Source organism: Neophocaena asiaeorientalis, unplaced genomic scaffold (assembly GCF_003031525.2).
Source record: "Neophocaena asiaeorientalis asiaeorientalis breed wild unplaced genomic scaffold, Neophocaena_asiaeorientalis_V1.1 scaffold684, whole genome shotgun sequence".
Taxonomy (NCBI): Eukaryota; Metazoa; Chordata; class Mammalia; order Artiodactyla; family Phocoenidae; genus Neophocaena; species Neophocaena asiaeorientalis.
Window position 1 is genome coordinate 7345779 of NW_020174048.1, and position 123101 is coordinate 7468879.

At 40.9% G+C, this 123101-nt stretch overlaps 4 protein-coding genes across 12 annotated transcripts; 1 reads left to right on the forward strand and 3 right to left on the reverse strand.

The window, feature by feature from the left end:
• Window positions 1-23456: 23456 nt before the first annotated feature.
• Window positions 23457-39834, reverse strand: LOC112405573 (protein-lysine methyltransferase METTL21E). Its single transcript, XM_024754031.1, has 5 exons — window positions 39788-39834; window positions 38753-38832; window positions 27974-28140; window positions 26746-26863; window positions 23457-24067 (listed from the first exon to the last, which is right to left on the reverse strand). Exons 1-5 carry the CDS (start codon window positions 39832-39834, stop codon window positions 23664-23666), a joined length of 816 nt encoding a protein of 271 aa, XP_024609799.1. The 3' UTR covers window positions 23457-23663.
• A 3789-nt stretch (window positions 39835-43623) lies between these two features.
• Window positions 43624-73616, reverse strand: ERCC5 (ERCC excision repair 5, endonuclease). 2 transcript variants are annotated; one of them, XM_024753982.1, is made up of 15 exons: window positions 71638-73616; window positions 64780-64955; window positions 63748-63863; window positions 63242-63328; window positions 62128-62188; window positions 59886-60029; window positions 57744-57951; window positions 56284-57405; window positions 54240-54481; window positions 53766-53885; window positions 53382-53595; window positions 51286-51430; window positions 47242-47442; window positions 46002-46086; window positions 43624-44314 (listed from the first exon to the last, which is right to left on the reverse strand). In XM_024753982.1, the coding sequence occupies exons 1-15, from the start codon at window positions 71723-71725 to the stop codon at window positions 43724-43726; spliced, it is 3600 nt and encodes a 1199-aa protein (XP_024609750.1). In that variant the 5' UTR covers window positions 71726-73616; the 3' UTR covers window positions 43624-43723. The 2 variants fall into 2 exon arrangements, with proteins under 2 accessions (XP_024609750.1, XP_024609751.1); XM_024753983.1 differs by lacking the exons at window positions 53382-53595; window positions 53766-53885; window positions 54240-54481.
• A 1475-nt stretch (window positions 73617-75091) lies between these two features.
• BIVM (basic, immunoglobulin-like variable motif containing) lies at window positions 75092-102306 on the reverse strand. Of its 6 annotated transcripts, none has more exons than XM_024753992.1 (11): window positions 101927-102304; window positions 98462-99062; window positions 92307-92436; window positions 88581-88676; window positions 88182-88286; window positions 87869-87963; window positions 80674-80806; window positions 78686-78772; window positions 77639-77735; window positions 76702-76790; window positions 75092-75423 (listed from the first exon to the last, which is right to left on the reverse strand). In XM_024753992.1, the coding sequence occupies exons 2-11, from the start codon at window positions 98937-98939 to the stop codon at window positions 75375-75377; spliced, it is 1359 nt and encodes a 452-aa protein (XP_024609760.1). In that variant the 5' UTR covers window positions 98940-99062; window positions 101927-102304; the 3' UTR covers window positions 75092-75374. The 6 variants fall into 6 exon arrangements, with proteins under 6 accessions (XP_024609760.1, XP_024609759.1, XP_024609756.1 ...); XM_024753991.1 differs by having other exon boundaries at window positions 76652-76790; XM_024753988.1 differs by having other exon boundaries at window positions 75092-76790; window positions 78686-78769; window positions 101927-102306.
• Window positions 102307-102483: 177 nt separating this feature from the next.
• POGLUT2 (protein O-glucosyltransferase 2) lies at window positions 102484-113584 on the forward strand. Of its 3 annotated transcripts, XM_024753985.1 has the most exons (10): window positions 102489-102951; window positions 104181-104386; window positions 106005-106210; window positions 106386-106463; window positions 107518-107690; window positions 107810-108047; window positions 109423-109632; window positions 110331-110420; window positions 111592-111699; window positions 113344-113584. In XM_024753985.1, exons 1-10 carry the CDS (start codon window positions 102770-102772, stop codon window positions 113359-113361), a joined length of 1509 nt encoding a protein of 502 aa, XP_024609753.1. In that variant the 5' UTR covers window positions 102489-102769; the 3' UTR covers window positions 113362-113584. The 3 variants fall into 3 exon arrangements, 2 of the variants coding, with proteins under 2 accessions (XP_024609752.1, XP_024609753.1); XR_003004357.1 differs by lacking the exon at window positions 113344-113584 and having other exon boundaries at window positions 102484-102951; window positions 109423-109637; window positions 111592-111684; XM_024753984.1 differs by lacking the exon at window positions 113344-113584 and having other exon boundaries at window positions 102485-102951; window positions 111592-111914.
• Window positions 113585-123101: the final 9517 nt, after the last annotated feature.

Genomic DNA, 123101 nt, shown 5'->3' on the forward strand with positions numbered 1-123101 from the left:
GTTAATTTAGAAATAACTCTTGACGTCTTTTTCCTTTTCCACAAGCATTCTTTCATTCTGGGCTTAATCCTCTTAGCCACTATTCTTTGTTGGTTATGGCTATTGAATAAATATTTGTAAATTTAAAAAAATTTTTAATAAATAAATTAAATAAAATAGATAATCAACAAGGATATATTGTACAGCACAGGGAATTATAGCTGTTATCTTGTAATAGCTTTTAATGGAGTATAATCTGCAAAAATACTAAATCACGATGCTGTGCTACTGAAACTAACATAATATTATAAATCAACTATACTTTAATTAAAAAAATAGTAGGCATATTAGGGGCATTATCCCTTTGGTAGACCACAGAAAAACTTAGTACCCAGGTATTTGCTCCTGAACAAAAAGAATAAAACAGTGGAAACTTCTCCTTCTTCTGCTCTTTCACCAAGTCATAAAGCGCTCCTTAACTGACCTAAGGGTCTCTACAGAGAAGAATGGAGAACCACACAGGAAGAGTAGAAATGCAAAAGAGAAATCTAATAATTTCTTGAAACATTTTATCTACTACTCTCCCCTCCCCTCTGTTCAGTGGCTCTTAATGTTGCTAGGTTCTGGATTCGTCCAAGAACCGATGAAAGCTGTGGACCCCCTCCCCAGAAAATTGCACAAGTTGGTCAAAGTTCAACCCAAAGAACAGAATCCACCTGGGAATTGTATTTTGTATTTTTCACCCACGACAGAACAGAAAGGCTCCCTGGATGGCAGAAAGTAAGTTAAAAAGCATAGAAAAAGAGTTAACAGAAAACAAGCACAAAAATATCTGCACACATGTAGCCTATCCAAGGGCTCCCAGCTCAAAACTTCGCCATAGAAATAGAGACCTTAAAACAACAAGCCCAGGATGAGATAAGACAGGGAACAAAGCACTCTGCATTAAGCACCGAAGAAAAACAGAACATGGTTATTCTTTCATGTCAACCTGTCCACCCTGCAAAAGCTGAATTGTACAAGCCACCCTGCAAAAGCCGAATTGTAAAACCAACAGGAGAATACAATCATGTGACTTGATCTTCAATTTCCTCATCTGCAAAGTGGGTACAATAATAAAATCGTACCCTATCTACCTGCTGGCATGGCTGTGAAGGTCACCATAGAGAACATATGTGCAAGAGTTCAGAAGCTCTCAAGTGGCTATTATTATTATGTCTGAATCAAGATATAGATCACCTTTAGGGAATCGATAGATACTTCTATAATCCACTTGAAAGGAAAGGCTATTACTACTGAAGTGCTCTAATCAATTAATAGTAAATACTGCATTCTAAAATTAGCTGCCTCAACGTAAGTCCACTAAATAATATCTGACTGATCGAGTAGCATTTCCACGAACAAATATCTATTAAACACGGGTGAATCTGAAGCAATGTTATTATTGAACCAGTATATATGGAATGCCAGATGCACCCAAATATTACTCACAGGAAACAAGCACAGGGAGCTGAAGTTCAGCCTCCTACTGGAAATGCACTTTAAACTCAAGAGATCCCATTGGAATTCACCACCCTCCCCTCAGCCCAAACTCCCTCCTCTCTCCTTTTCATTCTCACCATCCATAGCATCCCTGTCCACCTGGGCTTTCATCACTTTCCATTCCACTTCCCGCTCCTTCAACCCCCATATTCAGTTAAGCAGCAAATCCTGTCATTCAACCACCAGTTGAATGACACGTGGCTAAAGGCAGTGGTGTCCCAGACTGGAAGAAACCCGGATTGCTGAGCTATCACTCCAAGGACAATCACCCTGAAATTTCAGGGTTTACCTTAGCATAATCAAATGTGTAATTAAGGTCCAAAGATAATCAGTATATCTAACCTTAGATGATCTTAGAATAATTTAAGTTCAGACACCCCCTTCCCATCTTACACAACTATGCATCCTGATTTTACCACCCTTCAAATTCATGGCTATTTTTCTTGTCCTCCTCCTACTTACCCACATGATTGCCGTTCTTTCTTACATCTCATGCCTTTCTTCTGGGTTCAATCTTCTTTTTCCCAAAGTAAATTTATACTGATGTTTTTAATCAGGAGTTTTGTTGGTGGAAAACTACTCAGGCTTTCTTTATCTCTAAATCTCTTTATTTTGCCCTGCCTCTTGAGATATAGTTTAACTGAGTATAGAATTTTTACTAACTATTGCTTTCCCTTGGCACCTTGAAAATATTATTCCATTACATTCTAGCATCTATTTTTGCTGACGATAAGTTTTATGTTAGTTTAACAGTTATTCTTTTGTAGCTGAGCTATATCTTTTTCTCTGGTTGCTTTTAAGATCTGTTTGCCTTCGGTGTTTTGAAGTTTCATCAGGATGTGTTTACGTGTGGGCTTATTTATTCAACTCAGGATACACTGAATTTCCTAATCTGAAGGCATATGCCTATAATCAATTTTTTCAAAGTTTCAGTCACTAAGTCTTCCAGTATTTCCCTTTCCCCTCCTTCTCTTCTTTCACTCTGGAACTTCTACTAGAAATATGTTGGACCTTCTAATTCTATTGTCCACATCTCTAAACTTCTCTTTGTTATATTTCTATCTCAATCTTTCTGTACTGTATTCTTGACAATTTTTTTAGATCTTCCAGTTCACTAATTCTCTCTTCATCTGTTCACTAAAACTGTAGCTCTATCTGGACTTTATCTTACCCTCTGAGAATTTTATTTCAAAATCTTTTTTTTTTTAATTTCTAGAAATTCTATTTTGTTCTCTGTCAGATACATCTGGGCTACTCTGATAGTCTTGTTCTCATTTTGATAACTTATGCATTTAATCGTGCTGTAGTTACTGTCTGATACTTCTATCACCTAGCCTGCTTGGAGCCGAAGCCTGTTGTTTGTCTTCCCTGCTGACTCCTTCAGGAAGAACTGTTTTCTACCAGCTTTGAGTCCCAGTTCCACAACTGAATAGGCATGTTATCTTGGGTAAATTACCTAACTAAATTCAGTTTCCTAGTCTGTAAAATGGAATTAGGGACTAATTCCTGTTTCGGAGTATTGCTGCAAGTGTTAAATGAGGTCATATGTCCATAGCCCTTAGCATAGAGACTCAGCTCTAAAAACATCACTTCTGTTACCAGTGCTCAGCTCTGGATTCTCTCTAGTACCTACCACAATGCCTGCTACTTGTTGGTACTCAGTAAACGTCTGATAAAAAAACAAAAAAGTAGATGAAAAAATTGAAAGTTAAATCAGTTATGGCAAACCTTGCTATAAAGAATTATCCAAATACTAGTACTCCTCCGGCTATAAATGCCTAACTTATAAATACCTCAAATATTCATTCATTCATTCTCTATACAAGAACGACCACTGTTCTAGTGATGCGATAAATGACAATGAATGATACAAAGCGCCTGCTCCCATGGGGTTTGCATTCCAGTGGGGAGGATCTGACACTAGATAGAGCATTTATTAGATAATTGATTGACAGATAGATACATAGGAAGCAAAAGGGGAGGAAGGAAGGAAATAGATAATGATTAAGGCTTAGTCAGAGAATTAAACTAAAGTGATGCACTGGGAAGTAGTTGGGTTAATACTTTAGATCTGAATGGACTTACGCTAGAGTAACACTGAGCTGAGATCTGAAGGATAAGAGAGGACCAGCCATTTGAAAAGACGAATCAAAGCATCCAGGCAAATGTGACAATGAATGCAAAGGCTTTTAGGGAGCAGGCTTTGCTCTTTCAAAAATCACAACGGCTAGTGTGTCTAGAATGCAGCCACATTAGGGAACGATGGTCTAAGACAAGGTCAGGGAAGTAGACATGGGCCATATTATGCAGGGCTCTGTACACCAGGGTAAGGAATCCGGAGTTTATGTCATCAGTGCTGGGAAGCCATTGGAGAGTTTTGAACAAGAAAATATCATCTGAGTTCCATTTCCAAAATACCACACTGGCCGATCGATGCTTGAGATGGAGAACTGTTTGAGCAGATGCCAAAAAACAAAACAAAACAAAACAAAACAAACAACAACAAAAAATGAAAGCTGGGCAGTTGCATCCTTTTTTCCTGACCCCCAATCTACCCTGAAACTGCTGTCACTGCCACCACTACTCTACCATCACCACCAGTGTCCACACACAAAGCTCTGGTCTCATAAGGCCATCTGGTGACCAGATTCAGAACTGTTTGATCCTGTAGCCTCTGAAAACACCCACATCTTCCCAGAAAAATCCCCCAAAGTCTTCTAACTTCTCAAATCAAACTCTTTCCAGTCCTACATTTAAAAACATCTGTTATTCAATTTAGTTATTTTCTTTCTTTTTTTTTTTTTTTTACAAATAGAGAGCAATAGGATCTTTTATTATTTTTCACTGTAAGTAAAACAAAGTCTGGACTAGGCTCTAATGTCATAATCTTACAAGGCTATAATTTTATTAGTGAAATTTAGTATTAATCATAGTAGGTTTCATGGGGGGGACAAAATGAGCCTGAAGTTATTCCTCCCCTTACAAACCACTTACAAACACTTCTAGAACATAACTAAGGGGTAACCAAGATAATTTATGATGTTGCTTTACTAAAAAGGTTCGAAGTCAATCTCCTGTATGTATTTTTAGTTCAGCACGTGGTCCACATGTGTAATCATAACATCTGGAACAGCTGGTATGTGCCGAAAGAAGTTCATGATATTTTTTTTTCTTTGCTTAAGATAGTAGCAGTTTGAAAGATGAAGCTTTGTTTCAAAGAGGAAAGCTATTTATAACTGGCAGTTGGCAACTGTTAAAGCTAGTTCTGGCTAAAATATATATATGAAACGAACTGCCCTTTTCAGCGGTGTAACGGTCAAATCAGAAAACTCTCAACTTTCTCCTGGCTAATACAAAGCAGCTCTTTTTACATTCATTTAAAAATATTACACCAGGGCCCTTTTGAGAGTATTTTTCCACTTGCAATAATGTGGCTAATTGCAATGATATAAGGAGACCTACTTTGCTACACTGATATTTTCTTGTCCATCAAATTGAAAGATTTTAAAAGCGATGCTTACTCACTCAACTTTATTCAGGAAACTTTGACACATTATAGCAAGTCTGTTAAAAATTTATTTCCCTGGGCATAAAGAGCTCCTGCTGCTTTGCTAGGCGGAGCTGAAGCAATGAATTTTTACCCCAGACATGACTAGTTGACTCTTACTTTGGGGATGCTTTTGGGTCTTCCCACATCAAAGCGAGATCTGGGAAAGAAGTAGTAAAATTCCTCTTTGTGGGAAAATTAATTAACATGTGATTTTCAGTATCTGTTAGTGGATGAAAATAAGACAGGTCTATTGAAAAGCACTGCACTCTTGGTAAAGACTTTTTTCTCCCAGCTCAGCCTTCTTGCTATCTTATCCCAAAGTACCTCCTCTCATGGGAATACTCTACATGAAATGAGTTAGGGGTCTTAGCCCTCTTCTTAGCAGACACTTGTCACAGAATCTTTCACCACCATCGGCAGCAATTAGCACTAACTGGTACCCTAGACAGCAGTGGAACAGGAAGGTCAGTGATGGAGTGAGCGGGCCGAACGAATTACCCTGTCGCCCCTGGAAGTGAACTTATCAGTTCTGTGCGGAGGTGCTCTGTTCCTGCTACCACTGCCGGGCCTGCGAGTTGGATGAAGGAGGAATTTATTCTCTGAGGCTGTCCAACAAGAGTACTGGGGAAGGTCAGGTCACGGAGTGGGTCAAACAAAGCTGTTGAATTATGACCACTAAGCAGCCATCACCCCAAATTACCTCACCCCTTCCCGTCTCTCCCTGTCGCTTGAAGTTTCCTCCTATAATGTTATAAATCCAGTCAAAAAGCAAGTGCTCTGTCAGCATTTTTCTCTCCCGTCCCAGAGCCCACACTGTTTATACTCATTGCTGTACAACAAGATCACTCGGAGGCTGGGAAGAGACGTCATCATTTGTCTTAGCTTTGCTTCCCTATATATTCATCCTCCCTCCTTTCAGGAGACACAAGGAGGGATGGTGTAAAAATAAGGAAAGGAAGACCTGTGCAAAACTTTCCCTTTGTAGAATAGTCATTCCACTAAGTGCCCTTGTGTTTTGTCGTTCTAATACCTTCACCATAGCTACTTTAAGCCAATGGTTTGAGAAATCCTTGAGCGAATTGTCAGGGAGTAATTAATAACTCTTTCCTAGGCTACAAGTAGCCACCAGATGACTTGGCACCACTCATAAAACAGCAGAAGGCAAAGGAATGTTGGCATCCTGCCACCTCATGAAAATCACTCCTCCATTCCACTTAACTCAGATGCCAGCACTTTCCTGAAGGCTGAGAAGAGAGGAACAGAAAAGGGAGTGGGCATTTGATTAACAACATAACAAATAAACCAGAGCACCAGCGTATAAGTCAGTGCCCTCCCGCCCTCCTAAAAAGAACAATACATTTGAAACTCAACCCAAACTATTCACTTTCCACCTTTGCGTTACCTAGAAAACACTTCTTATCTGAGTTTTTAAGCATTCACTTGGAGAAAAGAACCAAGAAGAAATGGCTGACCTAGAAATCATTCAGCCTTGCAGGGATGCCGGAGCCCAGACATTAACCAAAGCCAAGAGGGACCTTTCAGGACCATTTATAACCAGATCAATATGTCAACTAGTCTTGCCCTCAACTCACTCAAGCTTTTGTTGGAATTGAAAGATTAGCCCAGAAAAGAACCTGCCAGAAGAAATGTATAGGAGACAAATTTGTTCTGCTTATCTTCATTTGCCTTCCTCAGAGGAATCCAGGATGAAGTTAATGAGGTATCTGGCCTGGACATCTTTTATTCTCATCCACTGACAAAACACCTGACAATAGAAAATGTTTCGCAGCATTTGTGAAATGAAAGAATGGGTAAATACCTGGATGGTCATTTACAGGCTAGTAAAGGAATAAACTTTATAGCAATTAACCGAGCTCATTCCATTCAGCCAAACTGATGCTCTTGGCTAAAGCCCAGAATTAAAGTGCCTGGAGCAAAATGAAAAACGTGTAACACTAGCTAGAGGGTGACGTTCTTTCATTTATTCAATCAACAAACATTTATCAACAGTTAGGGTGTGTCAGCCCCTGCACTAGGCACTTGGGCACAAAGATAAAAAGCATCGACTCTGTGTCAGTCAGAGTTCAGTTTAGTTGAGAGGGTAGAGATGAGAACAAAGAATGACAAAGCAGTGGGGAATTGCTCTCCTCGGTTACATCAGGAGGGTCCCGGGGAAGGGGGCTACCAGCCCTGGGAAGGTGATTGAGGAGGGACATTTGAGCTGGGCCTTTGGAGAGTGAGCAGGAAACCAAGATGGAAAAGGAGGATAGTGTTCCAGGCTGAGGGGGCAGGCGGAAGAGAAGGAAGGGGCTCCTTGGGAAGAGAGAGTAGTTGAGTGTCCAGTTCATAAGGAAAATGAACAGGGTAGAGAGAAAAGGAGGCAGAAAAGGTGGAAAGAGGGGAAGAAAAGTTGTGGGGACTAAGAAAGCATGTGGGGTGGAGTGTGGGTGACCAGGGCCTGTGTGCTAGCGAGAAAGAAGTTTGGACTTGAGTCTACAGGCCACAGGGTACCACAAAGGAGTAAAGTAGGGGAGTTAGAAGCTCAGATCAGCTGGAGGACAATTTACCTAATTCGGTTGGCTGGGTCAGTGTCCCTTTGTTCCTGTTCACTTCCTGGGTGTCCTTCTGGAAGTTTGAATGAGTGAATGTTCGCAGAGAGATTCTGTTTTTTTAAAAAACAACACAGTGTGGAAAATAGGTTGGAGTAGAAGAAAAAGTCAAAAAGACCGCTTATGGCTATTTCAAGGGCAATACTTAGGAGATAAAACGGATAAGCCTCGATGACTAAACGATCTACGAATTAAGAGAGAAAATAGACTTGAAGATGACTCAGAGGTTCTAGCGCAGTACTGAAATGGTTGAAGAAATGCTTATCAGAAGAAGACTAGAACCTCTATTTTTCACTCCAAATAAGAGGCACTGGGCTCTCAACATAGATTCAAGATTTTCATCACTGTGTTGAACTATTACATGCTTAAAGGCATAGGCCAATGGCAGGTTTCCCACCTGTGCCAGAAAACAGCAAGAAATACTTTGATCCTGACAAGCCTTACAGAGATCAAGGAAAGTATTTTCTTAAAATATTGCAGTTTAGCAAAGGTATAGTTTTTGTTTTCTGTGCCTATGGTGCATGAGAAAGCAAAGGCGACGTTTGGAATTAAGGATGAAAATGCATTTCAGTGATAAAGCCCCATGTTCATTCATTGCTAAATTCCTGATTTTAAATGCAATCTCAATTTTACTCTCCCCTGAGAAAAGCACGCATTTGTTTCTGTATTAAAGTTAGAGCTCAAAAACCTGTGCGAGGTCCAGAAACAACAGACAATGATAGAAAAGTGAACCATGTTTCGTATGAATATGAGACAGACAGTGGCAGTGGCTTGTCTGGGCCAGGGTGGCCCCTCCCTCGGTCCTCCTCTGGCCCAGGCCTTGGGGACCCAGACCTGGGCATTTTTCATTTTGCCTTTGGCACCCAGAGCACAGGCTTTCAAATATGCAGACAAATGGATGGACATAGCTATGCAAATAGTCTCTTCCCTGTTTCGAAATGTACCTGAAAATCACATTTTCCCAAGCTTGCCCTCAGGCACTTTAAATACTCAAAACCAGGTAAATGTTTCAATTTACGCTGAAGTTTGCAAGTACTCCACTATGTAGGACTTTTACTCAACTCCAAAAGGAGAAGGGTTTTGGTTTCTTCTAATTATAAGCCAATTAAGTATAGTTTTGCACAATAAGGTATTTCATTTGGTTTTTGTTCTGTATCAAAGTGACACAGGAAAATTATTACTACTTCCTAGCTGGTTCTAGCCATTGGTTTTATTTTTTGTTCTTCCTCTTTCTTTTCTCTTACAAACCCCGGGAATCAAGGGTAAAACACGTTTTAATAATATTTATGTTACAAATGTAAACACAGGGAAGTCAGAAAATATTTTAATAAGGTTTTCAAAGTCATTATAATTCATCCAAGCTGTTCTCATGCAAAATCCTATATTCTTGTCCTGTTTTCTAACTACATAGTTTACTGAGGAAAGGATAAGTGTGGGTAACCCCTGTTTGCAAAGAGAATCTTCATTTTTAACTTCTGTTGACTCACATTTGTAACCCAGATAAAACGAATGACTGAATTGTTTTACTTATACTCACAGGGAAGGCTTCATTTTTCTTACTCTATTACTTGGTAACACCTATCAAGAGCTAATTGAATTGACTATTCATAATCTACTCTACCTCCTCAAAGCCATGTTCTACTTCCCCTTTGGTTTACGATCTGAAACATACCAAAGATGACCTGAAGCGTGAGTGAATTTAAATCCCATATGAATTGTGCCAGCTTTTGTATTTTGCCTTTACATTCAAGAAGAGCTTTTTTCTTTTTTTTCAACTCCCAGGCCACCAAACCCTTTTATTAATAAGCTGCAATAGAGTGAGATTAGTAACAATGATAATCATAAACATCTCTGTTTATTGAATACAACTTGGTGAGCAATGGTGTCAGCACTTTTTATCCACTTACCTCGATTAACCTTCACAGGAAATGAAAGGTTCACTGCTCTTTCTCCATTTTTAGCCTGGTGGACCTGGGTCTGGGCTTTGGATAGAAACCTGCCCACTTCCATCCAGTGAATAACTGGTAGATTCCCTCAGGTGAGGGGTTCAGAAGGCCCCCTGAGTGTCACGAAGGACTGACTGACAGACTTCACATTATGTCAGTGGAAAGGGGGAAACTGCAGACTCCAAGCTGGGGATGTTTCCCAGTTTCTGTGAAATCGAAGGGGGTAGGAGGGGTCAAAGTGTTGGAATGTTCTAGAAATTGTAAAAGCCCAGCCCCCCCCCCCTTCCCCCTGAGTAGAGGGGACCTCCTCTGTCCAACTCCACACACAGCCTGTTTGCTCAGGGGACATACTGGGAGACAAGGAGGAGGGAGCTCATGTGCACAGAGGTGCCAGCCTTCCCACCCAATTTGGGGCCTGCAGGACTCCTGGGGTCTGGTGAGAAGCCTGGATTTGGCATTTCTGCCCTGTTCTGATTGCCTGTTTCATGACCTTGTTTGCTGCCCAGGTCAGAGCAGCTCCCTGAGCCCATCAGGGGGTTGTCCTTCCTGCTTCTCCAGTCACAGGATCCCAAGTGACATTCCAAAATATTGCTCCAGGGTCTTTGCTTGGGTTGGGGGGGAGGGTCAGCATATTTCTGTGCATCCAGTTCCCTCTCCTAGCATGAAATGACAGCAGCCCTCTCTTTCTGCAGCCCACCAACATCACCTCTCCGGGAAACTGGAGCCTGGTTACAATGCTGGGACACACTTCCAATGGGATCAGCAAAAATCAAGTAATCCTTCTCTAATTCCTCTGTGCTATTTTGGACAAATTGACTAACCCCAATGCATAGAGTTCCCTTGTTGCATCTCTGGATCCATCGAAGCACCCAGGAATGCTGGGGGGGCGACACATTCTGGGTTACAGAGGAGGACCCTGACTCCTCTGGTCTTCCCAGACATGACAGCTGATGGGAGGCCTTAGGGACCAGTCCCCTGCAGAGGCGTTAAGAAGAGCTTTTTTCTGACTTCTCATATAGAGACGGAAGAAAACAAAAAAATGGGCCAAACTAAGCCGCCTGCAGAGTGCCCTCTAGTGAAAGACCGAGGATGCCGCCTTCCAACCCGGGTCCTGCCCTGACAGGATTTGTTAGGGGAAAACCACCTCGTCTTCCTGAACCCTGCACAAAACATTTTAAGGATCTAACTCCCAATGCAACAGATATCTTGACATCTAATCACAGCTGCCTGGTTGTATTACTGTTACACTATTAAAATTCCAAATCAGCTTATTAGTGTATACATTTCTTCCGTGAATAAAAACAGGAATTCTAACAGAACTCTCCTTAAGTCGGTAACAAAGCCGGAAACCATCAAGATGATAAGGCACTAAAACCTGGGGAATTCATCTTTAAATTGCTATCAAAGGAAAGAAAAACCAAAAGTGTGGCAGTCATTCAATGTAGCAACAGCCTCTCCTAATAAAAACCAAAATGCCACGGGTGCAGATATTGACCAAGACAAAGGGGCAAAGCTATGTCTATTAAAGATTATTCATCTAAGTGGCCATTTGACAAACCTTAGCATTGTGAGAACGTTAGGTAAATTTAAGGTTTCACTTTGTATGGCCTGTTTCCACAAAAGATTTGAAATAGTTCAAAACAAGATAGTATGGTAAGATGATCTATTGAGAGAAATAATTTCTCTAGAAGGAATTGAAGTTAGAAAATAAAAGCTTTTCCCCAATGACATTGGGAGGCACTACGTGCTACTTTAAAGCTGCATTGTCAATGGAAATATGGCTGTGAGTGGTGTCTACAAAGAACTAGACACAGAGCGCAGACCCCTGGGAACACTGGCAAGGGCTTCCATGACCCCCTAGGAGAGGCAGTCACTTCCACAATCCAGCAGGAGAAGCAAAGCCCCACAGATGGTGAAAAAGCACTGTTTACTTAAGTAGTAACAGTATCAGCTGCCCTGGACCAAAAACTCTTCCCACTTTTTCCAGACCAAGCAAGCCTCTGGAGTTCTTGAACAATACAAAGAGTAGAGCCATCCTAAGATTAATACAATGCTCTTCACTAACCCTAAAGACTGAGAATACCTGTGTGTTCTTAATCTATTTTTAAAGTGAGAAGTATAATTTTTTTCACACCGATATTGTGGTTCATGTCTGTTTTCATAGTAAAATATAAACAGACCTAGGAAATTCAACTCAAATAAGAAGTGGACTAAATATGCCAACTCTAGCGGTCAAATTGGCTGTCTTTGCCTCGATGCTATTTTGAAATGATCAGGTTGCACTGAATGGTAAGTAGGATTTCTTTTAAAAGGGAAAGTTCCAAAGCAGGTTTATTACTGTGACTTACCTTGAGCTTTCTGAAGAAAACATAAATGGTTGTAAGAAAATATTGAATGTGGCTTTCAAATTCCCTAAATGAATCTACATATATAGGAAAAATGTCTAACGTCAGATAGGAAGATCACATTCCTTCTTGACCCTTCAGCTAGGAGCCAAGTTCAGGTAGGTACTTATAATTTCTCATCTCCTTCAGGTGGATGACCGCTCCCTACCTATTACTCAACCCTAGCATGGGCTTGAGTAATTTCATCGGTTAGCAAAAGGGAAACATTGGACTCTGACCTTGCAAAGCAAATAATTCTTTGAGTTTATGGCATATAGGAATTTCCGCAGGAAATCCCATACTCTCCCTGGGTGGGCCCAGACGTGTACAGCAATGCATTTCACGACTGCATTTCCTGTAGACCTGAAGTCTAAAGTCAGATTCCTAGAAGCAAGATTTCTTGATTCCTTCCATATCTATGAAGTACAGCCACTGCCTGCATTCCATTGTTAAAGTATTATGTTCAGAAAAAGTGCTTTCCATCTAGGTCAGACCACCTCCGAGCACTGCCTCAAGTCTGGAAGACCACAATTTAAGAGGAGATATTGAGTAATTGGAGTATGTCCAAGGAATATAATCAAGATTCTCAAAGTGATGTCAAATGGCACATGATTGAAAAAGCACTGGAAATGTCTGGCTTGAAAAGGACAGACTGTCTCATGCTTCTCTCATTGCAGCTTTATAGAAAAGCCTTGTTTTGTGTGGAGAGGCTTATTTTTTGTTAGATCTAAGAGGCAAGCAAATTTCAGTTCCATATAAGAAAGTACTTTCTCATAATTAGAATATACTGCATTTTCAGAAGATGATTTCACACTAAATAAGAGGTTGGACTCCTAACCTCGAAATTCCAGGTTCCTAATCGTCTATATAGCTGGTTAGTTCTTTTTAAAATATGTATATATATTTTTTTGGCATGAGGATTCTGAATCATTTCTGGAGTCAATAGTTTCTTCTAAAGCAGCTCAGTCAGACAAAAACACTTGATTTGATGCCAGTAGGTACGATTCCCATCACCTTACAGATGGGGTAGTAGGTAAAACCAAGAAGGCATGGACTTCAACGTTTGTCTTAAGTTCAAGTCCTACTCCACCATTTGTAGCCTGTTGTGACCTAGGTTACCTAGCTTAACCTCACTAAGCTTTCATTTCCTCATCTGTAAGATGGGATAATACTATTTAGGTACACGACCCTCGTAAGAATTAAATGAGATAATGAATATAGGGAGCTTAGCGAAGTCCCTGTGGCTCAAAGAAACCCTTCAATAGAGGGCAGCTGTGATATCAGACAACTCACAGCCCTTCATTGCCCCTGCACCCCAAGCACTGCACTGTTTGAAGATTTTCCACATGCATCCTAGACATCCACATACAGAGGAAGGTGGGTGGGGAAAGGGAAGGACAAAAAGTTTTGTAGGCCTCATCCATACACAAATAAATACCTCTGAACGCACACACATTTCTTCTTAAAAACTTCTTTTTGGTGTAACTGTGGATTCACGTGCAGTAATAGGAAATAATACAGAGACATCTGATGTAGTCTTTATACATTATACGCCTTTTAATGTCATGTTATTTTCTTATGATGTTAGGCATTGTTGTCTGGTATTTTCCCTCCATCCAACGTATTGACGCAAAAAGTGGAAATAATAAATGTTGCTGAAAGCACTGAGAACCTGGGTGAGTCTGTGAGTCACTGTTTGGGGCCTGTGAGTCACTGTTTTTCCCTTCTCTCGACACATCTAGCCCCCGGTTGAGTCTTCCTGTCTAGGTAACACCTGCCCACTGCTTTGTGGACAGCACAGTCCCTGTTCTAGGAGACTGAACTTCCTGGATTCTTGGAAAATGGTGGGGTTTTTTTGGCTTGTTGAGCAAAGGGTGTGGTTTGTGTTGAACATGGTAAGATTCCAATTTCTCTTGATTAATCAATTAATATTCCAGTGCTGAGGTGAGGTAGTATGTTTTCTTTCTTCCCACAACAATTAATTAATCTGTATTGGCTGAGCCCCAGAGAAAATGTATCCTAGGATATATCTGAGGTTGGTTTCAATACAGTTGGGGGCTTTCAGGTGGAAAATTCTCCATTTAGCAATTACATGCAATGAGAAAACTCGGAATTCATAAGTGATTCAGTAACTCACAAGCCACGAGAGTGCAATAAAAGCCACAGAGGGACAACCTGAGCTGGATTCGTCACCTACACCAAACCAATACTTCTCCCAAAATGGCTAATGAACAGGATCTTGTAGGGAGATTTTAAAAAATACAGATTCCTATACCAAAATGCACCCCTACCAACCCCTGAAGGTTCTAATCCAGTGGGTAAAGGCAGGGCCAGGGAAACAGTATTTTCTCTAAAGTTTCACAGGGGTTCTGAGTGCCAGCCAGGGTTGAGAACCACCACTCTGAGCCGGCAGATCAACACAATGCCTGTGCACTCGTATTAGGAAAGAGAAAAGGAATGCTTCCCTCCAACCCCACTTTCAGAATATTCCAGCTGCTTTTATTTTTAATTATTTTTTACAGTGATGATGACGAAATCCAGTTTTTCAAGTTACTTCACAGAGATCATCTAGTTGGAGGTATGATTAGGCCAGTTTCATGGAAGAATGTGGCTCTAATTCATCACAAATTTGAAAAGAGAAAAAAATGCTACGCCCCATTGCCAGAATATTTCACTAGTGGCAATAAAAAAAAAAAAAATCTCACCAATGCCAACATCTTCTAGCCTATTGGGCAGGTGGGGAAGGTAGGTGACAAATGGGGTGCTTGCCCAGACACCTACCTACTGCGGTGAAACCAACAACTCCCGCACCCCAGGCCTGACAAACTCCTTTGCACCACAACAAATCCTACCCCAAATGCTGTCACTCTTGTGTATATCAGAACTTTCCCTCTAAAAAGACAATACAAGAGTTGGGAGTCAAATCTCTGGTGCTAGGAGCATCTACACATATTTTAATTAAGAGCCCATTTGAATGTGGAGCTATTACACACTGTAGCAATAAAATTAAACATTGTCACTGCCTGTTCTTTAATAGCTTACAAGCATTTTATATTCAGAGTCCCCAAGCTAGAGTTTCAAGAAATATCCCTTTAGTCTTTGACTGTGAAACAATCTCCATATAATTTTTCATACTTCCTTTTCACTTCACAGACTATTTATAACCGCACTTAATGAGCTAGACTCAAAATGAACATAAATGGTACATCAACATAAAAGAACATTAAGGGCAAGCAAAAAGGTTAGTCTGTATCATACCATGCTGATAAAGTTGTCTTCCCAACAACTTAGAAAGGATAGAGCCTACGGGAATATATGTAGGGGGTTCATGGAAGGTCCCACGGGGTAAAGTGTTCATTCGAGGAAGAGGGTGCATTTTAAGATATGAATGATCGGACACAGAATACGGGAAAGGGCGGATCTCCCTGATATGCCAAAATGCCCTCGTTTCAAATGATTAACACTCAAGGTTGAAGTGTCATGTATGACAACATTGGTTCTCAAAGTGTGGTCCCCAGGCCAGAGAACCTGTTCGCGATGCACATTCTCGGGCCCCACTCCAGATCTGCTGAATCAGAAACTCTGGGGTTGGGACCCATCTAGTTGTGTTTACCAAGCTCTCCAGGTGATTCTGAGCCACGCTCAGGTTTGAGAACCACTGTATTACAAGAAATGAAAATATGGCCAGATATTTATACTCTTGCCTCTCCTCCCCTCCCCCTCACACACGTACACAAACGCACACACATGCAGCCAGGAGCACGTGTATAGTGTTCGAATAACTGGAAACCAGCCCTTGTTTTCCCTCTTCTTGGAGACTTTATTTCGTTTCGTGTGCACAGCGCTGAGGCAGGGGTGGAATTTAAACAATCCCTAATGAAGGCAGACGGCACCACGTATTTATCACATTTTACGGTGCTGTATTTACCCCTTACCGCTTTGGGTACATTTGCATATAATCTTTCATAATTCAATTCACTTGTTTAAATCATTTCTTTTATTTTCACTTATTTATTCAGATAGGGAAGTTCATTTTACAGATCACTGGGGCCTCCCAGTGGCAATGTTTGGTAATTTCAGACTCGGATTTAATTCCCCGAGTTTTGAGGGAATGGTATCCAAATCCCTAGCCTTTCACCTAGTTGGTAGAAGCAAAAGATAGAATCAATGCGCGCTTTTTATCTGAAGTGGATTTTATGGGCATTCGAGCTGACATGTCCTCAGATGCTGGCTTCCACTTCTTGCACCTATCAGACTCCACGTTCAGGCACTTGCTGAGTAGAGAGGTCGGTCAGCGGGCTTCGGTGTCTGCTGGTCAGTGTACACAGGAATATACGTAATAAATAAAGAGAGAAACTTGTCCTGCGATTCCTTTTCCTCAGTAATCTTGAGGTTTTCTCTCTAGAGTTTCCTGCCTACCATCCCGCCTTGGAAGTTGTCACTGCTCCGGGTAGCCAAGTCCCGCCGGAAGTTTACATACATCCTTCTCTGTTTTCTGGAACATTCTGTGCTCTGGCTCACGTCGCCATCCAGCGGCGATGGCCAGGGTCCTCTGAGCGGGGCCCTCAGGGACAGCCCCTGACAGCTGCCCTGTGCTGACGTCACGGCAGCAGGCCCCGCCCGCATCGCCTAACATCCCGTCAGTGGTCCAAGCCTCCCGCCAGGGTGTGATGCTTACTCAGCAGTATCTGTATCGCCCTCCCAGAACCTCGGGGCCTGTCAACGGATAAACCTCAGGCTGATGGACGCCCTTGGCCGTTTCCACTTAGCCAAGTACTCTGGTGTCCTTCCAGTCTCCCTGGCACAGCCCCGGTGCCCTCTGCTGGGGCTGCAGAAGGCCACGCTGCCTGAGTCAGTTCTGCACTCGCCTGGGAAGATTGCTGGAAAGGTGGTTTCCTGGACTGGGATGCTCCCCTCCCCCCCGCGGCTTAGCTCCGTGCTGATGCAGAGTGAGCCTTCCCACCTAGGAACAGCCCTGTAAACAGCCGCGTCACTGACAGATCGGATGATGTTCTAAAGTTCAGCCCCGCCCCCTTGGCCTTTCCCGCTGAGGAGTCACCTGAGGGCATCCTCTGCCTTCACCTCATTCGGCCTGAGCTGTTTTAAGATCACTACATATCTTTAAATTAATCTTTGTCCGATTTCTTTTTTTTGCAAAGAAAATTTTATTTAAATCTTTGCTTATACACTCATTCTCCTAGTGATTTACTGTTCACAATGCAGATACATAGCAATAGTATCCCACTTACGCTAATTTGTACAAATAAAGACAGCATTCACTAAATTCAGAGCAATTAGTGAATTGCTCCGAATTAGCTAGAATAAAATTCAAATTCAGGATTTTCTTGCACGGTTCAGAGTGGAAAATGGACACAGGGCAGTTCTCGAAAAGAGCAGAAGCTTTGGTGCCTTAGAGACCGAGGTTCCCATCCCAACCGGACACACATCAGAGAAGCTGCTCACCCCCACTGAGCCTCAGTTTCTTCATGTGTAAAATGGGCTAATACCTCCAGGGTATTAGAGATATTCAGTGAGCTCTATGTAAAATATCTAAAACAGAGACCAAAGCTGTGAGTATTCCGTAAATGGAGTTGTTTCAGCAAGGATTATTAGAAGCTACAGTTTTTCCAGAGAGTGGTTCAAGGGGGTTACTCTCGGCTTCCCAGAAAGCGCCCCTGTCTCCATCTCCTTTCCCAGCCACAGGTTATTTCTCCAGGAAGTCCTCACTGACACCCTGGTTGTGGATTAGTTCCCCTCCTATCACCACACCTGACACTGCACTGAAAACATGTCTGTCTCCCCCTCCATGCATTGACTTTGCTGCATCTGCCCATTTGCACTGAACCTGAAGCCTCCAGGAGGACTGCCCCATCCACCTTGTTCACTGTGTGTCTACAGCCCCTGCTTGGGGTTTCAGTAAATACTGAATGAATGAATGAATGAATGAATGACAGCCATTAGATGGCTACCTAGAGAAGAAAAATAAAATATCAGGAAAGTAAAAGGTATTTACATTAGTTATTTTGCATTCTTATAATTGCCTTTAAGTCTCCTTGAATTACCTTCAAAAACATATGAAATCTGTTCCCAGCCGCTCTAGCACTTTGCTCCCCCCACCCCAAGAATGCTGCACATTCTTATTATATATTATATTTATTAGAATAATTGTATAATTATTCCAACTAATTATAATCATATTAGAATTATTCCTCAATTCCTCTTTTGAATACATGATTATAAAATATGCTTATCATGTTTGACACCCTTCTCATTCCTAAACTGACGACATATTAATCACAGAGATCCTAAGGAAGAAGGAAATCCTTGGTAGAAAAGTGTTAATAATTTACTAGTTGCAAACTGTACTTTTACCTCTGAACACCAGGTGGGTAAAAAACATTACTCATGTTTTTTTAATCTAAGGATTTCTTACATTTTTATGGCCTGTTCTTTGGGCTTATTTATGATGGTTTGGGACAAAGAGAAAACCTTTACCATTATCATTTATACTCTTCCAACAAAGGAAACACAGAAAGAGATAAGAAACCCAAATTAAACCATGGCATCAGATAAGAAAACCCAAATTAAATCATCACACACACACACACACACACACACACACACACACACAAAATCCACTGAAGGTAAGGGGTAACTGATAATTTAAAATCAAAACAAAGAAGAGTATAGACATACAGACTGTGGACAATGAAAATATGGAAATTTTCAAAAGCCTAAGCTACAAAATCTAGCATTACCAAATAAAAAATTTTCAGATGCCTTGTGTCCTGTATTTGTGGCATTATGAAATAATGCCTAGCCATTAAAGTATTTTTATATGCCTTATTTTAGTTTTAGTCAGTTTGTGCTTTTGTTTAGAAAATCTAACAATACATTTTGGTATGCTTAAGTGTTAGTAATTAGCAGCAGATAGCCAATATTTTCCTTTTTTTTTCTGTTAATGCCATTTATCGAAAAATTGACCTGGACATCTGTTTTCATTTTTAGTGATGCTTTTAAATTCCTTGATGGTTGAGTGCCAATTCTAAAACTTGATTGGATTTCAAGGAAAGACAATTGCCTCAGAAACAAAGAAACTGAGAGAAGTGAGAGGAAAAACTCCTGCCTTCAAGCTTTCCCAGTATAAGCATTGTTGATGATAGAGGCCAAAGGTTAGTTCAATAGCACAGGCAGTCAATGGTGTGTGCCCAGCAATCTAACTACAACATAGCTATACGCAATCCGAGTAAATACTCATGTCCAGGCCAGAAACTCTTAGTAAAAGGAGTTAGTATGACCACAGTACTAATTGATGCTACCTAAGGCCACCTAAGACACAACTGTCCCATTAATACAACCATACAATTGTACAGAACACTGTCTTTGATTATGTGTGAAACTTGGAAGCAGAGCCCATACTGAAATTGGGCTTGCAGGTAAATATTCTAGACTTAATTTCACATCACAAACTCAAAAATGTCAAAACCTGGATGTGGAAATCATTTGTGAACTATTTCCAGACTCCATAAAGCAGACATGAAGAATTAGGTCCACACACAAACACACCACCAAATATCTATGATTTTTCAATTTTGCTTTGCCCGTATCCCCTACGTTTTGTGAAAGGATTTACCTGCTGCATTCCCAATCTTATTTAGTACTGCTTAATAATTTGGTGGAAAAAATGCACATATTTGACAATTTTTTTACTTCCTTCACATGTAGATTTCCATGAAAATTAAGTTAAAGTGGAATTGAGAAAAGCGGCACAGTATAATTAACTTTCTTCTAAACTTATCACTAAGCTTACTTATCTGATCTACTTAATTTGACTTTAATTCTTTTATTTCTAGAGCCCAAGGTCCCAAGATCGTTTTCAAAATTAGTACATGTAAATATTTTCTTGTATCAAAATCCTACCCAGTGGATATGTTTTACTACCAAAGGATATTCAGAAATTACTTATCTGCTCTCATGCCAACAGCAATGCTTAAAGCAAGTTGGACGTGATCTCTCTGTACCAGGCATTCACAGAGAACACCAAGCTGCTGGAATCTGAGGATTTAAAGGAAAAAAAAAAGGAACATTCCATTCCGTTATGTTTCCTCATCTTCTTTCTTTATTCTATGGCTCCAAATCTCTTAGGAAGTCACCCAATGTCACAATTCTTTATCCAAAAAGGGAACCAAATATTAATATGGCATGAAAACCAATGTTTTAACATTCTGGTAGACAAAAATTGGTACAAATGAAATAGGATAAATCAGTAAATTCTAAGACAGAAGATTTGAGTACAGTATTTAGTTTCCTAAAGTCAGCTGATATGGCCTGGGGCACAAAAACTCTCGTGTTTACATGCATATAACAGAAATTTTAAGCTGCAGCGTATTGCCAGCAAGTTGGTATGTCTGCTGTGAAGCAATAATGATTCTGTGATAACCTCTATTAAAACCCTGACAGTCAGTACTGTTACTCTATTAGAAACCCAGAAAGTTACTGCAAGAAATAGACTAAGGTTTTCAGTAGCGTAGTTTAACCTGTCAAAATGAAAGAGAGAAAGAGAGAAAGAAAGAGAGAGAGGGAGGGAGGGAGGGAGGGAAGGAGGGAGGAAGGAAGGGGAGCAAAGACAAAATTCACAGTAAATTCTCTTGGGTTAAAGTTAACACATCAATTCCTAGCCATTAAAAAAAAACTGTAAGATAGAAAAAAGCTACTCAAATTACATCTTTTGGAATTCAATTACTGTAAAATTGAATCTAGAAAAGTGTGGAGAAAAGATAGCACAAAGATAAAAGTAGACAAACACGCAGAATGGAGTGAAGCAGGAGAGACACAGGGTATGTGGGTGGGTGCTCCAATTTGCAAGGGAATGCTATAAAACAGAATAAAACAATGGGTGTTGAGCATTGTGTTTGACAGATTGACACTTGGAGAAAGAGGAACTGTTAAGAACCACACGGCTGGCTTGGTTCTAACACAGTCTTTGAAAGAAGGACACTTTAGTCTAACTAAAAATAGCTTAGTAGTGATATACAACCTTTTTTTAGCAGAGGAGCCATTTTTTTCATTTGTTACCCCAAGATTCATGCTGTTTCACCTAAAACCCTCCTAGAAGCCTCTGAGACAGCTTCTCGGAACCTTGAGACTCTGCTGGCCAGCTCAAAAACCACAGTGGCAGTAAATTCTTTCAGAGTCAACAGACCCGAATATAATGTGGGGGAAGGAGGGCAGAGCCTCGAAAACATACCTCGGGTCTAGCTGTGTCTGACCTCAGCGCGGCCACCTGGGGGCTCAGTCCTCGTTCCAGCCCCTGTTCACTCTTTTGCTCCCCGCGTGAGCTGTGCAAACGACCTCTCAGCCGATGACTCTGATGTTCTTTGTTCTGTGATGTCCAGCAGCTCGGACCAAATACTCCGGAGTCAGCCTCACACTCATACTCAACATGGAGAGAATGTCGGTGGGCATTAGCTTCCAGACTCTTCTAGAAACGACCCCTTCTCGCCACTTCCGGGCACAGTCCCCGCCGGGGCCCGGGCTGCCATCCTCACCACAGCCTCCCCGCTGGTCCCTCCACCCTGCGTAGTATATCCTAGGAACATCAGCCGGAGTGGTCCTTACACGGACGGGTAACTGCTTCACTTCTCTACTCCAAACCATCCCGCGATCCTCCGCTTCACCGGAGGAAGAGCCAAGGTCCTCGCAATGGCCTTGAGGTTGCGGCTGCCCTGATGTGCTGTGCAGACCCCTCAGGAGGACTCATCGCCTCCACGCGGGCAGCGCTGCTGGCCAGCGGCCCTGGGCTGTCAACGTCCGCGGGCATCGCCTCACCCCACCCCCGGCGTAAGTCACCTCGCCCAAGGTCACAGCCTTCCCGGGCCACCCGCGTCCGGTGACTGAGCGACACGGGTTATCAAGGCTCAGCAGCCTCAGCGCCCCCCGTCCCCGCACCCAGGTCCAGAGCCCCATGGGGGTGGGTCGGCTGAGGCCGTGCACGGCAGCTCCACTTTTGCCCCGCTTCCTTCTGCCCCTTCCACAGGTCTTGATCCCCACGACACTTCCTAAAAATGGCCTGCACATCAAATGCCTCCTCCTGGCCTGCTTCCGGAGAACCCAGCCTGCCACGAAGGCCCCGTCACGCCGCCGATACTAAAGCTTCCTAGCCTCCCCGCTCACCCTGCTCCGAGCTCACTGGCCTCCGATGTTTCCTCCTGAGGACCCGTGGGCTCCGGCTTTAAGGTCCTGGCAGAGATGTTCCTTCTGCCTGGGACACACCTCCCCAGATACCTGCACTGCTGCTTCCCTCACCTCCTTCCAGCTTCGCTTAAATGTCACCTTCTAAACAAGCCTCCCTGACACCAGAGAAAAAGATTCTCATCTTCTCCTGATGCATTTGCTTACCTTTCCAGGTACTGATTTCACTTGAAAGAAATGACTTCACTCACTTACAAAAGAGTTGGAAAATTACTGTTTTAAATACATAAAGGCAGAGCAATGGTTAAAACAAAACACGGGCTCTGGACTCAGACCTGGGCCTGAGTGCCTAGCGCTGCCACTCTGCAGCTGTGTGGCTCCACCCCGGGTGGCCTCGGCTCCTTTACCTGTGCAGTGGGTATACTGATATTACATAGACTCTTAGAATGGTTGTGAGGATTAGTTGACTTTATGTACACAGCAGATTGTGAAAACTATAAAGGGGCGTATAAATACTGGTAATTATTGAGAGATGACCCCAGGAACCGTGCATACCAAAAAACCCACTGAGAGTACATTTGCATCCTGGCTTAAGGTCAGAGTCCTAGGAAATAAACTTTTCAGCTCTGTTCAACCCTGAGTAGACTGAGAACTTCCAGCAAAGCAGAAAGGGCTGGGCAAGTACCACCCCGAGGGCACAGAGCCTGCCTAGCCAACATCACCAAGAACCCGGAAGAGTTACCAACCGCTAGACTTCTTGCGTGGTACAAAATCCTAATAACTGTACTTGGCCTAAAAGTAAAACAATGGCTCCTCCAAAATCTCAACTGATTTTATGTTTTCTTCCATTCATTTTTCATTTACTGGAGTGAAATGTCCTTGCCTGTAACCTCGAATCCACCAGCTTGACTGATTTCAGAGGGTGTGCTGGAGACCCACCCTGCCAAGCAGAGAAGACAGACCACCAATAAGCTGGCACTAATGAAGCCACAATAATCTAACATTGAGCATTACCTTCTCTGTCTGCCTAGTCAGATTTATTTGTAGAGCCCACTATAGTCCGTTTCATTATTTCTAAAGAGAGAATCACATAAGCTTATGTTTAAAACATTTTAGACATACTATTATTAAAAACCATCATTCTACAGTTATACATTTACAATAATTGCACCATTTATTAAGATGATAATAATTATAAATGGTACTATAGAGAGATAAGGAAAGCAGACATTGTCCTAACCAATTACCACACAGAATGGCTTTGCCATCCTATACACCTGTGTGCTATATCTGGGAAAATCCCTGTCTGGGGCAAGGTGCGTGTGCACGTGTGTGTGTGTGTGTGTGTGTGTGTGTGTGTCCCCTTGGGAAAGTCAGCTATATCAGATCATCCAGGTTCTTTGTTAAAGCAATAATAATCACTAGAAATTGCTTTCCCTTTCCAAGTCCTCCTCTGAGGATATCATGCACTCCTCCAATTTTTCTTCATAGCTTTATACAACTTAATATTCAGGCTAGGGAAACTAGAAATCTCCTCCAGGTTAAACAACTCCTTAAATCTATCTACAAATTTATTTTCCTTCTCCAACCTGAATTTCATGACCCAGAGGATGACGGTGGTTTCTTTGCACAGATGGTCAAAGGTAATGAGGAGTTCTTCCAGAAATGGATGAGCATAGACAACATCCGCCGCCAGGATGTAGTCAAAGTTGCTGGAAGCCTTGGGAAAGTTCTTGTCTAAAGCTACACCCCAGGAGAGCTCTTTAACCTGAGGCAAATGCTTACATTTCATTTTGGTGTTTTGGGAAATATTATATTGCAGGTTTCCAAGTAACTCAGGTAAATCTGTGGCAGTCACGTGTGCACCTGGGAAACAAAGGACAGTAGGAAAAGTAACCTTCATGGGATAAGGTAAAGCAATTAGGTTTCAAGCCACCATGCACTTTGCAATTCTGCACAAATGCTAACCTCATGTCAAGGACTGGTCAGTACACACAGGAGGGAAATCCCTTCAAAATGGATGCTAAGGCACCTTTATGCCTCTCCTTAAAAACAATTAGATTCCCCCAGGCACTTCTGCACTCTGCTGCATTTTTCTGTTCTCCTTGTTTTTTGTCTGTCTTGTTTTGTTATTGTTGCTGTTATTTTCTATTTATCTACTTAAAAAATCAAGAGAAAGGGAAATTCAAAGTATTTGGTACCCTCATTGGAACAATCAGATGTCACAATTGAAAGATGAAAGGGTTCTTCACTAAAAGAAGTCTGAGCCCCAGTCACGTGAGACCAAACGGGTGTATATAACACTGGGCATCGTATCGTTGACCAGGAAGTGCTCAAGTGTGAGAAATGGAGGGAGGAGAGAAGACTTTTCAATGTCATTACATGGAAAGTATCAGGACACCCATGTTCATGCCCACATATAGTGCTCATACAACCAAAGATCATAGACACAGGACAGAATGCTCAGATGAAGAAGAGATAAACAATCCCCAAGGTAAAAGTGAATACTGGTGGTCATTGTCAGGAAGAAATCAGAAAGCAAAAACCAATAAAATTTGGCCCTTAAAGTGAACTTTGAGCAGTAGCGGAGCCTGAAAACAATGTGTAAATAAGCCTAGGATTGGCTGATTCTACATCATCAGACATGAAAGAAGAAATGGAAGGGAAGTCTAGTTCAGCCCAGACCGGTTTAGAGCCCATTCTTCACCCAAGATGGCAAGTTTCTCTGGCCACTGACTGTATTTTCTGGAACATATTAAAATGGGAGGAAAGTAAGCATTTCATTGGTAGAATCACAGAGATATGAATCTCTACATTCTAGTGGGGTGGGTGGGTCTATCATTTTTCACAAATCTTTTTAAAATCCCAAGATAAGGAAGGACCCCCTCTGTCCCCTGACCCTGCCCACAGGAATAGAAACTATCTGACTATTAAGATCTTTGTGTCTAGAGAGGTAAATATCATCACTGACTAAACAAAGTTTCCAACTTTTGATATTTGTTTCAAGTTATAGGAGCAGACCAAAAGGATCAAACCATAATTCAAAAAGACACATGCACCCCAATGTTCATCGCAGCACCATTTACAATAGCCAGGTCATGATAGCAACCTAGGTGTCCACTGACAGATGAATGGATAAAGAAGATGTGGTACATATGTACAATGTAATATTACTCAGCCATAAAAAGGAATGAAACCGGGTCATTTGTAGAGATGTGAATGGACCTAGAGTCTGTCATACAGAGTGAAGTAAGCAAGAAAGGGAAAAACTAATATCGTATATTAACACATGTATGTGGAATCTAGAAAAACGGTACAGGTGAACCTAGTTCCAGGGCAGGAATAGAGACACAGACGTAGAGAACAGACATGTGGACACAGTGGGGAAGGGCAGGGTGGGATGAATTTGGGGATTAGGTTTGACATAAATACACTACCATGTGTAAAATAAATAGTGGGAACCTGCACTATCGCACAGGGAGCTCAGCTCAGTGCTCTGTGATGACCTAGATGGGTGGGATGGGGGGCAGGGAGGTCCAAGAGGGAGAAGATATATGTATACATACAGCTGATTCACTTTGTTGTACAGCAGAAACTAACACACTGTAAAGCAATTATACTCCAATAAAAAAATATTTTTTAATTATGAATGAACGACTTCCCAAAACACAAATTCTGCTCTAAAATGAGGAAGCCTTCAGGAATAAATCCAATGTGCCTCTGACACTGTCCATACTAAACGGAATGGTGACTTTAGAAAGCAATATCAAGACAGAGCAATCTGAAAATTATATTTGGAGGGGACTTCAAGGGTCTTATATTTCCCCAGTGTTTAGAAAGTTGTAAACTGCTAAATCTTGAATTCCTCTCAAGAGTTTAGAGTGGCAGGTGTGCACTTCTGAAGATGAAGGAAATCAGGACAGATGTGGGCAGCACACGTCAGAGAAGGCAGCTAAATTAAGGCCATGAAATAGATAACAGCAACAAAAAAGACTGAACTGAAGCAGGCTCAGGCATACATATAGACAATCACACATTTAGTTGGAAAAGAAGATGCTGGTGAAAGAACAAGGGATTGCAAAAGAAAAATGGAAATAACCGAGAAAATTGATGGACAAACGCCTAAACTTAGAAGCAGACGTGATTTCTCATACTCTTTCTCTATTCTAACAGATGCTTTTTCATAAAAGCATAGGACTTCAAAACCCAAAAGGAATATACAACTACATGGCAATGCTGAAATGGGGCTAAAATTTAAATAAAGATCGTCTGAGTCCGCATAGTCAGCTCTGCTTATGCCTAGTATTTCACACGTCCTCCAGCAGTCAGGATGCTGGGGTGCACATCCCAGTCAGCCAGGATAAAAATCCAGCTTCCCAGAAAACCAAATGGGTGACTTTAACATCAGTTTCCTGATAAAGCCCATTCAACAAATTAAGGGGTTAAAAATAGGCCCAGGTCATAGTAAACTGGATAGTAAAAGCAACTAATGATACAGGATAATGGAATTCGCTGATCCCACTCAATCAAAAACACCTGCTTACCAAGTAAACTCGCCACGATGGAGACTAACCCTGTTCCAGCTCCAATTTCAATCACATTTTTGTCAACCAGGTTATACTGCTTTACATTTGTTTCCAGAAAATAGCATAGAACAAGGGCCTATGAAAATTCAAAAAAAGAAAAAAGTAGTGCTTGGCAAGTAATCACAGAAAGTAAAATTAAACTCTATTAGATAAATACCCCACGAACGCTATGATACGTATGTGAGCCCATGTGAGTGCATGTGTGCAACCATACACATCACTACAGAAAATTATCCACAGAAGTACATCCTTCAATAGGTTCAACACTTAGGATAGGAAAAGTCCTTGGGGATTGTTGGGGAGAAAAGAGAACTAAGAATATAGAGTTCAGTTACTTAGGCTTGATTATCCTTAAAAGAAGCAACTTCTAATAATAACAGTCATTTTAAAGAAGTGTGTGGGGTTTCCCTGGTGGTGCAGTGGTTAAGAATCCGCCTGCCAATGCAGGGGACACAGGTTCAAGCCCTGGTCCGGGAAGATCCCACATGCCGCGGAACAACTAAGCCCATGCGCCACAACTACTGAGCCTGCGCTCTAGAGCCCGTGAGCCACAACCACTGAGCCCACGTGCCGCAACTACTGAAGCCCGCATGCCTAGAGCCCATGCTCTGCAACAAGAGAAGCCACCACAATGAGAAGCCCATGCACGGCAACAAAGAGTAGCCCCCGCTCACCACAACTAGAGAAAGCCTGCGCACAGCAACAAAGACCCAACGCAGCCAAAGATAAATAAATTTATAAAAGAAAAAAAAAAGAAGTGTGTGTTTGGGATTGAGGCAGACAGTGTGGGGAGGGGGTCTGCACCCTTCACAGGACAATTGATAAATAAGTGGTGGTCTTTTAGAATATTCTGCGTGTTGAGACTGAAATGGATTTCATTATAATTGTTTAACTCAAATGGAACCAGTTAAATGGGAAATTAAAATGTTTACTATTCTAAACTTCTGTGACTTATAGTCACAAAAAACTGAAGGTGTAAACAACACTCTTTATTAACGCTACAAATCAGAAATAGAATTCATTGGTAAAAGCATCTTCCCTATTTCGTGATTTCTAAATTTTAGTGTTGTTTGAGGTCACAAAAGAGAACCATGGAGCCTCCTTTCTCCTTCCAAACAGTATATAATAACGAACAACATTGGATGAGAACTCATTGAAATGCAGCAAACTTTGTATGAATTCATACCGATGGCCAAACAATAGCACCGTAACAATCCATGGCTTCAGTAATCCGAATCTCATGACCAACGAAATGAAATCCCTCCCAGGAGATGGCTGTTACTAAAGTTGGAACAAAACACCTCCGCATGATCTCTGCAACCACTTTCCTGTCATCATCGGCTTCTCTGTTCTCTGAAAGGAGGGGAAAAAAAACACAAGGCAGTGGCTGTGGTACTAAACCACAGCGAAGGAGAACCTGATGGAGGTGCGGCATCTCTACTTATGCTCAGCTGCTCTTGAATAGGCACTGATTTTAGGTGCAACATAATAATAGTAAGGTAAGCTATTTGACAATAACAACAGAAGCTAATATTTCATACAGCAGGATAGCAACATCCCTCTGAATTTCACTGAGGTTGAGATCACCATTAGACATTTCTGCAATGCTATGTGAAATAAACAATAACTGATATACTTTTTTAAAAAGCAATGTATCTTAAAGGCTACCAATCTATTCACAGAGCGAAAGAAAGATTGGTGATGGAATCTAAGATCTCAACTATTCGTATTGGCTACACAGTGCGATGCCAGTTATTTGAATAATGGAATAGTAGCAGATCTTTTATGACCTGCCTTTACCCAGACAAAAGACATTTGATACCACCCAACAATATACCCTTGTATTATTTTATTATTACTTATTTTATATTATTATTTGGTGACAACTCATGGCATCTTAACATCCACAATATCACGTATGTTTCATAAGCAACATCAACCACCAATTACTGAGCACATACTTCACAGGCCAGACCACGGTAAATATGTATATAATATTTCTCGTAATTTTTGCAACAACTTGTGAGGTAGGCATTATTATTTGCACTTTTACAGATAATGAAACTAAGACTCAGAGGGCTTTGTCAGCTTGACCAAGCTCATGCAAATTGTAAATGAAGGAGCCAAAATTTGAGCTCCTTTTTGGTTGCTCTAAAGCCACTCTCTGCACTATTAAAAAGCTATGATATAATTTTTAAAAATCCAGTTGTCTCTAAGAATTCAGAAACTAGTTATGGGGCTTCCCTGGTGGCGCAGTGGTTGAGAGTCCGCCTGCCAATGCAGGGGACACGGGTTCGTGCCCTGGTCTGGGAAGATCCCACATGCCGCGGAGCGGCTAGGCCCGTGAGCCATGGCCGCTGAGCCAGCACGTCCGGAGCCTGTGCTCCGCAAAGGGAGAGGCCCGCGTACCGCAAAAAAAAAAAACTAGTTATGGAGCAAGATACACATCTCTCTCTAAGCCTCCATTTCCCTGTTTGTAAAATGTGAAAGATAAAAGAACCTACATCAAATAGTGTTGGAAGATTTAAATGAGATGGTGTATATAATGTGCTTAGCACTTTATTACATAGAGTTCAATAAATTATTATAATTATTGTAATTGTAACTTATTATATTTTGGTCATGAAACTAAATGATAAAACAAGATCACCACATAAACAAAAATATTGGATTGTGTGGTACTTGATTGAAAATTCTATAGTTACTTGTAGAAGCAGTGAGTAGAATGGTGGTTACCAGGGGCAGGGGGTGGGGGAAACGTGGCGATGTAGGTCAAAGGGTACAAAGTTTGTAAGATGAATAAGTGCTGGAGATCTAATGTACAGCACCATGACTACAGTTAATAATAATGTGCTGTATACTTGAAATTTGCTAAAAGAGATCTACTCTTAAATGTTCTCTCACACACACAAAAAAGTTTAAGAAAATGGTAACAATGTGATGTGGAGTCTATGTATCTATACATGGAGGATAAATTATAGATTAGAGGTATTTACCACAGAATGGTGACATCACTGTGAACTGAGAAAGTAAGACTGTTACTCCAAAGAAGGGACTGGGAGCTTAAAGATGAAGAGGCATCTTTGAACAGCCCTAGTTGGGCAATAATCCAGGAAACAGATGAGATTATATGTTAGAACACTCTGGCACATTTCCCCATGTCTTCCTCCTTTTCTAGTCCCTTACTAGCTTCTCCTTGCAAGACAGGAGAAGCCATTCATCTGATTAGCAGCTTAAAATGTGGATTGGACCACGGTTTTTCCTAGTGTGAGGGGTAGCTGTGCCTTAGAATGCCAGCCCTCATGTGCTGATACCCCCTTCCCACCTCCCTTCATGAGGTAGGCTGAGCTGGGCAAAGCCCTGCCTCAGAGAGAACTTAACCAATAAGAGTATCTAGGGCTGCAGTCCTTTATTTTCAAGTAGAATAGAATCATTGCTTACATCTAGATGATATGTTAAATGTCTGCCATTCTAAACACGTCTTTCAAAATTCTTGTACACACCTCAAGGCTGAAATTACATTCAGCAGTCCCAAATTCATACTTGCTGTTTTGAAATATTTTTTAGTACAAGATATAGAAGATGATATGAATAAATGGAGAGAGGCTCTATACACAAATGGGGTGACTTATACTATAAAAATGTCATATATATTCAATACAATATCAATCATAATTCCAGTTAGCTTTTTTAAGAAACTTGATATACTCACTCCAAAACTTAAATGGAAGAATAAACATCCATAAAGAGTTAACTTTGTAAAAGAAGAATAAGAGGTAGGAGAATATCTGCTTTATTAGATATTTAGGTATACCACAAAGCCATAGTAACAAAAACAGTATGGTATTGGTGCAAGAGATAAATGGACCAGTGGGCAAAATAGGGATCTCAGAGACAAACCCATGTAGATAGAGGGGGTGGGTTAGCTGCCACATTATATGGAGAAAAATAAAACTGGATCTCTACGTAAAATCTTTTATAAAGGCAGATTCCAGAGGGATTAAAGACCAAATGCAAGAGGAAAAAAAAATTTAATAGTATAAGATGATATCTTTGTGAAAGTAGGGAGGAGAGAACCTTCTTAAAATCCACAATACCCAAAAGTGATGAATATTCTTATATCAAAAGTGAAGATTTCTATTCTGTGAATGAAGATTAAAAGTGTGGATGAGATTAAAAGATGACAGATGAGAAAAGATCTTCTACAATGTCTAAGACTGAAAAGAGATAATATCTCGAATATACAAGAAATCTGTATAACCTCCAAATTGACAAGGAGAAAGATAGTAACCACAATGAAAAATAAGCAAAGGAGATAAACTGGCAGATTACAGAAGACGAAAGCAAAAAAGCCACAAAGCAACATGGAAATGTTCCAACTCAGATATAGACAAATTAAAACAAGGTATCTCTTATACTCATTAAACTTAACAAAAATTAGAAGCTGGACAGTGCTGAGTGATAGGGGGCTTGTGGGGATGGCAGAACCTCAGGTACCACTGGTGAGAATACAGAATGTTGCAGTCATTCTGGAGAGCAATCTAAGGTATTTTGTTAATCTAAGGTATTTTGTAGGACATTTTGTATAATGTCCTACAATCCAGCAATCCTGCCCCCACCCCCAAATTTTTACACAAGTCCTTAAATGGATATGCGTGAAAATATTTATCAAAGATACATATCAAACACACTAGAATGGTTGCCAGGAGGGAGGTGGAAAAGGAAAGGAAGTAGGAAATGCGTAAAAGAAGAATAGATGAATGGATGAATGAGACAAAATACAGAGAGATATACATACAACAGTGGGGTCTTTCTGAGATGATGAACATGCGCCATGTAAGTAAGTGAAGGCCTCAAGAGACTTTCCAATCTCTCCACGGCACCGAGGCAAGAATGGGAGTGAGGGGTCTTGAGTCTCTGAGTCCTAAGGGAAGATGTAGTTGTCAAACTGTCCTATGAGCTCCAATAACATCATTTCCTAGCATTCGAGGAATATAGTGGAAAGATGGAGGTAAATTAAGTTTGCCCTTGTTGGAAAATTCCTTCAGTGGCCGTAATCCAGCAGGGACATTCAGCCAAGATGATTTCCGGTCCTAAATTCTGTGATCCCTTCACAGAGCCCTGTCTAGGATCCAGACAGAACCAAGCATTCTCCAAAGGACTCTAATCTCACTGTGTGCCACAGAGGGGCCCCCCTCTACCACCCACTCTATCACCACCACAAACACTGAACTTTGGCAGAGATGCAGAGAAAACAAAGAGATGAAAAACGGATAGTCTTCAGCATGAGTCACCTCTTCTAATATATTTCACTATATTTCTCCTTAAACCACGGCCTGTATTCACATTCACAGGAAGAGCTCTAAGAACCAAATCATATTGGTAATATGTTGTATTTGAACTTTAACTTTCACTTCACTAGATTCACTTGCCTTGCTAAGATGGGGGGTGGAGGGGCAGCTTTTGCTCTGGAAGTTCTTTAGGGAAAAGCAGAGAACATTAATTGCTTCCTTGACCTTTAGCTGAATGTGCCCTCTTGGGTCTCCTTGCAAACCCCTTGTAAATGCAGCACCTCTTTGAAAAGTCACCTAACGTATCAGGGATTAATAGATGTTAGAGTACACTAAATCCCAGGAGCGTCTCCTAAAGTTCCAATCATTGTTCTAAAAACTTTGCCAGTGAATATCTACAGCTACCACACTGACATCTCCGACTTTGCACTTTCTTTTAAAGGTTAGTTGACCAGATCAGTGCTGCTGTCCCAACAACTACAGTGTAATAACAAATAATTCCTGTTTTTTCACTATCTTTCTAAATAAACAGAGCTAGTCATTTTTTTTAATGAATGACATCTTTACTTCTATATAGAAATGAGATTAAAAATATATATGTGGATATATTACATAATCAAAAATGACTTACACCCCTCCAAAATAATCTTCTAAGAGATTTCATGAAACAACAGTAACCACTATTAATTGCACATACACTCTAAAAGAACACAATTCTATCCATCGTACATGGTCATTTGAAATTAGTCATACACCTAGGATGACCACATATCCTTTAGAAAACATCATCAAGCTGAAGAAAATTTAACTGACAGTGTTTTAGTATTCTCTTTGGCATTTAAAGACTATGTAACTACCACTCATTCTGTAAGAAGAGACACTCATAAAAAATAGCATAATTTATAGCAGGAAACCAAAATATACTGAACTTGGCTACTTGAAATAATTTGTCTAGATGTAATACATTGGATTTTAAAAGCAAATGTACACACACGAACAATTATGTCCATCTTAAAACTTTGCTGTTTTTCAGCATTAACTTCTATTTAAAGATTTTGAGGTAAGAATTTTTTTTTGGCTGTGCCTTGCAGCTTGCAGGGTCTTAATTCCCCGACCAGGGATTGAACCCCAGCCCACCACAGTGAAAGCACCGACTCCTAACCACCGGACCGCCAGGCAACTCCCTGAGGTAACAATTTTAACCATAGTTATTCATTTAAATCAAAAGACAAGTTTAGTGTTTTAGCAATATCACCACCCATTTCAAGGTTGATGACAAGAACCGTTGGACAGGAATCTAACGCAAAGAGCTGCACTATTACAAAGGTGTCCCTAATGTCACCTTGTTGTAATAACAGGGGGACATCTATACTCCAAACATAATACACAAAGAGTGGGCCCCTCGAAGTGCATGCTTAGTTATTTGTTGATTATGGGATTGAATCTTGAGAAGGTTAATGAATGAGTGGATACTCTTTGGTTTTTAGGTAAGATTTGAACAGCAACTTTCCCCCCAAATTAACAGCATTATCACACAACGGAATTCTGGTTTACACTTCTGAAGAATAATTTTTCCATACATATTCTCTGCTTGTTATCTAGTACTTAGGCTTCAGGATAAATAACTAAAACGAGGAAATGTTACACAAAATGTTGGATTTGGTTTCCCGGCATGAAAATCAGAAAACTTCTGATATCTACCATTAGATAAGAGCTATCTACTAGAATCTTAGAGTATTATTTTATTAATGAATTTAATATTGAACACAAATATTAAAACAGATTGTAAATAAAACATAATCAAGAAAGTATTACATTTATGTTGCTCTCTTAGGCTTATCTATTTTAATGCTTTTTTATACATAAAAAGGCTTAACACCATTTTCCTGCTATTAAATCTTTGCTGATAGTGAATAAAATCTACCAGGTGCTCTCGTTCGCCAGAGAATTAAAGGGGTTTCAAGTATGAAGTAAAAATTAGCAAGATTCTGCCCTTCATGATGATATTTTTCTTAAGAGGAAAATTCGACAGTGAATTGATTTCCAAGGCTGGATTGTAAGAAGCCTTCAAAAATAGAGGCTCTGTCTGTATTCTTCTCTTTTATACTTTTAAGGTCAATAACAGCAATAATAAATGGAAGGGTCAAATCACAGAAATAGATGAAAAGAAAAAAAATTCTTTAATAGCTATGACAAGTGAATTCAAGCTTCCATTTGAGGGCTGTCACAGAAAACTGTCTGTGAAATTTAAAGTAAAAACCCCTCAACGAAATGAAAGACACTGTCATTCAATCGAATCTTCTATTCAAAGATGAATGTCATGTGCTTCTTAGAAATACCTAGAGAATTTTTTTTAAAGATGATAAAGGTATTTTCAGATTAGTGAATGGTCACAGGTAAACCTGAAAGCTACAATTCTGAATGCCTCAGCAATGTCAAGGTCTCGGGCCCTTATGTTGAAACTAATTCTTGAGACATTTTCACAAATGTTTTTTGTCTGGATGTCCATGTACTTTCAAGAATAAAAAGAAGCTGTAACTTTCATCACGTGGCTCAAATGATAGCTACAATTACCAAAGAAAGAAAATTCATTTTTTTACTGACACTGCTCAGGATGCAAGTGGGAAAAAACAGGACCAAATCTAGTTGTACTCAGAGCCTACTGCTGGGATCGTACCGGGGAGAGACAATTAAACAGATGTCAATGAAGTGTGATAAGAGGAATAAAAGAAATATTTCTGAGGTGCTATGGGAAGCACCACTGCTTGGTCAAATCAGGAGAAGCAGCCTCAAGGAGGAGACATTTGAGTTGAGGTGGAGGGAAGGGGAAGGCTGCCAGGCAGAAAAGGAAGGAAGCAAGGTCAAGGGAGACGCAACACTGCCAGGGTGTGGAGGCCAGCTTGAGAGCCTGGAAGGACCGGGGAGCTGGTGTACAAGCTGGTGCAGAAAATAAGCCTGAAGAAAGCAGGCTGGGATCAGACCTGTGGGCAATGTTGACCTTTCTTCTACAAGGTGAACAGGAGCCAATAAAAATCATTAGGACAAGAACTGACACAATCAAAATTGGTATTTGAGAATTGACTTCTGGCAGCAGCAGCTGAGGCTACATTAGAAGCTAATGGGAAGACGCAATAATCTAGACAAAAGATGCAAGAGTCTGAAGTGAGGCAGCAGCCCTGGGTCTGGGAGCCAAGCGTGAATTTGTGAGCTCTTGAGGCAGTGGCAGACGCCCTGTCGAGGGCAATAAGTGACGTTCAAACTTGACATTCAGCCCTGAGTTTTGAAGATATCTGAGGCAGATAATCATGTTTGAGTTATTTTTATTCAACACATGGGACATTTATTAGTCTTATCTAGCAGATACTTATTCAGGTTACTTTTTAAACATGTAAAACATGTCGATGGATGATTTTCACATTAGTAATTATGCGGCTATAGTACTCCAACTAGTATATTAATATATTAACTCAAGACTCTAGTTTGGTATGTTTCTTAAGCAGCAAACTTAAGAATTACTCAAACTTCCTTCTTCTTCTGTTGAGGCAATGTTGCTTATAAAGGCCATATTTTCCATTAATCCAACTCTGTAAAGATTTATGAAGATCCTTGTGAAAGACTTAGTGCTATCCCTAAGTAATACATTGTACCTGGTCCTGAAAAGAGTCAACTGACTAGTGGCTGGAAATACAAGATCATCCCTAGTGAGCAGATTTTAAGTCCAGCCATTAGGCCTCAGTTATAGCTAATTCATTCGTTCCCTCATTTACTGAGTACACGGGCACTGTGAATACAAAGATAGAGCAACATATAAGTGGTCGAATAGAGACTTAACTAGTTAACTCAAAAACAGAAAGAGAAAGCTCCATGCCTCAGAGAGCTCAGCAAAGAATGACCTGAGCCTTGATGACTATAGGTTTGTAAGTCAGATAAGAGAAGGCAAGATATGCTGTACGTAGGCATCTACATGTGCAGAAGCCCACTGGCAAAAGACTCTTGACCAATTTTCCAATTTGGGAAACTCTGAGAACTCGAATATAGGATAAGTGGTGGTCATAGCATGAGATAAAACACTGTGTGTCATGCTAAGAAGTCTCGATTTTATCCTATAGGAAACACTGAGGCACTGAAGAATTTTACGGAGGAGGAGAATGTGACAAGATGTTAATTTTTAAAAAGATCATGTATCTGTGGATAAAGAAAGGGAGCCAGCCCAGGGTTGGGGAGGCCAGTTAGAAGGCAGTTACAACAGTCAAGAGAAGAAATAAGCAAGATGATGCTGCAAACAGGGGGTGAGGGGTACAGAAACATATTAGGAGGTAAAGATCAACGGGATGTGATGGTGACGGGTGTGGGGAAAGGGGAAAGACTGGCATGATTCCAGGTTTCGGGGTAGCTGGAGAAATGACGTTGCCATAAACTGAGAGAGAAAATACAGGCGGAGGGGCAAACCTGCCAAAGCAAAATTATTTTTTAATGCATCTGGATCTGCCATCTGGCACGCTGGCTACAGAGGTGTGCTGCTTGGATTAAGAGAACGTGCTGCAGCAGGTTCACCTGGCTCCTCGGAGGCCAGGCTTCCCCCGGGCTGCCCCGAAGCCGGCCCCTCTCCCGCTGCAAAGGATGCTCGTCCAGGGGGCAGCTTCTGTGGGGTGACTCCCTGTGGGCCTGCCCAAGACCTTCTCAGAGCTGTGATGCAGCCTCTGCTCACCTGGACCTGCAGTGATGCGAAGGCTCTCCCGGCCTTCTTCTGCTCCTTCCTCCTTTACCCTCCACAGACATTTCCTCCAATAAATCTCGCGCATGTTAAATCCCATTCTGGCATCTGCTTCCTGAAGGAACGGAACTAACACAAGGCAGAACGGAGGACGTCAAGTAAGCAGCTGGAAGGACAGATCTGGGAATCACTGCATGGGAATCACTGCGCCTCTGGTTAGTACGAACCTGTTCCAAGGCTGCAGACCCTGAGGAGTGTCCTTTATAACACACTGCTACTTGTGCTAACAGCCGGAGAGCCACCGTTGGCAAGAGTAGGCAACCTAAGAGATTCGGAATAGTTAACGTGGATGAGGTTTTAGACAGTTTAGATTATAATGCAACATTAGAAACCATAGACAGAGGAATTTTTAGCATCCACTACAGTCCTAACTTGAACCTGTGCATAACTAAGTGACATCCTATAATTCTTTGGATCTTCAGGCCAGTGTTGAAATACAAGAACTGGGCTGTGGGTTTGCTCCATCCTTTCCAAGCACAAGATGACTAAGTATAAACAGTTAGGACAGGAAAAGTCACTACCCTACAGTACTTGAGAACTGAGTGTTCTACTGGTTAGTGGGAGCCTTTCCAACAAAATGCAATCTGACTCTGTCCCAGTGGCACACGCTTCATCCCCTTAGCACTGTGCCTATGAATGTATTTTTAAAGCTTCAGCTGACAATGTAGGTGATTATGGGCTGTGTCTGTTCATGTTGTAAACTATTTTCTTGTTAGTTCTGTCTCCACCTTACCTTGAACTTCTTCCATGGCCTTTGTAATTTGCCGAATTATCATATGCAAAGTTGAAACCAAGCATTATGGTAATAATAATGATGACATTTTATTCATAAACTGCAGAGAAACTGCATCTTCATTCAAATCATCTAAATGGCTGGATTCTCTAAGTGATTATGACTTTAAATGTTTAGATTTGCAAAAATTACTACAGCAAAACCATACATGTTTAAGCTACATAGGCTGCCAACACTGGGCATACACCCAGCTCTCTTGGCTTAAAGACACGCTCACCTAGGTAGAGGCCACCTGGTATGCCTAAAAAAGGCGAAGAAAACAGGACTCTAGTCCTTAGAAAATATCCACAGTGTAAAGGAGAAAGAGAAAGAAGCCAGGATAATTAAATTTGTACTACAACTGTTCTACAAAACCATGGTAATAATTCTTCTAGTCTATGTCAAGAGCATATGTCTGCACTTTTTATCTCAAGACAGTGGGGATATATTACGTAATCTATGCAAAGTCATACTTGATGTTTAGGATGATGTTAAAAACAGTGGGTCAATTCCAAATAATTCCACTGGTGGTAGAATTCAACCTTAAATTCTCCTTACCACAAGAGGTCAAAATACATTATTATTTGCCTCTAATTAATACATCAGAGGGACCATAAGCACAGTCTAGAAATATTTTATAGCCTAAAATCATTTTTCATGGAAGCATTTGTAAAAAATCTTTAGTTTTACATAAAACTATTTTATCTCTCTTGCAATCTTCCTATCTGAAAAGAAATAACCACAAAATCACAATCATATATTTAGTGTACAGCACTTGGGGAAAAATTTATTCCACTTTTCCAGATTAAAAAAAAAAAAAACTCTAAATACCTAGCAAGTCTATATATTTGATTTATTATCTGTCAAAATTATCTCTAACATATCATCAGGCCCACAGGTATAGCAGGGGACATTAAACATTATTAGAGATAATTACAGGTTAGCAAACACAAGCCAAGATATAATATGGCTTATTATATAGTATGCATATAAGATATAATATGCAATTGATAAAAGTCCTAGCTCTCTTTATGACATCAGCGAACACTGCAAAGGTAAACATTTACATTCCGTTGTCTCTCTTCTTAGAATTGGCCAAATTACATAAAGAAACATAAAATAATTTACCTTTTTGAGCTTTGAGATCCATTAAGCGATGAACTAAGGGATGGCTATATATTGATGCTTTCTTGATCATTTCTTGAAAACTAGGCAAATAATACATTAAAATATCAAATGGTAATAATTAATTCAAAATGTGTGTTAAGTGCTTTCATATTTACCTAATAAAGTTTAACATCAAATACAGCAGAGAAAATTGTATTAAAATATCTTATTAATAAATCATGATTTTAAAAAGAGTGCACTGAAATGCAATCTATCTAGTACAACCAAAATTCAGGGTCAGAAATTTTAGAAGCTCCTGGAAAAAGAAAACACGTTCTTCACCAGAGACCACCTCAGCTATCATGAAGCAGGGCATCATCTTTATACTGACTAGTCAGAGAGCGATCCTAAAACTTAAGAGGCGATTAAAACATTGGGAGACAATGGGTTTCATTCAGTGTAGTGAAAACCATAGCATTAATCTAAAACAAAGCTTCCTACATAGTAATAGATGCAGAGTCCCTCTCATCCGTGGTCATCAGCATGTACCCAGGGGCAAAGAGCCCAACCACCAGATGGTTTTTTTAAGTAGCTTCTTTAAAGAGAAATCCATACAATCTCAGCAAACACATTTAAAATTAAAGAAATTCAAGTATTTTATGCCTCTCAAGCAGAGCATATCATGTGAATAAGCTTAAACAAGCTGTAATTCCAACTTTGGAAAACAACAATTTGACGTTCTAGGTATCAGGTTTTGAATCATTTAATAATCACTGTACTACCATGAATTTATATTCATTCCTTTCTTCTAAGGCTCCCAAAACACATTTCATAATCAACACGTTTTTCTTTACAATATGCTCAGTAAATTAGGAGACAAATTATTTTCCCTACAGTTTACAAATGAGAAAAATCAAAGGTTACATGGCTAAACAGTAGCCCAAGTGGTCACCCATTTTGTTCCCAATTTAGTTTCTCTTCCATTAAAGAAAGCAGTCTTTATGACACATGCCTACCTGAAGGTCAACATTCATTAAATGTTAAGTCTGGACATACCTATATATATGAGTTAGCTGAGTTTCTAGAAGGTTAAAAAGTATCATCCACAACTTTTGCTTTGCTGATGAGACCTCTGATGGTGCCTGAAAGGCGAGCACCAAAGCACGCAGTTTACTACTGTACACACTGGCAGCGAGTCCTCACAGAGAACTAATCCTGACAGCTGCAGCTTCACAGCCTCTGATCATACAGCAGCGAGGTTGGAACGCCCATAAATAAGGGGGTTGAAAAATGTAAGTAGGCACATTCCACGTGAGTGTCTCGTGAACAGAGCAAGAGCCAACAGGTAAGTAAAAACATTCCTGCAAGTGAGTGAAGGCTATCGGGGCAAAGCGATTATTTTTAACTTTGATGCCAGGAGTTATTTAAGAGTCCACAGCTATGACGTCCTGTGAAACGGAGGCCATGTGTTTTTCAGGTCATCTGTCTGGGTGCAAACACTATTTTTAGAATCAGACAACCACACCAGAATGTTTGAGAGTGTGTGTGCAGCAGTGATCTGGACGCAGGAATTATATTTCCACAGTTCCTTCCTACTCAGAGTGAATAGGAAGGCTGAGGGTGTATGTCGCCTGTGCACCTGCTCGTGTGCGTTTAGGGCTGCATCTCAGAGTACAAATTAATTCCCCCATCACTGAAAATAGCCTGAATAAGAAGTTATTACAGGTAATGAAATCGAGCAATATTGTAAAGTTAAACTTAGGAGTGTGGGTACAGCTTCTAAGAAATACTTCACATACCACGATGGACGGAGGTCACGTTAATGTATCGGACAGGACTAGTGGTCTGGGAGCCTGATTTTAGTCATTCCTGTCAATAATTAGCTTGTGATTTTTAGGCATTGACTCAGTGTGTTTCTTAGCCTCATCTATAAAGCAGAGACATAAAAGGTACATAATATCTATTTGTGAAATGAATATGGTAGGTAAAAAACATCCTGGAAACTGCAAAATCCTAAATGATGAAAACAATTATTCATAGGCAGCTAATTCTGGGCAGAGGACACACTCCCTTTTTGGGGTCTTTTTAAAACAAGAATTAAGAATTATTTGGAACATAAAAACCACCTGTCTCCTCCCACAAGTTATTTAAAAGATCAAGAAACCTCAGTGCTGGATTCCCTAAGAGGCAGAATATCTAAATGAATCATCTAAACCGACATGATGGCAATGATTATTTGTTTCATTGAATGGTTAAAAAGAAGTACACAGAGACTTCTGCCTCCCAGTATAACTAGAAAAGCACATTTTACACACACACACACACACACACACACACACACACACACACACCTGTTACAAGGCATCAAACAGCTTCCAAGGCAGCCAAGAATTCCATGCTTTTGCTGATTATTGGTGTAAAGGGGCTGAGAAGCCCAAGAGAGGAACACAAGAAAGGACACCAGCAGAGCTTTAGCTAGGGAGACAAGGGAACTAGGGAGACAAGGGAATAGTGTTTGGAGCTGGCGAGGCTGCCAGGAATTGGGAGCCCAAGATCCCAGAAAGAAGGGACAGAGAAGTAAGCCTGACACTCAGCACTGACTTTTCATTCAAGGTATTTGCACAGTAAGATGTTTAGGGCAAGATGCTAATTTTCCAAGCATAATGTGGCTAAAAACAGAGCAAAGCTCAAAAGACGAGAGAAACACCCCAGCAGTTAGTATCCCTGGAAAACTACTTTTTAGGAATGGGAGGAAACTAGGAGATGGAGTCTTACAAAGACTAGCCTTGCATCCACTCGGTCCTGATTGAAGTAAAATAACGTTCCCCTCTGCTGCCTGCCAGAATACCTTCTGGAATCCTCTCCAGAGGAAGATGCACAAGATCCACAATCTTCTATACGTAACGTCCAGCATTCATTCAAAATTTACTAGTCTACTACTAGGAAACAAACCCACACGTAACCCAGATATTGGAGCTTTTTGACACAGACTTTAAAGTAATTGTGATTAAGATATTATAAAAAATAGATGACAAGAATTACACAAGAACTGGAATCTGTAAGTCAAATAGAACTGAAATTAGAATAAATGAAATAAAGAGCTCCACAGATGAGTATAACAGCAAATATAAAGAAAGCAAAAGAAAAGATTAATAAGCTGAAAGATAATTAGAAAAAGTATATGATGGTCACCATCCTAAGTAAGTTACAGGTGTCCCACTTACTTTGAATAATGATACATTTGCTTTGCTGCTGTTTGTCTTTAACAGGCAACCTATTTTCTAGGTAATATAAGCACACTGAACTTTGAAGTAGAAGATTAGAGTTCAGGTCACAATTGTTTCCTACTAGTTGGGTGAATTTGGTAAAGTCAGTTAACATCTGTAAACTTGTTTCTTCCCTTGTAAAAGGATATACCTTGGTTGCAGGGTTAAGAGAAAAAAAAGGTATAGTATCAAACTGTTCTGTAAATACTATATTTATGGCATAAGCTACTAATGATTTTTTTCCAGACTTCTATCTTTATTGCGTACAGACGAGTAAACAGGCTTTTTTGCAAACACATCTAGGTCTTCTATTAACGGATCCGAATATCTATTTTTCCTCTCTTTCTAGATACACAGCCCATGTAGAGATTACTTTTCTGAGTGCTCCTAGTATATGGTCAGTTCAGTTCAACAGGATGGGAGCAGAAATGATTTTTCTAGTCATCTTTAACATAAGACATTCGGCTCACCCAAGGACTCTGGTTCTTTCCTCTTCCAGCAGGTTGAAACGCAGATGTAGCCGTGACCCGGTATAGACCACTGAAGCAGTACAGCAGCCTAGGGGATGGCTGAACCTGGGACCCTGAATGACATCAAGGTGCACAACTGCCTTACCAGCTCAGACTGGCCAGACTGTTGACTGAGAGGTAACGTTCCAGCGTTTAGGCCACTGCATGTGAACATCTCTTTGCTACAGCAGCTTAGCCTTCACCCCAGCTACTGCAGTGCAGGACAAATGTCAATTACCTATGAAAGGCAACAAAATTAAATTTTAGAAAAACTACTGCTTTTCTACCTACAAACACATATGCAGAAAACTCCCAATTATAAGTAGCTTTGAGAAATGAGAATAACAAGAAAAAGTTAATGTCTCTCTCCCCAACCCTTCCCCAAAAGCGTTCTGCTTTACATACCTCCAGAGAAAAGAAGCATTAAGAAAAGACTTGAGTTTATGTGGAAGTCAGTGTTGATTTTAGTAGAAAGCTGTCAGAGAAGACTGAAGCAGAAGACATTTCAAATTAGGAAGGAATAAATAACGAGCAAAGAAAAGCAGCAGCTGTAGTCCAAGTATTTGAGAAGTTGGACTGAAATGTAAATATAAATGAATATAAATATATTTATATAAATAAGATGAATATAAATATATTTTCTTCTCGTCTAGGTCGGAAAGTCAGAGGAAAAGCACATTGAGTGAGTACTGATCAACAGAAATCCTTTTTCCCTTTTTAATGTTGTCAGAAAGCATCAGATGTTGTATAATAATAGAAACATGAGGCTTCCCTGGTGGCACAGCGGTTGAGAGTCTGCCTGCCGATGCAGGGGACGCGGGTTCGTGCCCCGGTCCGGGAAGATCCCACATGCCGCGGAGCAGCTGGGCCCGTGAGCCATGGCCGCTGAGCCTGCGCGCCCAGAGCCCGTGCTCCGCAAGGGGAGAGGCCACAGCACTGAGAGGCCCGCGTACCGCAAAAAAAATAAAAATAAAAATAATAATAGAAACATGAACAGACAAAGCCTGTAAATACAAGGAAATATTCAATGAAGTGGAAAACACTAGAAAAAGGTAATATATTTAAAAATAAATGTCGAGTTTAACGTCCGCATTTTTAAAAACCACACAACAAAGACTGTGCAGATACTCTGAATTTTATTATTTCCTCACAACAAATTCATGACGAAATGTTAAGCTGTACCCAGTTAGAGAGAATACATGTGTATTTAGGTGTCTTTACATTCTCCTCTTCCTTCCTCTCGTACTTCTCCGTTTCCCCTCTTTCTTCCCAAACACAGACCTGGCGGTCACCAGGACGGGCTCTGCCTTCTCTCTGTCATCATCGCTGGAGCTGCTTGTGGTGGCACCTCCGTCTCTCCTGGGAGCAGGCTGCACTGTGCTCTGTGCATCTGAAGAGCTGACTCTTGACTCTACAGCTGCTTTTCCCCTTTGCATGTTCGCTACAGGGAAATATTCCTCATCCTCACTTGAAGAGGCATCAGATGACTGCGAGAGGTAGGCCTCCCCCAAAAACCCACCACATTCATGCCCCCGTTTAGAATCCGAAAGCCTCTTTCTTTTCGGGCTGGATGACTCTTTCCATCTATTTGTTGTGCCTCTCTTCTGGGTTCTTCCTTCTGCCTTATCAAGGAACTCAGAGTCTTTCTCCATGGCAACAGAAACTGCTTCTATTTCACTGGCTGCTTCTTCTCTTTCTTTTCTCAGCATACATGTCACAGCTCTGTTAAGTCTCTGGCTCTTAATACCCTTAGCCTCCTGTTTCTCCTGTTGAGCTAATCTAAAGAAAGAATCAATTCGGAGCTGCGTCTAAAAAAATGAAATAAAATAATAATAACTCAGACAAGCAAGTAAACTTTCTAAAGCAAATCAAAGAAATCCACCCTGATTACTGGCATTGGATGACTCTTTCAGAAAATACTAATTCATTCTCTCTCAAAAGCCGATCTCCCCCAAATGAATGACTGGCAGCAAATTTTACTTTCAAGATCGTACTTAAAGCAGTACATGTACCACCTCCGTCAACTAAGCCCTCCGCCCACATATCAAGTAGGAAATCCCTTCCTCGGCACTGAAAGAGAGTTAAATATTTTTCAGGGGCCAAATATATCATCTTCTTTTAGAGCAACACAACTTCATGGGGTCTGTTTCTAAATTCTACTCTTCCCTTCTTTTAAAAACATTGTCATCATATGATACCTTCAGGAAGAAACTTCACAGTATTATATATTAGGAGTCGTAAGAAATATTCCTGACTTCTGTTCAGCAAATCCACTTTCAGGAAGACATTCTTTAAAAATAGTTACATTTGAGAAAAGTCACATGCCTGATGTTCATCACAGCATTACATACGAAAACCTGAAAATTCAAGGTCTACTAAGTGAAGTGAACCAAGTTAAATCTCTCTGACAAAATGTAATCTGGCCATCTGAAACAATGAAGGCCATGCAATACAAAGAAAAAAAACTTACCTTCACCAGTGAATGGGGGCTTTATTTATAACAAATTGCACTTATGTCTGATAATAAATATATGTGGGAAGGAGGGGAAAAATAAGAGAAAATGGACGTAAATGTTAACATCCATATTAGAGGAAGCAAACAATGAGTTAATTCATTTTTTTCACTTTCTAATTCTGGGGAAATAAACTTATATTAACGTCTACAATGAAAAGGGAGAATAGTATTACCACAAAACTTATCTGAAATTAAGGAGTAATCAGTCACTATGCCAACTAGCTTTCCTTGTCGGTGGGCGTACAATGTTTCCAGTACAGAAAGTCGTCAAACAACGCGAAAGTTTCTGGAAAGGTGGTCTACCTCAGTTTTTTGTTTGTTTGTTTTTCCAAAATTAACCCAATCTAATGGAAAAGGATTTAACTTGAACATGTATCTTGCAGGATCTGGTCTGAATTCCACTGAATGGTTTCCCTGTATGTATGTTTTGTGGGCTGCCTCTGGGGTGGGAGGAGGTCTCTGTGTGGGCAGGAACACACTCAGGGATAAAGCGAGATGCTGTTACCTACCTAAGGGAACTGAGGGTCACCTCTCCTGCCAGTACACTATGACTGAATTAGTACCTTTGATGATTCATTTACAGAATTTAAGAATATTAGTACTTGAAGACACTTAATAATCAGAACTGCTTTGGACTGGGCACTTCTTAAACTTTTTAAAAATGAAAATAGCTCTAAAAGGGTTAAATATTTAACCATAAACACCTCAGTACGCAATCCATTATTAGATTGTTTTTCTCAAAGTCAGAGTGAATACAAAAGGATATCAAAGTTCAGCCCTAAGAGTGAAAGTGGAAAATGAAGACAAAGTCCAGCTTTCCCGTTTTCTGTTTTCCTCTGTTCTCTTACTGAAGTATAATAATTTTTAAATGTATGTTACGTGCTCTAAAATAAAAGTAACTAGTCTTTAACAGCTGGCCCTCACAGCTTTCCTAACTTTACTCTCTATCCTGAACTTAGGAAAAGAGCTGCCATGATTACCTGCTGGACATTCAGTTGCTTTAATACAGGAAACAGAGATTCATCTGTCTTCGTCCTGTTCCAGCCAAAATACCGCTGACAAAATATGCAGGCAGTTAAGACTCATACATGTTTTTAAAGACATTTAAACAAGTGATAAATAAAAAGGTCCAAAGAAGCCACCCTTGATTCCATGCCCCATGTCTCCAAAGATTTTCTTATTTATAAAGATTAAAATGATAAAAGAAAAGAATAACAAAGCAAATTATTCTAACATAATCATCTGGCATGATGTTCTTATAAATATCCTCTAAGATAAAAGATATTCAACTCTCATTTTAGGACATCAAAGACTCATGACTATGAAAAAAGGTTAATCTAGAATAAAAACAAATTTCTGATATCACATATATTTCTTTTTTCTTTGAGAAAAGATGTAGTTAGAGTAATACTATGGCAAACTTTTAAACATCTATCCAAATGATTATTTAAATATGCAGAAAGGAACAGTAATAGAAAGAATAAAACTAATAATCTTTTCTATTCTTTCAGAATGAATACTTAAGTATGTAGTGTATCTATGAATGCTTATCACTACTTACTTGAAATAAAGATTCTCTTTAAAACTAAAAAGATGATTCACAGTAACTAAAACATGGAAGCAACTCAAGTGTCCATCAACAGATGAATGGATAAGCAAAATACAACATTACATACAATGGAACAGTATTCAGCCTTAAAAAGGAAGGAAATTCTGACACATGCTACAACTTGGATGAAACTTGAAGACATTATGCTAAATGAAGTAAGCCAGTCACAAAAAGACCTAAACTGTATGGTTCCACTTATATGAGGAACATAGTCAGAGTAGTCAACATCACAGGGACAGAAAGTAGAATGGTGGTGGCCAGGGGCTGGGGGAGGGGAAAGGGGGAGTTAGTGTTTAACAGGGATAGAGTTTCAGTTTCACAAGATGAAAAGAATATGGGGATGAATGGTGGTGACAGTGACACAACAATGTGAATGTATTTAATAACCACTGAATGGTATGTTTAAAAAGGTTCAGATGGTAAATTGTATGTTATGTGTATTTTACCACAAAAAAAAAAATTAAGGAGAGAGAGAAAGGAACAGAAAGGAGCATCTTAGCTGACGGAATATTTAAAAAAAAAAAACGGATCCAAGTTCATGTCCCATAAGTTTTAAACCAAAACACATATTTGACTTGATATTCCTGAGGTTTGAGGAAGGGAAAGGATATTCTCTAATCTTCTCGAGATCGGGTTTGCCCCACAGAAACGACCCCTTGGACTCATCCACCACAGGCTTGAGGTAAGCGTCTGCCACGGCCGGGTTAGGGAAGCCAGGCGTGAGCTGCAACTTGCGTAACTTTTTTTTCACTTTGGTGTCATAAGGATTAGGTCTTATCTTCTTATTCTTTTGAGCTCCATGCCACCACTCGCTACAAGGCAAAGGAAACGAACCTTCGTGAGGCAGTAAGACCTTATGGCAGATGCACCGCAGACAAAGGGCTAAACGACGTAAACTCAAGTCCCACCCAACTCCAGAACAAAGCCTATGACTTACAGAATGACAATGGTGTCTTTCTCGTGTTATGAACACAGTATACAATGAGGCAATCACTGACTGACCCCTTCCTCTGGGCTTGGCACTGTGTTAACTGCTCTACAGGCCCCGTCATCACACGAGCACAGTCCTGCCACTGTCCTCACCTCACAGACAAGGAAACTGGACTCAAACAGAAGCCACGTGCTCAAGATTTCACAGCTGGGACTGGTACAATCTCCCTCCAGAGCCCACACTCAGAGAAAAGTCACAGTTCCTCTCCTTCCCAGTGGTAAAATGAAGTAATATCAACGTATCCATATTATTTACCTCCAGTCAACTATAGTCAGGAACCAAGAATATTTAATGAAATGTAAAAATGCCAAGAAGATGTTAAATTTTTAAAATGCAGAATATAACTCTACATCAAGTGTGATCCCAATACTGGGGGAAAAAATGTATATATGTGGAGAAAGAAAGAAAAAGTAAACAGGGATATTTAAAATAATAAAAAACACTAACAACTGTTATTTTACCGTGTGCTAGGCAATGTTCTAAGCAAGGATACAGCTGTTAATTTTCTTGATGTTTTATTCCTTTTTCAATTTTTCCTCTGTGAGTATAAATCACTATGGTGGGTTAAAGCCCATTCTTGGACCCTCCTCCCAACAAGAAGTGTTGGGGTCCATGTCCCTTACCCTTGAGTCGGGCAGGCTCCGTGGCTGAGGAAGGGACATTGTGCCAGGCCTTTAAAGACTGCAGCTTCCACTTCCTGTCTCTTAGAATATTCGCCTTGCAAGCAGCCAACATGCTGTGAGGAAGCTCCAGCTCGTGAGGAGGCCCAGATGGAGAGGGTCCAGGCGCCCCGGGCCACGTGCTGGCCGACAGCACCGCTCGCCAGCCACGAGCGAGACACCTCACAGGGCCCCTCTAGCCCAGTTGAGACGCCCCCGACACACCTGGCACCAGGCGAGGCAGCCCCACCCCGCGCAGCCTGATTGAACTGCGGATTCACAAGCAAAATCTCTGGCTGTTGCTGTTTGAAGTCACTGAGGTTTACGGTAGTTTGTAATGTGGCAACGGACAACCAGAAAAATTTACACAATTAGGATAAATAAATGGCATAAAAGTTAAAAACATAAATATAACCCTCTCCCATCTACGCACTAACGGAACCTAAAAAACCCTACATCTGCTGCTTCACGTACTCATTGGTCTGAGGACCTGACTCACAGGCGTGGTCTCCACCAGTGCCGCACCTCACCAAGGCAGGAGTGCCATCTGGTGTTCTAACTTCAGTCTTCACGCAGGATCAAAATGCAGAAAGGAAAAAAGGATCTATCTTCATCAGTTTTAAAATACTGTTCAAGAGGGCGCTGGGAGAACACCTACAATTCTCCCCTACTCTCTTGTGAATCTTCATCTTTGAAATAGTACTCATGATTGCCGGCACAACACACTGTAAGCTCATCAAACCAAAAGGACCACCCCTCCTTCAAGCAAGAGGGCCAGGCACTTGAGGGTGGAAGACGGCATCTGCCAATCAGCTGAGCTCGGGGGACACAAGACGGGGCAGCAGCAACTGTGATAAAGTGGAAGGGTTTGTGCCCTGACCAAGCCAGTGGGGTGGAATTGCTGTCCTCTGTTTCTGGGCTATTTGGGAATTGGGGCTCAGTATTTTCAGATGCCATTTCCCCCCAGGAAAATCCAAAATTTTCTGTGAAATCTCCCCCAATTTAAATGTTGGTAGCCCACTCAAAATTAAAGAACATACTGTGTAGGCCAAAGCAAACACAGCTGGGCTGAACTCAGCCTGCAGACTCAGAGCTGCTCTGCTTTGAAGGGGGGCCGGCCGGCCAGGGTCTGGTTAGGAAAAGGGAGAGCAGAGAAGAAAGCAAGACGACAGACACTCCCAGTCTTACTGCTCTTCCACTGTCTCCGCGCCCTGTAACTGCACCTGTCCTAGCCCTGCAGAGCCAGGCAGGCAGGGGCAGCTCCTATCTGCCATCAGCGAGCTAAAAGACCAAGGCAGAAATTGCTAGAGCTGACTAAAAACGTAACCATTCAAACAGCAACAAACGAGCAAAAACTGTTGAGAGAAGAAAAACGGCATAAACAGGCATTGACTAGATCAGCATGGCAAACTCAACAAACATGAAAAAAAATTACTCTCACCAATAACCAGGACACCAAGTCGAAAAGTTAGATACCACTTTCACTTATCCTAAAATAATAATCAGATAAGAACTCAAAGACATGTATATAAAGTCACTCAAGGCAGTATTTGTTTAGACTTTTAAAAAAACCAGAAATAACAGTAGGCATTTGATTAAATCAGTTATTCATGACACATCAGAAGAGCCCTATGGAGTCATTAAAAACAGCAATGTAAATCTATACGTCATTGATAATATGCCCTGTTCTATCACCAAATGAGTTGCAGGTAACACAAAAAGTATACAGCATCGTCCCATGCTTGTAAAAAAATAATAATAATAACAGACTTATGAGTATACTTGTACGTGTGTGTGATTATATATAAAATGCATGTGTATATTGTGCATAGAAAAGACTAACACTGTATAAACCAAAATGTTATCTGTAATCTTTATAATTCATATTTTGTCATTTTTCTAATGTGTGTTTGTTATTTGTATAAAAGTTACTTGTACTTTTGCAAGTTATTTACATACCATGACTTACAAGCAACCTAACAACGTACCTCCACTATATACATTTCCTCAACAATAAGAAAATTATGAAAAGAGAGATGACGAAAACAAAAAATAAAATACAACCCTATGTGTGCTAAGGCTGGAGAACAGCAATCATTCAAACAACTTTGTATTTAATTCTAATCACTGAATCTTCAGACCAGAACATCCCGAAATTTTTGAAACCAGGAGCTACGACTGGAGAGAACACTAAAGAATCATTAAATCAGCTACTGCCAAATAGTATCCCATGTCAAACTGATGATTTTAAAAGATGCCATCACAACCTGTGACTAGACAAAAAACCACTGAATTGTACTTTAAAAGAGTAAAATTTATGCTGTGCGAATTATATATATATTTTTGAAAAATGCCACCAAGGAGCAACCTTAAGAAAGAACTACTTTCACAGACAACTTTGTAACTAGCTCCATCTCAGAATCTCCAAAAACAAAGAGTGTACCCCAAGTACAGCACGACTCTGGGTTCCGGACAGAAGGAGACGCCACCACTGAATACATCACAGTCTACACGCAGAGAGAAAACGTTTCTGGCATATAGCTCCATGCCCCTGTCTGGTCGACCTCCCTCAGAACACTCGGCACACAGCAGTACAAGCACGTGGATGCTTCTCCCTCGCCCCCAGGGTGTGGCAGCTCCTTGAGGACATAGCCTGGGACTCAGTCACCTCCCCTACTCCAGCCTAGCACACTATCTAGCACATAGTAGCTGCTCAGGAAATATTTGAATGAATGAAATGGTAACCTCTACACTCCCAGGAATTCCCACTGGACTGGCTATGTATCCTCAAACTCGGGTAAGCCTGGCACCTCTAAAAATAAATGCCTATGATTTCATCAAACTCTAGAAAAGGGAAAACAAACTTTAGTAACCCCAACCATTACCACCTCCTGTTTTCTCAGGGGACAATGACTTGTGACAGTTCACGATGTAAGGAATAGTTCTGTTTAATTTGGGTATTTATATATAAACACCTGAATTAAAGAAATTAAGAAAGGACTTACGAGAATCTTAGGAGAGGTTCCAGGCCATGTCCAGGGAATTCATTGAGAATTTCCATGGCTGTAACACAACCTACAGTTGGTATTCCTTCCGTATAATCACTTCCAAGCAAATAGGCCAAATTTATTAATTTGTTCCGGTCCAATCCTATAAGAGTAAAAGTTATTATATATTTTTCCACTTTTTATTTTATAAACATTTATTACATAACATTTATAAACACTTCATTATATAGATAATATACATGTATATATCCTTATCCAATACCCAAAGGTATCTCTCTTTCGCTATTTGAAATAGATTCCTTTTTTTTCTTTTTTTTTTGCGGTACGCAGGCCTCTCACTGTTGTGGCCTCTCCCGTTGCGGAGCACAGGCTCTGGACGCGCAGGCTCAGCGGCCATGGCTCACGGGCCCAGCCGCTCCGCGGCATGTGGGACCTTCCCGGACCGGGGCACGAACCTGCGTCCCCTGCATCGGCAGGCAGACTCCCAACCACTGCGCCACCAGGGAAGCCCTAGATTCCTTTTTTTTAAATGGCGTTGTGCTTGGATTTTTCAAGTTTCACGCATCCTTGCAGTTTTAAATGCCATATAACCTCTGACCCCCAAATTCGGCGCTCTCACTGGGACCTCTCCTCTGAACGACAGTCACGCACACTCAACTGGCACCTTAACATCTCCGTGGAGATGTCTAATGGGCACCTCAGAGACAACACGTCCAGACCCGGGTCTTCACTCCCGCAACACCCACACCCGCTCCTTCCCCGTTCCGCCACCTCACCAAGGCCAGTCCACTCCTGCGCTGCTGCGGGGGAGCGGGGGTGTCATCCCTGACTTCTCCTTCTCTCAGGTCCCAGCCCAGTCTACCCGCAGAGCCTCTCCACCACACTCTGGACTCTCCTCCTTCCTCTCTGACCTCACCTCTTGCCATCCTTCTCCTCATTCACTCACTCTGGCCCCTGAAGTCGTTTCCTGGGCCTGCCATAACAAAGTGCTCAGACTGAGAGCCTTACACAAAGGATTCATTTCCCCACAGTTCTGGGGACTAGAAGCCTGACCTCACGGTGTCGGCACGGTTGGTCCCTTCTGAGCCTCTCTCCTTGGCTGGCAGACGGCCGGCTCTCCACGTGTCTGCACGTGGTCTTCCCTCTGTGTCCTAATCTCTCCTTCTTACAAGGACACCAGTCGGACTGGATTAGGGTTCACCCTAATGACCTCATCTGACCTTAGTCACCTCTTTAAAGAACCTATCTTCAAACACAGTCATACTCTGTGGTACCAGAGTTTAGGACTACAACACATGGATTTGGGGGAGACACAATTCAGCCTGTAAGTATCTCCATGCCTCCCTAGAACACACCAAGCAGGCTTCTGTCTCAGAGCCTTTGCACATGCCAGTCCCTTTGTCTGACATGCTCATCCCCACGGTATCCATAGCACGTGCTTCCTCTCTACTTTAGGCTCCAGCCCAAAAGGTGCCTATTAGTAAAGCCTTTTCTGACCACAAAGGACATGCACTTCCTGCGACTGCAGGTCATTCTCACCTCTCTTTTACTGCTCTGTTTTTCTATATGGCTCATACCACTGTCAAATTACAATTTATGTATTTTTTTTACCATCTGTTTCTCCTGCTAGACTGTTTTATTCTCTGCTGTTTCCCCACTTCCCATTGCCAAGAACAACAACTGGCATCTAGGAATCGCTCAGTGTGTATTTGCTGAATCAACGGGAGGATGAAGGATCACTGCCAGAAACAACAAGGACCATGAGGCTCCTGATTCCAGCAGGAGTGACCCCCACCTGTCTCCCCACTCTACCACCTGTGGTTTACTACGGAGAGCTCAGGTAACCAGTCAGAGCGTAACCAGGCCTGATGATTAAAACCGCAGAAAATGTCTGAACATTACTAGGGTTTTAATTTCTTAGTTCCAAATTAAAAATCGTATTCTGCTACAGAAGCAAAAGATCATTTATATGAAAACTTGTACAGATCTACCATTTCCATTAATGCACCAAATTAGCTCCTTGGAAAGAAAGAATTCATACTACAAAATTCTGAAGGTAAATTTCAGAAAGCAATCGTACTCTAAAGTCTTACCTAATTGGTTGTGAAAGTCCACATACTGGTAATATTCTACAAACTTGTTTTTATTAAAAAAGTTTTTATAGACATGCCGTGCTCCGAACAGCCAAATGTCACTGTCATCAGTGATCGTTCCGGAAGTTTGATCAGTCAGATCCAGGATGGCGCACTGAGCTTCTGCTTCCATGGGAGCCTCGACGTAGGGGATGCCGAACAGGCGAAGAAGTTCCTGAAGAGGTACAGACACACGATGACCCCTGCTGAAGTGCAGGACCCGGCCTCCACCCGGAAGTGGGAGCAGTGCTTCAACAGGTAATTTAATGCATGTGCCCTCCGGGAGTCTGATTAAGGAAAGACGTCGGTAGGTATTGTTCGAGGACACTCAAGCTGTCCACCTACCTGGCTTTCCTGGAACATCTGTCCTGTCACAGTAGCTGCGACCCGTTCTTGCTGCTGTTTTTGAGCTTTCAGTGACTCCTGCTGTGTTAAAAGGTTACTCTCCAGCGTCTCCAGCTCCTCCTATAAGATAATTTTGCTTGTAGGTAATTATATTAATAACCCAATTAAGTTCATTGGTTATAAAAAGCCTGTATTTAGTCTGACTGAAGTTACCAACAAGCTTTTTCTCCTTATGCAGGTTTCCACTTGGATTTCTGAGCGAGTTTGTAATAGCTTTAGAGTTCCCTCACTAACCCACACGGGAAGTGGACACTATCCTGGCCAGGAACCTCCACAAGAAAGGAGCCATGTCAGCAGGAGTAAGAAAATGGGTGCAAAGAGCTATTATGTCTTCCTTCATCAGCTCCTTAAAAACTCAGAAGCTACTTAACTTGGCTTCCTCAGCAATGTAAAAACATGATGTCACGTTATTACCAGGTCAACATCTTGCCATTCGTTGAGCAAATCGTCTGCATCTTTTTCTTCAGGTGGCTCAGTGCCCACGGCCTCCCTCTCAGAGTTGCCTCTTGGGAGGCCCTGGGGGTCACCTTTGGCTTCTTGCGTCTCAGTTCCTACTGGTTCCTCTTCACCTTGTTCAGAGGGAGGTCTGGAAGCTTCGTGTAACTCAGCTTGAAGTTCATCGCTGCTATTTATACTCTGCACTTCAATGAAACTTCCTGTACCAAAATAATAAGATCATTTTGTCTATAACTAAAACATTTAAATTACCCTGAAATCATCAAGAGCTTTCCAAAGTATCCTGAAAAATGTTTTACCCTAAAAAGAAGAGATTTAAATGTCATAGAAAACATGTAACAGTAGTATATTGTTATTAAATAAATTTATTAATAAGTGCCTGTAACTTCAAAATAAGCCTTTTCAATTAGATACACTGGCACTGTCTTTGAAATTAGGGACCACGCTCTCAAACATCTGCATATTTGCTTTATACAAAAACTTCCTCTAGGGCTTCCCTGGTGGCGCAGTGGTTGAGAGTCTGCCTACCGAAGCAGGGGACGCGGGTTCGTGCCCCGGTCTGGGAAGATCCCACATGCCGCGGAGCGGCTGGGCCCGTGAGCCATGGCCGCTGAGCCTGCGCGTCTGGAGCCTGTGCTCCGCAACGGGAGAGGCCACAACAGTGAGAGGCCCGCGTATCGCAAAAAAAAAAAGAAAAAAAAAATGTCCTCTAAGTTAACTAATATTGTTTTGAAATTCAAAAAGAACTACCAGGGTATGTACACAATCATGGAGTTTTTAAAAAATGTTTGTATGCTATTTCACTATGAACACAGCAAAGAATAACACTGTGACACAGAAGAGAGAACCCTGGATAAGGACACGGAAGAAACAGCTCTTCCTCTCCCACCTCCTTCCTTCCTCTCTTGATGTCCTTTCTTCTCTTTGAAAAGCATTTATTGATTCCCTTCCTTCACTTCAGGGGGAGGAGTCTGGATCTGAGGACACACTCAGGACGGAGGGGCTGGGATCAAGGGGACAGCCAGGACCAAGGAGGAGGCCAGTGATATCGGGAGCTGGTTACAAACAGAGAATGAGCAAGTAAGTAAATACACTGAAGATAACAGAAGGTCCCTCACTGTTAGACAGGGAAATTATAAAGAAGGCAGAGTGTAGAATGAGATCTGGGATGCTGGAGAAGAACTGCAGATACGAGCGTGAGCTCATGGGTGTATACAGAGCCCCACGAACAGGTGCCAGGCAGGGTTGGCATTCAAACCCCATCCAATGGCCCCAGAGCCAGAGCTTCTTGGTCTACACTGCACTGCTCTCTCCCGTCTCCACCCTCTGGTCACCTCTGTAGGGGAGCTGAACCAAGAAGGCCAAGTGTCCCCCTGGCTCAACCTCACCTGGGAACGGCTTGGCAACTCAAGTTTCTGGCCGTTCTACACATGTCCACAAACGACCACAAAGACACTACCATGAGGACTGATTCTGGGGTTAGATATAAATTTTAGTGAGTAGGCAATTCTGCAGATTTGAAATCTGTGAAAAATGAGGATTGACTGTACATAAGCGTACACAGATATAGACATATAACATACATGTGTACATATAGAAAGCGAGAGAGACAGAGAGAGAGATATGATAAAGCCAATGTGGTAAAATGCCAGCCACTGAGGTCCTAGGTGAGGGAAATAGAATGTTTTAAGATACTTTTTCAACTTTTTAAAATTTGTAATTATTTCAAAATAAAAAGTTAAAAAATTAAAGGGAAACTCACCTTTACCTTCTCCAACTAGGGCACTCACTCCCTTTAAAAACAAAAATGAAAAGAGCAGCCAAACAGCAAAGGTCAAGATTCCTTTACTAGCTGTGTGTCCTTGGCAAAGTCACTTGTCCTTTCTGGACCTCTAGTTCACCACCTGAACAATGTGGATCTGGACGACACTAAAGCATCTCTCGGTTCCTGCAGATGCGAGATCCTACTTTTCTTTATCTCTAAAAGAGCACAAGCACTTACCATCAGATTCACTTTCTTCAGAGCCTGTTTCCTTTGGTTCCATGGAAGCTGGAACTGAAATTAAACCCTGGCCTGCAGATTCAATGGTCTCATGTTCTTGGATGGTTTTCAAGAAATTCTCATGCTCTTTGGCATTAACAGATGCCACATTTCCTAAGTCACTTATTGTCTCTAAAGGGACACTTAGTGTATCACTCGATTCTTGCACACTGACGGTGCCTTCAGGAGCAGGGTTCTTTTCAGATTCTGTTTCATCATCACTTGAAAGAACAGAGGTGTCATATTTACTCTCAGGTGGAAGAAGACCTTGCTGTAGCTCAAGCACTTTGGTATACGTTCCACTCCTTGATACGGAACTCGGACTTGTCGGAGGTGTCGGTGTCCACTCTGGTCCGCTCTGGAGCCCAGGTGCATCCCTGGGTAGCACCACAGTGTTTTCCAAAGGAACTGAATCTTTTCCATCCTTAAGTGCAGTCTCATCGTTTGTCTGAAAGGCTTCCTTCACCAGGGCAATAAACGACATCTGCTCTTTTGGAACGCTAGAGTCGCTGCCTTGACAAAAGACAGTCCTCGGTAAGTGAGCCGATTCTGTCCGCTCTTTGTCGGCATCAGCGCTGGTTACAGGCTCCTCTGCGAGGTTCACACTGGCTGCGTGAGATGCTGCTGCCAACGGCACTCCTTCCCCATCTCTCATTTTAGGTCCGTCCTCAGTCTCCTCGTCAGAACTGCTCTGGAGCAGTTTCGGTTTTCTCGCGCCTGCCCCTCCTGTCTGCAGGTCACTCCTGGCACGCACTTTCACATCTTCATCATCATCGTCGAGAGCTCTCTGCAGGGCCAAGAGAGTCAGCGGCGACACAGAACCCGCACGTGCGGTGGCGGGCGCGCGCCTCACATGGCGCAGCCTGCGGGTCTCACTCTCCAGCTCATCTTCTGAGTTGCTGCCCAGCAGGGCCGCCTGCAGGGCCAGTAAGGTTCTCGGGGAAGGAGGGGAGGCGTCAGGCTCTTCCTTTGGCTCCAGCTTTTCACACGGAGATGACTTCATGTCAGAAGACCTGCTGTGCATTTCACTGCATGAAGGAAGAGACTCTGAATCCACTTCTGCAACTTTCTTAGCTTGAATACCTTGAGAAAAATTAAATACTCTCACTATGTAGCTTTACAGTGTGACAACATGCTTCTAGTTAGATGAATAAGAGCATACCGGTTCTCATAAATGAATTTATAAATTCTCATTTAATCAGCAACTAAGAGTTAATTTGTTAGTTAATGTTAAAGTGGGTTGGTATGATACTACTTAATACATTAAAAGCTATATACATTTATTATTGCATTAATAATAATTATAGTCAATAAATTAAGTAGGACTTCATTCATATTATCTGGGGGTGGTAGCTTATAGAATTCAGAGACACGACATATTTTTGGATTTTAACCATCAAGTAAGTGATGGTACCTGATACCTTTAATCAAGATGTAATGTGAAGTATCTTCAGAGACCACCCTCCTTGACTCTACCTCCTTCAAAAAGCCTCCTTCATCTTCATATTGCCTTTGGATTTGTCCTGAATGTTGTTGATTCATTTCCTTTTGGACATTTTCTATGTGTTGGTTTAGATAGTTTTTTTTAAGCAAGCCTTTGAGCTGGTACTGTGAAAAGTCATTGGACTCCTAAGGCAAAATAAATAAATAAAAGTTATCTTATATTAAATACAGATAGTATTCTCATATTTCCATCCTTTTCCCCCAAAGGGGATAAAGAACAAGTGATTTTTTTCATTGGTGGTACTTTCATACTAGAAAAAGCTATAATTGCTTTGTTAAAGGATAATCTTTCAAACAAAAAGAATTGGGCAAAAGAAAGGAAATCATGGATACTGTTTATGATTCCATCATTTACTCAAAAAACATTTATTGAGCATGTGATGCATGCCAGGCACTGTGACATGTTGATTCTGGCTTAACAGACAATCTTTTAGAATGCAAGTAAAGTGCCCAGCACAGTTCCCGGTCCATAAAAGACACACAAGAAATCACTGCAATCACAGTTATTAGTAATACTTAACATTTATAAAGCACTTCCTGAGTAAGACATTCTTCTAAGTGTTTTTAAATATATCATCCCATTTTATTCTCAACCACCGATGAGACAGACGTCATTATCTCCATTCCACAAATGAAGAAACTGAGACTTAAACAGCTTGAGTAACCTCTGTAGAGCTGCATGGCTAGTAAGTGGTAGATCTGGGGTCAAAAGCAAGCTACCAGGGCTTCCCTGGTGGCACAGTGGTTAAGAATCCGCCTGCCAGTGCAGGGGACACAGGTTTGAGCCCTGGTCTGGGAAGATCCCACATGCCGCAGAGCAACTAAGCCTGTGCATCACAACTACTGAGCCTGTGCTCTAGAGCCCGTGAGCCACAACTACTAAGCCCACGGTCCACAACTACTGAAGCCCGCGTGCCTAGAGCCCGTGCTCCACAACAAGAGAAGCCACCGCAATGAGAAGCGTGCGCACCACAACGAAGAGTAGCCCCTGCTCGCCTCAACTAGAGAAAGCTCGCATGCAGCAACGAAGACCCAGCGCAGCCAAAAACAAATAAATAAAATAATAAATTTATTTAAAAAAAACAAAAAAGCAGGTTGCCAAGCCTTATACTAAATTGCTCCTATTACTATTAAGATTATTACTCTTATTACTTACCAATACTACTATTACCAATTTTGCATTTGCCCAATGTTCAGACAATGCAAAGGTCCAGTCTGTATGACTTAGAACTTCCCTTAGCTACCAGAGAAGGACGGATCCAATGAGCTGCGCACCATCCTACCCTGGCCTACCCATCCCAGAGGCTCTGTGGTGGCAGAAAGAGAAAAAATGGAGCAAACCATCAGGACTGCCTCTCTTTCTCCCAACCTTCCCACTGTTGTTTACATAATCCAAATTCTATTTCCTCAAAGACCAGCCAGAGATCCATTTACGCTCAAGAAACAAAATGCTGGATGGATAGACTGAACCTGGATGTTTCCCCTGAAACAAAAATAAATTTACTTCTGTCCTTTGAATATCATTTCTGTACATCTTAGCATTTTCCTATGTTCACGTTCTTTGTGGAAAAGAAGATAGGAGTGATGGGAAAAGAAACAGCTCCTGCCTTTTTCATATTTTTGGTATCAAAATATGTTAATATTCTACAATGTATATTATGGGTTAAAATAACTTTTATGAACTAACCTAAGAATTGAACCACTAAGCGTACACTAGGCACTCTATGTGAAAGATACTGAGCTGAGTGCTAAAAATACAGAGGTGAGCAAGGTCGGCACATTTGGGTGCTAAAAATCTAAAGAGACACTACAGGGTGCTGTGAGAACACAGAGCAGGAGACAAGACCTGGTCTTGGTGGAAAGTCAAGAAAAGCTTCCCTGAGTAATTATTTATAAGTTCAAACTTATAAATGCATGTTTCATAGTATCTCGGAGATAAACAAATGACATTTACTGTAAACGTATATTGTATAAGTAATGCTTATCAATTTTCTTTTTCTAATGAAAAATTTTGCTGATATTCTTAATTCTAAGCATTAATGCGCAGTTGTATAGTTTACCTCTGGCATTGCTTCAAATAATGTTCTTCTTCGCTTGGTAAATTCTTTCATATCAGTCAAGATTTCATGCTTTATTTCAGGGGGCAGGCTGCTAAAGTCTTCAGACTCAATATCTACTGCATGAGGATTCTGAAAGAACTCCTCCTGTAAAGAGTAAAATGTAACACCATGAAATTTACACTTTATACACTTAATTCTATTCACCATGACAGATATTTTTCGGTGCTTGTATCATAAACAGAGTTCTGCATATTCTACAATAGGCTAAACACAGTTGTACATTATCTGCAATAGGCATCAAAGTGAATAGGCAGATTAGGGAATGTATCCATTTACTCATTCATTCATTCAAAAGAAAAAAAATACTTGGCAGGCACTGTTCTAGGTGCTAAGGAACTACAGAGATCATGTCAGCTAAGGTCCCTACTCTTAGGAGCAGAAGAAGACACATGATAAAAAATAAATGAACAAGATAACAATGAGAAAACAATGCAGGTTAATCTGATAGGAGAGTTAATTAGAAGAACAGAAAGACAAAAAACATTATCTGATAGAGAGGACCCCACTAGGAATAATGACCTGCAAGCAGGGACACAAAAGACACCCAAAAACCTGCTCTGGGACAGAGCATCTCAGGCTGAGGGAACAGCAAGTGCAAAGACCCTGAGGCAGAGATAAGCCTTATGAATTTGAACAATATTTACAGTCCCCTTAGTTAGATAAGTTCTGTCTTGCTCTTAACCTAAAATCAAAAGTAGTCATTAGTAAAGATAAAATAATACAATGTGCTCTCTTGTATGTATGCATGTTGTGTGTGTGTAAACCAGCAAGCACTTAGGACAGGCCAGTCATTTCGCTCAGAGCTTCCCATGTTTTCCCTCAGGAATGCTCCCATCGTCCCTACGAGGAAAGCATCAATATTATTGTTTAAAAAAAAAAAAGGAAATAAAGCCTTGGAGAAGTTGATTTGTCTAAGATCTCACAGCTAGTGAGCTGTAGAGCCTGGACTTAACTGCAAGTATTTCTGCCCACAGGGACCACGGTCTTCATCAAGACTGTGCTCACTTGCTGCATTAATAATGCAGGACCTTCACAAGCTGAAGAATCTTGCAGTTTCAGCTCTAAAGTCTTCTACCAGACATACCAGAATAACATGAACATACAAGAAACGGTGAGCTTGGGAATCAAAGAATGTTACCCACTCTTCTGAGAAATGTGGAAAAAATTTCAAAACCTTGTATATGCAGCACAACCTCAACTTGTAAGCAAGTTGTGCATTAAAATATGCGTGGTGGTGGCTCTGCAACCTGTGCACGGTTCTCTGACCCTCTTCTCGCCTAGCTCCCCTCCCATTAAGTGGGGGCTGGCCCTAACCAGCTGCCAGTGAACAGAGCGCCATGGAAGGAAGGCTGTGCACCTCCCACAGCTGGCCAGAAAGGGCAGCGCGGGCCCTGCTGGCACTGCCTCTTGGGCTCCTGCCCCGGAACACAGTGGCAAGCTGTGCCAGAGCTCAGGCCACACGGAGAGGCCACAGGCAGGGGTTCTGGCTGACAGGTAACAACAGTTGCCGGGCACGTGGGGGAGGAGGTCTTTGAGGGGCTCCAGCCCCAGCTACCATCTGACTGCACCTACACGGGAGACGCTGAGAGGGAACTGCCTCGCTGAGCTCATCAAGCCCCAGAACAGAGAAGATGATGATGATAAAAGACTGTTTTCACAGCACTAAGTTACGCAGCAATAGGTAACCATGGCCTGTGCATGAACATACATCTTCATAAATATATACATACACACATACCCTTGATACACATACACATACCCAAACACACACACACACACACACACACACACACACACACACACAGAGAGCTATTCAACTACACGGGGGCGGGAGGGGTACTAATATACAGCAAAATGTTACTAGAAGTTATTCATGGGTGATAGGCTTCCCGTATTTTTATACAAGCATTTATTGTTATTTCTATTTATTTATTGGTTGGTTGTAAAAGAAAGATGGCTTATTGTGGATATCTAGATAGGCATAATTCCATACATATGTTTATAAGTCTGTGTATATTATGTATGTACATTCACATGCACACATATATATACACACTAAAGAAGGTTTTTGTATTTTTTACCAAGAACACTCATAAATCCATACTACTTCATTAAAATTATTCATTTGCATGTTATTCATTTCAAATAGAATAAATCCTGAATTCAAAAATTATTTAAATACCTGTAGTGCTTGTTTTTGATTCATTCTCTCTTGCCATTCTTTTTCATCCTCCTCTTCTGAACTGAAAGTCAAACACATGTTTATAATATCTATGATTTAGTGACTACCTACAAAAATATTTCTTGAGTGCAAGGTGCTGCTAGTTACGGGAGCTGCAACAGTAACACGGCCTCAGTCTCACAGTGTGATGGGGACACCTGTAAGCGAGCGATCGTAACATGACCTAATATCTCCCATCACCAGGGCAGAGCAGGTTGCCGAAGCTGCAATTAGGGGTCACTTCACCCCAGGAGCTTTGTGAAATCTCCTGCAGTTACACTGCCTGATTAAGGGGTTGAAGTTTTATCCTAGAGAAGGAAGAATCTAGGAAGTGTTTTAAGCGAGGAAATGACAACATCAGATTTGGGTTTAGCAGGTTCTACACTACCAGCCAGACACTGGGCTTGGCAGGGAGGGGTTCCCTCAGAAGGGTACGATCAGAGATGGAGACACAGACATAAGTGTGGAAGCCAGGATGGTAACCTCGAGACACGATGATGGCCGCGGCGGTAACTCACAAGCTGTGTGGCCTCACAGGAGCCCCGGGAAAGGAGTTGGGGAAGGACAAGCTGGCCCTCCACCTGCACGTCAACCAAAGAAGCCGCTGAGGACTAACATCCAGCCGGAGGGAAGAGTGCACAGGGGTGCCCGAGGAAGAGTGGTCAGAGAGGGTCCCAGACATCAGGCTGAGAAATGCAAAGCAGCCACTGGATTTAGCAGGGAAGACGTAGTGTGCGGACTTTAGTGATGGCGTGAGAGAGAAAACACCGGGCTGAGAAGCAGGTAGAGACAGCTGGCATCAGTGAAGTGTAAGAAAAACCAGAATCCACGTCTCCACGAATTCTAAATAAACAGTGCTAGCACAGGCTCCAGAGAATGAAAAAAGAAAACTGCCACAAACCACCAAAACACAAAGGTAGTAAATAAAAAGTTTAGTCTTAAAAAATATTCTAAAAGGTGTCGAGAATGCGTATTTCAGATGCATTAATTCCCACATGCCTTATGTAGATAAAATAGAAAGGTTTAAATCTGTCTGAATACAGCAATAACATTTTTAAGTAGTTAAAACATTTACCTATCTTTCTCTGCCTCTTGTAAAGGTGGCAAAACATAGATGTCATCTTCTCTTTGAACTTGAGTAAGACTGGGAAGTGCTTCCTCCCTGAAAAGTACACAGAGACTTCAACAGAGACCACAGGAAACAGTATTCTGAGAGTCAATAATACTCCCCAGTGATCACACAAACGCTGATGAGGAGGTGAAAAGGGGAAATCCAGGGGCGATGGGTTCGGCCCCTGCTACCCTGGCTGCCGGGCTGCTGGACAAGAGAGCAGCCTCCAGAAAGAGGGGACCTGGTCTCGGCGTGAAGAAAAGTGTTCTGAGAGTAAAATGTGCAAAAGCAGCGCGGCAGCTTTCCTTTCTCGTGATCAGAGCTGATTCTCACAGAACAGAGAGTTTTCACAACTTCAACTAGGTCAGATGGACACCCCATTTATTTCTCTCATTAGGGAAAGGCAGCCACAAGAATCTGATGCAAATATTTTAAATTAATCTTTAAAATTAATGTAATTCCCCTCTTGCCTTTTGCTTTTTAAGGCAGTTTTGATAACTTGTCTTTTCAAAAATGTTTTCAAAAGCTTCTCGGTAGTTTTTTTGGAGTCATTGGTTGCCAAGTCCTTTCTCTGCCTTCTTTTAGCCTGTGAAAAGAAAGGATACAGGATTTTATTTCAAGGTATTAGTATATCAAAAACACTTCTGTGGGTTTTTTCCCTAGAGAATTTGGTTTGTCTGAGTTTTCGGACTATGGTTGTTTTGGTATCTTCTCCTAATTACCGTATGAGTGAATACCTTCAGAGTTTTGCTGTGGAAAGGACACCCAGAGTTTCCAACTAACGAGTACTTAATGGGCTATCACACAATATATTTGGGAAGCTATTAATTTACTTTCAATTTCTTTTAAACATCCTTTATTGTCCTTAAGTAGCCTAAAACTTGATATACAAGTAAGTAAGTGCTTCCCTAAAGGGATTATTATATTAATTAATTTCTTCTTTAAAATGCCACTGTTAAGCCAAAACCAATTCCTGATATTAGTTTTTATAAAAATACATTACTGGTATGTAACTCTGTCCTTCCACATCCAAGATTATGTCATAAGAAATCCTAAAATTATAGAAACATCTTGTAAGAAATGTCCAAAACAGGGAAAAATGGAATAGTCTCGGTGCTTACAGTTTAATACAAGGCAGAAATATCAAAACATTCTTTCCATTTCCTCTTTTTTAACTGAGATAAATTGCCATATAACGTTGTGTAAGTTTAACTGTAGAACACCTCAGAAGACACTCTATTGTCTTAGGGGAAAACTCTCTATTGTAACTTCAGTAGTTTTATTAAAAGTTAAATATTATTGCACCTGTGATATACTTTCAGAAACAAACCTCTTTTAAAAGAAAAGTGTTTGTTCAAGATAAATTTTTAAAAGTTGAATTAAACTAGATATATGTCGAAGTTAAGTCTTGATTTCCAAAATTCTAAGGAGAAAATTTAAATTTTATGTGAACTTTTCCTTCTTTCTAAGAATGCATAAAGAAAAAAATAGATGACTCTTACCAGAGTCTGTTTCTTCAATAGTGGAGCATCCCCATCAAACACAAAAATAGGACGAATTCGAAAAAATAAGAGTTTGCAGAGCCGATGGAACAAAGTAAGAAGATGAGCATTTTCTATTGAGTTCCCATGGCGATCCCGAACTCCTTTAAGTGCTTGGTTTAACCAAATGCTAATATCTAGAAGGATTGTTAATGGAAAACACTTTGCAATTTCTTCCCTCACCCTCACAATTTCAAATTCCTAATGTCTGATATCATCCAAAGATTAAAACTGAGCACCCATCACAACTTACTTGAAACTGAAAAATGGTTAGCCCTGATGGAATCTACCTAAAATCAGTTAACTGTATTTGGGACCTGTTATCACTATTTACATTCTGAATTTTTAAATCTTACATAGACATATGTCTCCTTTAAGAAGTCTAATCGCAAAGAAGTGCTTCTTTAAAAAAAAAAAAACCAATGATCTGTATGGAATTTTAGTAAATTAACACAACTTTTTTGGAGAACAATTTGGCAATTCATAGCAAAAAACTTTAAAACTTGCATTCTATTTTATGTAAGAATTCCACTTCCAGACATTTATCCTCAAGAAATCATCATAGACTTACAATAAGTTACTTATAAGATGGCTTGTTTATAATAATGAAAATACTAAGAATTAAAGTTTTCCAACAGGTCTTTTTTTAAATTAGATTATGATATAGTGATTTGCTGGAATCCAAGGGTCTCTTAAAAATGGAAGTCGCAGAAGCACATGAGGCAGAGAGTCACAAAATATTATTAAAGGAAGTAAAACGGTTACAAAAGTATGGAAAATATAATTCCATTCTGTAACATATGCAATATGCTAAATATTAAAAAAAAGACTCAAGTTCAGACATCAAAATATTAAGAGTAGTTGTCTTCTGCTGTGATTACCTAATTTTTCCTTCTTGGAGTCTTCTTATATTTTTAAACTTTACTAAAGAATGCTTTTTAACAGATTGCTTTCTATTTGTTCATAAGAGAGGGACACAGCCCTCTGCCCGCTCCCCCGACCCACCATTAAAGTGTTGACTTCGGCAGTGATGGCCCGCAGGCCCTCCCCTTTCCTCCTGTCTGCACTGGCTACCCAGGTGACGTCCGCCCCCCATACCACAGCCCATAGAGCACCGAGCTCCACACACGCGCGTCTGCCCCAGAGCGCTCTCCCAACCCCAGGTCGGACGGCCTCGTTGACATCTCTACCTGATGCCTCAGCCGCTTCAGACTTACCACGATCAAAACTGCACTCCGTGCCTTCTCAGCAGGCTACTCACGCCCCCATTTCAGTGGATGTCACTCCCATCCACCCAAGCCAGAACCCTGAGCGCCATCCCACGTACGCCTCCACCCAGCCATTGCCAGGTCCTATCAGTTCTACCTTTTTATCTATCTTGAAACTGTTATGTTAGATTTCACCGACAGACCTGTAGTGAAAACTACAGTGGAAAGCTCCCACTGCCTTTAGAATAATATCCAAAAGTCCTTCCCACGGCCTACGAACCCTGAATGATCTGTCCTCTGTTCACCTCTCCTGGCTCATGTCGAGCCACTGGGTTTCTCTCAAACCCTGGAAGTCACTAAGCTCCTTCCTGCCTCCAGGGTCTCCTCCTTGCTCCTTCCTCAGCCTGAAAGAGCCCCTCCCTCTCTGAGCCTAGAGATTCCCTACCCTTAGGTCTCAGTCTAGGGGTCATGCCCTCAGCCGAGATTAAGACCTCCAGTTACACACTCCTATTCAAAAACACCTTGCTTATTTCATGGCAGAAATGTTTCTATGCACTGGGGATACAGTACTGGACAAAACAAAGCGTTTGCCCTAATGGAGTTTACAACCAGTGCGGGGGGAATCCAGACTGTGAGCTCCATGACATGTGTAAACCACAATGCTGGGCACTGCTCTCCCTCTCAGAGCACACAGGAGGCAACAAAGACCTGCTTTCAAATGAGATGAACGGTTAAATATTTAAATGAATGCACATTACCTACTTACTACCATAAAAAATTAGGCCCATCAACAATTCACTTAATAAACATTACATAAAAAATAACTAGTGGAGAGCAAGCTATTACTAGATTCATTCCTATGATATTTGAGGGCTACTAGGTGCCAGGTATATCCAAGATCCTAGGGATAGAACAGTGAACAATACAGCTATGAAAAAAACAGATAGGGCCCCTACCCCTGAGAAACTTGCATTCTAATGGGGAAAACAATGAAAATCAAGTACAGACGTCTGTCTAATACATTAGGTTGCTGGTAAGTGCCAAGAAAGAAATAGAGCAGAGTAAAAGGACAAAAGTGTGATTGGTGGTCCATAGCTCTTTAGTTAGGGAAGTCCTATCGGAAGAAGTAACGGAGGCCTGAACGAACGAACAGGAACGAGGGAGAAAACAGTGGGGCAGGAGGTTCAGCAAATGCAAACGCCCTGGGACAGAAGCAGGCTTCCGTTTAAGGACAACATGGCAGGTGCACGGCCAGAGGAGCAGTAAGAGGAAGTGATGGGTGTATATAGTCACTGGAAGGTTTCTAGAATGTGACTGAAGGATCACCCCAGTGGACATGTGAGGAATAAACTATAAGGAAGCCAGCTTTAAACTAGTTACAACAGCCCGAGGGAAAGCAGAACGCAGTGGCGAGGATGATGAGAGGTGGTCAGAAAAGGATCCATCCTGGAAGTAGGATCTGGCATTGGCTTAGCTCTGTATTGGGTCAATGGTGTTGTTATTGGGTAAATATTTCTAATTGGCTTGTTTCTGGTTGCTACACCATTGTATCAGATGGAATAAGTTTCTACTTAGTCCATTCCTTTAAATGCTATAATCAATGAGAAAAATATAATTTCAGATCAGTAGCTCTCAACTCTGCTGTCCTTTGGAACCAGATATGAAGCTTTTGAAACACAGATTGCTAAACATAGGTACACCTAAAATTCTAAATCATAGAGATTGAGATCGGACTTTTTTTTTTTTAATTAATCACAGGTAGTGCCAATTCTCAGCCAGGTTGAGCGTTCCAGCTTAAAATTCTGGTTTTTTTTTTTACACTCTTTGACATAAACCACAGTAAGATCTTTTTTGACCCACCTCCTAGAGTAATGGAAATAAAAACAAATATAAACAAATGGGACTTAAAAGATTTGCACAGCAAAGGAAACCATAAACAAGACAAAAAGAAAAACCCTCAGAATAGGAGAAAATATTTGCAAATGGAACAACAAAGGATTAATCTCCAAAATATACAAACAGTTCATGGAGCTCAATATCAAAGAAACAAACAATCCAGTTAAAAAATGGGCAGAAGACCTAAATAGACATTTCATCAAGGAAGACCAACAGATGGCCAGGAGGCACATGAAAAGATGGTCAACAACACTAATTATTAGAGAAATGCAAATCAAAACTACAATGAGGTATAACCTCACACCGGTCAGAATGGCCATTATCAAAAAATCTACAAACAATAAATGCTGGAGAGGGTGTGGTGAAAAGGGAACCCTTCTACACTGTTGGTAGAAATGTGCATTGATACAACCACTATGGAAAACAGTATGAAGTTTCCTTCAAAAACTAAAAATAGAACTACCGTATGACCCAGCAATCCCACGACTGGGCATATCCCCTGAGAAAACCATAATTCAAGAAGAGTCATGTACCATAATGTGCATTGCAGCTCTATTTACAATAGCCAGGACATGGAAGCAACCTAAGTGTCCATCGACAGATGAATGGATAAAGAAGATGTAGCACATATATACAATGGAATATTACTCAGCCAAAAAAAGAAATGAAATAGACTTATTTGTAGTGAGGTGGATGGACCTAGAGTCTGTCATACAGAGTGAAGTAAGTCAGAAAGATAAAAACAAATACCGTATGCTGACATAGAATCTTAAAAAAAAAAAAATGGTACTGATGAATCCAGTTTCAGGGCAGGAATAAAGAGGTAGACATAGAAAATGGACTTGAAGACATGGGGTGGGAGGGCAAATTTGGGGCAAAATGAGAATAGCATCGACAATATATACACTACCAAATGCAAAACAGTTGGCTGGTGGGAAGCAGCAGCACAGCACAGGGAGATCGGCTCTGTGCTTTGTGATGACCTAGAGGGGTGGGATAGGGAGGGTGGGAGGGAGACGCAAGAGGGAGGGGATACGGGGACATGTGTATGCAAATGGCTGATTTGCTTTGTTGTGCAAGAGAAACTAACACGGTATTGTGAAGCAATTATACTCCAATAAAGATATACTATTAAAAAAAATTTTTTTTTAATTTTATTTATTTTTGGACGTGCAGTGCAGCGTGTGGGATCTTAGCTCCCGGACCAGGGATTGAACCCTCGCCCTCTGCAGTGAAAGCACAGAGTCCTAACCACTAGTCTGCCAGGGAATTCCCGCAGCTTGAAATTCTTAAAAAAGAAATATGCAGAATTAGGCAAGCTGAAAATATTTCCATAATTTAATTTGTCTAATTTCAATAAGTTTATAAAAGGCAACATTAAATTTGTCCTAGGACTGGAAAAGTTAAATGTGCAGCCAAGCCAAAAACCATTTTACAGATGAGACCCAAAAGACCAGTAACATTTTGAAACAAAAAATAAATTACTTTAGTTCTATTGTTAGGCGATGGAAAATTTAATTAACCCCTATTAGTATGCAAAGCCTAAAGAGACTGTAAGATTTTGTTAATAGAGTTACATGTATTTTACAAATGTTAAGGTCCATAAGAGACAAAAGTTTAACTATTAATTCTTTATTATTTGACACAAACACTTAGATTGCATAAGTAAACAAGACACTCATCTAGAAATGGTAAAAAGACCAAATTATTTTAGGGATCCAAGAATAAATTATGAAACTCGTATGTCATGAGTAATTTTATTAACAAATAAAACCAAAAAACCTGAATATATTTCAGATATTTGACTTGGAATTCCCATGAAAACGAAACAAAGCAAAATCAATTAGAGAACAGCAACCAACTAGACTCCTTTTACATATACGTATATATGCATATATATATACATATATATGAAGTTACCATTGTAACTACATTACCTTTGACAGTCTTCTTTTAATAATTCATTCTTTCAGAAAAGCCTAATAACCCAATGAATATGACTTCATGTCCCAAAAAAGTTTCTGAGTCATCTGAAAATAGATGATCTAAATTAAATTCTTTACATTTATTTTGGACAACTTTCTAAAAAATCAGAATGCTGAACTTCACATCACATCTCAATTGTTTTACAAATTATTAATTCTTCATACGGGCTGCAACGTAGACTGATCTAAATCTTTGCTGAAGTCTTAAGTGTTCCTGACACTGAAAAATGCTTTCATTCACATGTACAACATATTGATAGTTCTATGAAGAAAATCTTCAGAAAGCAGTAATTTGAGAAACCACTAGAGGGCAGCAATAGCACGTGTGCTTTAAAAAAACTTTCCCACAAGCTACCTGGCATAAAACTTTTAAGCCACAATTCATTACAGATGTATTTCAAGATGACTCACATTGCAAAAAACACAATCATCATCATCATGTTACTTTATTTAAAAAATTATCAATGCTCCATTATGTATAAGTTGTCTCTATATGAAAGTCAATGGCTCCTTTCACTGAATCCCCACATCCTCTGACAGTGCATTTACCACGGGACAGCAATTATTACATGACTGTCTCCTCCACTCCGAGTGGAGATCCTAGGCTCATAGGTTCCCACTTAGGGAACTGGTGTAAGGTACCACCAGCTTCTGGAACACAACAGACACTCAGAAAAAGAAAGAAAAAGAAAATGAAGACTGCTTAATGAATAAAAAGATCAAAATGTCAGAAACAGCCTTCACATGTTTTGGTAATGAAGAAAAACATTAAACCCCAAAGGCACAAACAAAAGCAGCCAAACATGCACACAATCAACAGTCCTTAAAATGTCCATCATAGAGGCTGGGAAGAAAATAATTCACTGTAGACCTTTTGAAATCTTTTCAGTGTTGTACTATATGAATTTCCTATTCCAAAATACATAACAAAAAATAATAAAAGTTACTTTTTTAAAAAAAAAAAAGGTCAAACACTTGCCCACACTTTTCTTCCTCTAACAAACATAAATAAAGCAAGACTCAGGACAGCAGGCAAAACTACTGGTCCGAAGTCCACTTCGTTTTCTCCATGCTGACCTCCCTGTCGGAATAACAGATTTAGAATTTACCATACTAGCAGCGACAGTCACTATTCTAAGCTTCTTTCATTTAAATAACCCCTTCATTCCTCACACCAACCCTGTGTGCAAAGACTATTATCACCTCCACTTCCCGGATGAGAGAACTGATGGATGAGAGAACTGACGCATACACAGGCGCAAAGCACCGCCCCTAAGTGATTAAAACAAGACTCCAATCCAAAGCTGTGTGACTGCAAAGCCAGAACTGGGAGATTGGGATTGACATATACACACTACTACATATAAAATAGATAACTAATAAGGACCTACTGTAGAGCACAGGGAACGCTACTCGATACACTGTAATGACCTATACGGGAAAAGAATCTAAAACAGAGTAGATATATGTGTGTGTATATATATATATATATATAACTGATTCACTTTACTGTACAGCAGAAACTAACACAACATTGTAAATCAACTCTACTCCAATAAAAATTAATTTTAAAAAGAAAAGAAAGGAAACATCCCAAAGAAGACCCTACAGCTACCCGCCTGGGTGAGACCTTCAGCCTAACAACGCCCCTCTGCGCCCCCTGGAGAACCTGAGAGCAAAATCCTGGCACCCATCGTGCATCCCTGGCACCGACACCCGGAAAAGGATACCCACGGCAAGGACCTTCCCCTCCAGCGTCTCCGGGTTGACCTGCCGCCCGGAGCACTCCAGCAGCTTCCAGAGCCCCTGGACTCCCATGAATGAGGTGTGCCCTCGGAGCGCGTCTCGCGGGCGGGATCGCGGGAGACCTTTCACTCCAAGTCTTCCACAAGGGGCTGCACCAACGCCCCGGACCCCGAGAAGAACTCCCCAAGCTCCCACCCGGAGAAGACGGAAAACAACCAGGAGCGCACAGCTTTCCAGGGAAAACCGGCCCCGGCGAAAACCGCACTTCCCAGAACCTGACACGGCCTCGCGTTAGAAAGACGGGCCCAGAGAAAGTCGGAGGCACAGAGGAGCAGGTCCTCGTCTCGCCCAGCGCTTTGGCCCAAACTTCTGCACTCCTAACAGATGACCAGGGTGAGGAGACAGCTCAGGCGAGATAAACAGCCAAAAGACATCCCTCAGGCAACCCCTGTCTCCTCTGGGGGGGGGGGCCGTAATCTCACAGGAAATGGAGCCGCCCGGCTTCCGTTTAATGCGTCGCGCAGGGCGGAAGTCCCGCCTCCCCACGCTGATGTATATCCGCTGTGCCGTTACACTCCGGAAGTGAGGGGGTGGTTCGGTCTTCGTGTTTGTATTGTGTCGGCCCCCTGCTTCCTCCACACTGGCATCTTATTGCTGTTAAATGTTGAAACCGTACGCAAAGCGTCTGCCTTCAGAGGTTGCGGTTTTCTAGGTGCTTTACCGGTATCAGTTTTTTCCCACTGAGCCGCCACTTGTGAAAACTCTTAATACTGAATATTGTTTTACATGTGAAAGATGGACCCTTTGGTTGGTGTTTGTAATTAGTAAGTATTTATTTGTCCGGTAACTTGTGGTAACACGATTTAAAATCTTAACCCTTGAAATATAGTCTTCTCCGGCCTGTAAAATTTAGGAATCCACGGCATGTAGATCAGAAGTAACAATTAACTAATTGCCAGATTAGCACCTGGGTAGACGGTGGCTCGGACCCTCGGGCTGAGATTCACACCCCGACCGAGCTACGTTATGATGTTTATCGTTGTTCAAGTCGCATTTGTTCAGAGTTCGTCTCTTCATCTGTAAACTGAGCGGGCATAAAGCCAATCTTGCAGACGGTTTTAAGCAAGGATCAGAGGTAATGTTTGCAAAGTACTTACCACTCGGAGTTAATAAATGATAGCCTTATCGTATATATTGGTTCAAATTTGGACCACTGAAACTAGATTCAAAATCAGTGAAAAGATTGATTAGAAATCAGTTTTTAGCAAAGCTATGTTCTTGCCCAAACAGATGGGTTCCAGTAGCCAAGTTTACTTGACCTAGTCACAACTAATTTTCTGTCAGGGATAATCCTGACAAAGTACTTATTTTCATTTCCTCAGTGTGTAAAGTAATCCCAGAACTGTTGTTCCAAAATGTATTTTGCCGGAATTAATATAATCACCTGTTCAATTTTTGTCTCCCCGCCTCCAGTAAGTAGTTTACAGTTGACTGTAAACTTATTGAAATCAAGAACTATTTTGTTGACTTACATACCCCATTCCTGATATTTAGCAGGAATCCTATAAATATTGCCTAAATGACCACTTTGCCAGCGTCAAGTCTAAATCTCTGCAGGGCATCTTGCACCCTGTTGAAAGAGAATTTCCTCAAGCCAGGCAGATGTTAGTTCAGATCCCATCTGAGCCATGTCATAACCCTGAGTTATGGGCTGAATTGTGTCCCCTTCCAAAATTCATATGTTGAAGCCCTAATCCCCAATACCTCAGAATGTAACTGTTTGGAGATAGGGCCGTTTCAAAGTTAAGTTAAAAAGAGGCCATTAGGGTGAGTTAATCAATCTGACTGATGTCCTTATAAGAGGGAATTTGGACACCCAGACACTAAGGATGATTGCACAGGGGAAAAACCATGTGAGGACACAGGGAGAAGGAGGCCAGCTGCAAGCCAAGGAGAATTCAAGAGAAACCAAACCTGTCAACACCTTGATCTTGGACTTCTCTCCTCTGGAGCTATGAGAAAATAAATGTGTTGTTTAAACCACCAATCTGGTATTTCGTTATGGCAGCCCTAGCAAACTGAGACATCCTAGGATCCTAGGCAAGTTTCTTCACCATATAGAATCTGAATAAAATGGAGATGCCACTTCTTTTGTGGTTGCACTGAGATCAGTGACTTAACATGAAACACCTAGTGGGTAATGGTGCTCAAATTAATTTGTTGAGTGAACGAGGGGGAAAAACTCTGTGGGTAAAATTGAAATACAGAGTGTGACTGGATTGTAGATCACCTTGCCTGAGCCCCTCCAGCGTCTGGGAGAAGGCAAGTTGGGAAGTATTATAGCTGCTGCACCAGCTTGGCCTGATGATGGGGCTTAGTAGCGGGAAAAGTAACAGTTTCAGGATTTGGTCATTTTTTACTACCTGAAAGCTGGGTAAAAACAAATAGCCAATGTGAACATTTCAGTACTACAAGTGCTTGTAAAACCAGAGCAACATTTCTTGAATACAAAATATTTTTTTTAAGGAACAGCAACTAAGGAGTGTACACTTGATTTGTAAAAAATTGGTTCCTTTAGATGCTGTTTAAAGGGCTCTCCATCAAGATTCTGACAGGAAAATACACATCGTTTAGGCCAATAATAATAGCAAGCACTTAAAGAGCAATTCCTATCTACAAAGCACTGTTCTAAACACTTTACATGTATTAACTTATTTATTCTTCAAAACAATTCATAAAATAGATCCTTTTACCAATGAGGAAATATGCACAGGAAAAATAATCTCAACTTGCCCAAGGTGATACAGCTAGTTAGTGGAGAGCCAGTAATATGAACTTTCATTGCTTCTATGGAGACTTCAAAGAAAAATTGACCAAGAAATTAAATATGACAGGAATGCTACTAATCTTGAAAGAGAAAGGTGCAGTCACTTGCTTACACATTCTGGAAAAGCAGTCCCTGTAAGTCTCGGTGTGCTCTTGATAACTGCCAAACTTGTAAGCCAAGTTATTAAGTGACTGGATATATTAAGACATTTATAAAAGTTGATTATGCCAATAAGCAATACGTATAAACTCATCCTCTTTTCCTAGATGTCACTATATTCTCTATTTTATGTTGCATTCATCTCCTTTCTTTACCAATCTCTTCTCTGAAATATTTGGCTGAACTACATGCAATTGCTGATATTCAACCATATCTGACCTACAAAAATTAGTTTAATTTGGTTCAAGCTAAAGAATTAAGTTTTCTATTTCCTCTCATAAAGTCTTAACAAAAATCTAAAATTATAGATATATGCATATTGTCTCACTGATTATAAAAGTCAGATAGAAGATGTTTCTTATACTGCTTACACAGAATTGACAAATTGTCATGTACTTCAAACAAGATTATAAGGGTACTCCTTAAAACAAAGGTTCAAAACATTCTCATGATTAAAAGTAGAAAACAAAACTTTATTGATGAAAACTTCTTAAAAGTTCCAGTATGAAGTAACAAAATCAACAACCTACAAATCTTTCAGTCCTTTGCATTTCAAGCAAAATATTCTCTTCAGAAAAATGCCCATTTCATAATATATATCCCCTTCTGTAGGCTAGGCATGTCTGAGTGGATAAATGGATATAAAATTCAAAAGAGAAGAAAATGAAAATATTTTAAAAAATAAAAATCTGAACGTTCTCCTTGAGGTGTATTATGATGTGGTTACCAACATATTCAGCACCTTGTAATAATCAAGTTACTGATTTGAGTCCCAGAACAGCCCCTGAAATGAAAGAACAAGAGATCCTAGTTGTTTGTGAGTCACAGGTTGGCAGCAGAAGAAAAACTGACAGCAACTGGAGAGGAGCTTAAATACATGAAATCCACACTTTCTGAACTATTTCACACTCACTTCAAGCAGCTAATTGTCTACATGTTTTTAAAAAGGAAAGAGCTCAGAGTCTGGAATACGGATAGTTGCCCTCTGAGTGATGGGGTATTCCTAACACGTCCTTAATTCTGTTATCAACATATGACGCCATATGTCAACTATCAGATCTCATCTCACAGGTTACCTTGGGTATAGAAACTTCAGATGCCACTTGTTCTTTTACTCTACCCCTAAAGCAAGGTTTATTGTAGACTTATGAGTCTTTCAAGACCTAAAGTTCTTGTCAGCATTTGACAGTAACATACCAAGAAAGTCAAGAGTACCTGAATCGATGCACTAAGTTACCCATCTGCACCAATAGAAAAGATCAGTATCTTGAGTCTTTTCTCTTTTGCCTCTTTATTGAGAATCCTGAGAAAGTTGATCAGGAAAAAAATGAGGCAGGCAAGATATCACTACAAGTAAAAGAATTTCTAGACTCACTAAGTCATTTTAAATGAGCTTCAACCGCTAGAGAAAAACTAGAAATCAACAGCCCCAATGTTTTTGGGCAGATACTTAGTACCTTACATTTTGAGCTTGGGAACAAAACTGCAACAAATATCTGGGGGTCAAGTCATAAGAAATCACTTCATGCTTAAGTATTTCAAATCGTGATGCTATTGAGTGAAATTGTGTTTGATTTGTTTATGTGTAATTTTATTGGACTTTGTGAAACTGCCCAGAATGTTTATATACTCTTAACTTTTAAAAGGACAAAAAAAACTCTGTGCTTATCTGGTTATATACCGGAAATCACCCATCATAATCATATACAAGCTTATTTACTGGAGAAACTACAAGGTTATGTGTTGTACCACAAGATATGTTCCTATTTAATACAGACTTAAAATCTTGTACTGCCTTAAAGCAGTCCTGTATAGACAAGCTGTGTGAATAACACAAGTCGTCAGTATGCAGCATGGTCAGTCATTCCCATCGTAATCACTGTAACCCTGGTAACCACTGTTCCTTCTCTCATGGATACTTGACATCTTTTTCCATGTCAAGTCCTGATGGAAACTAGCGCTAAAAGACCGGCCCAGACGCCCATGCTGCTTCTTGGAGATATTGTCCTCACTCTCAGATTTGGCAATTCCCTGGGCATGTGTTGAAGGTTGTGATTCTTGCCTAATGGTTCCAAATGGAAAGTTCCAAAGGCCAAATCTTTGCCAGTTAAGTCTCTGGAATGCTATGATGCAATGCAAATTTCCTCCAACCTGAGAAAAAAAAAAATGTTGGGTTCAGAAAATGATAGGAAATTAATTATACTAATATGTGGGTTCCCATGAATTCCCTTATTTTCCCCCCTTCACCTGCATCAAAACAGGGCTGATCCTTTGATTCATAATCAGATCACATTATCCTGCATCTTTCCTGACCAGCTGCCTTTACAAAAATATAACAATGCCCACAGGAGGCAAAACCCCTTCCCCCCATATGCCTGTCTACCACTCACACACGCTGTACCCGCCCAAGTTGACTAATCCAAACACCAAGATCATTCCTCTTCCTCTCCCTCCTTCGCATTCTTCGTATGATAGTAGGATAATATGGACGGGATGTCTACTCAATCCACAGAACATACCGTTCCCTGAGAACCACCCCCAGCAGCCTTGTTGGTACACATGGCTCTGCCCCATGGCCACAGTTAATCGCCCTGGGAGTGAACACCTGACCCAAGCTGGGCCAAGACTACAGAACTGGGCTGGAGGCATGCCAGTCTTAGTCTCAATCGTTCATCTGAAAGGGAGACCTAAGTTGAAAGATGATCTTCGGGAAGTAAATAGACAAATAGCTAAGAACAACACAACTCCCAAGAGAATAAGACAGACTAGCTCCCTGGCCCCTGCTAATGTTCTCTAGTGTGGTACCCGTTCCCCCTGAATCCAGGCTAGACTTCTTAACCTTTCCTTTTGAAGATACCCCTGTGTCCTTAAAGTAATTTTCACTTTTCTGTCTAAAATGGTCTGAACTGGGTTTCTGTTATTTACAACCTAGAGTGCTGGGTAAAATAACTGCATTTTGGCCAGTTGAGAAATACTTTGAAATACAATGGTGTTCTTACCTTCTTTGTTTTTCGATACTGCAGCCCCCTCTCTAAGTGCCGGATATCTAGATATTCTGGATTTTGAGTGTTTAGATCAGTAACAATATCCGCCCACCTATTGTTAAGGAAGATACAGCACAGTTTTCTTTAAGTTCAAAATACTATTGTAATGGAACTTTTCACATGAGCAATTTGCTACAAAAGCACCATGGCAATAATTCTCTTATCACAGGATTGTTGCATCCAATAAGCTTTCATAAATCCTTGTTTTTATGACAATTCTGTTTATCCAACTATTGCCAAGGTTAAAAGTGGTTACTCTGCATATGAAATAACTATATATCAGCCTGTTAGATGACATCCTGCAGGGTAACATAGTAACATTCGGTATTTCCTTTCTAATTGGAGTCAAGTACATTTTCAAAAGATGTATAAGTTAATATGTCTTTACTCACAAACAACATGATTGATTGTATAGAAAATCCAAAACAATTTGTAACTGCTTTGGATTGCAAAACTATTACTAAAACCAATAAGTGAATTTGGTAAAGATGCAAGATTTAAGTCCTATATAGAAAAATCCATTGTATTTTTGTACACTAACAGAAAATAATTGGGAAATTAAATGTTTTAAAAATCAATTTGCAAGAATAATATTTAATATCTTGTAATAACCTATAATGGAAAATAATCTGAAAATATATATATATATATATATAACTGAATCATTTTGCAGTACACCCAAAACCAACACAACATTGTAAATCAACTATACTTCAATTAAATAAATTTACAATAGCATCAAAAAATATACACACTTAGGGAAAATTTTAACAAAACACATATAAAACTCTATGCTAAAAATACAAAACATTGCTGAAAGAAATTAAAGCTCTAATTAAGTGGAGATATAGTCTATGTTCATAATGGGAAGACTCCATATTGTTCAGATGTAATTCTCCCCAAACTAAACTATGGATTCTATGAATTCTACTCTAATCAAAATTCCAACAGGCTTTTTAGCAGAAATTGAAAAAAGGGAGGAGAGGGAAGGAGTTAACATACTTTTTGCAGTGAATAGCGGGATGTTTTCTACTTGATTCTCCAATTAAGATCCAATATTCTACTTCTTGTGGTGAGAGGGGGCCCCTGCTAAATAAAAAATACATTCACAGTAAGCTTCATAAAATCATTCACCTCCTTGAAAATAATGCTTCAATTATACACTGATAAAAGATACACTGAAGTTTATGCATAGATAGCAGTCACCAACACTAGAATAGATATTGGAGTTTAAGCTTGAACAAATATCTGAAGGCCATTAAAGAGACAGCATAAATTAAATTTAGGTTTAGAGGGCTTCCCTGGTGGCGCAGTGGTTGAGAGTCTGCCTGCAGATGCAGGGGGAACGGGTTCGTGCCCCGATCCGGGAAGATCCCACATGCGGCGGAGCGGCTGGGCCCGTGAGCCATGGCCGCTGAGCCTGCGCGTCCGGAGCCTGTGCTCCGCAACGGCAGAGGCCACAACAGTGAGAGGCCCGCATACCGAAAAAAAAAATTTAGGTTTAGATCCCCTCTTACAAAATATAGGGCTAAAAATCCACCTCTCAGCATTTAGGAGGAAAAAAAAAAATCCTAGCACGCTACCCGCCAGTACCCTTAAGCTACACTTCTTTCAGTTTGCATTCAAAAAGTTTCAAAAGGCATCCTAAAAATAAAACCCTAAAGCAGCAATACACCTGTAGAACTTTTAAACATACTGACACCCTAACCCCACCCCTGGAAACTCTAATTCAGGTAGGTGTAGGGTGGAGCACAGGGAAGTATTTACACAGCTGTAAAAGCATCTCAGGTGGTTCTTAGGTTCAGGCAGAGGTGAAGAGCTCTCCTCTAAAGGGGGCCAAGTAGGAGTACCTACTTCTTCACGTTTTACATTTGACAGGTGTCTGGAGTAAGGTGAAGTTGCAGGATCAAACTATAGAAAAAAACCACAATAAACCCCACAGCCAGAGAGATGAATAGGACACTTCAGCGTCTGGAGAGACACCGTGGGTTTTCTCTTGCTTCCCGTTCACAAAAATACAACGTCCAGCTTCCCCACCCAAAGGCCGCATGGCCTCCAGCCTCAAAGAACCCACCCTACCCCAGATGACCAAGCCACGTTCTCCCAGCCTGACCTTCAGCCCTCGCTGAGAAAGCAATGCTGCCTGTTCTCCTTCTCATTCACCAATGCCACCCACCCAGATAGAACAAACCAGAACTCAGCAGGGTGAGGATAACTGTGCCTATCAATCAACGCTTCTACCCAGAGTACTCATGGCTTCTGTTTTCAACATTCTCAAATAGGACACTTCTTCCTCTGCTTTCAACTACCCTGGCATTATCTCAACCCATCAATAAGAAAACTTGCTAAGGAGGAAAAAAAGTATTAACATTCAGTCACCCTCTCTTATTTACAGGCTGTCTCTTCTAAAACAATACAAGTTTACCTGGAAGTAGACATACATAGTTGATAAAATAGAAACTTTGGATCAACAAAGGAACAAATATAACCATTAGGGTAACATGGTTCCTGATATTAGAAATAAAAATTGGCTGCAGGCTTCCTGGTAGCCAGGACAAAAGGGGAACCCTGATAAATTTCATGTTATTCACCATCAGAAAGGAAATGCTTTTTAATGTACTCAGTTGCAACAGTCTTCTTGACACTAGACTCCACAGTACATTTTCCCTGTGGGATCCTGGATGAGATCACTGAGACATAATATGTAAAGTCCTTTGCAGCCGTTTTATAATAAACATAAAAGTGATTTTTCAAATGCCTTTCTCTTTTCATGACTCTAACAATAGTATCTAAGTGGATAATGTAAAAGCACAATTAACCAAACAATTCCGCAGACGATTAAGCTACTATGTTTAAAAGACTAGTCTCAGTTGATGTAAGGAAAGCAAATCACGAAGTCTTCCAATGTCTAATCAACCAAATATTTCTTAAATGCTTTCTACAATATATTTTCCTGGTGGAGTATCCACATAAAATACAGAAATGCTTACCTGAATGCTTTATTAGCTTTAACAGGGGTTGCTTCAAAGCCAATTGGACAAAAATAATGATTTTGACAATGGTAGATATAAGCTAACGATTCATCTTTCAATCCATGAGTTAATTTCGACAAGGCCCCAGAAGCTACAAAAAACAAAAACAAACCAATTGAGGGACCATAAAGCACTATCTATGCTTTATACAAACAACTAGTTAAGGACTCAAAGACAGAAAAGATATTACTTGGAACACATGGACGTTGCTGGGGAAAAACAATGAAAAGCTATCTAAAGGTTAAAAAATAATTAATGGATTTCAGTTTTACCCTTTAGACTGAAATTCAGGCAAACTGAATAGCAAACTAAAAAACTGAAAGTCCTTGCTTACCCAAACCTTCAAATAGCATACATGCTTGTCTACAAAATTTAATTACCATGTAAAACCTAATACCTAGTGTATATAGCAATGGTCTCAACTCCTCTGGTTGTACACATCTGTCACTTGAAATTTCTGAGTAAGCATGCCCATTATAAGCATGTTTGTTTATAAGCTTTGTACATATACTACTGTACTAATATGTCTTTCTAAAAGATACACAAAAAGTAGACATTTTTAATTAGATTAAAATATAAACATTCTAATACATTCTTCCCGTACCACAATGATCACCTTGCAGCTGCCATAATGCGGACATCCAAATCTGAAGACCACTGAGGTATATGGATAAATATAAACTCCAAACAAGTTCCAAAAATGAAAACTTTTCCCCACTAACACACACTTCAATCCCTTCTACAAACCAGAGGAAAGACTTTCACAAGCCAAGTGATAGAACATCTTAAGAGACGGGCTGGTAGTACCACAGCATCCTCTTAATAACTGCTTCTCCTTGTATATTTCCCATGGCTGCATATATTACTTATGAAGTAATTTCAAAAGTATTACCATAAGAAACGAGTTTTCACCAGCACTAAATACTTAAAGCCATTAACTGAGGTTTCATTAACTTGCATCTCCTGGAAGACACTAAATTATTCATGAACAAATAGCCCATTAAAACTGGAAATCCTGAAAATGGTTTAAGTCGATGAAAGCTTGCAAGTTATGGTTTTTCCGATTGACTTTCTGGCCACTGAAATAGCTGAAGACCAAAAATGGCAGGTCAATGGCTGTAGAAGAGCCAAGGAGGCGGGACGCCGCCCCGACTTCTGCAGATACAATTTGTGAGTTCCAAGGAGACAGTAATATTTCTGTCTTAAACTTTTTCTCCAAGGTTTCAGCTTGGCCTTCCCCACAGATATTTACTTCATAGCGTACCACCAGAGCATACCTGCACACAAGGCAATCTGTTCTACTAAAATCTCTATTTCATAAGGATAAATAGGTCTTTCTGCTGTTTTGGGTTAATTTTCCCAGATGAGTTAAAAACTGACATCCAAGGGCAGCTCTAAATGAAGAATGATAAGACCTAAAATTCAGAAGATGGTCAATATTTCATTTCCGTAGTTGAACTTGATTGTAGAGATGTTTCAGGATAGCAAGCGAATGTAAATAGATTTAGACTCCTCATAAATTCAGTAAATACTAAAGATGTTTATACACGTAAGTGGCTTAGAAAGAACTCTTGAAATCTTTTTAAAATTGTGAAAATGCCAAGTAAAAAGTTATCCGAAATAACTAAAACTTTTTAATGAAAGAACTTTATTGTAACTTCCTAATGGAAATTCTTAAATATGTCACACTTTCCTCCTTAAGTCAAATGTAACACAAAACGGCTGATTACTGTGATTATGAATAGTAGTCACATAAATATACTAGAATATATTCAGGGGCAAATGAGACAGTTATGAACATTTGCTCTCATTAACAGTCACGGTATTTCATCTGCTACAAATACTCTATGACCAAGTCCTAGTTTTCTAGAGGACAGAGGTGGTGTTTCTCCTTTGGAGTAATTATCATGCTCCTCAAGAATGTTTCTTCTTCTTACTTCAAGGTTACATGACAACATTCTGATGGATTTAGATTAGGAATCAGCGAACGTTTTCCTAAAGGGCCAGTTAGTAAATGTTGGAGGTTTGTGGATCATGGGCAGTATGTACAGTACTCAACTCTGCCACTGTAGCTGAAAGCAGCCACAGACAAAAGCAGCCAAAGGCCATGTGTAAGCAAATGGATATGTCTTTGTGCCAATAAAACTTTACTCACAAAATGGGCTGCCGGCTCATGGGCTGTTGTTTGCAGACCTCTAATTTAGATCAATAATTTTCAAACATATTTTGAGATGGAATCCCTTCTGCAAGGGAAATTTACATGCCAGCCCAGTCCATAACAGGGATGAAAGCAGAGTTGCTGTGGCCAAAGAGGAGGTATAGGGAATCTAGGTGCCCACCCCTTGCCCCCCACCAGCCCGAGGCAAACTCAATTGAGCACAGATTGAAATTTGCACACTGAATTTCCTATCAATGGAAGGAAATTCCCATCTGAATTTCCTATCAATGGAAGGAAATTCCCATCTGAATTTCCTATCAATGGAAGGAAATTCCTATCTGAATTTCCTATCAATGGAAGACCACACTCTTTATAAAGAAGCTGAATAGCATCTCTTTAGAAAGACTGCAGCAGTAGTTCTCAAACTAGAGCACAAAGGGCTTGTTAAATAACAGATTGCTGGTACCTACCCCCTCGGTAACTGACGCAGTAGGTCTGGGGTGGGGACCGAGAATCTGCGTGTCTAACAAGTTACCAGGTGATGATGATATTCATCCAGGGGACACATTTTGAGAGTCACTGGTCTAAGATTAAGAGGAAAATTTCGTTTAACTCAACTCAGGAAGTAAATTATGAGCATCTACTAACTACAACAGCAACCACAGGGAAACAAAAGATAAGGAATGCACAGTACCTCAAGCTGCCCTCATAAAACAAGTAACTTTGATATAGGGTGGAAAAGGACAGTGCCACAAAAAAAGGGTGTAATTCAAAGGAGAAAGCGCACATCAGGTTTGAGGAACCAAGAAGGGGGTGGCATCCAAGACAGAACATAATCAAGTGGCAGCATTTCAACAATCCAGACAGAGGAAAGAGCATGAGGAGAAAACAAAACCACTGCAGGGGAGGGATGGAATCAGGGAACAGCGTGTAGCCCAGTTCAGAATGTAGGGCACGATAATGTGGAGAGGTCTACAGTAGGGCAGCCCCCAGAATTTCAGGGTAAGGTCAGAAAAAGATCACTCTCTGAAATAAAAGACAGTAAAGACAATATTTAATACATTAAGCTAGTCATCCAAGAAAGTGGTTCTATTTAGGAGAAGACATATAAATGTGTTACAGATGGAAGCTAAATTCAGAACGACGTTGAGTCTAGACCAGAGTATATCGAAAAATCTGAAACTTAAGAGACAGAGCAACCACTACCAAACGCAGAGCCATGATGTGCATGGTGTAGAGAAAGCAGAACAAACTAGAATTAGCCAGCCTGCTGTACTGTGAAGAACAGTATATGTCCTGAGCGCCCGAGAGAATCCTGGTGCTTTTGATAGTGTATTTCTCACCCTCAGTTAATATATTAACATTAACATTTTTGAGCTTGTTTAGTACAAGTCAGTTTTGTAAAGCCTTATCATCTATAGAAGAACTCCAGAGAACTCTAAAAGAATTCATTAGGATGTATTTTTATACCCTCAAAGACAAGGACCAGATTCTGTAACCCAGCAACATAGTATCATCCTGCAAGGCTCCTACTCCCTTGACATCTTTTAAATCCAACTGGTACGTGGAGGACAGCAGGGAAAGACCGATCTGTTCTTGCCTGGAATGATGCTAAGGAGTTTACGCTTTAAGCAAGCACTAGAGAACTCCCAAAGTAAAAAGGGATATATTAGCACCACACGTCGAAAAAATTTATCCAGCCTTGTGTCTAATATGAACTGGAGAAAACCAGAGGACGAGGAAAACAGAATATGAACGCACAGTCCACCCAAGATGCATTAAGACACTGTAGTTAACTGGTAGCAATGGCCAGGGTGTGGGTATACATGAGTTATGTCAGGATAGGGCAGAGGCAGATATTCTTGGCTAAGCAAATATAAGAAGTTACAATATCTACCAGAAGAATAAAAATGAAATACATGAATAGTAGTGTAATTTTCAAGCTAGGCATTAAAAACAAATGAATCTAGACATCCTTGGTAGCTAAGTGAACCAACAGTTTGAAGTTACTCAAATAATAATAAAATAATAATAATACAATAATAAGAAGTGAATAAGAAGTGAACCAATAGTTTGGAGCTAACATTGGCAACTTCTGGCACAAATTTTTATTATGAGTAGTTACATCTCTAAAAAAAGTACTTCAACTCATATTCATAGTCAAATCTGTTACTTCTGTCTTTATTCCAGGAGTGAGCTCAGTTTACATTTCCTGAAGGCCCACCGGAAATAAGCCTGTCAATCAGCAAATAGGGAGTTACGAAGGAAGCGTAGTCCCCAGGAAAACTTAAAGCCTGTTGTGGGAAACAGGCCTGATATTCCTTTAAAAAAAATCTAAACAACAACAAAAGATACAAAGTATTTTTTTTAATGCACACTAACAACTAGCAATGGTTTTCACTACTGAATATCCCAGAGAAAAATGAGAAAAGCCTATCTCTGCAACTCTTTCTTCTACCATGAGAGGGAACAGAAAAGACTTCTGCTTGACACAGGCAATACTCTCCCAACTCTGAACACAATCAGAAGTCCCAGGGTCACACATGCAAGGCCAGGGGGCATCAAAGGGCTATTGAGAGCACTCCCTACGGTCAAGGAGACGGGCAGACACGTTAAAAAGATGCAATGTAGGGCTTCCCTGGTGGCGCAGCGGTTGAGAGTCCGCCTGCCGATGCAGGGGACACGGGTTCGTGCCACGGTCTGGGAAGATCCCCCATGCCGCGGAGCGGCTGGGCCTGTGCATCCGGAGCCTGTGCTCCGCAACAGGAGAGGCCACAGTAGTGAGAGGCCTGCGTACCGCAAAAAAAAAAAACAGATGCAATGTAATATAAGGCTGCACACTCCAAATGCTAAACAACAGATGCAAACAATCAGAACTACAGGAATTAAGAGAAATCCGAGCATCAGAGATAAGACAGGGCTTGCAAGGGACCACTGATTCTTGAAGCAGAAGACAAGAATATTCCAAGGAGGAAGCAGATCAAATATCCTTTAGGAAATACGCATAGACAAAGAGACAGCAAGGAGTGAAGGGTTGTAATGGGGACGATGAACACAGGAATCAAACTGGGAAAATATAGTATTGAAATTTACTTTTAAAAATTACAGCAACCATTCCTTTCCCCTCCCAGAAAAGAGGGGGTGGGGGGAGAGAAGAGCTTGTTTATCCTATTACTCGAAGGAAAAACACTAAGGTATGTTGGAAAGTATATTCTTTCTTAGTTTCTAATTGCCTGATCAATTACTGAGAGTGTGTTGACAGCCTCACTGGAAACAAACAAAAAAAATTACACACCATATAAAGCCGCACTTCCCACGAAGACAGGCCCCCCTGCAAATGCACAGAGTTCAGTTAGGAAGAATAAAAGCTAACATTTATTGAGTCTTTACTCTGTGTCAAGCAAGGTGTCAAGTGTATTACAAATATGTCTCCTTTTATCTTCACAGTGACCCCATGGGGTGGCTCAGTAAGTGAGTGTTTACGTGCCTTGTTCAAGGTCACAAAACCAGTATGTGCAGAAACCAACATATGAACTCCAAGTTTGCCTGACTCACAACCAACTTGATAGACCTGCTAAAGGTCAACAGAAATATACCCTATTCTTTGTTCACTCCTTGATTTTGATAAACCATATACCCTCTCTGCTGACAGACTCCCTGCTTGACCAAACTTCAGTTAGGCATCTCTGAGCCCTCTCCTCAGCTAGGCTGGGATCTTGGGCTTCTGCGTCCATCCTTGCTGAATCCAGTTTTAGCAAAATTCCTGCTGAAATCAGTTTAGAGAGAATCCCCCCACCCTGAATACCTGATCAACGTCCTCACCCTTCACCCTTGGCCTGCCTGTCATAAGAATCCTGTTAGGCCATTTAGCAAGATTCCCCACAGCCCCACCTTGATGTCTCCTCTTAATAACTTTCCATCCACGGAACCACTCACTTTGGGAGTTGGCTACAAATTCCCAGCTGTCTTTGTTGTATTCAGGGTTGAGCCAGATCTCTCTCCCATATCCCAGTTCTGCGTTACAACAGTCTTCAGTAAAGTCTTCCTTACCCTTTTAATAAGTGTCAGAATAAAATTTTCAAGTATCAGAATAAAATTTTCTTTAAAATTTTCCTTAACACTGTATTGTAGGTTTCTGATTGTAAAGTCAAAAGATGACTGCGAAGGGGCTTCCCTGGTGGCGCAGTGGTTGAGAGTCCGCCTGCCGACGCAGGGGACGCGGGTTCGTGCCCCGGTCCAGGAAGATCCCACATGCCGCAGAGCGGCTGGGCCCGTGAGCCATGGCCACTGAGCCTGCGCGTCCGGAGCCTGTGCTCCACAACGGGAGAGGCCACAACAGTGAGAGGCCCGCGTACCGCAAAAAAAAAAACAAAAAGATGACTGTGAAATTTTAAAAATGGAAATTGTCAAATAATTCAAATTATTTAACTAGCGCATAACTAAAACAATCCTTAGGATCGACTCCAAAACTCTCTGTTATAATCAAGACCCTTCTAAAATAGAACTTTGTCCCTTTCATAGTCCATTGTCCTGTTGTTATATGTTATTATGCAGGTCTGACATCAAATATTCTAAAATCCTTGCATTCCCTTTTAGGAAGAGGAACTGCAAATTCCATGCCGCTTCCTGAAAGGGTTTTAGTAGCAGGCAAGTAAGCACATGCGCGCACACGCGTGCACACACACACACACACACACACACACACGAACACCATGGACCCAAACAATACAATGTGTTAAAGTAGTGTTTATGACATGCCTTGAATCTTTAAAAGTTTTTCATGCAAAGATGAAAAGAGTTAAAATATTAAACTGTATATTGAAAAGTGGCCTACATATTACTATTATCTATTATGGTTTCCCCTTGGATAAAGAGTGATAGACTGTATTTTGGATTTGCATCATGTGCCATGAATCAAAACCAATCTTCAAGATGGATCCTAAAGCGTGTGTGTGTGTGTGTGTGTGTGTGTAAATCTTCGTTTTATTTACTTACCAGTTTCTCCAGCTGTTTTATTCTTCCCATGAGGCTTATATAGAACATACGAGCATCCTTTTACGTGGAAGTGGTCGTTAATTTGTCTAAACCACCTGAAAATAACAAGAAGACTCGCTCATAGCTACAGTTCCATAACAAAGAAGGCACTATTCCAACTCCAGAGAAATTCAGGCAGAGCCCAAGTCTGGCATATCTACCAGAGGTTGGGCCCAAACAGTTGGATGCATGGTTTACTATCAATGCACATCTACAGCATTATTATTTTGCAGAACTAGAAATAAGGTATTGCTTCTAAGCGAGGGCTTCGTACCTCATAAGTGTCGTATTTCCAGTGAAAGGGCCGAACCTAATATCCTCAAACGGGGGTTGAAAGCCCAAAATATGTAAAGCTTCTTCTTGGGTGATAGCTGGAAGACTACGAAAGAAATATTGCCTTTCATTTCACAGTTCCAATCATATGCAAATATAACCTGTCTCAATGTTACTGTGTCTGTCTGATTTGCAAACAATTTTAGTAGTATTTTTCATTTTTATTTTATCAAAAATAATGCATGCACATATTTTTAGCTAAAAGGCCTAAAACAAAATATGGCAGTTTTTCCCCAATTTATGAAAAATCTGTTCTTAAAAATCTTCCATTATAGAAAAAGCAACACCAAATAACTTTTGAATTTGGAGTTGAGGGATACCACTAAATTAATATACTTACTTTCCAGCTCCCATTGTGCTATATAAGAAATTCCAACAAGAAATTAATGAGGAGATACCACAAGAAGTCTTATACTGTGGTCGGCTTATGCAGTACCTGAGAAAATAAGACTGTTTTCACTTGAATGAATACAAAATATGCATACAGAAATAGAACACTCATGGCAACTGAGTGTGTTACATAATGAAAACTTTGATCATTTAAACCACCAATGTAAAATCTTTATTCATTTAAAGTATTTTCATATTTATTCAACACATTATAAATGCATAATGACAATAAATCATGTATTTTAAGAATGACGGCTAAGTATGACTATTAGTTAAAGTGGATGTTACCCAAGCCAATGGAAAATAATGAAAGATATATAAATTTAGACACCAACTATTAAAATTTCGATGTAAACTCCTAGTTGAGCTACACATATGATTATTTGCAACTTCAGTTATAGTTCCTTATACAGTGTGGATATTAACCCCTTATCAGGTATGTGATCTGCAAATGTTTTCTCCCACCTTGTAGGTTGCCTTTTCACTTTGTTGATTATTTCCTTTGACGCACAGAAGTGTTTAAGTTTGATGTAGTCCCATTGGTTTATTTTTTCTTTTGTTACCTGTGCTTTTGGCATCATACCCCAGAAATCACTGCCAAATCCAATGTCATGAAGCTTTTCCCCTATGTTTTCTTCTAGGAGTTTTATAGTTTTAGGTCCTACATTTATGTCTTTAATCAATTTTGAGTTATTTTTTGTGTACGATGTGAAGAAAAGGTCTTAAAAGACCTTTTAAGAGGTCTTTTAAGGTATCCCTCATTCTTTCACATGTGGGTATCCACTTTTCCCAGCACCATCTTCTGAAGAGACTGTGCCTTCCTCATCCTGTGGTCTGAGCACCCTTGCAGAAGATTATTTGCCCGTTTACATGAATGTCTATTTCTGAGCTCTATTCTGTTCCACTGGTCTATATGCCTGTCTTTCTGCCAGTACCACACTGTCTTAGTTACTGTAGCTTTGTAATATGTTTTGAAATCAGGAAGTGTGTGGCCTGTGTTGCTCTTCTGCAATCACCACCTTCCCTGTAATTCACTAGAGGCAGTGTCCTCAGCTGGTATCTAGGGGATAAGCTGGAATCTTGGTGGCAATCGGCACAATGTTTCCTTCTGCAACCTTCTCTGCATTTCTGTAGTGCTAATCTGGATCTCCACAAAGAACCCAGATTCTTCCCCACTGACTCAACGGCTCATACCCTTAGATCTAACCAAAGAGTCACCAACCAGTTTGGGGTCATCCATGAACTTTAAAGAAAACTGCATTGTTTGAGGCCAGCTGTAATCTGTGAGTTCTTGGCGTCTCCTTTCTGTTAGTCCAGAATGCACAGGATTTGAAAAATGTATTCAAGAGCCTATGGTTTGGGGATGATGCTATTTCTTTGCTTCAGGGAAGATAGAGGTTTCCACATTTTTCATTTTGCTCTTATTGTTTTCATGGGTTTGAGGGAAGGAGTGGAGTAAAAAGACCTTACTCTGTCATATTTTAATCTCCCTCTTCCATCTTAAACACTTCTTCACAAATCCTTGGGAATCAACCCTAGGCACTTTTAAGATTTTTCACATTTTTTCATCAATCCAAACTTGTTTACTGGTCTTGCTCATGACCAGCTTAAAACTTTTACCGACATTCTACTATCTTCTGTGGGTCTTTCCATTCCATCTCTAATCTTGTAATATACTCTGGGAAATAAGCTTGCGATCCTGGTAATTTTTCCCCCTCGATTATTTCTTCTATCTGTCCTTCCTCATCCAAGTCTTTATGTCCTCACATATTATACTATTAAATATAATTACTCATATATGTGGTTATAACAAATCTTAAGTCTAAGGGATTCAGAGCAAAATGCGCAAAGCCTCACTCCAAAAAACCTGAAATTAATGTTTTTGATTTGTGTCTCTTCTCCAATACACTCTACATACTAACTATTGATACTAACAATTTATCTTTGTAAAATAACCTTTTGTTAAGAAATCATCAATGGCTTATCTCTACTCCAGAAAAAAGAATCTAAATCCTTAGCCTGATATCCAAGAACTAGATTGTGACGTGTGTTATAAAGAAAGAACACGGGGACTTCCCTGGTGGCACAGTGGTTAAGAATCCGCCTGCCAATGCAGGGGACACAGGTTCAAGCCCTGCTCCGGGAAGATCCCACATGCCGCAGAGCAACTAAGCCTGTGCCTACAACTACTGAGCCTGCCCTCTAGAGCCCATGTGCCACAACTACTGAAGCCCGCATGCCTAGAGCTTGTGCTCTGCAACAAGAGAAGCCACCACAATGAGAAGCCCACACACTGCAACAAAGAGTAGCCCCCGCTCACCACAACTAGAGAAAGCCTGCGTGCAGCAATGAAGGCCCAACGCAGCCAAAAGTTAATTAATTAATTTTAAAAAAAAAAGAAAGAAAGAACATGGACTTTGGAGTCCAACTCTCTTCAGTTTCAATACCACATCTGCGTATTTGCTATGTGATGCTGAGTAAGTTTCTTAGCTTCTCTGAGCCTTGCTCCAGACAGGCTGATCTACTTTTCATCACCAACCTGCCAGACACTTTCCCACCATCCGTTCAAAGACCTTTAGACCCTCCATCCCCTCAGATTTCCTCTCTTAAGACCCAGCTCCTCAGTGAAGCCTTTCAGTGATCAATACCGTCTCTCATGTTGGTTGTTTATTCCCACCCATCATCTGACAAATTTCCTGAGATATTTTACATTTTCCACTGTTCTCAACTAGATTGGAGAACAAACACCCGTTTTGTACATCTCTGTATTCTCAGCCCACAGTAAATGGTCCAATATTTATTAAATAAGTGAAAAAAATCTAATATTTCTAAAGCCTCACACAAAAGGATTTTTAAAACCTCAAATTATAAAATCAGTAATATTTAAAAGCTATCACAAATTAAACATCTTTTTCTTTAGAATAGGAACTGTATGTTAAGGTCACCAAATGGCCCCAGTTGGTAAGTGAAAGATCTTATTAAAAGAATGCCAGTTAGTAAAGGCAGAAGAAATGATAGAATTTTGAAATTGCACCATTTTATAATAGGATTTGGGCAGGGGTCATCAATGGGTCTGGCTGAAACCACGAGGTGAAAAGTTGACGGTTACCTAGATGCTAACCCAATGCCACCGTCACCCCACTGATTACTTGATGGTTCCAGAAGAAAAAAGGGAACTTGACAATGTGGGCTAAGGCTGTTGCCACCTCCTTAATCCAGTAATCACTCTTAGGATCTCTAATATCAGATGACCAAACACCATGTACCTTCTGATGGGATATCAGGATGAAGGTCACAGGGCCACCTAGGCAGTATTCTTGCCCAAAATGTTCAACCAGAATCTAATCAAGTCTTTATATCTAACTTCCGGTTTATAAGGACTGAGGTTATATGAGTAATTTAGACCACCAGCAGGAAAGGAATCACACAAATTGGGGAAGAATCAGATGGGGAATGTTCTAGTTCAGAAGAGATTTATGGGCCACAACAAGCAAACACAATATGTGGTTCACGGTGGGTCCCACTCTGAACAACCAAGTGTGAAGACATTTTCGGAAAAATCCGGGAAATCTGAATTTAGCCTGGAAATGAGATGCTAAGGAAATACTGTTAACTTCATTAGGTATGACAATGGTACTGTGGTTAGGTAAAAAAAAGGTCAATTTTTAGAGATTACCATCGTCTGAGGTCTAATACTTTCCGCTGCTTAATATCTTCAAGAGGAGAATACTGAGGCCACTCCCTTTGATGTCTTCTTACTTTCTTGTCTGAAGTTTTTTTCTTGGAAATTTGCTTCTTTCCATTGCCTAGAATACAAGAGTATAAAATGAAGTCAAATGAAGATGCCAAGGCAATACAATTAATTATGTAACAAAATATAAAAGTAACTAGGTCTGAAAATGCTATTTGCAAACATACTGAAGAAATACATGTATCTTCAAGAATACGCCCCTGCCTTAAAGAGAGACAGAGAGAATAAACACACATTTAAACAACCATGAATGTTATTTCCTATCAGGTTCTTATATTCCAATTCCTGAGCTAGTTACTTAGCTAGTAAAATAATCAATCACAAAATGTTTTGCCACATCTAGAAAATAAAATTACCAACAGTAAAATATTTAACTAGACCACTTTCCAGAAAATGAAACCTTTCTATAAAACAATAAAGCCGCATTAATGTAACTCTGTTGAGAAAGTAAAAGCAGTAGATCCAGTAATCCAATGATGTGATATTTAAAAATAATTCCAGGCCTACAGAGACCACAAAATGGATTAAGAATGATGTACATGGGCTTCCCTGGTGGCGCAGTGGTTGAGAGTCTGCCTGCCGATGCAGGGGACACGGGTTCGTGCCCCGGTCCGGAAAGATCCCACATGCCGCGGAGCGGCTGCGCCCGTGAGCCATGGCCGCTGAGCTTGCGCCTCCGAAGCCTATGCTCCGCAACGGGAGAGGCCACAACAGTGAGAGCTCCGCGTACCGCAAAAAAAAATAAAAATAAAAAGAATGATGCACATAAGTACATTATTAAAATGCAACTTTAGCACCAGGAGCCAGAATGGAAAACAAAGTCTCCTTTCTGTGTGCAAGTATGTACACATGTGTGGCCACGTGCACACATCACACACATTCTCCAAAAGACACAGGGGGAGGGGAATTTGGGAGCCACACAAAAGGGGAGGCAAAAATGAAAGTGAGACTTTACACTCTTTAATTTTTATACTTTTTTATTTCCATCTAATCAATCACCCAGTCAAAAAATTATATAAATTAAAATATTATTAAATAACATCCTAGCCTCATTTCACTAAAACACCATTAACATTTCAGATAGCTACGTGCACTTTAAAATCTCTCACACATATCATATTTTAAACAAAATAAATCTGTTACAAAAATTAAATAAAAGCTAATATTTCATTTTTATGAGTTAGTCATAAATTATAAAACATAGATTATATAGATATATGCCTAGAAAACAAACATGGAAAAGGATCCATTTTATTCATTCTACAATGAAACAATTTAGCGCCCAAAACCAGCTGGAACCAACAAGGACTTACTGTATAGCACATGGAACTATATTTAATATTTTGTAATAACCTATTAAGGGAAAAGAATCTGAAAAACATATATATATATACACACATATGTATAACTGAATCACTGTGCTGTATGCCTGAAACTAGCATGACATAGTAAATCAACTATACTCCAACTTTAAAAAATACATTAAAAAAAACCCAGCTGGACCTCAGAAACTGTTGTTACACAGGGAATTTCTCTAATTTGTGTAAAATGGCGTAATATTGAACACTAGAAAAATCAAGAAACAAGGATTTTTTCCCCCTTCCCTTTAGTTATTCTTCCTAAGTCTTCACAGAAACGCAAAGTTTCTCCCAGAGCTGAACAACCCCTGGCAAACACGAGCAAAATCTCATTCTGACAAATTTCTTTCACTAATAAAATAAATCTTAGTGGGTGAGAAGACGGAAAATCTACTTTCCACCATTCCTTGAGATGTCTTCACTGTCCAATAATGACTTAATTCCCTAAGGAGTTTTCCAGCCACTTAGATTGTTAGTGGCTAATGAAGCACGGTAACCTGTGACCTCAGCAGCTCATAGGGTCATCTGTACCCACCTGCAGTCCTCAAAGACTCACCTGAGCCTGCCCTCTGTTCTCTCCTAGCTTACTCCCATGAACCCTGGGATAAAAAAAAGTATATATGGTCTATATGAACATCCTTCATGACATCTCCACACTGCCAAAGAGAGAGCTGGTCCCACAGGCAAAATTCCAGTCAATTTGAGGAAGGAAGCTCTGTCAAAGTGGAAGCCACATTTGAGACGGGAGCATAAAAGAGCAATGCCTGAACATTTTTATCTCCCCATCACGTCAACTCCAGTAACCATTGTCCACTGCCCCTTGTTATTGCCATATTCCTTCTTCCATCCCTCACCCTGCTTACAACATACCCATTTAGCTCCCAAACCAAAAATACACACACACACACACACAGACACACACACACACACACACACACACACACACACACACACACACACACACACACACAGACTGGCTTTTAGAGAAAGGTACCAGGATAGCAAATAAAAATAGAATACTCACCATCTTTTTGACTTAAATAACCACAGGACAGAGTTCCAGGCAATTACCGTCATTAGAACGTGAGGGTGGGGGGATCCCAGAAATAGGGCCAGAGAAGGGAAGAAGCCAAATTTGACCCAAATCTTAGGCTGACCCTTGAACTGTGCATGCACAGAGCAGAGCCCAAACAGTACAGCTAAGGCTAAAAGAATTGAACTGAGATTTGAGATGTCCTCAGAAGACAGAATTTGCAGCTTTAGTCCAACCAAATTAATTGCTGCTAAAATTTTAAAAACAAACAAACAAACAAAACACTCTTTGGGGGACTATATCAGAATCCAAAATCACCATAACATTTCCACCATCCTGAATGCAATCCAAAAGTACTGAACACGTGAGAAAACTGAAATATGTGACACATTCTCAAGAAAAAAGATAAGACCAACTCTGGCATGACCAGCAGGTTAAGATTTTAAAGTGGGTATTATAACTATGCTCTATGAGATGGACAAGGTGCTCTAGCAATGAATGAAAAGATAGCAAACCCAAGAAACTATTTTTTAAATGTAAATTCTAGAACTAAAGTAAACAATATCTTAAATAAACAATTCACTGAATATACTTGACAGCTATCTTTAAGAGACAAACTTTAAATATAAAAAGACACAGTTTGAAAATAAATGGACAGGGCTTCCCTGGTGGCACAGGGGTTAAGAATCCGCCTGCCAATGCAGGGGACATGGGTTCAAGCCCTGGTCCAGGAAGATCCCACATGCCACGGAGCAGCTAGGCCTGTGAGCCACAACTACCGAGCCTGCGCTCTAGAGCCCGCGAGTCACAACTACTGAGCCCACGAGCCACAACTACTTAAGCCCACGTGCCTAGTGCCCATGCTCCACAAGAGAAGTCACCGCAATGAGAAGCCCGTGCACCACAACGAAGAGTAGCCCCCTCTCACCACAACTAGAGAAAGCCCACGTGCAGCAACGAAGACCCAACACAGCCAAAAATAATAAATTAATTAAATAAATAAATTTTAAAAAAAGAAAATAAACAGACGGAAAAAGATACACCATGCAAACATTGGTCAAAAGAAAGCTGGAATAGCTATATTAATATCAAACAAAGTAACTTTCAGAACAACAAATATTGCCAGGAATAATGTGGGATGTTTCATGAGAAAAGGGTTAATTCAAGAAGAAATAAAAATCATAAATGCGTGTGTACCTTATAACAAGGCTTCAGATTACATGAAACAAAAATCAACACAATTAAATGGAGAAAAGACAGCTCCACAATCATAGTTGGAGACTTTTAACACCCCATTTTCAGCAATTGTTAGAACAAGACAAAAATTAAGTAGCAACATAGAAAATATGAGCAACATTTTCAAACTTTGATCCAGTAAATATTTAGAACACGACACCCCACAACTCCAGAATGCACCTTCTTTTCAGGTGCACGGGGAACATTCAGCAACAGAGACCATATGCTGCCTCGGGAAACAAGTCTCAGTACATTTAAAAAGACTGTGAGCTTAGCACAGGGAGCTATACCCAATACTTTGTAATAACCTATAAGGGAAAAGAATCTGAAAAAGAATATATATATATATATATTCAGATTTTATATATATATATATATCTGAATCACTGTGCTGTACACCTGAAACTAACACCACATTGTAAATTAACTATACTTCAATTAAAAAATAAAAAAAGACTGAGGTCATATGTCCTCTGGAACTAAATTAGAAATCAGTACTTAGAAAAACCCTAAATACCTGGAGATAACATAGCATACTTCTAAACAATCATGTATCAAAGAAGAAATAACAAAGGAAATTAGAAAAGACTTCAAATTAAATGACAATAAAAATAAAGTCTGTTAAAATTTGTGGACTGCATCTAAAACAGTACTGAGCAAGCAATTTAGAGCATTAAATACTTCAGTAGAAAAGTCTTGAATCAAGAGGTTAGAAAATGCAGAACAAATAAACCCAAAGTAAGTAGGAGGAATGAAATAATAAAGATCATAAATCAATGAAATAGAAAACAGACAATTCAGAAAATTAGCAAGCTAAAGCTGATTATTTGCAAAAGACAAACAAAACTGATAAACGCCCAGCTAGGAAAAAAAGAACATAAACTACCAGCATCAGGTATGAAAAAGGAGCTATCACTAAAGACCATACAGGTGTTAGAGGGAGAAAACAGACGGTTAGAAACAACTTTACGTCAACACCTTGATAACGTAGATGAAACGGACAAACTAAACTTTGACAGAATTGATGGGAATCAAGACAACTCCATAATCATAATTAGAGATTTTTAATACCCCTCTGAAAACCCCTCAAAAAACAGGAAGAGAGAACACTTCCAAACATGTCTTAGGAGACCTGCACAGACATGATGAAAAAAAAATTATAGACTGATCACCCACAAATAGAGACACAAAGTGAAATCCCCGGACACCGCGAGAATTACAAATTTACATAACATTCTGTAAAACAAGTTGATTTTGCAAATGAATGAGTAGACAGAGGTTTTACAGAACGATCAGAGAAGCCTAGAAGTAAAGTACAAACCTGACTTCTGCCTCTTTCTAGCTGTGCAGTTGTGCCCAAGCAATGTATCCCCTCTACGTCTCCATTTCTTCACCCATAAAATGAAGACAACAGTACCTACCTCACAAAATTCCTGTCTTACTGTGAGTTCAAAAGAAAAAAGTGGAGAGCATTAGTATCTGCTCCAGAACCGCCACATTGTAATTGTGAAGGTTGTACACTACACCCTCTTAAACTGGGCAGTGCACAACCTACTCAGTGGTACCTGGAGACCCTGTTGAGTGTTCAAAAATTTTTAACAACAGAAAAGCCAAAATGTTATGTAGCAAAAAAGAAAACTATGGGCTTCCCTGGTGGCGCAGTGGTTGAGAGTCCGCTTGCCGATGCAGGGGACACAGGTTCGTGCCCCGGTCTGGGAGGATCCCACATGCCACGGAGCGGCTGGGCCTGTGAGCCATGGCCGCTGAGCCTGCGGGTCCAGAGCTTGTGCTCTGCAGCGGAAGAGCAGGGGCTACTCTAGGTTGCGGTGCGCGGGCTTCTCATTGCAGTGGCTTCTCTTGTTGTGGAGCACAAGCTCTAGGCACGCGGGCTTCAGTAGTTGTGGCACGTGGGCTCAGTAGTTGTGCCTCACAGGCTCTAGAGCGCAGGCTCAGTAGTTGTGGCACATGGGCTTAGTTGCTCCGTGGCATGTGGCATCTTCCTGGACCAGGGCTCGAACCCATGTCCTCTGCATTGGCAGGCGGATTCTTAACCACTGCGCCACCAGGGAAGCCCCCAAACTAGCTATTTAATTGAGAAATATGATTCATGTCACTGCAAAACCATGAAGTAGTATGTTATTCTAGCCACATCATTAACCATTACTAAACTACTGAGTACTTATCTACAATACTTGTGTTTTACAGCACTCTTAGATTTGTTCAAAGCTCTCAAAATGCAAAGGTTATGTTTGAAGTTTCCAGTGGCAACACATTAGTGAACTAAATGTCCTATGCCCAAGATTATTTTTTAAACTATGTCGACAAACAACATGATAGCAATGTGCCTTGTTTGGTATCATAAAAAGAAAATCTGTCTGAAGGCAAGTTTAAACAAGATATATTGCTTGTTTTCTCCTTATTTTCACATGAGAACATCATGGCTCCTTCCTTACCTGATTTGTGTTTCAAATTCGTGGTCACTCCATCAAATTCAGATTTGTCAATTTCCCACGCAAGAGGTAGCTTGCCCAGGCTGTTGGATAAGTTTTCCAAGCTATTTTCTTCATTGTAGATGATTTCCGATGTACTGGTCGGGATGCCAATGTATCTTGAGGAATTATTTCCAGCAGATAAGGAGGTACTATTGGGGAGGCAAGAAGAGCGGGTTGGATTTGGAGTTTTGTAGATTGAGGTCGCCTGGTTGAGAAAGGCATAGTCTGAACAGATGGCATAAATTTTCTCCCGAGTGTGGGTCACTGGACAGCTCCATGGATAATGACCATCTCCTTTGGGACCCAAGGGTTCTCCCGAGGCACGAGTGCAGAAAGATTGTACGGCACCTTGTAGATTCTCTTCGGGAGACCTTCTCTCAGATTTGCACTCACCATTTCCAGAATCATTTGTCCTTTCTGCTTCTGCAACGTTAGGCATTGAATGCAACTATAAAAGTTCTGTTATGAGGAAGAGGTTGCAACTCTTTCTATTTCTTGAAAAACAGCTGTGACAAGTGTTTACAGCATTCTACAACAACGTGAGCGCTGCAAAAATGGGCTCCTAAGAAAAGAGGGAAGAGAAAGAAAGATCAACAATCCACTAGACACTACAAAAACACTAAAAAATATTTTAAGTGTTTCATATGACTTCATTCAATAAATATTTATTTTACAGCTACTATATGCTTAAGTCATGATCACTGACCATCTGTCTTGTTAAAAATTATTTTAAAATGTTGCTTTAGGATAATAAAAAAGACAAGTAACTCAATTTAAAGATGGGAAAAATATCAGAATAGTCATTTCTCCAAAGACGGTGTAGAAATAGTCAAGAAGCACATAAAAAGATGTTTAGCATCCATAGCCATCATGGAAATGCAGACCAAAACCACAGTAAGATACCACCTCACATTGACCAGGGTGACTCGAATCAAACAGATTAACAATAAGGATCAAACAGGATGTGGAGAAATTGGAACCCTCATACACTGCTGGTGGGAATGTAAAATGGTCCAGTAACTTTGAAAAACAGGTCCTTAAACATTATACGTAGAGTTACCATATGATCCAGCAATTTCACTCCTCGGAATATATCTAAGAGAAATGAAGACATATGTCCACAAAATGTTCATAGCAGCACTACTCGGAATAGCTAAAAAATGGAAATAATCCAATGTCCATCAATAGATGACTGGATAAATAAGATGTAGTCTATCCTCCACCTCACTCTCCTCTCCCCATGGGCCACCTTTCCTTTCTCTGAATGCTGTCTACTCCTTCTTCCCCACCTTTATTTAGTTAATTCCCATTATCCTTCAGATGTCAGCTCAAATGTCACTTTCTAGGGGGATGATTTCTTTGCTCCTCCAACCAAGCCAGGTCACCCTGTACAGACTCGTACCTCATTCACAGGTCTTTACCAGGGTGCAATTCTACCCTGTGTGTTAGTGTGTTTACATGATGAATGTCTGTCTCCTGCAAGTCTGGTTTTCCTGCCTACTGTATCCCCAGGGCAATTTGTAGAAGTCTCATCAACAGATATTCTTAAGTCCCTGCACCATGCTGGGTATTACTGTAAGCCAGGGATTTGGAGCCTAGATTCAGAAGGCCACCAGGAATGGCCTTAGCAATCAAGAGCTGGAGTTCTAGCCAAGGGCACTCTTTTTCTCCTTCCTGGCTCTCATCTGTGAGAACTGAGGTTCCCTAATCCAGTAAACAAGGTCATGCTGTATGAAGATTTACTAATAAAAGTGATTGCAGGACCTAAGCTCAATGACTTAATGATTTATTCATAAAATCTTATCACAAGCAACAGAAGTACTGTTTAACTCTGTGCAAAAGACATTTTATAAAATGGCCAGCTTTAAATGCACCGCTGGAGTAACGATTTTTAAGTCCCTGGAAGGAACTGTTCTGTAAAATAAACATTTGTAAGTCCAATGTTCATGGCCTGGGTTACACTCTCTTTTCCGGTTAGATTCTTAAATCCTTATTTTTAAGCATCAAGTTTGCTTAGAGAACTAAACATCTTAAAAAGTCTCTTCAGTAAAGCCTTCCACGTATGACAACTACTATGATCTGTATTCTGCACGGAAGGCCGCTTAGACGCAGGGGCAGGTAAGGACTTACTAAGGAGGACTTACTTATTGTCTTTATTACTAAGGAGAATAAGTAATATTCTTCTGAGAGCCAGACGTACTAAGCCTCAGCAGGTCTGATCTCGGTCCTTCCCCTCCAGACCCTTCCCCACGCCCTCCACGCCCCTTCCGCGGTCAGACCTGAGCCCCTTCCCAGGCAGAGGCGCCGGCTTCCGAAGGACACCGGGGGTCCTCCCGCACTCCGGCCAGCGTTGAGCCCAAGCTCCCGGGCAGGCGAGCAGAGGGCCCTCCGCCCTTCTCTGCGAAGCTCGCGGCGCCTGGAGGCCCCCAGGATGGAGGCAACAATCGCGCAGGCCCGTCCCCGCCGCGCGGAGCCGCTGTGTGCGGAGGCGGCGCGGGCGAAGAGGAAGGAGCGCGGCTGCGCCCCCTGCCCGCGCCGCTCAGTGGTCCCTGCGCCTTCGAGGGCCGCGCGTCGCCGGGTCCCCGCAGCGAGGCCTCCGGGCCCCTCCTCCCGCCTTCCGCCCGGCGGGAAGCTGGAGTTCTCGGCGACGGGGAGCGGGCAGAGGCCGGCGGGTGTCAGCCTCCTACCCGCCCGGGGGCCCGGGGACGCTCGCGTGCTCAGGGCGCCCGGGGGGGAATGGGACGCGGGCAGATCACTGCTCCCGGGAGAAGAGGGAGCCCCCGATTCGAGCTTTTGAATGCACTATTTGATAGCATTACTAATGACAACTGCCGAAAAGGAAACAGTAAAGAAAACCCCCGCCCAGGCCCGCTTTGGCTGGAGGTTCCACCGGCCCATCAGAGTTTGGGGGGTGCAGCTGAAAAGGTCGAGAGAAGGGGGGAAGGGAAGGAGGAGGCTCCCGGTACGATTTCAGAGCTGACCGTGACCCCTCCTGCGACCGCGCTGGCCCCGGGCGGGCGTGCAGGGGCAAGGGGACGGCCGCCGCGCGTTCCGGTCCCGGGCCCTGCCGAGCATGGCGTGGAGACTGACGCCGGGCGGGAGCCACCGGTATCCCCGCGGCCCCTCCAAATCGGGCTTTGTTCCCGAGAGGACTCGTCCTTTCTCTCCCGGACCCTTCCCGCCACCCTGCGGCCCAGCTCTTCACCCCACTTCTTCCCCGGAGGACGGGTCCCCACGCACTGGCGTCCACTCGGATGGCCACCGGGCACCAGAGAGGCCAGGGGCCCCCGGCGCGCAGGCTGCGTTGGCGACGCAGAGAGCAGGTGGGCGGCGGCAGGCCTGGTCCGCGGCGCTCCAGTGCCCGGCGGAAGGCACAGCGCACAGTCGCCGGTGGCCACCTCGGCCCCTGCCCACAGCCCGATGTACCTCTGGCCTGTCCGGTGGGGTCGGGTCGCTGCGGCCGCAGCGGAGCCCGGCACCGGTCCCGGATCACAGCTTCCAGCGCTCGGCCCGCGACGCGCCTCCGGTTACCCTGGGGCTGGCGTCTCTCGTCCCATCGGAGCGCGCGGGGACAGCGCCCTGACGGCTGTGCCGGGCGACCGATCGTCAGATATCATTGACAACACCTTCCTTTCATCGTGTTTTATACCTGCCCTCTGCACGTGCGGGGGACAGAGTGACAATTTAAAAAAAAATCTTAGCTGTGCCTCCAGGCCCACGTGCCCCTCTACTGGGCAGCTACTATTTATTTGTCCGCTGAAAGCGGTGACAGCAAAGTAAATAAGTGAGAGATGGTAAAACCTGGCGGGATTTCCGCTAGTCCTGTCGCGAACTACACGTCCCAGGAAGCCTTGGCGCCGGACGCGTGTCCACTGCGCCATCCACTTGGAGGAGGCCTTACTCAGTCCGGGCGGACGCGCGGGCCAATCCCCTCTCCGTGCACCTTGGGCTGGAACCTGAGACGCGTTCGACCTCAATGATGCTCCAGTTACAGAAGCAACACAAGTTTGTCATTATCCCGAGGAAGAGGAGCGGCGTGGTCCTTGCGCATTTCAGTAGAACTACTGGCACCTTTCAGCTGGACAAGCCAGCGCCCCGGTTGTGACCTTTCCGGGGAGACCCACGCGCCTGCCCAGCACAGCAAAGGATCCTACTTGGAGCCGCGTCTGCTGCTGCGATCGGCCGACGTGCCCCTGCCGGAGCCGCGGCTGGTTCCGTCCACCTCTTCCGCTTCATTTATCTGTGGATCATTTTGAGTCCATCTTGTAAATGTTTAGCACTTTGCTGCTTTACTGCTTCTTTCTGGGGACAGTTCCAGCACTGGCCGAGACCGGCGGAGAGAGGCGACTGAGCCCGGAGAAGAGCGAAATATGGGGACCCGGGCTCAAAGCAGCTGTGGTCCTTCCCGCGCGCTATTTCTACATCCAGGCGGTGGACACATCAGGAAATAAGTAAGTCGAGCAATGGCTCCCTGACTATTTTGGAATACAGTTAAAACTTACTGGTTTTCCCCTTAAGTTTTGTTCGCCCAAGAACTTGTTTCTGCACAGCAGTTTAAAATCCAGGACATTTGGGTGCTATTCACATCTGGTTTTAACTGTTCTCCCCATCCAATCAATTTTTCTCTGTAGCTTTACAAATAATTTCGAATTAGCTCTTCTCCTGGCTATTTTGATAGGGATTTCCCCATGGCTGGGGAACAAACTCCTGTACTTGGCTGAAAGTACTCTTTCTAATTATTTTTGCATAAACTGTTATAAGGAATTTAAACCCAGTTGTTAGAAACTGCTTGGTTGCACCTTTCTCTGTTTTCAGGTGGACCTCTGCAGGTAAGCAGGTTTTGAAACTCAAAAGAAAAATAAAGCACTATTTGAAACTTTAGAGTTGAGGGGGAACGTATCAAAATATGAATCTTCTATGTTTGTTACAACTTTATTTCATTCCACTGAATTCAACGGTTAAAAGTATACTTGAAATTTATTTGTAGAATTCACTTCTGAAATGATTGTCTTTTTCTTTAATTGGTGGATGCTGACTGTGTGTATTTTGTAGGCAGAAAATCTTGGGACTAAGAAGTTTCCCAAAGGAAAGGAGAGTTATAAATTTTGTCACTTGTCTATAAATAGTACGATTGGGGAAACTAAATACCATCTTAATCGTAACAGCCAGAGCACTCACTCCAAAAAAAACTTTTGTACAATGTCACTTGGGTGATATACTACCTACTAGCTTTTGCCCGTGGCTGAGCATGATTTATAATACTGATTCTTTTAAAAAAAATCTTTGAGAGAGATTTTTCAGAAAATCATTATCTTTAGAGGCACCATTTCATCACAAATTTCCAGATGGGCATGAAATAAATAGTAGGTTGATAAGACTATTTTTATATATGAAATGCATAAGTATGTTCTATGTTTACATAAATTAGTAGTCAACATATCTCCTTGCAATTTTCTAATAAAACTGTTTTATGTTATCTTGGCCATTGTAATCCTCTTCTTTTTTTCCTCTCTGATCCATCCTATTCATTCTGGTACTAAAAGCATAAGGAAAAAGAAACAAGCATATGTTAGGGGGAGAATGTGGAGGAGAATAGGAAGGTTCACAGACTAGAGAACATAATCTTTGCACAGTTGTTTCTTAAAATAATCTTTATATCTCATTGTTCTTCCCATCACAGATTCACATATTCTCCGGGTGAAAAGGTGTTCCAGATTAAAATCTCAGCCCCAGATGAGCAATTCACTAGAGTGGGCGTCCAGATTTTAGACCGAAAGGATGGGTCCTTCATAGTAAGATACAGAATGTATGCAAGCTACACAAATCTGAAGATAGAAGTCAAATTCCAAGGTCAACATGTGGCCAAGTCTCCATATATTTTAACAGGTAATTTGGAACATAATTTTAACACAGCAGTATTTGAACACAATAATACATGTCATTTGATCAACAAAAACAAGTTAGTTAGCGTGGTATTTTTTTCACTAAAAGAAAAAAATAGACATTTCCTACTTGAAAGCTAAATTGAGAGTCCTGGTAAAAGAGAGAAATGCATGATTCAAATGGAAGTTACAATTTGCTAAAGAGGAAAGAACATATTAATAGAGAATTTGCTCCCTAAAGGCACAACATTAGCAAGAACAATCAAGCTATATATACGGTCGTCGATGGGGCTTTCTTAATTAGAGATATATGACTTAAGTAACTGATGAGTGTTATTGAAATTTGGTCGGTCACTTCAGGAAGAAAGAGGACTTGATGGGAGAGCGGGGGAATTGACTGTGGGGTTTTTTTTTGTTTTGTTTCAGTGCTATTTTCCAGAGAAATTCTGTTTTCTTATACAGGATAAGAGTACAACTTTCTTACCTAGAGCCATATCATTCCCTCTCAGCAGAGACAGTACCCTAAAATATTAGAGAAGCAGGGTATATACAGACACATGAATCTTCCTTGTCTCCCTGCTCCACGAAAGGCAAACATTTTTCTAGAAAGTGCCTCCATTTCTTCCCCACACTCCACCAGGACCACACAGTACCATATAACCTGCCAACCTTAAAAGATGTCCCATTGTCTACTACTGCCTGGGTCAGGTGACAATCTGAGACTCATAGAAATAAATGACAGTGAAATCTCAATTCAGATTCTATATTACGTTAGTATTATTTCTACAAACATGTAATTAATTCATTATAATATTAATGAAATGGGTGTTTTGAGGATTACTTTGCTTCTTTATATTTTCTTTAAAAAAATATATTATACTAAACATAGTAGGGGTGTTTTATTTATTTGTATTGGTTTTATTTGTTTGCTTTTTGTTTTTGCCTCACCTCAAGGCTTGCAGTATCTTAGTTCCCCCACCAGGGATCGAACCCAGGCCCCGGCAGTGGAAGCGTGGAGTCCTAACCACTGAACCACCAGGGAATGCCCATTTGTATTGTTACTTATGATGATTTATCCATTGAGAAAAGTACCTTAGACCCTTTAAGAACTAGTTTGTATAATAGACCATTGAAATATAAATTTCTATCATTTTGTCTTTCATTAAAACAGGTATACTCCTCTGATATCCTTTTACCAATGTTTGGTTATTCTTAAGTACACAAAACATAAAGAGTAATGCTTTGCCATACAGCAGAAGCTAACACAACATTGTAAAGCAATGATACTCCAATAAAAATTAATTAAAAAAAAAAAGAGTAATGGACTATGGTAGCCACTTAGAGCAAAAAGTAGCACCGTTGGCTTTCTTTTGAACTCATGCCAAGTGGGCCTGACTGTGAAAATATCATAACACCTAGCTGTGAAGAGCGGTTAGAAGAGACTTAACTTGAGATACAGCAGGGTAATAAAAATGTTTTTCTTTTTAAAATATGTTTTCCATCAAATTGCCCTCCCCATCTAAATAGGCAAAACTTGTAAAGTCATATTACGAATATTTGTTACATGTTTCAAATGCTGAGTGAAATTATTACTGTATACTTTGTTCCTTGTGTGTAATTAGGGCCAGTTTACCATGAGAATTGTGACTGTCCTTTGGAAGACAGTGCAGCCTGGCTATGGGAGATGAACTGCCCAGAAACCATTACTCAAATTCAGAGAGATCTGGCACATTTCCCTACCATTGATCCAGAAAAGATTGCAACAGAAATCCCGAAAAGATTTGGACAAAGACAGAGCTTGTGTCATTATACCTTGAAGGATAACAAGGTACAATTCATGACTGAGGGTTTCTTGCCTTAGTGATTTTTTATTTTGACCATTTGGCTACAACTAGCTACATAGTTTTATTAAAAATCATTCTGCAGATCATTGTGATAAGATTGATGTCAGTGAAGTCAGTGGGTACTCTTAGACAAACAGTAAACATTCAATTCTCTTCCAGGTTTATATCAAGACTCACGGTGAACATGTAGGTTTTAGAATTTTCATGGATGCCATACTACTTTCTTTGACTAGAAAAGTAAGTATTTCTTTTCTTAGATATATAATAGACGATTTGAGCCCAGGTTTTACACTATAATTTTTCAAAATAAAAATAATAACAATACCAGGGTTGTTCTATTCTGGACCCTTAGGTACTATATACTATTCTGAAGTTTTATGTCAGGTAGTATACCTGTATTAGTCTCCTAGGGATGCTGTAACAAAGTACTGTAAACTGGGTGGTTAAAAACAACAATTTGTTCTCTCACCATTCTGGAGGCTAGAAGTCTGAAATCAAGGTGTCAGCAGGGCAGTGCTTCCTCTAAAACCTATAGGGGGGATCCTTTCTTGGCTCTTCCTAGTTTCTGGGGGTGCCCGGCCATCCTTAGTGTTCCTGGTTTGCAGCTGCATCACTCCGCTCTGTTGTCACATGGTGTTATCCTTGTGTGTTTTGACATCTTCATCTCTTCTCACAAGGACACCAGTCATATTGGATTAAGGGTCCACCCTAGTCCAGTAGGATCTCATCTTAACTAAATACAACTGCATCAGCCCTATTTCCAAATAAGGTCATTCTGAGATACTGGGGTTTAGGACTTCAGCATATCTTTTGGGGGGGATACACTCAACCCCAAACAGTATATTATAGATGAAAATACCTGGGACTTACCTGGTGGTCCAGTGTGTAAGACTCCGCGCTCCCAGTGCAGGCGGCCTGGGTTCGATCCCTGGTTGGGGAACTAGATCCTGCATGCATGCCACAACTAAAAGACCCCGCATGCCGCAATGATGATCCCACGTGCCTCAATGAAGATCCTGCATGCCGCAACTAAGACCCAGTGCAGTCAAAATAATAAATAAATAAGTAAATATTTTTAAGAAAAGAAGATACTTTACAGTAAAATTATTTTGGTACTAAACCTACTTTCTAAACCTACTTTGAGCCTAAAGGAGAATTGCCATATGCTGAATCCTGTCCCTGGGTGTAGTGTGCTTTAGCAGGGTTTTAGTGGAGTTTTGACAATGATAGTGAAATGGCTGATATGAAAAACTATACCATCATTTTAACCATCTTGGCTTTCTTTTCCTAGGTGAAGATGCCCGATGTGGAGTTTTTTGTTAATTTGGGAGACTGGCCTTTGGAAAAAAAGAAATCCGATTCAAACATCCATCCGATCTTTTCCTGGTGTGGCTCCACAGATTCCAAGGATATTGTGATGCCTACCTACGACTTGACTGACTCTGTCCTCGAAACCATGGGCCGGTGAGAGACGGGTCCCAGACGACCCAGAGCCTTGGTTTTCTTTCCTTGGTGAGTTCTTTCCCAACAACCCTTGCAATGTGATGGTTTGGGAGAAAAATCTGTTGCACTCTGTCTTCCAGAGTCAGTCTGGATATGATGTCTGTGCAAGCCAACACAGGTCCTCCCTGGGAAAGCAAAAATTCCACAGCTGTCTGGAGAGGGCGAGACAGCCGAAAAGAGAGACTTGAGTTGGTTAAACTCAGCAGAAAACACCCGGAACTCATAGATGCTGCTTTCACCAACTTTTTCTTCTTTAAACACGATGAAAGCCTGTATGGTCCCATTGTGAAACACATTTCATTTTTTGATTTCTTCAAGGTATGACATCATCCGTGGCCAATCCTTTGTGTTTTTCCAAATACCTGCATTTGGGGGCGGGAAATCAAGGCCTGTAAATTTCAGGGGTGAGAGAGGTGAGCACAACATTTTAGGAACAGTGAGGAATGGAGCCCCGGGGACTAACCAGTTCCTAGGGGGGAAACCTGGGGTGTACTCAGTACCTAGACCTGATATTAAATATGCACCACAGGAGCTTGGGACCTGGGTAGAGCTATAATTTTCCCCCCAACTGACCCTCAAGAAAAGCATATTTTAGCTCCAAATCCTTTTTTATTAATAAATACATGTAAGTAATTTAAAAAATATTTCTCCCCAGAGCCATAGCATCATAATAGACTAAAGAAGAAATATAAACCAGATGTCTCTTATTGGGCCTTCTGGTAGGGAAATGACTTGGAATCCATCCAAACATTCTGCCCAGGAACTCTGGGGATGCTACACACTTTCTGTGTCTAGAATGTGGATTGTTCCTGTTTCCCCAGTATGGATCCTTTCTCTGACAATTCCCCTTTTTCAAGCAGTGGGATGCTGCCCTGATCTCTAGACCACTGAGGGGTTTTGAAGCCCCATGGGGTGAGCAGGGAAAAGTGGGCCAAAAAGTAGTCAGCTGTCTCCTGCAGGTGGGAAGGCCAGTGATTAGCTGTCTGTGCTGTAAATGGCCTGATTTTCTTTTGATGGGTTACCTGGTACGAGGAAGACCTAAAGAAGGCCATATGTTGAATTGTCTGTGTTTCTTCCACATGCATATCACAGAAATTTTGGAAAGAAATGGGAGATTTGATACCAAATCAAATCTGATACCAGCCATCCCTCCTCAGAGGGTGTTTTATCAGACCTTTGCTTTCTTTCTACCTGTTGAATTTGCTACAGCTAAAGACTGTTGACTACCACAGTGCTATAAATATTTTGATTCATAGGTGTTCTTGCCCCAGAGCTTGTTAATTTCATTAAAACTTGCATGTGGCCACCTGATGTTAAAAGGTAACACGGCATAGAATGTGCCATCGTGAGGTGCTCACGTGCCATCAAGAAAGTAGTAAATGGATTACAGAGTCACGATAAATCTACCTTTCCTTAGGTTGTAGCCTTAGGACAACAGTTTTATAATTTTATTGGCTGCCCCACCATTAGCCTTGTGGACCCTTTTTGAAACTTGGGGGAACATCAAAATGTTAGAGCCCTTAGCTCTAGGTCAGCATGTTATATATAATAGCGCTTACTAAGTGGTGGAGGCCATGGGCAAAATCTGGCCAGTTTGTATCTGAGGTTTGATGTGTGGAAAGAGAAGGAGAATAAAGAAGAGTGGGAAAAAGGAAATTTAATGGAGGTTCTTCTACTTTACTGCTGTTTGCAGCATAAGTATCAGATAAACGTCGATGGCACCGTTGCAGCTTATCGCCTACCGTATCTGCTAGTAGGTGACAGTGTGGTGCTGAAGCAGGACTCCATCTACTATGAACACTTTTATAATGAACTGCAGCCCTGGAAACACTACATTCCAGTTAAAAGCAACCTGAGCGATCTCCTAGAAAAACTTAAATGGGCAAAAGATCACGATGAAGAGGTAAGGTCAGTCTCTTTGTACCCCAGTTATCATGGGTTCATTTTCAATGTCTTGTGCCTGGAAAGCATTCGGGATGCTTAGATGTAGACCCTTACCTGTAAATGGGAAGCCACCTCCCCGCGGATAGCACAGATCCCTTCAGGGTAAACACAGGCATTGTGGCTTGGATTAGCTGTCCACTCTGCACGTGACACAAAAAGCTAAACCTTGGCCTTGATTATGCTCTCTCCTTTAGTCAGTTTGATTTGAGCCCCAAGCACTGCCTCACCTCACCTAGCAATATGAAAATGAAGATGGCCAGCCTGGCAGGAGGAAAAACTAACTGTGCTCTGGATTAAAATGAGGGATTGCGTGAAAGAAGCATCAAACTAACTGTCTGCTGAAAATTGTTAAGGCAGTGCATTAAGCATCTTACATTTACTTTGCAAAGTCATTGTTAGTTCAATTATTGTATGCCTTTTCTCCCCAAGAGAGGCCAATTCTAGAAGGCCCAATATGACTTCTCAAACTTTCGAGTCTTAAAATCGTCCCTTTGATTTGAACAAACATACTCTGTTAAATGTTCCCTTTACCTCACAAGACCCCAAAGATATTTTTTCCACTATTGTCCCACTAAAATGTCCTCTGAAGATCAGTTAGCGTATGTCTGTATGGGGAAAAATATGTTTCATGAAAGCATATTATTCTTGTTCCCACAGGCAAAGAAGATAGCAAAAACAGGACAAGAATTTGCAAGAAATAATCTCATGGGTGATGACATATTCTGTTATTATTTTAAGCTTTTCCAGGTCAGTATTTTCTAAGAAAATAGACATACTTGTAATTGGTCATGTTAGTAGCAAGTAATATTTCACTTAACAATTTCTAATAGTATATTCATTAAGGAGATATATGTATACCTCTGTAGGCAAAAATCAGGGATAAATATTAAATAATAATGAAAATAGTAGAAAGCCAAAGATTAGCTAATGGAGAATGCTACAACCTTAAAAGAAAAGTATTAATGTTAGAACCATGCGGTATGTGGTTAGAAAATTGGCTTCTGATCCTACAGAGTTACTGGGCGTGGATTCACATTTCCTCTCTGTACAATATTGCTGCTGCCTTACCATTTCTTTTTCTATACAGTGCAAGGTATGTTTGGACCTGTTGTGCTGACCCCATGTGGGCCGTGACTTTTCTTGGAAATTGTTTTTATGGACCTACCCATTTAGGCATTGTAATTAGAGCATATCTGACAATTTGAAAAGTTCTTTTTTTAAAAAAAATGCAGTAGTAAACAAGTAATTGGCTAATAATAGTACTAGATCTAAGTTAAGATTTTTTAAATTCAGAATTGCAGATATTGAGCCCCGTGTCTTAGGCTGTGCTGCAGAACAAAGTTTGTCATTCCTGGTCCCTGCCCCCTTTATAACCTTTCCTGGGGGATGGTGAAGTATGTAAACTGAAGAAGGAGCTGGGGGGACGTACTATTTGAATTCCTAAAGAGCCACAGGGTAGAGTTCATTCATTCAACTCACATTTTTCGAGCCTAAGCACCTCGGCCAGAGCTTAGCCCAGAGCAAGCACATGATGAATGAAGATAGGACTGAGGCTGTACCAGCCATGGTGGGTCAGGCAGAAATAGTCTGTCCTCAGATTCTCAGTCTAGGGAAGATGGGAAGCACAATTATTTTCGCTACGTGGCAGAAGGTCAAAAAAATATATACCGTACGAGTCATATCAGTGAAGCGTAGACTAAGGAGTGGTCCCTTAGAAATAGGCAGCCAGTGCCCAAAGGTCAGCCGCCTCTCAGAAGCTCTGTTGTTGGGCTTTTAAGGGGAATATGGAGGACCTTGCATATCACAACTTGACATTTGAGTTAAGTGGACTGTGTTCTAGCGGACTCTGGCGTATCTAATTTGGTAAGTGGATGTTAAGTGATATATAAGACATGTTTTTGTATTGTTTCCTATACAGGAATATGCCAGTTTACAAGTGGGTGAGCCCCAAATCCGGGAGGGCATGAGGAGGGTAGAACCACAGACCGAGGATGACCTCTTTCCTTGCACATGCCATACAAAGAAGGTAACCAGAACTCACCTTCTAGCCAGTGTCAGAGTAAGAACTAACAGTGATCCAACTCTTCATTCATTCCTTTCCTCGTTCAGTCAGGCAACAGCTACCTGAATTCCTCCTGGAGCCTCCAAGCAATTCATTCTAGTAGAGGCAGATAAAATAGATCCCAACAAGGCAAAAGACAAGCGCCAAGATGCAGTGAAGTGAGCTCTCAGCAAAGCGGAGGGAAGCCATTTTTACTGTGAGAATTCAGATCATGTGGCATTTGAATAGATGTTTACAGTTTGAAAAGTGTTTTCACACCTATCATCTAAGAGCTTCATTTCCTTGTGAGATCGTTTCTGCAGAGCTCGTCATCCCAGTTTAGGGATGGAAAAACGTATAACCATCATTATTCATGTTAACATTCATGTAAAAGCAATCTCGGTTGATACCACTACATACTGATTTTGTTTATAAAAGGCAGATGCACATATGGACTTGGCAGGCTGAAGAGGACCTTAGAGATCACCCAGTAAATGCCTTCATTTTATAGTTAACAAAACCGAGCCCAAAGAAGAGTTTAGCTCAGAATCATCTATCTGGATTATAGCAAAGCAAGAACCAAAAACCAGTGTATCACCTTCAAATTGTGTGCATAATAAGACAGTGTGATGGCTTGGGGGGGGCGGTGATTGTAGGTATTTTTCATTTGAAGGAATATATACTGTATAAAGTTATTATATGTATTATATGTATATATAAAATATGCTGGCTTGACATTATTTTAAGCAACAGCATCATGTCTCTGAACGGACAAACTCAGAACTGTGGCATTGGAACCAAAGTTGAGAGCCCAGATTTGGCAATTATTACGTCCGCCTCTCAAGCGGGTTTAAAAGGAATAAGAAAACTACCAGCCCCGATGGCGTGATGGAGCCACACCTCATCCAAGTTCACAGATTGTTAAATATTTAGGAATTTTTCACAGTGGTTAAATTTTGGTAGCTTGGAATCCACGTGGTGGAAGTATTTACACCATGACAACAGTACATGCTACAAATCAGTTTTGGGTGTCTGTTCCGTTTTGGGGGGGAACTGATTGGCCACCAACTGGCTCTCAGAAGTGGTGCATCATCAGCATTAATTCCTCTCAGTGCTGCAAGGCCATAAAATCAGTGAAAGCCAGTGACAAAACAGAAATTTCCAGACTCGAAACGTGCTCCCACATGGAGTTAGTGATTTGATATCAGAACGCTTCTGTTGGCTCCAAATGAAAGTGGGCAGCTCCCTTTCTCCACTCCTCTTTTTAAATTTTTATCTCTAAGTGACTTTGAGGGGTGCCAGATGATTCCCCAGATTCATAGCACTTAGGGACTAGAATGATAGCTTTGTTTATATTTTGCCCATTGTCTACTCTAGCCGTTCACTGATACCATTCATAACACAAGCCTTTTACCATAATACAGACCCTTAGATGTTCAGGTTCCCCACCAATGTGACTTTACCCTTGGGTGATTCCAAATAATAGTCCTAAAAGCCTCTAGCAATAACTTGGCTTTTTTTCCCCCCTTCTTTCATCTTTAGGGGAAAATAATTAATAGACTAACGTAAGCCTTCTTGACTCGTAGAAGACTTCCTGATGGCTCTAAATATTTTGTTTCTTAATTGCAGACCAAAGATGAACTCTGATACGCAAAATACCTTTCCTTCAAATAATGGTGCTCTGAAGACTCTTCTTAACTGAAAAGAAGAAGACTGTCTTTTAAATATTAATTCCATGGACAATATAAAATCTGCTCTGTGATTGCCTGGATTATGAAGATATGTTTCTTCTTATTATTGCAGTATTCCCATGACTGACCTTTAAAGCACATTTTTAGAATTTTATAATAAAAGCACTTTTATTTTAAAAGGCTGTGTTGTGCTAATTGTTAGCTGTGTTTGGACCATGGAGCCTTAAAAAGAGGGTGTCTGGGTCCTGGACTCAGAGTGAAGCGTCACAGAGCCACCACCTACCCACACACAGGGTTTACATGAGAAAGCAATAAACCTCCGTCTTTTTTTTTTCTTAAAGATTTTTTTTATGTGGACCATTTTTAAAGTCTTTATTGAATTTGTTACAATATTGCTTCTGTTTTTTTATGTTTTGGTTTTCTGGCCGCGAGGCACGTGGGATCCTAGCTCCCCGACCAGGGATCAAACCCACATCCCCTGCATTGGAAGGCGGACCTCCAGGGAAGTCCCTAAACCTCTCTCTTATTTACACTATTATTTTGGATAATCAGTCCCTCACAGCCAAACCTAATTCTAACTAATACATCTTCCAAGGCTTTTCTTAATCTGGCCTCTGCCTGTATCTTTAATCAAATCTCTTACAGCTTCCTAATATGTACCCTGTAGTCCAGCAAAATCAATCCCTGTTCCTTCTGTGCCTTGTTCCTTACCTTCCTTGTACATGCTTCCCCTTGGTCTGGAATGCCATGACCCTCTTCTTCCTCTGGCTTAGATATCCTTCAGTGCTCATTGCAGGAATCACTCCCCTGAATCTCTCCATCTGTGTACTTGTATTGTTGTCTCTTCCCTGCTATGTGGTCATGATCTAAATTGTAGTCTCTCTCCCTGACCACATGTTAAGCAACTTGATAACAGAGACCGTGCTCTTCTTCTGTTTCATACTGTGCCTGAAACTAGAAAGATGCAATAAGTATTGAATGGATGAATGAATGACTGAACGAAAATTACCCTGAAATGTGATTAAGAGAATTAAAAAGGAACTTGAAGTCCTAACACTGAACAGTAGCATATGGCCCACAAATTCCTAATTGTTTCCCTTCTACCCATCTTCCAGTTAAATAATGTTATACATTTTTTAAATTGTGGAATGTTTCACATATACAAAAGTATATAAAACATAAACCTCCAGCTTAAAAATAATTATAAGAACACACTCATGTAACTACTGAAAAAGAATCCTGAACCTTCTTGGCCCATCTGTGCATTTCCTTGTAAAGTCTAGTCTGCTGGCGATTCTTGGTGTTCCCTGGCTTATGGACACATCCCTCCAATCTTTGCCTCTGTCATCACATGGTCTTTCCCTCTGTCTCCGTATCTTCTCCTTTTCTGTCTCTTATAAAGACACTCGTCATTGGATTTAGGGCCCACTCTTAAGTCTAAGATGATTTCATCTTGGGAGTTTCAATTACATATGCAAAGACCCTGTTTCTAAGTAAGGTCACATTTCAAAGTAGTCAGGTTAGGACTAGGACAACTCTTTGGGGGAGCCACTATTTACCCACTACATCTTCTAAAAACAATCCTTTTGAAACTAAGAACAACAAGGATTCCCATCATCACACACTCCATTCCACTTAATGCTGGAAGTCTGAGCTAACACAGTAAATCTAGAAAAGAAGTAGAAAGTTGAGGATTGAAAAACAATAAAATTATCATTAAAAGCAGATGATAGGGGACTTCCCTGGTGGTGCAGTGGTTAAGACGCTATGCTCCCAATGCAGGGGGCCTGGGTTTGGGTTCAATCCCTGGTCAGGGAACTAGATTCCACATGCATGCCACAACTAAGGAGCCCGCCTGCCACAACTAAGACCCAGCGCAAACAAATAAATAAATATTAAAAAGAAGAAAAACAGGTGATAGGCTATGGTACACAGAAAATCCAAATGAATCTACAGATAAGTTGTTGGAATTAACAAGAAAAGTTGGCATTTGTTGGGCTTCCCTGGTGGTGCAATGGTTGAGAATCCGCCTGCCAATGCAGGGGACACAGGTTCGATCCCTGGTCTGGGAAGATCCCACATGCCGTGGAGCAACTAAGCCTGTGCACCACAATTACTGAGCCTGTGCTCTAGAGCCAGCGAGCCACAACTACTGAGTCAGCGAGTCACAACTACTGAGCCTGCATGACACAACTACTGAAGTCCACATGCCTAGAGCCCGTGCTCTGCAACAAGAGAAGCCACAACAATGAGAAGCCCACTCACCGCAACAAAGACCCAACGCAGCCTAAAATAAATAAATTTATTTTTTTTTAAAGTTGGCATTTGCTAAATACAAAACTAGTATATAAAATTCACTTGTATTTTAATATACCAGCTAGTAACAGAAATAAAAATGTTTAAGGTAAAATTTACAGTAGCTCTGAAAACTATGACATAATTATTTCAGGAATTAAATCTTGCAAAAATGCCCAAGATCTTTATAGAGAAAATTATGAAATCTCTTTAAAAAGTAGTTAAATCGAAAGATGTTACATGTCCATGGATTGGCAGACTCAATATTAAAGATGTCAACTTTCCCCAACATAATATAGAGTCAATGTATTCCCAATCTAAATGTACTCTGCCCCTTTTTCCGTGGAACTTTATAAAATTTCCTTTAAAATGTATGGACCTGCAAATCCAAGAAAAATTAAACACTTTTGAGGAAGTATGAATTGCAAGAACTTTCCCACCATATAGCAAGACACTTCATAAAGCTATAGAATTTGAGACCGTGTGATACTGCTGCAGGGACAGAAAAAAATAGAGCAATACCTGAGAGCGGTGCATAAACAGACTGGACACTTGATCTGTGATCCAGAACTACAGAGAGTTGGAAATAGGGTGCACATTTCAGTGAATGGAGCTGGGACTGTGTAGTATATTAATGATTCTGATTCCAATTTCAATGTGTGGCGGTTCTCCCCACACCACCAGGCTACTTTCCAACACCCGTTGGGTGTCCAACAATTCAACTCAATTCTGACACTCTCTACCCAGAGATAGCATCAGATTCCTCAGGTTAACGGCTCAGTCCTTCACTTCAGATGCCAATCACAGGTCCAGGCTGCCACCTGTGCTTCCAGCCAACTGGCCATAAATCAGAGGTGCTCACAACATGGGTTCAGTTAATTTGCTAGAGCAGCTCACAGGACTAAGGAAACCAGGTTAGTCACTAGACTACCAGTTTATTACAAAGGATATTAGAAATATAAAAACATCCAGATGAAGAGATATACAGAGCAAGGGCCAAAGCAAAGGAGCTTCTGTCCTCATGGAGTTTGGGGCCAGGCTTAATGACTTGTGGAAGCATCTAGGTCACCAACCTGAAAATTCTTCAAACTCCACCCTTTTTGGTTTTTATGGAGCCTTCATTACATAGGCATGATTGATGAAATCATTGGCCAGCCCCCTCCCTTCCCCAGAGCAGGATAGGAGGATGCTAAAAGTTCCAACACTCTAATCACATAGTTGTTTCTCTTGGCAACCAGCTCCCATCTTTTGGTACTTTCCAAAAGTCAACTCATTAACATAACAAAAGACCTCTTCATTGCTCTGTTACTTCAGAAATTCCAAAGATTTTAGGAGCTCTGTGTCAGAAATAGGACAAAGGAAGACAAAATACATATTTCTTATTATAAATCATAATGTCACAGATATTCATATATGGAAGAAAAACAATTGGATACCCAGCATACACTCTATCCAAAGATAATTCCAGGAGGGTTAGTGACAAAAGGCAAAACATAATATAGGTGGGCTTCCCTGGTGGTGCAGTGGTTAAGAATCCACCTGCCAACGCAGGAGACATGGGTTTGAGCCCTGGTCTGGGAAGATCCCACATGCCTTGAAGCAGCTAAGCCCGTGAGCCACAACTACTGAGCCTGTGCTCTAGAGCCCACGAGCCACAACTACTGAAGCCTGCGTGCCACAACTACTGAAGCCTGCATGCCTAGAGCCCGTGTGCCACAACTACTGAAGCATGCGTGCCGCAACTACTGAAGCCTGAGCACCTAGAGCCCGTGCTCCGCAACAAAAGAAGCCACCACAATGAGAAGCCAACGCACCGCAAGGAGGAGTGGCCCCCCTCGCTGCAACTACAGAAAGCCCACGTGCAGCAACAAAGACCCAACGCAGCCAAAAATTAATAAATTAATTAATTAAAAAATATATATTTGTAATTAGCAAAGAGGCTGTCTCTGAATTATAGTAGTATAATAGAAGTATGATGGCAGCTGCAGTGGCAGAAGAATTATTAATTCCTTCACTTTGTGGCTCTGATAAATTAAGCCTTATAACATTATCAAAAAATGCCAACTCCAGAAGTCTCTGGAACATGTGTTTCTCATTGTACAAAACTGTTTTTCTTTACCCTGAGAAGGTTGCCATTTTAATCCGTCACAGTGGCACTTCCATAAATGGCCCGTATGTTCATTGGACCTCAGATGACATATTAGCATAGCAGGAATTCCTCTGTCAACACTGCCTCTTATAAAAATAAGTGAAAAGTAGGTTCTGACAGGATGGTGTTCATACTATATCTCTGCTTGTCTTATAAATCTTCTGTTTAAATGAACAGAGTTGAGATTCCAATAAGGAACTCAGGAGAACTGACTTTGGTTGTTGAACTTGGAGTCTGTGACCTATTGATGGATGATTAACTTGACAAGTCTCCTCTGTCAGTGTGTTTCAAAGTTTGTTTTAGAGAACCAGATTTTCAGTTTGAACATTTGAATTAGGGTCTAAGAAATTGAATTGAAAGCTTCATATGCTCATATAAACGTACATAAATTTTTCCCTCCTCAAAAACATTTTTCTGTAACAATTTTTCACTCAGCAATAAATCATGGCTCTCTTTCCATAATCTTACATTTTTCTTAAGAAGAATATTTTGGATATGAAGAGAGGACGTGGCTGTAAAGGTGTGGTGTAAGGGTTGCTTGTGATTATAGATCAGTCCCATATTTTCATTAGAGAGCTGGCTACATAAATATACACATATGATAAAACTACATAGAGCTACGCACACACACACATACACACATGTGCACCTGAATGCATATATAGTTGTTGAAATCTGAATAAGCTCTGTGAATTGTATAATGTCAAGCAAACTCCTGGTTTTGATACTTTTTTAACTTCCCATGAATATATAATTATTTCAAAATGAAATTTTATTTTTAATAAAATTTCAAAAGTAATACATGCTCATAATAACAAAAAATCAACTTCTTCCAATCCCTACTTGCTTCTCAGTAGAACACCTGTTAAAAAGTAGATTTTCAGACATTTTTTGGATCCATAAACTTGGAGGTTAGGTCCATCAAGGACCCAGATCACAATAATTTATCTTCTCCATCCTTTCTACTAGGTAGGAAGGATTGTTTCTAATTTTCAGCTCTCCTAAAAAGAAGGCTGCCTGCTGGTAGTACGATGGGATAAATTTCTCAAAGTGAATTACTGAAACAATGGGTAACTTAAATGTTTATAGATAAAGCAAAACAGAGAGGGACTATACAAACTATTCTCCCATTACTAGGGTTTTAAAATCCCATTTTTCTATATAGTCAGAAACACTAGGTATTATTCATCTTTTTCATTTTTGTCAATTTGAATACAAAAATTGTTTTTTAAAATATTTCCCTGATTATTTATGAAATTGACTATCTTTTTTTTTCCTTGTCTTTGACTTTTCGGCCTTGTCAAATTTTCAATTTTTAAATTTTTTTCTTACTGACTGTTTTCAACTCTTTATATATTGTGGACATCAACACTTTCTATTATGTTTGCTGCAAATGTCTCCCAGTCTTTTTTGTCCTTTGACTTTGCTCACAATGCCTATATAAATATAGATGTTCTTAATTTTTACGTGGTCAGATCTGTCCATTGTTACTTTATAATTTCTTGGCTTTGCATCTGACATAGAAAGACCTTCTCACCTTGAAATATAAAAAACATTTTCCTAATTATTTTAAAATATGATCCTGTAAATTTTTAGGATCTTTTGATAGCAGTAAAGATCCCTTCTTACTGTTCTTCTTAAGATTGTTCTCAAATTTTTTTGTCTATTCTTCCAGTTGAACTTTAAAATCACTGTAAAAATTCCAAGTGAAATTTCATTAATTTGAATGGTTGATGAAACTTAAATGTCTATTGTGTTTTCCTATCAGGAAAGTGGTGCATATTTCTATTTATTCAGGTCTTTTTTGGAGAGGGGGGTGTCTCTTAAGTAAAATTTTATGTTTTTTCATATAAGATCTTGAATGTTTTACATTATGTTTTTTCTTGGGCAGTTTCTACAATTGTTTCTGTTTTGCTTAGGCTTTTTAAAAAAATTATATTTTTCTAGCTAGTTATTTAATGTGTTTAAGAAAACTGTAGATTTTTCTGTCCTGTACCCAACTACATACTGCACTATTTTATCAGATCTAATAAACTTCGCTTGATTTTCTCAAAGAATCATGACAGTGTATCTTCTTTACCATATTTATCATTTTACTTATTTTCCAGCCTTATCAGATTGAGTGGGACTTCTAGCACAATGTTGAATAATTGTGGTGATAACAAACATTCTTACCTTGTTTCAGACTACAGTGGTGCATTCGTCAGGGTCCTCCAGAGAAACAGCCATTAGGTTGTGTGTATACAGAGAGATTTAAGGACTGGCTCACGCCTGATTATGAAGGCTGGCAAGTCCACAATCTGCAGTTCAAGTCTGAAGGCTGTCACGCTGGAATCCTAGGAAAGACCTATGTTGCAGTTCGAAGCGGAAGGCTGTCTGCTGGCAGAATTCCCTCTCACACTGGGGACGTCAGTCTTTTGTTCTCTTCAGTCATTCGACACATTGTGGAGGGCAACCTGCTTGACTCAGAGTCCACTGATTTCAGTGTTAATCTCATCCCACAGCACACAGAAAATCCAGAGTAATATCTGGCCACATATCTGGGCCCCTTGGCCCAAACAAGTTCACACATAAAAGTAACCATCACAAATGGATTTTATTCAACAAGTATTTATTAAGCACCTAATATGTGCCAGACATTGTATTAGGTTCTGGGCATACAACAGGGAACAGTCACTATCTCTTCTGAAAGAAGAATGAAATAAACCTGTAAAAATAAATAAATAAGCAGGACAATGAAGGACTGATAAATAAAACCAGTTATTACAGAGAGAAAGTGGGCTGGGTGGTGGTGACTACTTTAGACTGGGTGACCAAAGATGCTACTGATTTTTCACTGTTAAGCAAAATGTTTGTTATGATTTATCATAAACAACCGCTATTAAAATACGAAATTTCCAATTACTAACTTATTAAAAAGGAAGAGCATTAAAATCTTATTAAATGCTTTTTAGGCATCTATTTAAATGTTTGAGTTTTATTTTGGTTTGTTTTTGTTAAATTCGTAATGAATTACACTAATAGTGCTCTAATTTTGAAACATTGTAAAAACTCCATTATAAAAACTCCAAACATCTAATTATGTATTATTCTTTTAATCCATGGATGGATTAATTGTGCTAATATTTGGCTAAATCTGGCCCACCACTTGTTTTTGTACAGCCTGCAAGCTAAGAATGATTTTAACATTTTTAAATGGTTGGAAAAAATCAAAAGAATAATAATAATGATGATGATGACATGTGAAACTCATCTGAAATTGAAGTTTTGGTGTCCGCAAATAATGTTTTGTATTACTCTCCTATTGCTGCTGTGACAAAATACCACAAATTTAGTGGTTTAAAACAACACAAATTTATTCTCTTATAGTTCTGGATTTTAGAGTCTGAAATCAGTGCTTCTGGGATAATGTCAAGGTGTTCATGGGGCTGGGTCCCTCCTGAGGCTGAGGGCAGGATGCCTTTTCTGGCTTCTAGGGCCGCATTTCTTACATTTCTTGTCTTGTGGCCCCTTCCTGCATCTTCCCAGCCAGCAGCTGTGTCTTCAAATCTCTCACTGCTTCTGTCCTCACACTGCTTTCTCTCTCCCTGAGTGTTATAACAGTGTTATTCATAACAGTCAAATAGTGGAAAGAATCCAAATACCCATCTACTGGCAAATGGATAAACAAAATGTGGTTTACCCATAAAACTGAATACTATTCAGCAATAAAAAGAAATGAGTTATAAGAGGGAATAAAGTACTATTACATGCTACAGTATGGATGAATCTTGAGAACCTGATTCTGAGTGAAAGAAGCTAGCCATAAAAAGACCACATATTGTAGGAAATGCCCAGAAAAGGAAAATCTACAGACAGAAAGTAGGTTAGTGGTAGTCTGGGTTTAAGGGTAGAAGGCAATGAGCACAGTGTTCTTTTGGGGGTGATGTAAATGTTCTTAGATTATGGTGATAGCTGCCAATGGTTATAAATTTACCGAAAACCACTGAAAGGCACTCTTAAAGTGAGTGGCTTTTATGGCACGCAGATAAAGCCGTTTTTTAAAATCTGAGCTAGAAAATTAGGAGACATGTAGAGAAACGTTCATTAAGCTTCTGTAATGCGCGAAAACTCTTGAGATAAATGACCATCAGTGGTTTTCTGCATTGTGTCTCCTTACTTGTGCTGCGACAGAAAAGAGGGTGGTTCCTAACTGCCCTGGGCTTGGGGAAGATTCATTCATCCGAGACGTATTGATTTGCCAGGAATTCTTCCATAAGCGGGAGATTCAAGACGAAATAACAACGACAATAAAGACCCCTACCTTCGGTCCGGGAAGGAGACAAATTCACAGTCCGTTCGGTGACCGGGGTGGAAGGATGATATGTGGAAGGTCTTTGGTGGGAGGACCAAGGTGCGCGTGAGGCGCTTAGAAAAGGCCTCACTGAGAAAATGACAAGTTGAGCGAAGACCCCAAGGAGTTGCACCGGTAGCCACTAGATCTCTCCGAGAGGAGGGAAGACCAGGACAGAAGCCCTGTCGTGAGGCCTCGCCTGGTGGGTTTGGGTGTGAGGGGAGTGAAGAGGCCCGGGCGTCTAGAGCTCAAGGAGCCGGGGAAACGAGATGAGTAGGAAACGGGTAAGAGGGGAAGCGACCGATCGTATGAAACCTTCTGATTACGGGCGAGACGGGAAGCCTTTGCAAAAAGCGTTGAGTTGAAGGCTCACCTTTCAATAGGGTCCAGCTGGTCACTGCGTCGATAAGTAGCGGAAAGGTGGCAGGCGGGCGTGGGAACGAGAGGCCCTTTGGCCGACTCTTTCAATAATCCGGGCAAAGACGGTGGTGGGGCTCGGGCGGGTCTGGTGTTAGCGTGAGAAGTGGTTGGATTCTGTACATATTTGCCAGTCGAACAAGCGGGGTCGCTGGATTGACTGCGGGGTGTGTGAAAAAGAGAACAATCAGAGCTGACCCCGCGTTTTATGGCCCGTGCAACTGCTGGAATGGAGTGGCTGGGACGGGGAAGGGTCCTGAGTGGACGCAGTCGGGACTGAGGCAGCGACAGGTAGCGGCACGTCAGCGCCCCCAGCGTCGGAGAGCGGACGCCGCCACCGCCGCCGCGTCCCAGCCGGCAGCGGCGGGAAAACTCCCGCTCCCAGCGTGCCCCGCGCGCCGGCTTGCGCGCCCGTGTGGGGGCGGGGCCTGCGTGCGCGTGCGCCGTAGCGGGACGCACAGGCGGGTGCGGCGAGGCGGTCCCTTCGAGTTCGAGTGTGGAA

Bases quoted from the DNA above. Each gene is read 5' to 3' on its own strand.
- LOC112405573 (XM_024754031.1), bottom strand. From the start codon at position 39,834: ATGATACTTTTTAACCTTCTAGAAACTCAGCTAACTCATATATATAG. The intron at 28,141-38,752 runs GTAAATTATTTT...CCCTCCTTTCAG, and splicing joins GGATCTCAAAGCTCAAAAAG to AGAACAGAGAAGCCGATGAT. The intron at 26,864-27,973 runs GTATGAATTCAT...GAATTTTCATAG, and splicing joins GTGCTATTGTTTGGCCATCG to GCCCTTGTTCTATGCTATTT.
- ERCC5 (XM_024753982.1), bottom strand. From the start codon at position 71,725: ATGGGAGTCCAGGGGCTCTGGAAGCTGCTGGAGTGCTCCGGGCGGCAG. The intron at 53,886-54,239 runs GTAATAACGTGA...ATTATCTTATAG, and splicing joins AATGGCAAGATGTTGACCTG to GAGGAGCTGGAGACGCTGGA. The intron at 47,443-51,285 runs GTAAGTCCTTTC...TTTGCCTTGTAG, and splicing joins GAACCTCTCCTAAGATTCTC to CGAGTGGTGGCATGGAGCTC.
- BIVM (XM_024753986.1), bottom strand. From the start codon at position 98,939: ATGCCTAACGTTGCAGAAGCAGAAAGGACAAATGATTCTGGAAATGGT. The intron at 80,807-87,868 runs GTAAGTAAATAA...TGTTTTTTGTAG, and splicing joins TAAAACAGCTGGAGAAACTG to CTTCTGGGGCCTTGTCGAAA. The intron at 77,736-78,685 runs GTATGTTAACTC...CCTTAACAATAG, and splicing joins CCCGCTATTCACTGCAAAAA to GTGGGCGGATATTGTTACTG.
- POGLUT2 (XM_024753984.1), top strand. From the start codon at position 102,770: ATGTTTAGCACTTTGCTGCTTTACTGCTTCTTTCTGGGGACAGTTCCA. The intron at 106,211-106,385 runs GTACAATTCATG...ATTCTCTTCCAG, and splicing joins ATACCTTGAAGGATAACAAG to GTTTATATCAAGACTCACGG. The intron at 106,464-107,517 runs GTAAGTATTTCT...TTCTTTTCCTAG, and splicing joins TACTTTCTTTGACTAGAAAA to GTGAAGATGCCCGATGTGGA.